Raw genomic sequence first — 144,179 nt, forward strand, 5'->3', positions numbered from 1 at the left:
ATTCTCTAACCTTGGCCAAGACAATGATACAAGTAAATCACCTAAACATTAAATAACGAATTAAATGTATTCTATGATAATATGTTTAACACTGTAATCTTGCTATCACTTACAGTGAATAATACCTCACCACCCTATATTGCTAATCATAGCCTTAGCTGAATAAATCAAGTTAATTAAAATGCCAATTAAAATTATTATTTTTAGTGTAAGTCAACTGAAGTTGTTTTTCAGGGCTGCTCATAATGTTCAGTATAAAAGTTAGCTTGGCAAATTTCCATTCTCTCTCACACTTATACTTGTTCTCCAGTTGCTGCATCACTTTTTATCTGAGTATGAATCTGTTGTGAAGAATTCAATTATAGTTTTATTCTCATTCAATCCCTGATGCAATCTAGTTGCTGTAATTAATTGCCAATATTTTTCTAAAATTACAATTCGCATTTCACCGTATAATGTAGCTCATTTAAATTACATTTAGAATGTGAAACAATATTTCCTAACTAGGAGTTGCCAGCAATGAAAGTGTTTATATAAACCACCCTTGAATTTAAAATGGTGAATTAAGGACAAGTCAGTGGTTTTGGAGAAGTCTTTAATTTAGAATATCTGCAGCTAAATGCAGATTCACTTTCCTTCCAAACCATGGTTGTGTTGGCTAGGTTATTGATATCCCATGTTAAATCCTTCACAGGGTCCCTTTATTAACCAGCCCATGTAATATCTCAGAAATATCCCAAATCCAGTTTTGAAAATGTGTTGCTGGCTAAAGCGCAGCAGGTCAGGCAGCATCCAAGGAACAGGAAATTCGACGTTTCGGGCATAAGCCCTTCATCAGAAAGGGCTTATGAAGGGCTTATGCCCGAAACGTCGAATTTCCTGTTTCTTGGATGCTGCCTGACCTGCTGCACTTTAACCAGCAACACATCTTCAGCTCTGATCTCCAGCATCTGCAGACCTCACTTTTTCCCTGAATCCAGTTTTAACAAGAACACTGGCAACATGGCCAATATCACATGACCTGCAGAAAATCGACCTTGATTTAGGATGCAGGTCTCCTTATTTAATGAAAAATAAAAAGTAGAAGGCACAGGGTGGTGGTGGAGGGTTGTTTTTCAGACTGGAGGTTTGTGACCAGTGGAGTGTCACATGGATCGGTGCTGGGTCCACTACTTTTCGTCATTTGGATAAATGATTTGGATGTGAACAGAGGAGGTACAGTTAGTAAGTTTGCAGATGACACCAAAATTGGAGGTGTAGTGGGCAGTGGATGAGAGACTACAACAAGGTCATGACGAGATGGGCCAATGGGGTGAGGAGTGGCAGATGGAGTTTAATTTAGATAAATGCGAGGTGCTGCATTTTGGGAAAGCAAATCAGAGCAGAACTTACAAACTTAATGGTAAGATCCTCGGGAGTGTTGCTGAAAAAAAGAGACCTTGGAGTGCAGGTTCATAGCTCCTTGAAAGTGGAGTCGCAGGTAGATAGAATAGTGAAGAAGGCGTTTGGTATGCTTTCCTTTATTGGTCAGAGTATTGAGTACAGGAGTTGGGAGGTCATGTTGCAGCTGTACAGGACATTGGTTAGGCCACTGTTGGAATATGGTATACAATTCTGGTCTCCTTCCTATCGGAAAGATGTTGTGAAACTTGAAAGGGTTCAGTAAAGATTTACAAGGATATTGCCAGGGTTGGAGGATCTGAGCTACAGGGAGAGGCTGAACAGGCTGGGGCTGTTTTCCCTGGAGCGTTGGAGGCTGAGGGGTGACCTTTTAGAGGTTTATAAAATCATGAGGGGCATGGATAGGATAATTAAACAAAGTCTTTTCCCTGGGGGAGGAGAGTCCAGAACTAGAGGACATAGGTTTAAGGTGAGAGGGGAAAGATATAAAAGACACCTAAGGGGCAACGTTTTCACGCAGAGGATGGTATGTGTATGGAATGAGCTGCCAGAGGAAGTGGTGGAGGCTGGTACAGTTACAACATTGAAGAAGCATCTGGATGGGTATATGAATAGGAAGGGTTTGGAGGGATAAGGGACTAGGTATCTGGTCAGCAAGGATGAGTTGGATTGAAGGGTCCGTTGCTGTACTGTACATCTTTATGACTCTATAGACTAATATTGGGGGAAGTCCAGAGAAGGTGCCCCACTTTGATGCTGGGTATAAATGAGGGTTGAGTAGGTTGGACCTGTGCTCATTGGGATATAGGAGAATGATAGGTGTCCTTAATGGAAACATCAGAAAGTAAGGAGGCATGGGATACAGGGAAATCTGTCTGTCTGGATACAGAATTGGCTGGTCCATAGAAGACAGAGGGTGGTAGTAGATGGAAAGTATTCAGCCTGGAACTCAGTGACCAGGGGTGTTCCGCTGGGGTCAGTTCTGGGATCTCTGGTCTTTGTGATTTTTATACATCACTTAGATGGGGAAGTGGAAGGGTGGGTTAGTAAGTTTATTGATGACGTGAGGTTGGTGGAATTGTGGATAGTGTGGAGGGCTGTTGTAGTTTGCAATGAGACTGGGCTGGGCTGATAAATGAAGGGTATGTCGGTTAGTCTGATCTTAGAGTAGGATTGAAGGTCGTGACATCGAGGGCCGAAGGACCTGTACTGTGCTGTACTGATCTATGTTCTACAGGACAGTCTTCAGGAATATGTCAGGGTAGATTTGGCTGGAATAACGGAGGGATACCTGTGTGGCAGAGAATTGGAGGGATATCACATTGAGACTGCAAGCTATTGACAAGCAGGGAGATGGGAAATGAGCAAACAATAACAGGCAGGTAATGTGGTGGTGACCAGTTAACCTACACATTAACCCTCTTTCTAACCTGGATGTTGGTGCGATGGTGGATCCTTGAATGAGTGCAGCAGGGCCCAGAGGAGAGGGAGAGAAATGGAAAGACAGAACAGGTATTGGATTCTGGAGGGAGGTGAACAGACAGGTGTTTCTGTAGCATCAGAGTAACTCCAGAATGGTCTGTTCCTCCCTGGTGCTAGAGCCAAGGATGTTGTGGAATGGCCATGGAACGTTCTGGGGGAAGGTGAGCAGTCAGAGATTGCAGTCATATTGGTACAAAGGACATTGGTTCAAAGAGGATGTGGTCCTGTGTCTGAAATCTAGGAAGCAAGGTTGGAAATTAACAAGCAGGAACTTTGAAGTGGTAATCATTCAGCGCCATGTGCAGGTGTGTATGGAATTAGGAAGGTTAAACAGATGAATGTGTGGCTGCAGGAGGGAGAGCTATAGATTCCTGGGATTAGCTCTGGGGGAGATGGCAGCTGTAACAAGATGGATGGGTTGCATCTGAACAGAGCTGGGACTACTTTCCATACGGGGTTAAAAATCACACAACACCAGGTTATAGTCCAACAGGTTTAATTGGAAGCACACTAGCTTTCGGTGATCCACTTCCTCAGGTGATAGTGGGGGGCTCGATCCTAACACAGAATTTATAGCAGCAATTTGCAGTGTGATGTAACTGAAATTATACATTGAAAAATTGATTGTTTGTTAAGCCTTTCATCTTAGAATACAGTGATAGTTTCAGTTCTTTCATGTGTAAATCACAAAACCTTTTTTAAAAGTTGCGTTCTCGGGTTAGCTGTTAACAATGGTGATAGCTAGACAATATGTTGAAGGTGTTAGCCCCCCCTGTGTTCTCTGTCTATGCCATGATGTTCAGATTGATTCTAATCTAAAAAGTGAAATAACAGAGTTTTACATAAATTCATGCAGTTTTTGAGCTCAGAGCTCTACAGATTTGCTCAAGAACTGCATGCATTCATGTAGAACTCTGTTATCTCACTTTTTAGATTAGAATCAATCTGAACATCATGGCATAGACAGAGAACACAGGGGGCTAACACCTTCAACATATTAAAAATCACACAACACCAGGTTATAGCCCAACAGGTTTAATTGGAAGCACACTAGCTTTCGGAGCGTCGCTCCTTCATCAGGTGATAGTCAGGTGAAGGAGCGTCGCTCCGAAAGCTAGTGTGCTTCCAATTAAACCTGTTGGACTATAACCTGGTGTTGGATGATTTTTAACTGTGTACACCCCAGTCCAACACCGGCATCTCCAAATCCTGACCTTCAACATATTGTCTAGCTATCACCATTGTTAACAGCTAATCCGAGAATGTAACTTTTAAAAAAAAGGTTTTGTGATTTACACATGAAAGAAGTGAAACTATCACTGTATTCTAACAGATGAAAGGCTTAACAGACAATCAATTTTTCAATGTATAATTTCAGTTACATCACACTGCAAATTGTTACTATAAATTCTGTGTTAGGATTGAGCCCTCCACTATCACCTGATGAAGGAGCGTCGCTCCGAAAGCTAGTCTGCTTCCAATTAAACCTGTTGGACTATAACCTAGTGTTGTGTGATTTTTAACTTTGTCCACCCCAGTCCAACACCGGCATCTCCAAATCCTGACTTCCTTACAGGGTGTTTTGTTAATACTGTCAAAAGTCAGACAAAGGTTTGAAAGTTTGTGATTTCAAATAAACCATTGAACTATAACCTGGTGCTGTGTGACTTCTGACTTTGTCCACTTCAGTCCAACACTGGCACATCCACATCATGGCTAATTCTGTTGGGAGGGTTTAAACTAACTCAGCAGGCAACTAGGAGAGAACATTGGAAAGTGACACCAGGATGGACAAAATGCTGTCAGAGGCAGATCGCACTAAAACAGAGAATAGTAAGTTAACAGCTGGAGTCAGAGTAAGGGAGAAAAGCAGGGCTACACTGCACATATGTGAAGGAATGGAGTAGAGTTAATAAGATTGGGGAGTTACAGACACAGATTGGCATATGGGATAATGATCATTCCTGAAGAAGGGCTTATGCCCGAAACGTCGATTCTCCTGCTCCTTGGATGCTGCCTGACCTGCTGCGCTTTTCCAGCAACACATTTTTCAGCTCTCATCTCCAGAATCTGCAGTCCTCACTTTCTCCCATGTGGGATAATGAAGCTACAGTGAAAATGGGGACCTGATGTGAAGAGGAGCAGATCTGGGCATTTAGTAACTAGGCATTTAGAAAAGATAACAATGGAGACAAAGGAGTTGTGACATTTTTGATTCAGGAGAGAGTTGCAGTAGTGCAGAGAGAGGATGTTTCAGAGTGCTCAAGAACGGGATTAGCTTGGCCAAAGCTAAGGACCAAAAACAGCACAATCGCATTGTTCCATGTAAAGCATAGACCACCAGCTAGTGGGAAGCTTATAAAGGAACAAATCTGGAAAGAAATTACAGAGTGGTGTTAGTGCCATAGGACAGCAGTAATGTTGGACTTCAATTAGCCATATATAGACCGGGATAATGGTACTGTAAGGACAGCAAGGTACAAGCATTCCTCATTGCATTCAGGAGAATTTCCAATGGCCTTTGGTGCAGCAAGACAGGAGGTATGACTACACCTGGTCCATGGGAATGAAGTGGTCAAGTAGGCCGTATTAATGGGGGAATAACTTAGGGAACAGTGACTATTGTTTCATCAGTTTTAAGAAGTTGGTGTAAAATGACATTAGGTCAACCCATTGCTCAACTGGCAGAGAGCGGATTTGAATGGGGCTGGAATAGAGCTGGCCCAAATAGACTAGAACCAAAGGTTGATGGGAAATAATGTAGTTCAATGACAACAGAGATGGAAAATAACTCAAAAACTTGGGTTTAAGACATGGGTGCTAAGGGAATTTCTCAAAACAGTTGTACCATGTGGATTGCTTTGGAAGAGCTGAAAATGTGTTGCTGGTTAAAGCACAGCAGGTTAGGCAGCATCCAAGGAACAGGGAATTCGACGTTTCGGGCATGATTCCTGATGAAGGGCTTATGCCCGAAACGTCGAATTTCCTATTCCTTGGATGCTGCCTGACCTGCTATGCTTTAACCAGCAACACATTTTCAGCTCTGATCTCCAGCATCTGCAGACCTCACTTTTTACCCGATTGCTTTGGAAGAGTCAGCATGGATTTGTTCAGGGAAAACCATTGTCGAATGACGTGTCTTGGGTTTTTTGTAGAGGTACCAGAGGATTGATCAGAGGAAGGCTGTTGGTGCGCTTTTCCAAAAGCTGTTTGACAGAGGTGTGAGGGAAGTTAGAGACCGTGGAATAAAAGGATCAGTTGCAACATGGGTGGAAAGTTAACTGAGTGACTGGAAATGAAGAGTAGTTTTCGGTAGATATTTTTCAGGCTGGAGGAAGGTGAAGTGCCCAGAGTGGGTATGAATTTCAAGGTTGGTCTACAATACAAAGCTCAGGAGAAATGGGAGGAGGAGAATGTAAAATTTCTAAAGGACATTGACATGTTGGTGAAGGGGGCCGATAAAATTAAACATAGAGAAGTGTGAGGCAATCCACTTTGGTGCAAAGAAGGTGGAAAATCTGAGTTAAATAAAGAATACAATTCCAAAGGGGACTGCTGGAGCAGAGAGCTGGGCGCATCGGTACATAAGCCAATAAGGATGGCAACAAAGGTCGAGCGAGCTGTTAACAAAGCATAGCGTATTGAACAGGATGTCTATGGGATCACCAATATTAGGACTCTTAGCAGAAGCAGTTATATGGAGGTTGGAATGAACAGCCCTTCCCACAATCTAGCCCAAGTTTTGGGTCCGCTATGTGAATGACACCTTGGTCATCACAAAACACAACAAATTCGAAGAAACGCACAAACACAGAAACAGCATCCTTACTGGTATAAATTTCACCAGAGGAAGAGAACAATAACTTCCTAGATGTCACAGTAGAACAAAAAAGCAGTGGGGAGCTGCAGACCAGCGTCTCCAGGAAAGCCACACACACTGACCTGATACTCAACTACAGGAGCAATCATCCCAACACCCACAAATGGAACTGCATCAGGACGTTATTTAAATGAGTCACAACACACTGCAGCACCCAGGAACTATGAGAAGTTGAGGAAAAACACCTGTACAACGTATTCAGGAACAGCAGGTACCTGATAAGCACAGTCCACCAATTCCTACACAACTGACCTAAACAAGACGACACAACCTGCCCAGAGACTCGAGCCATCCTGCCATACAGTAAAGACATCTCAGAGATAACAACCAGACTACTCTGGCCCCTAGCATCATGATAGCCCACAAACCTATCACCACACTGAAACAGCTCCTGATGAATTGAAAAGACCCCATACCAACAACCAGCAGAATGAGCATCATATACAAAGTACCCTGCAAGGACTGTAACAAACATTACATTGGACAGACGAGCAGGAAACTAGCCACCAGGATACATGGGCACCACCTAGCCACCTAAAGACATGACCAACTATCACTAGTATCCATACACACAGATAAAGAGGGACACCAGTTCGACTGGGATAATAAATCCATTCTGCAAACCCTAAACAGAGACATGAATGAGAATTCCTAGAGGCCTGGAATTCAAACTGGAACTCCATTAACAAACACATCGATTTGGATCCCATCTACCAATCTCCCAGAAACACCCATCATACAAACCGAGACAAATAAATAGCAAGTGGGACAGAACACCAGCGTTTCACAAAAGGCTCACTGATGATGTCAGGCAAAAGTGAGGCCTGCAGATGCTGGAGATTAGAGTCGAGAGAGTGTTGCTGGAAAAGCACAGCAGGTCAGGCAGCATCCGAGGAGCAGGAGAATCAATGTTTCGGACAAAAGCCCTTCATCAGGAATGAGGCGCATTGATGAAGTTACCTAGTATGGAGACAAAACCAACAAATCCACCAGTTCACCAAGCACATTGATAGATTCTGTTGTGCTTTTGACCAAAATGTAACTGTAAAGGGAACTGTAAACTGGTAGGGGCGGCACGACACAGTGGCTCAGTGGTTAGCACTGCTGCCTCACAGCACCAGGGTCTCAGGTTCGATTCCAGCCTTGGGTGACTACGTGGAGTTTGCGTGAGTTTCCTCCGGGTGCTCCGATTTCCTCCCACAGTCCAAAGATGTTCAGGCAGGTGAATTGGCCATGCTAACCTGCCCAAAGTGTTCAGGGACGTATAGCTAAGGTGCATTAGTGAGAAAATGTGGGGAAATTGGTCTGGGTGGGTCACTGTTCATAGCGTTGGTGTGGACTTGCTGTCCCAAAGGGCCTGTTTCTACACTCTTGGGATTCAATGGAAAAGGGAGTGCGGGAATTGGGGTACATGTCCACAGTGTGGGGAAAATGATTGTGGGAACTGGGTCACATGTCCACATAGTGTGGGAAAAGGGAGTGTGGGAACTGGGGTATATGGCCATATAATGAGGGAAAAGGGAGTGTGGGAACTGGGGTACACGGCCACATAGTGCGGGGAAAGGGATTGTGGGAATTGGGGTACATGGCCACATAGTGCGGGGAAAGGGATTGTGGGAATTGGGGTACATGGCCACATAGTGCGGGGAAAGGGAGTGTGGGAACTGGGGTACACGGCCACATAGTGCGGGAAAAGGGAGTGTGGGAACTGGGGTACATGGCCACATAGTGCGGGAAAAGGGAGTGTGGGAACTGGGATACATGGCCACATAGTGCGGAGAGTGTGGGAACTGGGGTACACGTCCACATAGTGCGGGAAAAGGGATTGTGGGAACTGGGGTACACGGCCACATAGTGCAGGGAAAGGGATTGTGGGAATTGGGGTACACGGCCACATAGTGCGGGAAAAGGGAGTGTGGGAATTGGGGTACATGGCCACATAGTGCGGGAAAAGGGAGTGTGGGAACTGGGGTACATGGCCACATAGTGCGGGGAGTGTGGGAACTGGGGTACACGTCCACATAGTGCGGGGAAAGGGAGTGTGGGAATTGGGGTACATGGCCACATAGTGCAGGGAAAGGAGTGTGGGAATTGGGGTACATGGCCACATAGTGCGGGAAAAGGGAGTGTGGGAATTGGGGTACACGTCCACATAGTGCGGGAAAAGGGAGTGTGGGAATTGAGGTACATGGCCACATAGTGCGGGGAAAGGGAGTGTGGAAACTGGGGTACATGAACACATTACATGGACAGTGGCAGGCCAGGTTAGAGAAAATAATTAAAATGGCACAAGAGAATTGGACTGCAGAAACTGAGGCATAGAAAATTAAAAACAGGATGAACCTTTATAAAGCTTGGAAGTAGTGAGGACTGCAGATGCTGGAAAGTCAGAGTTGATAAAATATGAAACTGGAAAAAGCACAACAGGTCAGGCAGCATCAGAAAAGCAGGAGAGTTGTTGTTTCAGGCAGGAGCCTTCATCCTAATGCTACTTGAGCAACTGTGGTTTTCCAGCTCCATATTTTATCGAGTTGAATCCTTATAACACAACGGTTCAGCCTCAGCTAAAGGATTGTGTCCCATTCTGGGCACCGTACTTTCTGAAGGATGTAAAGTCCTGAAGAAGCTGCAGAACAGCTTTATGTAAGGGAGTCTAGAGATGAGGGATTTCTGGTACAAAGGCAGACTGGAGAATTTGGCTCTAGTATCTTTGGGGAAGAAGTTAGGAGATTTGTTTCAAAATAACAAGGGGTTAGGACAGAGTAGATGGAGGGAAACTGTTCCCATTCATGGAAGGATGGAGAATCAGAGGATATAAGGTCAACGTGAAAAAAGACCACCCTGTGACAAGTTTAGGGCTGACAATGCTTAGGCAGTGTTTTGCCCGAAGTGCAGAGCAATTTAGGTGTGCGAGTGCACAAATTATCAAAGGTTAGTACGCAGGTACAGCTGGTGATCAACAACACTAATAAGAAGGTTTTTTTTAAAAACTTTATTCACTGGATGCAAGTGTTGCTGGTAAAGCCAGCATTTATTACGTACTGTCCTTGAGAAGGTAGTGGTGAGCTGCCTTCTAGAACTGCTGCAGTCCGATTGGTGTAGACACACCCGCAACGCTGCTACAGAGACAGTTGTAACATTTTGAGTACAGCTGGAATACGGTGAACAATTTTGTGACCCTTACCTAAGCAAAGATATACTCACATGGGAGGCGGTGCAGAGAAGGCTCTGGAGGTTTTTCCTGGGTAGGGAGGGATTGACTGATGAGGAATAGTTGATTAGGTTGGACTTTGGCCATTGGAGTTTCGAGGAATGAGATGAGACGTTATTGAAGCATGTAAGGTTATTATGGGGTTTGACAGGGGAGATGTGGAGAGGTTGTTTCCCTTTGTGGCAGAGTCCAGGACCAGACGGCATCACCTCAGAGTGAAGGGCCGCCCATTTAAAACAGAAGCAAGAAGGATATTTTTCTCTCATTGGGTAGTTAATCTGTGTTTTTTTTACTGCAGAATGCTGTAGAGGCTGGGCAGTTAAGAATGCTCAAAGCTGAGGTACATATACTTTTAGGAGAAAGTGAGGTCTGCAGATGCTGGAGATCAGAGCTGAAAATGTGTTGCTGGAAAAGCACAGCAGGTCAGGCAGCATCCAAGGAACAGGAAATTCGATGTTTCGGGCATAAGCCCTTTGTGATGAAGGGCTTATGCCCAAAACGTCGAATTTCCTGTTCCTTGGATGCTGCCTGACCTACTGCACTTTTCCAGCAACACATTTTCAGCTACATATACTTTTAATCAGTAAAGGAATCAAGGATTATAGGGGCAGTGGAGTTAAGAATTATCACATTACCACGATCTCATTGAATAATGAAGCTTGGTGGATCAAATGGCCTATTCCTTCTCCTCTGTCTTTTCCTGCTTTGAATGGGTTGGTTGAGTATCAGCTTAATGTCATATCTGTTGGAAGACAGCGCTGACAAAGTAAATACGTTTTTTATAACAAAGATATATCGCCTTTCAAGAAGCAAGGGAGTAAAACACATGAAGGCTTGCACAATTTGTTTTTTTTAATCATTTCATCAAAAAAAAAGTGAAAGGAAAAGCTGAAGTTCTGAAATCGAGGTCACATGCCCAACCATAGTATCTACTGTGCATTATTAAAGTTAACTTGCAAAATCGTCAATGTAGCTCAGGGACCCTCCCAGGCTGATCTCACGGGATTGTGAAAGATGTTTCACAATAGAAGCATATTTAATTTTATCACTTCCTTTTACTCTGGGCAAGTACTTGATCTGCTTTGTCATTGCAGAATGTGGACTAGATTTCTGTGTGGAACAGAATTGCTGCCTTTGTATAGTACATCGTTGTCAGAGCCACTAATTTAAGAAAGATTTTAAGTCAAAACCCCTCATTATGGAATCACATGACAGGATATTTAACAACACTTTGGGGATTTGTGTTCTTTTGATTCTGTCCCTTCATAATCAGATTCATGAATTCAGTGTCTGATTAAATCAAAGTTTGTTTCATTAGATGGCAGTTTGGAACATTCCAGAATCTTTGGTAGTCTCTCATGGTGGGAGTTGGTGGTTAGGTTTGTTTAACTGTTCTATTCAGCTGTCAGTGAACATTGCAACTGTGATGTCCCACATTAATTTGTTTTTAAGTATTCCGGAAACAGACCATTCAAACACTTTGGAAGAGGAGTTGCAAATATTTTAAGGCTTCAGCAAACGCACACATCTTGGAGCAGTTTCTGTCTTGCACTGTTTGTTTTGGAATGTCATTATATCTTCACTTCCTACAATTGAAATGTTAAACCTCGCAAAGGTTATTAGAAGGATTTTGTTAAATCTGCTAAGCTGTTGCAATGCTCTGATGAATCAGTACTTTAAAAATACTCTATGACTGATGTGTACATTTGTTGAAAGGCCAGCTTTTGGCACTGACCTCTAATTGCTGATGAGAGCCTTCCTGAACCTACTAGCAGTGTAATCATGGATAGAGTACCAAGGGGTTTACCCAGTAACAGGAAAGAACTGACAACACAGTTCGTACAGAGGGCAGTATGTAGCTTGGAGGGAACTGGCTGTTGGTGATACTCCCATGCATCGGCTGTCTGACGTTTGGTGCTGTCAGAGGAACTTTGGTGAGTTGCTACACTGTCACTGGCAAATGTCCCACACCCACGGCAACTACTCCATCAGTGGTAAAGGGAATTCATGTTTTTAGCGGCGGTTGGGCTGCTTTATCCTCATTCCAGGAGAAACAATAACAGCCTATCATTAAATAAAAAAGTATTCCATAATTTAAAATTTTTGATTCATTCTTAAAGTATGACATTGTTAATGATGACAGCTGTCAAGTAATGATATCAGTGTTGTTACAATCTAATGAACCATCACTTGCTCTTTAGAGTCACTAAGTGTCATTGCTTTAAACATTCTGAATCAAAGCACTTTTGCCTTACAGGGACAGGTCACTCCAGTTTCTGTGCATGCACAGATACACTTACACGTACAATATGTACAGACACATTCTCATGTTGAATGTAAATCACACTGCTAAGAAAAGCATAGGAGCGTCCCATGCCCTTGACCAATACTTTTCTTCAATCAACACGTTAAAAAATACCCAGGTTATCTGATCATTATCACATTGCTATTTATGAAATATTCAGTGATGTGATTACACATTACATACCAATGTTGTCCTGTTGGTAGAGCTGCTGAAAAACTTCTCCTCCAGGATGTAGTTGTGGGTGATTATTGCAATAACAGACAACATTTAAATACCCTGGTTTTAAAATCCATGATCTAACAACTTGGCCCTTGCTTTAAGCAAAATACACCCAAAGTCATTGAAACATGTTGTGGAAAGCAAGTTACCGGTTTTGAATTTGTGAAATGGTGACTATGTAACCAATCCTCCCATCGGTCCTGGACGCTACAACCAGCCTGTCCTTCATTTTTCAGTGGCTTTTCCAAACGTCATCTCCTTCACAGATATGGTAGCTCATGCCAAAGATTAAAATAGGGCTTGAGACTTAGTTTTAGACGAACCTCTGTCTCGTTTTCTGGTAGTCATTTGCAATTCCACTTTCCTATGCCTGTAGGCTATAGGTTGTAGTTTCTCCAAACATTCCCAGCTATTGGGCCCGCGTGACCGTCCTGCAGCCTGTCCCGATTGTCTAAAGTATAACCAGTCACTTTGGCCTTTCCTTAATCCTGCAAATAAAGCAAAGACCTGGCAGGACTGTACTACGTCCTTGCTCCAATGTACCATACGATCTCTTGCTGAGCACGTTAGATCCCAATTTTCTTTTCATCTGAACTGAAATAAGCACAAAGGGTAATTTAGATGTCCATGCAGGAAGAGTTGGACAATTAACTTTTCAGGGAAAGCTCCAAGTTTAATGACGTATTTGTAACTTTATGGCAAGCATTTAAACCCAAATGGTTTTTGAGAAGGAAATATTGAAGGAAGGGTCAGCCACAGAACTGTTGTTATGGAGGAGCTACCAGGCTTTTGATCCAGCAACCATGTGAGAACAGCAATGTAGCTCCAAGTCAGGATGGTGCACGGGCTGGAGAGGAACATACATTTGCTGCCCTTGTCCTTCTGGTTGATAGAGGTTGCTGGTTTGGAATTGGCAGTTGAGGGGAAACTAAACAGCAGTTGCCCATTTCATACAGGCTTCTGTTATTGTGAAGGTAACAGGATTGTACATCATCTTTAAAAAAAAATGGATCAGCATTTCCTACAATTCTCTCTGGCTGCAGCAGTCCATGTAGTCAGTTTGTGGCAGTGAATTTTGGAACCGGAAATCAATGGCATGATTGGTAAGCCATGCTATGCAGAGACCTTGGAGCATACAATTTTCCCTCAAAGTTGCTTGTAAGTTAACTATGATGTTAATCAAAGTCACTTTCTGATAGATGGGCCTCACACAGACTGGTGTATATCACCACCTCTGGAAACAACATTCAAATTTAATTTTGATAGTCCCTAATGGGGCCCTATAACAAAATCACAAGATTAACAAAACCTACCAAAATTATCATGGCTCTGAAAGCTTGGACTTGCAAATAAACCTGTTGGACTGTAACCTGGTGTTGTGAGATTTTTAAAAACTTTGTCCAACCCAGTCCAACAGTGGCACCTCCACATCATAAACAATTCAGAAGGATTGAAACCCAGTTTGGCTTCAGCTGAACTGACAACTTTGGAGATCTATACATGGGCATCACAGACCTAAACAAACACTAACCAACTGGAATTGAACTAAATGACCTCACAAAAGGGTAGGGGACCAAAATTTGACTCCCTTTCTGGAATAATTGCCTGACACAAGTTCCAAAATAAAAAAAACTTAAGAAAATCAGTAGGGTACCAGCACCAATGGATCTGGACCCAAGAATGAGCATTTTCAGTGGAGTGTATGTTGAAGATATTTGTTATAATTCATGTAATGTGCATTATGGTGAAGGACATCAACGCTGCAAAAAAAAAAGCACTTTTTCCACTTTGTGGAATGTTTGTTCTTCGAGAATACATACACATTCTTGCAAGCCTTCAATTCAGCAGGGTTTACTGTCATACAATGCACTAAGTATATGGCCAGCATTGAAGATTTGGGATAAAATAGAAAGCAAAATTGTTTGGAAAGTAGAGTATCCTTTTCATAAAGTCACTGGAATAAAGACTCCATTCAAAAGAACCTTTGAGAATGTCTTTATTACGATTGGAATACACAAAGAAATCATACAAAAAAAATCAGTTAGTATTCTAATTAATTTTTATCAAAAAGTAGTTATCTTTGTATAATGTAGTGTGAAAATATAAGCAACATGATTTATTCAAACTATCAGAATATTATACAAAAATACTTTAGAAGTTTTATAAGTGAGTAAGACAATGTTCTAAAGGATACTTTATTCCATACACAGTCCCATTATATACATTTCATTTTGTTTGGAAACTGCTTGAAAAGGGAAATGTCAGGATTTCTGAAACAGTGCATTCAACAGCATTTTTTTAAAACAAAAAAAAAGCACTTCCCATCCACAGTGCAGCATTAACTGCATACCACAATATCCCCCAATCCAGTGTCACCAAAGGGTTAGTCCACAAATCAAATGCATTGCTTCCAAAGTAAATATCACTAACTGTACTTGTTGAAAATGCAGCATCACTGTTATATTTTACATATGCCCAGAAAGACTCAGTCAAATTACACATTGGCAATATTAAGTGGGATTATTATTTTGGGAAGCACTGATAGGTCCAACACTGGTAACATTTCAGTGGGTCCCCTTCGCTGAAGATATAGTTTCCACATGCAAAGTAACAATTACTGGAGGTTGCTAGGGCTTCCACTGGAATGATGCTATGCCACACTCAGAGAAAAGTCCATAAATAACTAGATTAAAATGCAATTACACTGTGACTGAAAACAAGATCTTAGGCTTGTAAGAGAAATGGGTGTATTGGGTCAAATGTGATGGCCTAGGGGCTCCTGTTTAGAGACAGGGTCACAAACGTTAGGTCTGAAATTTTCATCATATAGAGCAGCCAAAGCATGTCTCTAAACTCCTCATGATAAGTGTGGCCTGAATGAATGAAGTGTGAGGAAGTGCTGGACATGACTAGAGCTCCCAGATTTTAGGACAGCAGCTCTGTAATGTTCACTGCCCGGGCAACATGTAATGGACCACGATCTACTCGGGAGATGCAAATAGTCAACCTAAATTATATTCTGTGCACACCATGGGTAACTGGTACAGGATGTAATGCACTTTACTGAAAGCTGCTGTCATTAGGCAACATCCCACACATTACACATTTCAATTCTGGAAGGATGAGGTAGGACAAGACAGTATAACCTTAAATTCAACAAGATGGGCACAACTGATTACATTTTTCAGAATAGATTTTCTTATAGGATCCTGCGTGGTTTGGATAGGGTATGATTGGGTTAGACTGGAATCAATTTTGTTGAATTGATCACATGATAGATGGAATATTGGCAAACCAAGCTTCAAATAAAACATTAAGCTGTCAATGGCAACAAGATTTTGAATACGTGAGCTTCTGGTCATAGAATATAAAACATTTACAGCCACAATCTATGTGCATCATTATCTTTTAAAGGAATTCAATAACATGCACATCTGCTTGATAAAAAGGAGCTATATACAGAGAGAATTCCTTTGCTTACAGTATGTGGCAGTTTATAATTTATTTACATGCAAAAAGCAAACTGCCTAGTTTATTCTTTACAAAGTGTCACAAGTGAAACAGGAGTTGGAAAGGTATGATTATTACACAGGTGGCAATCCAGACATCTTTTCCAATCCTACAGACCATAGCTGTATGAATAGCAGCGCATGTCTATCTTCCTTATCCTACCAACTCAATGGCCCTATACCGTACCATGCTTCCAGCACTTGGTACAATGGCTCAGGCAACCTATTCAATGAGCAATAAAACAGACTCATTGTCCAGCACTCAGTAGCCAAAGACATTTTTTCACTACAACTATTTTGTATACCACTAAGCAAAGTTGATGTACTGAACTATAACATATATATTTATGATAACACAATCATAAACTCCCTACAGTGTGGAAGCAGGCCATTTGGCCCATTGAGTCTACACTGACTCTCTGAAGACCATCCCAGCCAGACCTACCCCTCTACCCAATCCCTGCAATCCCACATTTCCCATGGCCAATCCACCTAACCGGCACACCTTTGGACTGTGGCAGGAAACCCATGCAGACAAGGGGAGAACATGTGAATTAAGAACTTTGTGGAGTGCCTCCAAGATGGATTGTTAGAACAGCTGCTGCTGGAGCCTGCCAGGGAGAAGGCAATTCCGGATCTGGTATTGTAGTAACAGGATAGGTCAGAGTCAGCATGGATTTATGAAGGGGAAATCATGCTTGACTAATCTTCTGGAATCTTTTGAGGATGTAACTCTGAAGATGGACGAGGGAGATCCAGTAGATGTAGTGTACCTGGACTTTCAGAAAGCTTTTGATAAAGTCCCACATAGGGGGTTAGTGAGCAAAATTAGGGCGCATAGTATTAGGGGCAAAGTACTAACTTGGATTGAAAGTTGGTTGGCTGACAGGAAACAAAGTAGTGACAAACAGCTCCATTACAGAATGGCAGGCAGTGACCAGTAGGGTACCGCAGGGACCGCAGCTTTTTACAATATATATTAATGATATAGAAGATGGTATTAGTAATAACATTAGCAAATTTGCTGATGATACTAAGCTGGGTGGCAGGGTGAAATGTGAGGAGGACGTTAGGAGATTACAGGGTGACCTGGACAAGTTAGGTGAGTGGTCAGATGCATGGCAGATGCAGGTTAATGTGGATAAATGTATGGTTATCCACTTTGGTGGCAAGAACGGGAAGGCAAATTACTACCTCAATGGAATCAATTTAGGTAAAGGGGCAGTATAGAGAGATCTGGGTGTTCTTGTACACCAGTCAATGAAGGTAAGCATGCAGGTACAGCAGGTAGTGAAGAAGTCTAATAGCATGCTGGCCTTCATAACAAGAGGGATTGAGTATAGAAGCAAAGAGGTGCTTCTGCAGCTGTATAGGGTCCTGGTGAGACCATACCTGGAGTACTGTGCGCAGTTCTGGTCTCCAAATTTGAGGAAAGACATTCTGGCTATTGAGGGAGTGCAGCGTAGGTTCACGAGGTCAATTCCTGGAATGGCGGGACTACCTTACGCTGAAAGATTGGAGCGATTGGGCTCGTATACCCTTGAATTTAGAAGACTGAGAGGGGATCTGATTGAGACATAAGATTATGAAAGGATTGGACACTCTGGGAGGCAGGAAACATGTTTCCACTGATGGGTGAGTGCCGAACCAGAGGACACAGCTTAAAAATATGGGGTAGGCCATTTAGGACAGAGATGAGGAGAAACATCTTCACCCAGAGAGTGGTGGCTGTGTGGAATGCTCTGCCCCAGAGGGCAGTAGAGGCCCAGTCTCTGGATTCATTGAAGAAAGAGTTGGATAGAGCTCTCAAGGATAGTGGAATCAAGGGTTATGGAGATAAGGCAGGAACAGGATAGTGATTAAGGATGATCAGCCATGATCATATTGAATGGTGGTGCAGGCTCGAATGGCCTAATCCTGCACTTATTGTCTATAAGAATCAAAGTTAATCCAACTGCACTCACTCAATAAGCTGCTCAAGCAACAATTGTTTACAATGTTCGATTTCTGTATCAAACACAACAAAAGCACAGTACATCGAGCCCTGCCTAACAATGACTGGAAAATTGCCACAGTTATGTAGAATTTGCCCATTCTATCTGCGGGAGATGCCACTGGGAGAAACATGAAAATTAAGATAAATCTCACAATGTCAAAAATTCATTTTGTTTGGGAATAGGAGAGAGATTTAGAAATTAATTTTGAGGCCACTTTTAGATTGTTCACCATTATGAAATGCAAAGGGACATTTTTTACAACTTACTAACAGACATTAGGTGTGATGCAGCAAGTTGAAATGACACAAGATGCGAGCTTGGCTTTATCAATTCCTGATCTACATCTGCTCCAGAAAGTTCTAGGATAATCCCTTCTTCAACCCAAAAGGTACCCGAAAACAATAATGGATTTTCGTTAAAATTATTTAAAATCTGAACAATTACAGGGGAAAGGCTTAAAGTTTGGAACATCAAACCCTTCAGTTAGCTAAGTCAACTAATTCAATGGGGCCGGTAACATTAGGCCTTTCAAGCTGTACTTGGGCAAAATATTTCATTCATTAAATGAGTCTTGTGCTGAACCCTTGTGTGTCTGGACCTCTCTTCTGTTGTTTTTAATCTCTGAATAGATTAAAAAGGAGGGTAGGCAGAGAGTTTGGTGAGGTGATGGTGGTTTGATCACAGCAATGACTATGGCAAATGAAAACATGACAGCTTTTTAAAAAGAAATTCTTTAAAACTAACAAACATTCAGTCTAAAAACAAAAATCAGTACTTATTCAACAGAAAGCTATTTCTAAATCAGGGAGGGAGAAGTTAGCCACTCAAAGAATAAAGCTAATTTTTAAAAAACTGAATAAAAAGTTATTGCAAAATAAATATGAAAATATTAGTGACCATTTCAAAATGGTTATTCTTCCAGAATCTCAACTCAAGTTTATAACTGGGTAATGCATCCAAATGAATTCTTAGAGTGTTCATAATGCTGTACCCTTGAAATCTTTCCAAGTAGCAATACAGACAGTCTGGCAAAGGAAGCGAGGAGATTAACATGATCTGTGAGAGCTAACTTCTCTTGCTGAAGAGATCGAATTTAATTTATATATATATGAACATAAAAGGTCTATATTTTATTAACTTTGATCCCTCAAATCTTTAAGTAATCCAAGGTTGGTCAAACAGGGCCATCACAGTTCAACTAAATGTACAATACTTTAACTGGATGACAGACAGGGAACTCTTCTGTAAATAATCTCTCCTTTTTCCTCTTTCCAAAGCTTCCAATAGCACGTTCGCTTTGCTGGTGTGAAAGAGTCAAACTTAAAAATCATATTACAGCACATTTACACAGTTCCACAATCAGCTGTTGCTTACTCACCCAGCTGAAGGCAAATTAAAACATGTCTAGTAAAATAAGACAACTGCTCTTCAGAATTCCACTGCTATCCTCCTGAAGTCACCGTAACCATCTGGAAGTATAATTCTCAAAGTACAAACTAGATACCTCATAATGCCAGGCAAGTTGGATCTCCTAATAATGGAGATGAAGATGAACTGCAATGTTGTAATCATTTAAATAGGTGCAATGATCTGCAAGTACCTGAGGGAATTATTATTATCTCCATCGCCAGAGTTTACAGGAATTGATTTACATAGAAGACAGTACTAGAAATATAAACATTTAAGAGTTTAAAATCAGTTACTTAAAGTGGCTGCATTTGCTTAAGAAGGAAAATTATCAAAACAGAAACTGCATAAGACCAATTCAGAATGAGGGAGACAATCTCCAGTGCTTCAACATTCATTGAATTATCTGTTGACAGTTATCATAGGATTACCTAGTCCGAAATGGTTCAATCCCATCACCTGTGTGAAAACATTGCTTTTGCTCAGGTGACCAGACTCTGCACTGCAGTATGTCATAGTCCTCCCAACTGACCAAATGCACTCTGTCTTGCAAGTAAAGTCCTGAGGTCTCATTACAAACAGAAATAGTATCTTTTAAACACAATGGACCTGTCTCATACATTAGAGTGATACAACATTACAATCTACCAGATATATTCTGGAAACAAAAAAAGGTATAATTTTCAAAATGACAAGTACATATAAACAAAAATAAACTTCGAAAATAGCTCAGCAAGCCAACACAAAGGAATGCTTTCATTATATAAAAAAACACCCATATGGTGTTCCCAGATGTACAATCATTAAGCAAAAGAAACTAGATGGGACAAAGGACATACAGGATCAGAGTATCCCTGATACAATCAGTTTCTGGTTAAGGTTTTCTTCTTTGGCAAATTGGAGTTGACCTCACCCAGGTTCCACAGTATTTAGTAGTTAAAATGTGTGCAATAACAGATGTTCCAACTAAACAGAAAGCTCACATCCCAAGTTACTGTTCAAGTTGGACGAATAAGGGCAAGCAAAAACTTAGGAGACCGGCCTACACACGGGAAATGCTTTCTTGCTGATTTAAGTGGGAAGGGGCCTCCTATTGTCTCATATTCTCAAGCAGCACCTTGGACTATAATATTGTTACTTCACAGTATCTTCCTGAAGATGTGTCCATTGTTCATTTCTGGTTAAGTCCTCAACTGGAGCACTCCCCGCTAGTGTTAATGACAGGTAGAAGTTAAAAGGTAAGCTACCGTTTGTAATTCTAATGGGATCAAGCTGCATCAGCAGTTTATTACAAAACGCTCCCTGAGCAAACTCAAGTTTTTCTTGGAGAAAGATTTCGTATGCGTATTAAAACAGGGGCATTGCGGAATGTCGGTTTCTGTCTTAAAGGAAGCACTTCCCTGCTCAAACAGGAAAACTCCAGCCAGCTTCATGATAACGAGAAGACGACAAGGCTGTTGCTGGAGCAGCAAGTTGCCCTCGGTCTCTGACAAGCTCGGACTTGATTTACTGAAACAAGAACAGACAATGCTGGAACAGCTCAGCAGGTCTGGCAGGTACTGTGAAAAGAAATCAAGATTAACGTTTCAGGTGGAGTGACCCTTCCTCAGAAACTGGGAAACTAACTTCTGAGGAAGGGTCACTCAGCCCGCAACCTCAACTTTTGATTTCTCTCCACAGATGCTGCCAGGCCTGCTGAGCTTCTCCAGCATTTTAGGTTTTTGTTTCTTATTTACATTAACCGCAGTTGGTTTGGTTTTTCTGGATTTACAGAACCCAGTTCCTTTCAACGATGTCATTGGGAAGAGTTGAAAATGAATGGTCTAATTTCTCCCCATTCTTCTTGGAGAGAAAAGCAAATCTGACAACACAAGCCATTCTCCAGGAGATCACTGCTGGTTGCCTAGAGTAACACAGACCAGGATTTACAGACAAGTTGAGATTCTCCCCCTAAGCCATAGTTGAGGCATCGCTTAGAGATTTGGAGAGTTGGCAGGGAGAAAGTAATTTTAACAACACGTCGAATCTCAAACAAAAAAGGCAAAAAAAGAGAGTATGGTGCAACCTTGCGTACTGTTGAGCCAATCTTCGGCTTTTGGAAATCTGAGATAACCTGTTCCACCTTTAAGTAGCAAAGCCGTTCACACCCGTTTCTCAGAGTAAACTGGAGAAAGGTGAGAGGGAGAGAATGTTGATGGGCTGGTAGATAGTCTGTGCATTACTACCTCATCATAAGGTAAGTTAGGCAGCATTGAAGTTCGCAGCAGGTGGTTATACATTTGCTGGGAATGGGAAGCCAGGAGTTGTCGGTGTTGCACAGAACCAGGAACCATAGCAGGTGAAATAGGATGGCCAGGAGTTAATACTGGCACAATAACCGGGTCAGACTTTCGTGTCTTTGCAGAATTTTTATTCAAGTCAACCAGCTGAAAACGTGCTCCAAATTTCTCAGCCATGTGATGGAGTTCTGGATGGTAGCCTCCAAGTAGATAGGGGCTCGTTGGTGTTCCTTTCTTGTTGTCTGCTTGACTCAATGAGGAGAGGGCCTGATGACTGGACAGATTGGATTCTTGGTCCCCTTTAGGTTTTTCTTCTGGTTGAGCTTTGTCTTCATGAGAGGTGACTAATTCATCATCAGCAGGCTCTTCACCTTCTTTTCCGGATTCCTCTGGACAACGTGCAAGCTGGCTTCGTTTGGCCGGTACCATGTTGCTATTTGATGAAAATGGCCTATTGGGGCCGTTTGGAAGCTCCTCCTTACAGTTCTTTATCCCATCCTTGATCAAGGTTCTTCCAAGTGGAGTAGGAGGCCCGTTTTGTGCTTGAGACGTTTGGCTGTTGGCTGCTGTAGCTCCTGTTTCAGAAACAGCGGGGGGTGAGGAAGATAACTGGGAGAGATTTGTACTTGCTGTCTCAGCACTCAATTTCGTTTTCCTGTCTTGAGGGGTCTCAGAATTGGTCGAAGTGCATTCTGGCCTCTGGACTTTAGGATATTTTGGGAGACTTAAATCTGTAGGGAAATCCTCCGACACAACTCGAGAACGGAGGCTCAGTGGTGACTGACTCAGTGACTCAACACCAGAGCTATGATCGGAATGAACAAATTCTCTTCTCTGCTCACTCATCCTTGTGCAATAAGAATCCAGTCTTCGTTTCTTAGCCAGTCGTTCACTGTCGTTACGGTTTTTCCTGTTCTCACAATGATTTTGTAAGGATCGAGGGAGCAGATAATGAGGGACACTCTTGCGTGATAAACAGACTGGTGCATGCATGAGATCGGTGGCTCTCTTTCCTGGAGAATTCTTATTGGACTTGCTGAGATTTAATGGAGAAGACTGTTCACTGTATTGCATTGAAGTCTCCATCTGTAGTGGTGATTGTTTATTGGATAAATTTTGAGGTAACATTTTAGATAGTTGTCCTTTACGATCATTCACATAGTTACTATCCACGCATTTGCTTAAATTCAACCCCTCCTCGGCCAGGCGACTTTGTGAATCTCCACCGTCATCATTCACATGTAGCCCCTCAAATGTTCTTGGTCTTGGGTTTGCTTTACGTTCTTCCCTGGAATCTGCAACATGTTTAGTAGAATGGGAGTTACTTAACAGGGATACAGGAGACCTGCTCCCTTTCACTACTCGAATTCCATTCATTTGTCCAATGCAAGTTTTCTTTGCTGGTTGTGAAACACATTTAGAGTCTTCTCGATTAAGCCAAGTAATGTTCTGCGTTTCACTTTCTCCCAAGGTTTTGATGTACATTTTGCTATCTGGTTTGATGCTATTTGATTGGTCCACCTTGAGTGTCCTGGGAAAAGCTGGCCTGGATTCACCTTTCGATGTGGTCAAGCCCAACCTGCTTTTAAGAACATCGAGAGGCGACACACCTTCAGGTAATTGGAAGTTCAGTATTCCAGAGTGAAGGTGTTGGAACATTCCAGATGGAAAGATGGACTTCGTTCCTTCGGTGGCAATGTGCCGACATTCTTTAACACTGGAGCCACTGGACAAGTCCTGAGGTTGCAACTGGATGTTTCCCACACTTGGGCACTCGCTATTTTTCTGTCTTTTCAATTGTTGTTCATGTGTTCGGTGCACTTCAGACTCAGACTTCTCACCTTTTTCTAAATCCGAGAGGGGGAAGGCCTTATTTCTGGAATACTCCCCTGTAATGGATGCCCCGTCATCTTGGTTTTTACGTTTTGGAGTTGGTATCTGCTTGTCTTGGCTGTTACCCAGAGTACCCGAGTGCTGAGCAGGGACAGTCCTTTGGCCTTTGGCCTGGCACCTTCCAGCACCTGCTAGATTACCCTGAAAAGGGAAAAGAAAATGGGTTAAAAATTTTGCCTCACTTCTACCCCAGGCAGCTCTTCTGGCCTCCATCATCCGATTGCCTGAAGGGTTATTAGCCTGTTCCACTCTGGGCTCATTACAATGCAATCCTGTTCAAGTTCATTTTCACATCTACATGCTTTCCAGCTTGCAGACAATATTAACCAGATAACAGTCCAATGGAGACAGAGGGGCTATTTTTAGACCCACCGTCACTATTGACCACATGACAGTTACCAACACAGCAATGTGTGAATTAAACTTGGGACCAATATTCCATATAAAGGTGCTGGATGCAAAATGGCTTCAGGAGAAAAACAGACCATGCACTACAAACAGCCCCTTTAAAGACGTGCGACAATTTTAAAGGAACTGCACAGCAAAGGGAACTTTGTTGGAGGCACTCCTGTTTGAGAGCGCTCAGTACTGCACAGCACATGGTGCACCAACCTACTCAATCAACACAGTCACCTGTGAGCACAGGAGGACAGGGACGAGAATTCTGTAACACTTAGAAAAACAGGACCTGAAATGTTAACTCTCCACAGAACTGCCAGACCTGCTGAGGTTACTGCCACCAATTTCTCTCGTTTGATTTTCAGCATCTGCAGTTCTTTCTGTTTTTGCTTTAAAGTGACAAATTCGGTTATCCAAATTTAAAAATACCCAACACACACCTATTTCTCCCTGAACATAGTTATAGAGATGTACAGCACAGAAACAGACCCTTCGGTCCAACTCGCCCATGCCAACCAGATATCCTAACCTAATCTAGTCCCATTTGCCAGCACTTGGCCCATAAACCCTTCCTGTTCAATTACCCATCCAGATGCCTTTTAAAATGTTGCAATTGTACCAGCCTCCACCACTTCCTCTGGCAGCTCCATACACGTACCACCCTCTGCATGAAAAAGTTGCCCCTTAGGTTTCTTTTATATCTTTCCCTTCTCGCCCTAAACCTATGCCCCCTAGTTCTGGACTCACTGACCCCAGGGAAATGACGTTGTCTGTTCATGTCCCTTATGATTTTATAAACATCTATAAGGTCACCCCTCAGCTTCCAACGCTCCAGGGAAAACAGTCCTAGCCTATTCAGCTTGTCTCATTAGCTCAAATCCTCCAACCCTGGTAACATCCTTGTAAATCTTTTTTTGAACCCTTTCAAGTTTCACAACATCCTTCCAATGGGCAGAAGACCAGAATTGCACACAATATTCCAAAAGTGCCCAACCAGGGTCCTGTACAGTCACAACATGGTGTCCTGAATCCTGTACTCAATACTCTCACCAATAAAGGAAAGCATACCAAACACCTTCTTCACTATCCTATCTACCTGCGGCTCCACTTTCAAGGAGCTATGAACCTGCACTCCAAGGTCTCTTTGTCCAGCAACACTCCCTAGGACCTTACCATTGTGTGTACAAGTCCTGCTAAGATTTGCTTTCCCAAAATCTGCTACTTCTCTCCATCTGCTACTTCTCAGCCCGTTGGCCCATCTGGTCAAGATCCTGTTGTAATCTGAGGTAACCCTCTTCGCTGTCCACTACACCTCCAATTTTGGTATCAACTGCAAACTTATTAACTGTACCTCTTACGCTCACATGCACATCATTTATATAGATGAAGAAAAGTAGAGGACCCAGCACCAATCCTTGTGGCACTCCACTGGTCACAGGCCTCCAGTCTGAAAAACAACCCTCCACCACCACCCCGTCTTCTACCTTTGAGCCAGTTCTATATCCAAATGGCTACTTCTCCCTGTATTCCAGGAGATCTAACCATGCTCACCAGTCTCCCACTGGGAACCTTATCAAATGCCTTACTGAAGTCCATATAGATCACATCTACTGCTCTGCCCTCATCAATCCTCTTTGTTACTTCTTCAAAAAACTCAGTCAAGTTTGTGAGACATGATTTCCCACACACAAAGCCATGTTGACTATCCCTAATCTGTCCTTGCCTTTCAAAACACATGTACATCCTGTCCCTCAGGATTCCCTCCAACAACTTGCCCACCACCGAGGTCAGGCTCACCAGTCTACAGTTCCCTGGCTTGTCCTTACCACCCTTCTTAAACAGTGGAACCACATTAGCCAACCTCCAGTCTTCCAGCACCTCACCTGTGACTACCGATGATACAAATATCTCAGCAAGAGGCCCAGCAATCACTTCTCTAGCTTCCCACAGAGTTCTCGGGTACACCTGGGGATTTATCCACCTTTATGCATTTCAAGATCTCCAGCACTTCCTCCTCTAATATGGACATTTTGCAAAATGTCACCATATATTTGCCTACAGTCTATATCTTCCATATCCTTTTCCACAGTAAATACCGATACAAAATACTCATTTAGTATCTCCCCCATTTTCTGTGGCTCCACACAAAGGCCGCCTTGCTGATCTTTGAGGGGCCCTATTCTCTCCCTAGTTACACTTTTGTCCGTAATGTATTTGTAAAAACCCTTTGGAGTCTCCTTAACCCTATTTGCCAAAACTATCTCATGTCCCCATTTTGCTCTCTTAAGTATACTCCTATTTCCTTTATACTCTAATGATTCACTCGATCTATCCTGTCTATACCTGACATATGCTTCCTTCTTTTTCTTAACCAACCCCTCAATTTCATTGGTCATCCAGCATTCCTTATACCTACCAGCCTTTCCTTTCACCCTGACAGGAATATACTTTCTCTGGATTCTCGTTATCTCATTTCTGAAGGCTTCCCATTTTCCTGCTGTCCCTTTATCTGCGAACATCCGCCTCCAATCAACTTTTGAAAGTTTTTGCCGGATACCATCAAAATTAGCCTTCCTCCAATGTAGAACTTCACCTTTTCGATCTGAACTGTCCTTTTCCATCACTATTTTAAATCTAATAGAATTATGGTCGCTGGCCCCAAAATGCTCCCCCACTGACACCTCAGTCACCTGCCCTGCAGGTTAAGTTTTGCACCTTCTCTTGTAGGTACATCTACATTCTGAACCAGAAAGTTTTCCTGTACACACTTAAATTCCTCTCCAGCTCAACCCTTAACACTATGGCAGTCCCAGTTTATATTTGGAAAGTTAAAATCCCCTACCATAACCATTCTATTATTCTTACAGATAACAGAAACCTCCTTAGAAGTTTGTTTCTCAATTTCCCTCTGACTATTAGGGGGTCAATAATACAATCCAAATAAAGGTGATCATCCCTTTATTTTTCAGTTCCACTCGGATAACATCCCTGGATGTATTTCCAGGAATATCCTCCCTAAGTGCGACAGTAGTACTATTCCTTACCAAAATGATCACTCCCCCTCCTCTCCTGCCTCTCACACTTGTCTATGAAGTCCCATCCCTCCCAACTACGTGCCTACATTGTTAACATTCCTGGAACCACAAACCCAATGCTTTCTAGGAAGGAGAGAGAAAAAAAAAAGTCTTCTTTTCAGGTTCAAAGTCAGCTCTGCAGTTTGAACAGATTCCTAGGTCCTGAGTTTTCCCACAAGGATCACCAACCTGACTGCCAAACATTCAATCACTTAGGGAAAACAAAATGTTGCACGAATGCAGCACTGGGTCAGTCTCAGGTGCTGCTGTTTCAGCGTGGGAACTTTGCAAACAAATCACAGACGACAGATAGAACTCCAGACTTTAGCAATAAATACTGGGGGTACAGAGATTTGATGTCCCATTTTCCTCTTCAGTAATTTTTCAATCAGATCAGCAAATGGACAATTAAAGAAAAACACAACCCCAGCCAAGAGGGACAAAAAAAGTATGGCAATAATGAGCTAGCTACTTCACTTGAGACTGAAGCAGGTCCATTGAGAATGTTTAGGAATAGGTTAGACTGATGGATGAAGGACAGCGAACTAACAAGGTACAAAGGACAAGTCTGTAATGATAGGTCTGTTACTCACATGGAGGATATGCATTCTGATTTACCATTTCTACAAAGGTTTGCATCCCTGCACAAAATGGTAAAGCAGTACTGCTACCGAACTAGCAGCGTACCCTCCCTTCCATCACTTGCTAGCTTAGGAGACTCTAGGGGATAAGTAAATTTGTTTATTGCAACATTTCAATTTAACATAACACCACAGGGGTTTCTCTAAAGTCAGCTTGAAATCCAAATACATTTATGACACTCCCACCACTTTCTGCTCAGTGAATAGCTGGCTCATGGCAAGATCAGCATATAAAATGCTTTCCGGTCTTTTTCTTTCATAAAAATAACTAGGCTGCAATTTATCAGTGTCAGTTACAACCCAGCACAATTGCTGGCAAACAATGCAATTCAATTTTTTTTTGATACTGAAACTTCTGCTTGTTCCAAAGGGCTTTGCCAAGGATCCAAGCTGCATGTTATAGGAATATTGCCAAGCAGAGACGACAGAGTGAAAGTAAGAACATCCTACTGATCTTCAGGACAGAACATTGTACAATGAGCCCAAATGTAAATTAGTACCCACTGGAACGAGGGGAAATCGCACCTCTTTCTCAGACATACGAGTTGATTCTGGAATCTTTTTAACTTTTAAGCTTGGCTCCCCAGTTTTCGTTTTGACATCTTTCTCAGAGTCATCCGATGTGCTTGTAGTGTGTTTGCGTGGCTTGGTTGGTGGCAGTGGTTTGTGTTCCTCCCCTTTGAGGTAGCGTTCGTATGGTAGGATCAGCCTGCAGAGAAACAGCAGCGGAATCACCCAGGCGTTCCAACATCATTTTCACACCTTTCATAAACAGTGAGGTAAGGAGCAGGTGTAGGCAATTCGGCCCCTCAAATCTGCTCTACTATTCAACACATCATTGATCAGATCATAATCTCAATCCAACACACCTGCTAATCAGACAGATTCTTAAGAAAATGGTTGTAAGGCTATTACCCTCTACTTTAAAAATATTCAAGAGACTGACAAGAGTCAGAGAGATGTACAGCATGGAAACAGACTTTCAGTCCAATTTGTCCATTCTACATAAATCTTGCCCCATTTGCCAGCACTTGGCCCATATCCCTCCAAACCCTTCCTATTCATATACCCATCCAGATGCCTTTTAAATGTTGCAATTGTACCGGCCTCCACCATGTCCTCGGTCAGCTCATTCCATACTGTGTGGCAGCCATGAAGACATGTATGGTACAGTTGGATGTGGCTTCTCACAAACTTGGTGTTAACTAATTTGACTTTAGTTAAAGTCCCTCCACCACCCAAAAATAACTGTCTACGCTGCATTCCTGCGCAGTATGCACCACCCTCTGCATGAAAAAGTTGCCCCTTAGGTTTCTTTTATATCTTTCCCCTCTCACATTAAATCTATGCCCTCTTTTTAGACTCTGCTACCCCTGGGAAAAGACCTTGTCTATTTACCCTATCCATGCCCCTCATGATTTTATAAATCTCCGTAAAGTCACCCCTCAGCCTACAACGCTCCAGGGAAAACAGCCCCAGCCTGTTCAGCCTCTCCCTATAGCTCAAACCCTCCAATCCTGGCAACATCCCTGTAAATCTTTTCTGAACCAGTTTAAGTTTTGCAACACATTTATTATACTTAAAGTTCTCTTGTGTCTCTACCTGTGACCTCATCACTGAATACGGACTAATTCAGAGCGACCCAAGGTTCAAGAGTTATGAATAAATGGCGAAGAGGCAAAAGCCTCAAAGGTACTTAAACAATGTGGGACGTGCAGCGGGTGGAACATTTTCATTTTCTACATAAACTAACCCCTGCCTGTGGACAGCTTTAAACTATGTATGGTGCATAAATATAGGAGTAAGTGTCTTAGCAAGACTGTAGGGTTTGAGTATCTTGCAGGAATGCAGCGTAGACAGTTATATTTGGGTGGTGAAGCGGTGAGGTCGGATACTAAAGTCAAATTAGTTAACACCAAGTTTGTAAGAAGCCACATCCAACTGTACCATACATGTCTTCATGGCTGCCACACAATCTCGCAATAAAGACTTAAAAAGGTGATGAAATTTACTAAAGAATCAACTATATTTCAAATTTAAAACAGAATTCATGCAAACATCAGAGCCCAAAAGTTGATTTCCAGTCAACTTCCAACTGATACACTCAGTAGTGTCTGCACATTAGACCAGTCTTTGTGCTTTAGTTAAGCCAGGCAGAGTTACCTTCAAAAACAACTCATTTCACTCTCTCTCTGGTCTGCAAAATGCGGGAATGTGTTTACAGTGCACAGAAAAGACTCCTTTCTCTATTAGCCCCTTTTGTTAATAAAAGCTGCCAACAGACAAGCCAAGCAGAGACACTGCATATTCCTCCCTCTCCCTCCATTACAAACAGCTCCAAATCCTTTCTCAGATTCCACTGAGGTTCTTCATTCAGAGAGATCAGAACTTATACATGAAACGGTTATACACTTGCTCAAAATCAATAATGATATCAGAACAATAGTTTTATTGGAATAAAGATTTGGAAACCAGTTCATCAGGATCTGCTTCTACATACCTGAAAGTTCATAATGATTAATACTTCATGTCTCTAAATATAGAATCTCAAAAGTCAAAACAGAAACTGGTCACCCATTCTCTGAAAACCAGTGAAACTTGCTCATATTCAGCTGCTCACTCTTTCAGTTCTCCAACATCCCCTTCTCATGTCTTTTAATTTTTTTTTCACGTCTGAGCTCTGCATTACTGCTCCCCACTCTGATTTAAAAGACTTTGCGGTCAAGATTTACTGCGGAGACTTCAGACTATAACCTATCCCGGCACATTTGGGTGGTTGTGAGGTGGGTGTGGGGGTGCTGCCTTGTTTGGTGTCAACTTTCAGCCAAGATCACATCTGTCCTCCCAGGTGATGCCATTCTTCCCGGTTGGTGGGACTTTCCTCTGACGAAAGTTGCTGCCACATTTCTTACATTACAACTGTCACTCCATGTCAAACTCCCCGATTTGCTGTGAAAGATTTTGAGGAATGTATTGAAGTCCTGCTAGTTTGACTTCCTCCTGACTGGTATGTGGCAGAAAATTTGCGACAATGTTCCTCTTAGCCTACACTATATTAGTCATACAAATGTCACTTATGTTATCACAAAGTGTAATAAATACTGAACTTAAGCAATAAAACAAAGCAAAACATTTCTGGGTATCATTTGAGGAAAAAGGATTAAGATTTATATAGGGTCTTTTATATTTTTGAATCCCCCAAGGATAGTTTGTAATTACAGTAAACATTAATAACCAGTACCTATGGAATCAGGAATATACTGATTGATTAATTATTCAGAATAATCAAGGAGGTCCACACAGAGAATGTAAACACACACATAATAAGTAATAGAAACAGAATGTAGGGGGTACATCCCATCACTGTCAGACTTTATTTATAGCACAAATCACAGATAATAGTGCAACTTTGCCTTAAATAAAACTTACCAAGAGCTTTCTCACTCAAACCCTCAGCTGACATCATGGTATTTGAGAAGAAATTGACTCAAAATATGAATTGACTGTTGATATTGTGTGTGGCCATTCAATTGAACCAAAATATCTCCATTGAGGTAAATAAATTTCAAGAACTATAATAATTGGGTAGAATAAATACAGCAACTTTCACAATATTTGAGGTATATAATTTTTAACCAGTTTATCAGGAACACCGGTTTATAAGGTGCTGGTTAAAACAGTTTGCTGTACGTGCTTTTGAAGCATTACCATTGCTGTGAAACAGGCAGATGCAGCAAGGTTCCACATTGGCACTGAGACCAATCTGCTTTAATAAAGTTGGTTGCAGCATAAATACTGCTCAAAATAATTGCAGAACTGCACTTCTTTTCAATTTGTGCTGTAGGATCCTCCAGCCTCATCTGAGAAGATTTATAGGGCACTGATTTAAAAACTTCTATGAAAGGCATAATCCTCAGGACTGTAAAAACTCTCAGGGAGCCAGCCTGCAAGTGATTAAACCTCTAGAGAAGGTAATGAACTTCTGATTCAGAGATGAATACATTACCAATCAGTCAAAACTTGCATTTGGTTCACCTCTTACTTTTAAGAAGATTAATATTTTGCTGTTAATAAGTAAACGATAAAGCCGGTTGGTGTTATTTCAGCAAAATGAAGACACATTCAAATACAAACCACATCATGTTCTATCTTACATCCTACCAAATACTACTCAATATAAGAATGCATTGTGTCTCTTTAAATTATCTGATTATCATTCTATTTGAATAAATTTCAGTATGAATCACTATATGCTAGGAACGAGAGTGTGTATCACTGTTCAATTCACTTAGTGTCCAGATGTGGACTGCCTTTGAACCCGCAGGAATAAAGTCATCTTTGAGCACACTCCATACCATTAAAGCCCCTATGAACAGGTTGGTCCCATTTCACTTAGGTTGAAAAGTTTCCTGACACACTGCTCTAGGAATTGGATTGTGCCCATTTCCAGAGGTAAACATTGTAATATATTGTAAGATGAAAATCAGGGAACCTGGGTGTCTGTCCATCCAAGTGAAGATGGTCCAAATTGTATGGTAACAAGACAGTCGCTGAGGACCTCTTTCATGCACTGAGCCACCTCATCACGCTCAGGAGCAAAGAGACTCCCTGGTAATAGTTTGGTCTATTGCCTGACAAAGTTAGATTCAAGCATAGCTGGAGTTTTAACAGTGAAGGTGGGCAGTCAGATGCAATGTACTCTACCTCTCGTAATGTCTCCTGGTACAGGTGGCAGCACTAGTACTCCCTGGGTTACCACCCAGCTCATCATAGATATGCTTCCACAACCGGCGAGCAGTTACCTGCAACAAGAAATCAGAATCCTTTAACAAAAGGCCACTGTCAGCTTGAAATTTAAAACTGCACAATCAATGACTTTCCAAAAAGGAGATAAAAACTTTTCGCAAGTTTGACCAAGTTTCAAAGCAAGAATTAGCTACAACAGCCTGCAGTTCAGCATTATCCTATCAGGAGCACTGTCTTCTGTTTTGATGTAATAACAGTCCTGAGCTTCTTAAAAGCAGAGTAGGTAATTACCCTAAACCCAGTTTAAAAAGTTGCCCAGTGAAGAAAGGAAATAAATTCACTAAATACCACAGCTGTGGTAAATACACTACACTGAAGCAAGTCAGAGTATGGGAAGGTGCCTTACACTTCACACGCTCCTGAAATAAAAACTGCATACAGAACACCGAAATACTCCGCAAAGTAATGGGAGAAAGGAATGAGAATGGAGAAACACAGTGCTCGTGGTGATTGCATACTTGACATCATTGTGGTCAAACCTTTATAGACGTCATAGTCATAGAAAAGTGCTTTCAAGATGCATCATTACCCAGGATGTATCTGGGAAAAATGCCAACTTAACTGAAGTGGCAAACTGGAATGATAGATAGGTAGCTGGATTCCCCAAGGTGAATGGAAATTTCTGAATTTTATAATTTCTTCATTACATTTGAGTCAGTGAATTCCAAGAAGTACTTTATGTCAAAAACAGCTAAAAAGGACATGTTTTAACAGCTCTGCAAAAATAAGAGGAAGTATACTTACTGCTTCATATCCTCCAAGCCGTTGTGTAACAGTGAACATTATGAATAGATCAACTGATAAACAAAGAGAAAAGCATGTCACTGTGGGTAAGCAGTGGATTTTCAAAAATAACTTAATTTTAACACCCTCTTCACTGACTAAATTTAGAATACAGCTCTTACAGCACGCACACTTTCAATTCAAACACAGCCTGAAAAATGCATTTAAAAGTCAAGGCTCCCTGGGCTGGGAGAAAACAAGAGCTTTTGCCTGAAATATCAATTTTACTGCTCCCCGGATGCTGCCTAAACTGCTGTGCTCTTCCAGCACCACTAATCCAGAATGTGGTTTCCAGCATCTGCAGTCATTGTTTTTAACCTAGTTGATTTTAACCCGACTGCGAATCCTCTCGCAAGGATGCCTGCCTTGAAGAAGTTTTCCTCCTCTCTCAACAAGAATCTCAGGGAGTCCCTCTCCTACTGCAACTCCCAGGTCATTTTCTCTCCCCTGAAGCTCTTCAACCATGTCCTGAAACAAACTCGCTACCACAGCCACATTTGCTTCCTCAGTGCCTGCCTCCGTAACCAACTCATCCCACACGGACTCCGGACCCGAGCAGGACTAACAGTACAGACTACAGATTCAAAAACACCAGCAACAGTTCTCCTTCAAGATCCTCGGCTCCACACTTGCAGTAATGCGCCGGCACCTAACCTCTCCTTTATTCCTGATGAAGGGCTTTCGCCCGAAACGTCGATTTTCCTGCTCCTCGGATGCTGCCTGAACTGCTGTGCTCTTCCAGCACCACTAACCCAGAAAACAAGAGCAACTGACTCAGTCCAACATTATTCATTCTGAACAGAAAACCCAATGATCAAAGAGGAAAATGTCCTGATAGACACTGCAACATTAATTATTATGTTAAAAGAACTAAAAGGAGCACACGAGGTTATACAAATGATAGTAATTATAAAAGGACAACAATAATCCACTTGCTTTTTGGAAATTTCATACAAGCAAGCTTACCCTTTAAACTTCAAAAATCTCATCTCAATTTGAGAGTTATAACACCTTCAAACTAAGGTTAATACTGAAACAGAACCACTTGGATTCAGTTATAGATGTGTTTGCAAATTAACAGGCCAAACAGAAAGACTGCAAAGCTGAAATGGTCTGGGTTAATGACAAGATGGAGCACAGACGAGATATAACACCTGGTCAAGTGTCAGCAAAGGTTTGCTATGAGTACTTAAAACAATAAAAAGGTAATAAAGGTAACAGACAATCTGAAATTCCCTGATTAAGGAGAAGGGGGACAAGTTGTCTTCCAGAATGCTCACTTGTTCAGAAGAGCTAATTTTGTTTTGACGTAAGACAGAGAATGCATCTCTGAATTTTAAAGTTAAATGTGACTGGATAATGACAACAACATTCCAAAGTAACTGAAACATTGCTAGCTGCCTGGAAAAAGGCTAAAATACCCATCAGTCACCCTGCTCCACAGGCAGCACATCCTTATCGATTGAAGGCAAAATGGTTGCATTGTCTTACAATAGGCTTAACCACTCAGTGCACTTCAGAAAACCCTGCTGTTTTATTCCAACTCATCTCGCTCCATCTGCGAAGCTGGGACGCGTGCTGATTTAAAAGATACCAGTTATAGGATTTCTTTACACCTTTGTCCCAGCATGCATTGCACACACAGTTTGCCATAATATGGTAAGTTTTAATCTGCAATTTGAGAGGGAGAAGGGAGAATCGGAAGGGTCAGTATTGCAGTTGAACAAAGGGAACTATGGAGCGCTGAGGGAGGAGCTGGCCAAAGTTCAAGGGTTCAATATCCTAGCAGGGACAGCAGGGGAATAACAACAGCAGGTATTTCTGGAAATAATGCAGATGGTGCAAGATCGGTCATTCCAAAGGGAAAGATAGATCCCATGGTGGGGTCAGCCATGGCTGACGAGGGAAGTTAAGGACTGTATAAAGATAAAAGAGAAGAAGTATACCATAGCAAAGATGAGGGGAAAGCTGGAGGACTGGGAAACTCTTAAAGGCAATACACGGAGACAAAATGAGGTACGAAGGCAAACCAGCCAAAAATATAAAGGAGATTAATAAAAACTTATTAGGAATGTGGAAAGAGAAAAAGATGGCTAAGACTAAAATTGGGTCCTTGAAGACAGAAACGGGTGAATTTATTATGGGGTACAAGGAAATGGCAGAAGAGTTGAATAGTTACTTTGGATCTGTCTTCACTGGGGAAGACACAAGCAATCTTCCAGATGTAATACTGGCTGAGGGATAGAGGGTAATGGATGAACTGAAGGGAATTTATATTAGGCAGGCAATGGTGTTGGAGAGACTTAGGTCTGAAGGCTGACAAGTCCCCGAGATCTGATGGCCTGCATCCCAGAATACTAAAGGAGGTGGCTTTAGAAATCGTGGACACATTGGTAATCATTTTCTAATGTTCCATAGATTCAGATCAGTTCCTGAAAATTGGAGGGTGGCTAATGTTGCCCCACGTTTCAAGAAAAAAGGGAGAGAGAAAACAAGGAAGTATAGATTGGTTAAGTCAGACGTCAGTGGTGGGAAAGATGCTGGAGTCAATTATAAAAGATGAAGTTACAACTCATTTGGATAGCAGTAACAGGATAGTTAGCAGAGTCAGCATGGATTTAAGAAGGGGAAATCGGGCTTGACTAATCTTCTGGAATGCTTTGAGGATGTAACTATGAAGATAGACAAGGGAGAGCCAGTGGATATAGTGTACCTGGACTTCCAGAAAGCTTTTGATAAAGTCCCACATAGGAGATTAGTGAGCAAACTTAGGGCACATGGTATTGGGGACAAAATACTGACTTGGATTGAAAATTGGCTGGCTGACAGGAAGCAGAGAATAGTGGGAAACTGGTCCCTTTTGGAATGGTAGCCAGTGACCAGTGGGGTAACAGTGGTGCTGGGACCACAGCTGTTTATAGTATACATTAATGATATAGATGAAAGTATTAAAACTTATTAGCAAATTTACTGATGACACTAAGCTGGGTGGCAGGGTGAAATGTGAGGAGGTTGTTATGAGAATACAGGGTGACCTGGACTGGCTAGGTGAGTGGACTGATGCATGGCAGGTGCAGTTTAATGTGGATAAATGGGTGGTTATTCACTTTGGTGGCAAGAACAGGAAGGCAGTTTACTACCTAAATGGAGTCAAGTTAGATAAAGAGGAAGTACAACAAGATCTAGGTGTTCTTGTACATCAGTCAATGAAAGCAAGCATGCAGATACAGCAGGCAGTGAAGGCGGCTAATAGCATACTGGCCTTCATAACAAGAGAAATCGAGTATAGAAGCAAAGAGGTCCTTCTGCAGCTGTACAGGGCCCTGGACCACACCTGGAATAGTGTGTGCAGTTTTGATCTCCAAATTGGAGGAAGGACATGCTGACTATTAAGGGAGTGCAACGTAGGTTCATGAGGTCAATTCCCAGATGTTGAAAGATTGGAGCAACTGGGCTTGTATACCCTTGAGTTTAGAAGGATGAGAGGGGATCTGATTGAGACGTATAAGATTATTAATGGATTGGACACTCTGGAGGCAGGAAACATGTTTCCGCTGATGGGCGAGTCCAGAACCAGAGGACAGAGTTTAAAAATAAGGGGTAGGCCATTTAGAACAGAGTTGAGGAGAAACTTCTTCACCCAGAGAGTGGTGGGTGTGTGGAATGCACTACCCCAGAAGGATACAATCACAAAAGAGAAGGATAAAGCTATTAAAAGTAGTGGAATCAAGGGTTATGGGGATAAGGCAGGAACAGGATACTGACTTGTGGATGATCAGCCATGATTATAATGAATGGGGGTGCTGGCTCGAAAGGCCGAATGGCCTACTCCTGCACCTACTGCCTATTGCCATAAATTCAGGAGTGAATCATTCCACACCTGAGAGTTAGTTCAATTCTGTTATTCAGGTCATTTAGTCTGAACACGGTCAAGAGGGAGCTTTGTTCCATGTTACTTGGTAAATTTTACTGACCTCAGTTTTACAAAACAAAATCAGTTGACCTAATATTCATATTCTTTTCAGCAGGAGAATCTATGGGAAAATTACAGGCCTAATGTTGTCACTGAATGGTTTAATTTTAACTGCAAGATTAAGAAATAGTTTCTCAGTAGCTGCCTTGGAATCCAAGAATGAATTAAAACATAATGCTAACCAAACATGTTATCTCCACAGAAAAGGTCATCAACCTAAATCATTATCTCTGTTTTGGTCTCCAAAGGAGCTGCCTGATTTACTGAGTATTACTAATTATTTTTACTTCAGTCATGCAGTATCTGGGAGCCCCCGGTAGCTCAGTTGGTAGAGTATCAGATGTCTTTATTTATAGATATTTTTAATTGAAAATTTAACAAGTTTACAAATAAAAAACCCAAGTATAAACATTGATATACAATTAAATCTTAAATAAATAATAACCAAAATTTATCAGAGAAAAAAAGAGATACCAAGAGAAAAACAAAACTCAACTAAACTGCTAATCTAACCTACAACTAACCAGAGTGTATAATTAAGTCTCTTACATTATTCAGAGAAGAAAAAAAAACCGATAACACAGAAATTGAGCAGCGAGATACATGCTCGGAATGTGTTAACATCAAATTGTAACAAAACCCATATTCGTGCGGGATTGCCCTCCCAAGGGGCCCAGGACCAGCCAGAGTCGCCATCACAATTAAATAAAAGCCCTCGTTAGGCTGGCTGAAATACCTGTACTTATATAATTCAAGAAGGACTGCCATATTTTATGGACTAATTCGGTCTTTTGGTGCACCATATTTGTAAGGAAGACAAGGGGAATACATTCCATCATTAATCTGGAGTCAATTCAAAACTCCATGGGGGCCCTCAATCACCCAGTTTACCAAAATATTTTTCCTTGCATAAAAGTAATCTCTTCCCGTGCATATCCAGGGAGGGTAAGTTCAAAAAGCCCAAAAGGAGAGATACAGGGTCCACTCTAATTTCCATTCCTAAGATTTCTGTCAGAGCACTTGCTACTTCAGCCCAATATCTACAGATCTTATGACAGGTCCATAAGCAACATACAAGAGTGCCCACCTCTAGTTTACATTTGGGACACATGGGAGATGCTCCTACTTAAACTTTGCCAAATCGGTCCGGTGCTACATGGGCCCTATGAAGCATCTTCAACTGAATGGCCTGAGTTTTGCTGCAGATGGAGATTCTTCTGGCATTTTCCCAAAGTCATTCCACGTTTCTATAGAGATTTCAGTCCCAAATCCTGATCCCATGTTTTAAGCAGATTGCCCATATCTCCCGATACTTCATCATGTAATAAATTACAAATAGTGCTGATGGAAGATAACCCCATTGGCCATAACACTATCTTCTCAATCTGATTTATGAAGACTATCTAATAACGTAGTCTTCTTCTGTATGTAATCTCGAATTTGGAAGTATTGAAAGAGGTCTCCATTAGATAATCCAAATTTCTGATGCAGCTGTTCAAAAGACATCAGGATCCCTTCTTTAGACAGATCCCCTAAACAGGAGATACCCCTGGATCTCCAGAGTTTGAAAGTGGCATCTGTAAGCTCCGGTTGAAATCCCCATGCTCCCACTATTGGAGCATAGGGGGATGTTTTACATTAGTTGCCCTCATTTTAGAACATAAAACATAGAACAGTACAGCACAGCACAGCACAGAACAGGCCCTTCAGCCAATGATGTTGTGCCGACCACTGATCCTCATGTACGCACCCTCAAATTTCTGTGACCATATGTATGCCCAGCAGTCTCTTAAACGTCCCCAATGACCTTGCTTCCACAACTGCTGCTGGCAACGCATTCCATGCTCTCACAACTCTCTGTGTAAAGAACCTGCCTCTGACATCCCCTCTATACTTTCCTCCGACCAGCTTAAAACTATGACCCCTCGTGTTAGCCATTTTAGCCATTATATTCCAAGCTTTAATTGTGTTTAGTATTATAGGGATTTTATATTGATCCATGATGATTTTCCTCTTGTCTGAAAACAAGGAGGTTAATAAGTGGGCATTTTACTTGAGAAGCCTCGATGTCCAGCTAGTTTGATTGCAGGTCAGACAAGACCCAATCAGCTCTGTAGCTAAATAGGGAACTTAACTAATATTTCCTAAAATCTGGGAAATCCAATCCTCCCCTTGCCTGTGGAAGCTGTAGCTTCTTCAGCTTAATGAGTGTCTGTCTATGATTCCAGATAAAGGAACCCAACCAGCCAGATAATTTACGTAGTGCCAGCCTCGGCAGCATCACCGGGAGCATTCTCATAGGATATAGGAGACGGGGCAGAACATTCATTTTAAGTAGTGCTATTTTACCCAGCCAGGAAATTGGAAGGTCTCCCCATCGCTGGAGGTCCTGCCTTATCCTTTCCAGTAAATGCACAAAGTTAGCCTTGTATAACTGACCAAATACTGGGGTAATAAAAATGCCTAAATATAAGAAACCCTCCAGGGACCACCGAAAGGGAAAGTGAGATCCGTCCAATAAGTGGGGTATCATAGCAAGGCCACCCACTGGCATAGCCTCCAAATTTTGAGAAATTAATTTTATAGCTTGAAAATACACTAAATGTCTAATAACTTGGATTAAGCAAGGCACGGACATCAGGGGATTACTGAGAAATAGAAGAACATCATCTGCATAAAGGGTAATTTTATGTTTCCCTGTACCAATCCTCGGGGCAGTTATATTAGGGTCAGCCCGTATAGCTTCTGCTAGTGGCTCGATTATTAGCATAAATAGCAGTTGTGAGAGAGGACATCCCTGACGGCAGCCCCTATCCACACTGAGGCTATCCGAGCCTAATCCTTTGGGATCACTATACAATGTTGAGACCCATTTGGTAAACACCTTTCCAACACCAAACCTTTCCAATGTGCAAAACAGATATGACCATTCAGCCCTGTTGAATGCCTTTTCCGCGTCTAATGAGACTATTACTCCTGGTATCTTTCCCTGATGGCAGGCTTGAATCACACTGAAAACCCTTTGATCATTATTGGATGATCTACGGCCCTTAATAAAGCCCGTCTGATCCTCCTTTATGATATGTGGCAATACCCTCTCTGGCCTCAATGCTAACATTTTAGAAAGGATTTTAAAATCTACATTTAGCAAGGCTATTGGCCTGTATGACGCACAATCTTCTGGGTCCTTTCCTTTTTTGAGGACGAGAGAGATATTTGCCTCTTTCAGCGAAGGCGGGAGACAGCCCTGACTGTATGAATAGTTATACACGTCCATAAGTGGACCAGCCAGTATTCCTGTAAATTCTTTATAGAATTCAGCTTGAAAGCCATCTGGGCCAGGTGCCTTACCGCTCTGAAGCTGCCTGATTGCGTCAAGTATTTCTTGGCTTGTTAAGAGAACATTCAGGACCGATACCTGTTTCGGAGTTAGGTCCGGAAAGGTCAGGTTTTTAAAAAATGACTGCATCCTCCTCGTCCTGTCTTCACAATACTGCGATTTATATAAATCGGAATAAAATTTTGTAGAGATTTGATTAATCCTTTAATGATCATGAGTCAGAATACTCGCACTTTCCTTGATAGGCGCGATAGTTTGAGAGGCCTTTTTTCCATTTGCAAGAAATGTTAAGTATCTACCAGGTTTATCACCAAATTCATATAACCTTTGATTTGCAAATAATATTTCCTCTTAACCATTTGGGTAAGTGTGGTGTTTAGAGGCGTCCTAAGGGCCATAATTCTTTGTAATTTGATAACAGAAGGTCTGTCAGCGTATACTGTTTCAGCAGCTTTTAAGTGAGCTTCAAGCAGACGCTGTTGTTCTCCCTTTAAATTTTTTTGAGTCACCGAGTATGAAATGATCAATCCTCGTGTGAAAGTTTTGATGGTCTCCCACATCATTGATGGTACCTGAATTAATTTCTAAAAACGTCTTAAATTCTTGAGAGAAGTACTTCACAAATTTACTATCTTTCATCAGGAAGGGTTCAATACGCCAATGTCGGGGGGGGGAAAAAAGTCTCATTGTTCCTCGCTTTGTTCCTTCATATATACAGCAGCGTGATCAGAAGTTGCTATAATGCCTATTTTACAGGATGATATGGAATTTTTAAAAAATCAATTCTGGTATGACATTTATGTGGATTGGAGTAAAAAGAAAAATCTCTGCCCTGTGGGTGAAGGCATCTCCATGCATCTACTAGTCCTAATTCTTTGTTCAATTCCACCAATTGTCTGGATCTGGGGGATACTCCTGCAGTACTCTTGGGAATCCTATCTATTTCCGGGTCTATAATACAATTAAAATCTCCCCCTATAGCTTGTATGATGAGCACCGAGACCCATCAATTTTGAGAAGACTTCTGTTATAAATTTAAAAGGATGTGCCGGGGTGCAATACAAATTTAAGATCCCATATTCTTCTCCATTTATAAGACAATAGACAATAGGTGCAGGAGTAGGCCATTCAGCCCTTCGAGCCTGCCCCGCCATTCAATAGGATCATGGCTGATCATTCCTAATCAGTATCCGCTTCCTGCCTTATCTCCATAACCCTTGATTCCACTATCCTTGAGAGCTCTATCCAACTCTTTCTTCAATGAATCCAGAGACTGGCCTCCACTGCCCTCTGGGGCAGAGCATTCCACACAGCCACCACTCTCTGAGTGAAGAGGTTTCTCCTCATCTCTGTCCTAAATGGTCTACCCCATATTTTTAAGCTGTGTCCTCTGGTTCGGCACTCACCCATCAGCGGAAACATGTTTCCTGCTGCTAGAGTGTCCAATCCTTTCATAATCTTGTATGTCTCAATCATATCCCCTCTCAGTCTTCTAAGCTCAAGAGTATACAAGCCCAGTCGCTTCAGTCTTTCAGTTTTAGGTAATCCCTCCATTCCAGGAACTGACCTCGTGAACCTACGCTGCATTCCCTCAATAGCCAGAATGTCTTTCCTCAAATTTGGAGACCAGAACTGCACACAGTACTCCAGGTGTGGTCTCACCAGGGCCCTGTACAGCTGCAGAAGCACCTCTTTGCTTCTATATTCAATTCCTCTTGTTATGAAGGCCAGCATGCTATTAGCCTTCTTCACTACCTGCTGTACCTGCATGCTTACCTTCATTGACTGGTGTACAAGAACACCCAGATCTCTCTGTACTGCCCCTTTACCTAAATTGATTCATTGAGGTAGTAATCTGCCTTTCTGTTCTTGCCACCAAAGTGGATAACCATATGTTTATCCACATTAAACTGCATCTGCCATGCATCTGCCCATTCACCTAACTTGTCCAGGTCATCCTGTAATCTCCTAACATCCTCATCACATTTCACCCTGCCACCCAGCTTTGTATCATCAGCAAATGTGCTAATGTTATTGCTGATACCATCTTCTATATCATCAACATATATTGTAAAAAGTTGCGGTCCCAGCACGGATCCCTGCGGTACCCCACTGGTCACTGCCTGCCATTCCGAAATGGAGCCATTTATCACTACCCTTTGTTTCCTATCAGCCAACCAATTTTCAATCCAATCTAGTACTTTGCCCCCAATACCATGCGCCCTAAGTTCACTCACTAACCTCCTATGTGGAACTTTATCAAAAGCTTTCTGAAAGTCCAGGTACACTACATCTACTGGATCTCCCTTGTTCATCTTCAGAGTTACATCCTCAAAAAACTCCAGAAGATTAGTCAAGCATGGTTTCCCCTTCATAAATCCATGCTGACTCTGTCCTATCCTGTTACTACTATCCAGATGTGCCGTAATCTCATCCTTTATAATAGACTCCAGCATCTTTCCCACCACTGAGGTCAGACTAACTGGTCTATAATTTCCTGCTTTCTCTCTCCCACCTTTCTTAAAAAGTGGTATAACATTAGCCACTCTCCAATCCTCAGGTACTGATCCCGAATCTATCGAATTCTGGAAAATAATCACCAACGCATCCACGATTTCCCGAGCCACCTCCTTCAGTACCCTGGGATGTAGACCATCAGGCCCCGGGGACTTATCAACCTTCAGACCTAACAGTCTCTCCAACACCAAATCCTGGCAAATATAAATTCCCTTCAGTTCAGGTCCTTCAGCCACTGTTACCTCAGGGAGATTGTTCACTGGGGAAGACACAAGCACAGATCTGAAGTACCCATTTAATTCTTCTGCCATTTCTTTGTTCCCTGTAATATACTCTCCTGTTTCTGTCTTCAAGGGCCCAATTTTAGTCCTAACCATTTTTTTGCCTTGCACATACTTGAAAAAGCTTTTACTATCCTCTTTTATATTATTAGCCAGTTTCCTTCTTAGTAATCCTCCGTTGTTCTTTAAAAGCTTCCCAGTCCTCTGTTTTCCCACTTATCTTTGCTATGTTATACTTTTTCTCTTTTAACTTTATATGTCTCTTAACTTCCCTCGTCAGCCACGGCCACCCGTGCCTCCTCCTGGGATCTTTCTTCCTTTTAGGAATGAACTGATCCTGCAACTTCTGCATTATACACAGAAATATCCGCCATTGTTTCACCACGGTCATCCCTGCTAAGGTATTGCACCATTGAACTTCGGCCAGCTCCTCCCTCATAGCTCCATAGTTCCCTTTATTCAACAGAAGTACTGTCACTTCCGACTGTACCCTCTCCCTCTCAAATTGCAGATTGAAACTTATTGTATTATGGTCACTACTTCCCAATGGCTCCTTCACTTCGAGGTCTCTGACCAATTCTGGTTCGTTACACAATACCAGATCCAGAACTGCCTTCTCCCTGGTTGGCTCCAGCACCAGCTGCTCTAAGAATCCATCTCTGAGGCACTCCACAAAGTCTTTTTCTTGAGATCCAATACCATCCTGATTCTCCCAGTCTACCTGCATGTTAAAATCCCCCATAACAACTGTAGTAACATCTTTACCACAGGCCAATTTCAGCTCCTGATTCAACTTATATCCAACATCCAGACTACTGTTTGGGGACCTGTAGATGACTCCCAAGAGGGTCTTTTTACCCTTAGTATTTCACAGCTCTATCCACACCGACTCTACATCCCCTGACTCTAGGTCCCCCCGCGTAAGGGACTGAATATCCTCCCTTACCAACAAGGCCACTCCACCCCGTCTGCACATCAGTCTGTCCTTATGATAGCACGTATAGCCTTGAATATTCATTTCCCAGGCCCTGTACACTCGAAGCCACGTCTCAGTTATCCCCACAATATCGTATCTGCCAATTTCCAAAAGAGACTCAAGTTCATCCATCTTATTTTTAATGCTTCATGCGTTCATACATAGTATTTTTAATTTGTTACTGCTCTCACCCTTCCAATCAACCCCTACTCCACAACCTTACAGCATGATCCCTTTTCGAGTTTTCTGCCTCCTTGATACAGTTGTCTTTCTTGACTCCCCCCCCCCCCCCCCCCGCGCTACTTAGTTTAAATGTAGCGGTGTTGCAGTAGAAAACCTGCCTGCCAGAATGCTGGTCCCTAACAAATTAAGGTGCAAACCGTATCTCTTGTAGAATTTATGTTTGCCACAAAAATGTACCCCAGTGATTCAAGAGCTTAAATCCTTGCTTCCTGCACTAGTTCGCCAACCACGCGTTCAAGTCCATTATCTCCCTAAGGAGATACATAAGGGCTTTAATTAGAGTATATCGTCCAGATTCGTCTTTTATCTGATTTATGACTTTGAAAGGGAAATTCTTCCAAATAAGAATAATAAACTCCCCTACTTTTTGAGCTGAAGGAAGAAAAGGCGGCCTGATTGAATCCACCCTGTCGTAATTTCAGGTGTTCTTTATCCAATAAGTGTGCCTCCTGTAGGAGAGCGATATCAACCCTTTCTTTCTTGAGCTTTGATAATATTTTCTTCCTTTTGACTGGGAATTACTCCCCCTGACATTCCAGGTGCACCATTTAACCGACTGATTAACCATAATCGTCTGGGCAAGTCCGAGATCCCTCGGGAGGGGAAACGCTATCTCTACATCCCGAGGATAGTGCATATAAAATTCACAAAAATAAAAGGCTCTCTAATACACTCACATCAATATAATAAAAAACTATTTCTAATTAAAAATAGATTTTCCCCCTTGTTCCCAGGGGGGCATCACTTTCTTTCCAAAAGTCCATCATATCCTCTCCCAACCAATGCCCCACCCTTGACCCAGGTGCCCCACGATAGGATGAAGAAAATTCAAATGTACTACAGAGCTAGAGTTAACAATGAGCACCCTGCCCCCCCACCCACACCCACACCTGGATATATTTGGTAATGTTAATACCACGTATAAACATATATAACTATAAAATTACAGCCTCAACAAGTAATAATTAGATATAGTAATACAAAATAACAAGGGAAAACAACCCTGCTCCTAAAGACAGAAATAAAATAGGATTAGGTAGCCACCTCCCCCACCAACATTAACTAGATCCCCTGGCCTACATATTAAAAAAAAAGGGTGGAGAAAATCACCAAGTAGAGAACAAATAAATAAACCCCTCTCTCCCCCCTCCCCCGAAGATAATATTAAACAGGAAGGTAAAGAAAGGGATTACTATATAAAAAAAAGGGGATGTAAACCAGAGTGGGGGAAGAGCAAACCAACATCAATTAACTCTTACAATTTATTTAAGAGTGTCCAAAAATTCCTTGGCCTTTTCCGGCGATCCGAAGTTATACACGGACCCTTCATGATTAAAGCATAGCGTCGCCGGGTAGCGCAAGGAGTACGGAATATTTAAGCACTTCACTTTGTCAAACTCCTTCCGCTTTTGGACCAGAGCTGGGGAAAAGTCCTGGAATAACAATCTTGGGTTCTTTATAGATAATGGCTTGGGAGATCTTTCCCAAGATTTCTGGAAGCTTCTAAGAGCATCTGCCTCTCCTTATAGCTCTGCAGCCGGAACAGGACCGGGCGGGGGCGCTGGGTCGAGCCGTGTCCATGTATTGCGACCTGGTAGGCCCATTCCACCCTTACCTGGCCTGATCCAACCTCCAGATTTAACAGCTGTGGAAGCCACTGCTCAAGGAACGCTGTAAGCTGGCCTTCCTCTTCCCATTCGGGAAGGCCCAGCAAACAAATATTTTTGATTACCTCGATTCGAGGTAGTCAACGTGATTCTCTAAGGTCCGGACTCGCTGTTGGAGAGTCCGGACCCGATCCACGGCCGATTCTGCTATGACCTCGGAGGTCGCGGCCTTTAGCTCCGCCCCTCTGACTCAGCGCTCGATTTCCTTGATGTCTCAGTCGTGCTTTTGTCGCGCGGCCGAGAGTGAATTCCATCTGCTCCGGGACTCTTCGATGAAAGTGTCGATCTTTGCATCAAGTTTGGCGATTATTTCCGCGAGGCACTCCACTGTAGGTAAGTTTCCTGAGGCGGCTGTGGACGCCTCTGCTGCAGCTGGGGCTGAATGGGGGAGGGGTTCCTGCCTGCTGAGAACTGCAGGCTCCCTTTCCTTTAGTCATTTTTACCGAGATTAAATTGTTTAAATTCAGTACTGAGCAACTAATTACATTAAGTAAAAACTATTTTAAATGAATTGGTGAGTGTGGTGGGGGTGGGTGTCCCACTTTGCCCAAGTCTTGGGAGGAGCACTACAGACTCAGACTTGCTGGGTCGCCGCTATCTTGGATCCTCGAGTATCAGATGCTCATTAGATTCTTGATTAGTAAGGGGATCAAGGATTATGGGGGAAGGCAGGTTGTCAACCTGGATCAAATGTCAAAACAGGCTTGATGGGCTGAATGGCCCAATGTTGCTCTTATATCTTATGGAGTTATTTGCACTTACTTTTCTTTGTTGTGTGCAGCTATTTGTTCCAATGTCCCTCTGATGCCCAATGAGGTGTACCTGCACCTCAAAAGGGAACCGGGAGGGGGCACAGCTCATTTCCTGCACGGCACTTTGTTACAAATTGCTGCAAAGTCACATCTTGGAGGAAATATTACAATCCAGGGCTTACGAAGTTCATTTCAGCAAGACAAAACCTAATATTTTGCCAATGTTGATCTTCTTATATATGAAAACTGAGAAAAAAAACTAGTGGAGAAAGCAATGGGTTTAAGGAGGCAGTTTATATTTCTAGAAAGAGCTTCTTCTAAGAACAATCCCATGCCATCAGCCGGGAGGAGACATGTAGCAACCTGATGTGATGAGAATTTGAGATGCACCATTTTCCAATCTTGATTGGATGTTCAACTGGGAGTACAGTAAACAATGCTGAAGCTTAGCAATGCAACCTTGCTGTAACCCCACAATGTGATGGTGAGGAAACTGCCTGGTTCTAGTTTCTTTTGCATTTCACAGAACCATAGAATCTCTACTGTGCGGTATAGGGCCATTCAGCCCATCAAGTCTGCATTGACCTTCTTGAACAGCATACCACCCAGACCCAAGCCCTTACCCTATCTGTTATCCCACATTTCCCATGCAAATCCACCTCCCCTGCACACTACAGTGCAATTTAGCTTGGCCAATCCACCTACCCAGCCCATCTTTGGACTGCGTAAGGGAACTGCAGTACCCAGAGGAAACCCACACAGACATGGGGAGAAGATGCAAACTCCACACAAACAGACAGTCACCCGAGGTTAGGATTGAACCAGAGTCCCTGGCACTGTGAGGCAGCAGTGCTAACCACTGAGCTTCCCATTTATTTGGTGGGCAGATTATATTTTATGTTTCTAACAGTTTGGATTCTGGCCTATGTAGGGGAAATGTGTAATTACCAACTTCCCTTTACCTTACAATTCCCCAATCTCTGGAATACCACTATCCAAGTGTAGTGATAGGGAGACCAGAAGGTTCCTGTATGACAAAGGTTCAAATATTGCAGGGTCAGTAGTTCAGGTTTCTACCGTGGGCGGCACGGTGGTTAGCACTGCTGCCTCACAGTGCCAGAGACCTGGGTTCAATTCCCGACTCAGGCGACCAACTGTGTGGAGTTCTCCCAGTGCCTGCATGGGTTTCCTCTGGGTACTCCCGTTTCCTGCAAAGATGTGCAGGTCATGTGAATTGGCCATGCTAAATTGGCTGTAGTGTTAGGTAACGGGGCAAATGTAGGGGAATGGATGGGTTGCGCTTCGGAGGGTTGGTGTGGACTTGTTGGGCCAAAGGGCCTGTTTCCACACTAAGTAATCTAATCTACCGAACACATTCCTACCACCACTGGCTGGAGACTCCAATAGCTGCCCAATGTAGTAGGGAAGGTAAAAAAAAAAAGGGCTTTCAGAAATGATAAAAGTCTGGTCAGAAAATATTGAACATTTCACAGCAGACTACTGTAGCAGCAGAGAAACATTTCACTTCTCCTTTAATTATTTTGGAGAGCTGTTCCATCATGGGTTAATGCCCACATACAGCCATAAAAAGCACTGGATCACCAGTTTAAGTTCCAAGATGAGTTACCACTAGGGTGGATTGGTCTAACACCTCTGAAATTCAATTGTACCTCAGGACAGCAAAGTTACTTTCCAAGACTAATGGACCAACTTATTCTGGAACACACTTCCTTGACATTCAACAGATTAACAGAAAGACTAATTCATCAGCTTAACTAACATTACAGCCCAGGCTGTGTCAGTGGACAGAGTTGAACTCTCAGGTCTGTCACCTTTAATCAGATCTAAAATATTAGTCCTGATTCTCTCCTCACAGAGGCTACTTGACTTGTTGGTTATTCCCAGTAGTTAGTTTTTATTTCAGAGTTCCTACATCCATAGTACATTTAAAAAAAAACTACATTACAACTGACTATTAGTTCCACATATAAATTGTGGCCAATTAACTCGATAAATAGTGGAGGGGCTATTCCAGGTTGGATGTGCGTACTGTAATATGCAAGAACTCATGCACCACAAGTCTGCCTGGAATTTTCACCATTGTATTAAACATCTCTGGCTCAGCCTTTGAGCTGAAACGCTATAAAGAGACACTCCGACATATACATGGGAGGAAGGGAAATTTTTGAATAGTTTTTACACAAGAACTGTGCCCTTTCAGAGAAAAGTCCAGGTGCAGGAAGTGGAGTGTGCGACTGTTAGCAAAACAGAGAAGTGGAACTGAAAGGAGATGGGGAAGAATATCCAGGAGACATCAAACCAGCTGGTAGAGAGAGAAATCAAAAGGCATATAGAGAAAGGAGATCGGAATGGTGTGCAGGACCCCAGTCTTATTCACTCGGCTTGTAAAATAAACTCAAACACAAGGGGGAACCCTGCTTGATCTCAAACTAGCAAGCGAACCACAACAGATAATGGAAGCGAGCACAGAGGAACATTTCAGCATTTGTTGTTTGAAATTTAAACTCTTCTTGATCTTTATCCAACACAAAAAAGTTAAACAAATACCAAAGTTAATAAATTGTTAAAGCTGATTTTAGGACTGGAACAAGAGAAATTTACTGGTCGAGAGAGAGAAGAGCAAATGGAAATATTAAAATCCAAGATTAATAATTCTCCCTAAAAACCAAGAGCAGTTTTGGCAGAAACAAAATGCTGTGAATCAATAAAGAGATAAATTGGGCAGAACTTAAACCAAAATAAGATCATAAATAAAACAGATGGAGGAGACAAACAAACAACATGGAAAAGCTAGGAAAGTTGAAAGGAAGGGAAAGTGACACTATAAATTACGTTTTGTTGTTTAGGAACATAAGAATTCCACAGCCACAAAGCAACAAAAGAATAATAATATCAGGGATAGGCTAAAAAAAGGGGAAAACATGCTAAACTCACAATGAATGTCAAAATGACAGAAATAATTACTTTGCCTCAATATTGAGTAGAGTAACTAAAATGGTGGGTATGATTTTAAAAGGAATATCAAGACATTGAGGATAGATCGATCAGTGACTAACTATTCAAATTATTCTGAAAGAAGAAAACCCTTTGTCTAAATGGGTTGCATAGACATCTCGAAAGAAGATAGGGACCAGATATCAGAGGCCCTACTACAGTATACGGAGCAGGTTGGGGCAACTACAGACTGAAGGCAGTGGAATGGAAGATTGCGGAAACACTACTCAAAGTTATTGTTATAGAAAACAATGATTAGCTAGTACACAATTCAAAAGAAACTTTTGTGCTTCAATAACACTGAATTATTTGATGAAGTAACAGCAAGGGCAAACATAGGTGAGTGCTGTACATACACTTGGACCCAGAAATGTTGAGATTGTAAATTTGGAATTTATACATTCATTCCAATGAGAGAAAAGCTTGGTCAGCATCTTGCTTTTCAATAATATTCAAGGAGGTAGAAGAGTAGAACTCTAAGAAAAGAAATAGATGCAAGATCAATTTTTAAAAGTTTGAAAACAGAGATCAGTATACTTTGGTAGCCAGGAATATTGTGGTCAAGTCAGATAAGTAGAGTCAGGATTCAGATCTGCTGTGATCTTACTGACTGGCAGAACAGGCTGAAAGGTCGGAATATTCTAACAGGATCATGAGAACGTGGAACAAACCATCTCAGATGCAAGATCAACCGAGATAATTAAAAAGGATAGATACTTACACAGGAAGTTAAAGTTCATGAGAAAAACAGTAAACCAGAGGCATTAAATACAGCTGGCAAAAGTACCAAACATAATGGAACAAGTTCAACAAAACAAATGGTCAACTTCTTTGCCCATCCCCATTTTAACAGGCTACAGAAAAAGCAGCAGGACAACTTCATGCTAGGAGTTAATTCAGTGAGGAATGAGCATGGACAAACATGTTACAATGCATGTAACATAGCTAGTACAGTAATACTATGTGAATTCAGTTCACATATGGACTTAATTAACACTAATGTTGTGGGGAATGGATTCTGGAAGTGTATTCAAGATGAATTCCTGCAGCATTACATGGAGGAATCAGCTAAGGATAGGCCTATTTTAGATGTTAGTATTATGAAACATGAATGAGTTATTTCATAACTTTGCTGAAAAGGGGCCATTAGAAACAGTGACCACTATATGATATAGAGATTTTACAATAAGATGAAAATGGTATCGTTCACTCAGTCAAGGGCCCTAAATCTGAACAAAAAGGAAATTATGAAGGTGTGAGAAACAAGCTGGCAATTATGGATTGGGAAGACATATTTGAAGGCTTGATAGCATACAGACAACAGTCTGTTCTGATATAACCTGAGTTCAGTTCCCGTGCAATCCTACGTTAAGAAAATCACACAACAGCAGCACTATTTAAACCAATCGCATTATAGCCAATACTTGCAAGGAACGTTTGCATTCTACAAACAATGATCAAAATTATTCAATCACGTTATAGCCTACTCACGTTGAATGCACTTTATTGCAGAACTGACTGTAGCTAGTATTTAAAGATGTATTCTATGGTCTTCAACAAATAGACATTCCTTTAAAAGGCACACAAACCCAACAGGAAAGGTAAATTGATTGCAACTAACAAAAGTAGTTACAGACTACAGTAGATCAAAGGGATTGACTTATTAGGCTGCCAGAAAAAGGTGATATACCGGAGAATTGGGAACAATTTAGAATCCTGTAAAGAATGAGCAAGAAACTGACAAAGGAAAAAAACAAGGATGTGGATACAGAGTAGCAAGTAACAAAGACAGGCTGCAGAAGCTGCTTTAGCTCTGTGTATAACTAAACGATTGCTATGGACAAAGGTCAGTTCATTACAGGCAGAGACAGGAGAATTTCCAAAAAAAGAACAGAGACATGGTGGAGAAACTAAATAATGTGGTGTCCATCATCATTCTTAGCAGGTTAACATTGGCGTCATTATAAAACAATGTTGCTAACAATAACTAGATCAAACGAGCATGGATTTGTAACAGAAAAAATGTCCTACTTGACAAACCTGCCAGATATTTTGTTGGAGAGTGTTATTGGTCACATTGTTCAAGGACAACTCTAGGATATCATGTGTATTTTCTGAGGGTTTTTTTTTTAAAACTATGGCCCCATACAGGAAGTTAGTAAACAAAATCAGAGCTCATGGAGTTGGGGGTGGTATACTGCTGTACAGGTAGGCACAAACAGGTCATTCTCATGGTGGCAGGCTGTTACCAGAGATGTTCCACAAGGATCAATGTTTGGTCCATATCTGTTCACCATCTGCAGGAAGGATTCGGATATGCAGAGCAACGGATTACACATTTGCTGATGACAAAACCGGGTGGGATTTCAGGTTGCGAGAAGGATATAGAGAGGCTTCAAGGTGAATTGGACAGGCTAAGTGAATGGGTAAGAATATGGGAGATGGGATATAATGTAAATAAGTGCGAGATTATCTACTTTGGCAGTGAATGCAGAAAGGCAGAGTATTTTTGAGATGGTGAGATTAGGAAGTGATAAGGTCCAAAGGGACCTGGATGTCTTTGTTCATGAGTCATTGTAGGTGCAGCAAGCAACTAGGAAGTCAAATGGTACTCAAGCTTTCAGCCAAGGGGATTTGAGTACTGGCCTAAAGAGGTCATAGTGTAGATAGATATATTGGAACCAGATGAGATCTCACCTTGAATATGGTATACGGTTTTGGTCTACTTATCCAAAAATAAATGCACGTCCCACAGAGGGGACACCATAGAGGTTCACCACCCTAATCCCTTACAAAAGGGGAGACTCAGGTGATTGGGCCTGTATTCAGTAGAAGTTAAGAATGAGAGGTGATCTTATTGAAACTGACAAAATTCAACAGGTTTGATATGGATCAGGTGTTTCTCTTGACTAGTCAGTCGAGAACTAGTGGACGCAGTTTGAGGATGAGGGGTAGGCCATTTAGGTCAGAGTTGAGGAAGAATTTCTTCCTTAGAGAGCTATGGGAGCTCAATCATTGCCCAGGTTCAAGCCAGAGATCAATAGATTTCTGGATACTGATGACATTGAGGGAAACAATAGTGTGGAGGTAATGAAACATGAAACCTTGGAAATAAACAACTCCAGAAAACTAACAAGTTCCATTCTACTTCGCCTGCAGCCCATAGTGACCATTTACCTCAGATTGACTACAGCAGCAAAACTGAAATGGCAAAGAAAGAAGCACAAATAAATATTTAGTGACAGGTCTATAGACACTTGTACATCAAGTATGGTAATGAAGTCTAAATACCTAGGGTAGATGGAAAAAGTTAAACATTCTGCTACTTATGTACAGGTTAGTAAAACAGATCAAAGGCAGATAGTTATTGTTCAACTGATGACCAGATTGGAGAGAGAGAGATGGTCCTGAGATTTGACCTGCACATTTTATTGCACAAAATCCAAACCAGTTTAATTAATATCTGAACAAAGGCAAATATTGAACTGGAACTTGAACCCCAGAATGCTTACAGTGCAGGGTGGGGGGGGGGGGGGGGGGGGGGGGGGGGGAGGCCACGGAGCTCAGGTAGGTCTGTATTAACTTTCTGCAAAAGCAACTCTGCCAGTCACACTCACTTACATTTTCCCTGTAATCATACACATTGAGAATGTGGTGGCAGAAAACTCAATTTTCGCCCTGGATAGTGAAATCAGTCTAATGAGGAGACATTGAGATAATAGGGTCAGTATCCTTTATACACATCAGCTTACAAAACTTTTTACAGGCTATTTTTGTTTTAAATTCATTCATAGAATAAGGGTGCCACAGCTAGGTCAGTATTTATTGCCCATCCCGGAAGGCAGTTCAGTGTCAACCACATTCATGTGGAGTCACTTTAATCCAGACTAGGAAAGGATGCCAGTTTCCATCCCTCCAGGACAGTAGGGAACCTGATGGGCATTTTCTGAGAATTTATAATGGTCATCGTTTGACGTCCAATCCTAGATTTTATTTTTGAATTCAAACTTCACCATCAGCCGAGGCAGGATTTGACCTGGGTCCCCAGAACATTAACTGGGTCTCTAGATTAACAGTCCAGCGATAATACCACTAGACCATCGCCTCTGTTAATGACTGACATGAGAGGTTAGATATCTAGATGATTCCCTGGCTATTGAGTCTGGAATGAGCAGACTTAATCTCAGGATAGGCGATCCAAGATAGTGGCGTGGAGGAACTCCTGCACTCCGTGTAGTGGTTCTACCCACTCTAAGCACAGAAGAAATGCTTTTCCTCCTATTGCTAGTTCTTTGCCTATCCTCTTAACGCACGGTTATCTGGTTTTTAATCCTCCCATATACAAAAATGTTTCTCTTCATTTGTTCAGACTGCTCGTGATTTTGGATGACTTGATCAAACCTCCTTTCAATCTTCGCTTCTTGAAGCAGACTAACCACAGCTCTGTCAATCTATCCATCTCACAAACATCTCAAAACACGGAACTGTTGTTGTGGAGCTTTCCTGCAATCCCTCCAATGTTTGCACATTCATCACAGACTGGATGCAATACTCCAGCTGAGGATGAACCAGTGTTTTACAAAGGTTTACTATAATGTCCTCACTTTTATATCTATTTATGAAGCACTTCAGCTGTATGCCTCATTAAACCATTTCTCAACTGTCTCGCGCTAGGACATATCACTTGAATTTGATCTCTCCAGTCAAACAACCAAAATATTATCAAAATTAACATTATCCTCTCATGGCTCATAACACTTATAAGTTTAGTTTAGGAACAGGAGTACAGCCTCCAGACATGCTCCACCATTCAGTTAGATTAGGGCTGATAGTCTATCTCAGAGCCATTCTCCTGCACTCTCTTGATGTCACTAATCTCCAGAAATCTATTGATTTCGGTCTTGAACATGCGGAATGATCAAATTTCCACAGCCTTCTGGGATGTAGAATTGCAAAGATTCACCACCCCGAGTGAAGAAATTTGTCCTCACCTCGGCCTTGCACGACCTACCCTTTATCCTGAGATTGTGCACCCTGGTTTCAGGCTCAGCAAACCCAGAGGAAAGATTCCACCGTCGTCCACCCTGACATATCCTGAGAGAATTTTAAGTTTCAGTGAGGCTATTCTCATTTTCTTCTCAAAAGAAAAACCATCCTGCCTTCCCAATCTCATGAACCTCCACCGTACTCCCTCTTTGGCTAATATATCCCTCCAAGGGGAACAAACTTGCAAGCAATATTTCAGGAGAGGTATCACTACAGCAAGACCTTTACTCTGATAGTCAAATCCCATTGCAATGAAGGCCAACATTTCAATTCCCTTCCCATTTGCTTGCTGCACCTACATGGTCACCAAAGTCCCTTTCAACACCAACCTTTCCTCGTCATTGACAAAAAACAGGTGAGTATTTTTGTAAATCATGAATAACGACATACCTAATTAAATTATAGATGTTCTGCCAATTTCCTTGCAACCTCATTATAGCAAGTGATCCCACCATGTTTGGCGAAACTTGGAAATTCTACGCAAGTTCCCACATTTAAAATTATTTATATTGATTATGATCAGCTGTAGACCCAGTACTGACCCTTGCCATACCCCATAGTATCATCTTGAGAAGAATCTGTTTATTCCTCCTCTCTGCTACCTGTCTGTTAACCAATCCTCAATCCACACCAGTATAGTTCTTCAAATCCCAGCATGTTCTAAATTTTATTTACTAATCTCGTTTGGGACATAATTGAAAGTCTTCCAAAAATCCAAAACAGCAGAACTCATGTTTGTCCTTTAGCAATGTTAAAAGTAATACCCTCAAAAATCTTCAAGTTTGTCAAATAGACTTAAGGAAAATAAATCCTATGTTGGCTCGATTCAATTCAACCATTATATTCTAATGTCCTGATACTACATCCTTTATAATAAATTGTCATTTTTTTTAGATTAGACTGACAGTGTGGAAACAGGCCCTTCGGCCCAACAAGTCCACACCGACCCGCCGAAGCGCAACCCACCCATACCCCTACATTTACCCCTTACCTAACACTACGGGCAATTTAGCTTGGCCAATTCACCTGACCCGCACATCTTTGGACTGTGGGAGGAAACCGGAGCACCCGGAGGAAACCCACGCAGACACGGGGAGAACGTGCAAACTCCACACAGCAATTACATCAAACAAATGAGTCTTTCGTTCCCCAGATTATGATCATTATTTGCCAATCGCTCTCTTACAGAAAGAACATTAGGTGGTCCCACCTCATTACACTACAAAGGCTAAATCCAAAATAGAGTCAAGATTAGAGTGGTGCTGGAAAAGCACAGCAGGTCAGGCAGCATCCAATGAGCAGGAAAATCAACGTATTGGGCAGCAGTTCTTCATCAGGAATCCGATTCCTCATGAAGGGCTTTTGCCCAAACTGTCGATTTTCCTGCTCGTTGAATGCTGCCTGACCTGCTGTGCTTTTCCAGCACCGCTCTAATCTCGACTCTGATCTCCAGCATCTGCAATCCTCACAAGTCCCTGGATACTTTCAAGAAAGAGTTGGATAGAGCTCTTAAGGATAGTGGGATCAAAGGTTATGGGGATAAGGCAGGAACAGGATACTGATTGAGGATGATCAGCCATGATCATAATGAATGGTGGTGCTGGGTCAAAGGGCAGAATGGCCTACAACTGCACCTATGGTCTATTGTCTTTCACTTAAATCCAAAATAGCCCGATCCCTAGCTGAAATTCCCAATGTATTGTTGCAAAAATCTATCTCGGCAACACTCCTGAAATTCATCTCCCACAGCATTGCTGCTGCTTTGGTTAACCCACCCTATAATAAACTGAAGGAGCAAATTACTGTAGATGCTGGATTTTGCACTGAAGACAAAATTCCCTTGTTTAAGGAGGGGAGTCGGGACAACCCTGGTAATTATAGGCAGTGAGCCATACTTCGGTTGTGGCCAACATATTGGAGAGGGTTATAGGAGATAGGATTTATAATCATCTGGAAAGGAATAATTTGATTAGGGCTAGTCAACACAGTTTTATGAAGGGCAAGTTGTGCCTAACTAACCTTATTGAGTTCTTCAAGATGATGACAAGATAGATAGATGAAGGAAAAGAGCAGTTGATGTGGTTTATATGAACATCAGTAAGGCCTTTGCTAAGGTTCCCCACGGTAGGCTATTGCACAAAATACGGAGTTTTGGGATTGAGAGTGATTTAGCGGTTTGGGTCAGAAATGGACTAGCTGAGAGAAAACCAAGGGTAATGGCTGATGGGAAATGTTCATCCTGAAGATCAGTTACCAGTGGTGTACCACAAGGATCTGTTTTGAGGCCACTGCTGTTAGTCATTTTTATAAATGATCTGGAGGTGGGCGTAGAAGGATGGGTTAGTAAATTTGCAGATGACACTAAGGTCGGCAGAGTTCTGGATAGTGCTGAAGGATTGTGTGGGTTATAGAGGGACATAGATAAGCTGCAGAGCTGGGTTGAGGGGTCGCAAATGGAGTTTAATGCGGAAAAGTGTCAGGTAGGTCACTTCGGAAGTAGTAACAGGAATGCAGAGTACTGGGCTAATGGTAAAATTCTTGGCAGTGATAATGAACAGAGAGATCTCGATGTCCAGGTGCATAAATCCCTGAAAGCTGCCACCCAGGTTGATAGCGTTGTTAAGACGGCATATGATGTGTTGGCATTTAATCGGTGTTGGGGTGGGGGGGGGGGCGAGGAGATTGAGTTTCGGAGCCACGAGGTCATGCTTCGCTGTACAAGACACTGGTAAGGCCGCACCTGGAGTATTGTGTACAGTTCTGGTCACCGCATTATAGGAAGGATGTGGAAGCTTTGGAAAGGGTTCAGGGGAGATTTACCAGGATGTTGCTTGGTATGGAGGGACGATCTTTGAGGAAAAGCTGAGGGAACTGAGGCTTTTCTTGTTGGATAGAAAAAGGTTGAGGGGTGATTAAATTGACTAAGATAATCAGAAGGTTAGATAGGGTGGACAGTGAGAGACAGACAGATGGTGAAGACTAACACATAGCATTAAATTGAGGACAGATTTAGGACTGATATCAGGGGTAGTTTCTTTACTCAGGAGCAGAGGTGTGGAAGGCACTGCTTGCAACAGGAGTAGACTCAACAATGTTAAGGGCTTTTAAATGGGCAAGGGACATACGCCTGGATAATAATGGAACAGTGTAGGTTAGACAGGCATCAGATTAATTTTGCAGGTCGGCGCAACATCGAGGGCCGAAGAGCCTGTAGGAGACAGCAAGCTAGCTTTTCAAGTCTGGACTATTCTTCATCAGAGCTCTAGAGGCTGGCAAAGTTAAAGAAAGGGGCAACATACTCCTCATAGAACCATCTCACTGTGCAAACCTGAGAGTTTGGTAACAGTTTCAGTATCAATAGTTGGAGATAATATAATCCATGAGTATTGACTCACCTTGTCCTATTCCAGGCCATTAACCTCGACACTCTAAGCTTTCTGTATTAGTGTTATGACTGAACTGGGAAACTTCAGAGTGAAAACACCCGAGAGCTGATATGAATTTATTTTTATCCAAAGAATTTGGATAAAGTTGAATAATTATAGAATGTCTCAGGAATTCAGCAATGACACAGACTCATGACATCTCATCTTTAGGCAACTCTCAGAAAATAATAAGCGCTCAAATAAATTTGGCATTGTCATGTACCTCTACATTTGAGGATACGGCAAGTTCTATAAACGACTCAGAACATCAGTGGAACAAATAGGACACGTGTCAGATGCTGCTTATCAATTTGGTCTTTAAAGATGAAAAAGCTGTTTATGACCACTGTGGATAATTGATTTCTTATTCAGGATACTGGGAGCAGAGTCATAGAGATGAACAGCACAGAAACAGACCCTTCAGTCCAACTCATCCATACGGACCAGATATCCTAAAATTAATCTAGTCCCACCTGCCAGCATTTAGCCCATATCCCTCCAAACCCTTCCTATTCATAGACCCATCCAGATGCCTTTAAATGTTGTAATTGTAACCAGCCTCCACTACTTCCTCTGGCAGCTCATTCTGACATCAGTCAATTTTTATCACCTTACAATGACGGTTTATTTTTCATGGGTCTTAGCAATATTTCAGAAACAAACAAACTAGATATTAAAAGGAGATTACAAGATCTTTTATTTCCTAATGGTTAAGGGAACTACACAATAATGCTTTACTGGGAGTTCAAGGTAATATAAACATGGTTCTAACCCCAGCTTGGATTTAGTGAAGCTGTTTTATATACCATCAAAAAAATTAAAACAGAATATTGCTCAGTTGATACCATTATCAATGGTGCTTTTTGAAAAGCCGGACCGTTTACTTTCAGTGTTCCAAAGGTTATGATAAGGTTTAACTATTAATCTAAACAAACCTGCCTTTGGTCAAAGGTCACAGGCTTGGTAAAAGGATGATGAGCCCTGCTGCATCTACGACCCAGGAAACAGACAATGCATCCTACCTCCAGGAAACAGCTGCCATATTCGTTCATCACAGAGTCCAGTAATGTGCTCCATGCCCAACTTTATACTCAGAGGTCTTAACAAACGTCCTTGCGCTATCCGTGAAGATTAGCCAGATCCTATTTTTAGTGCCTTCCCTTTAGTGAGGTAGTTGGCGAAAGTCGCATTTTGCGGACAAATATTCATTTTGATCACGAGAGTGAATTCTTCAGCAGAAGGTTCCCCATTCATTATACATCCAGCCTGATTTTCCTTTTCACTGAATCGAGTGCTCAACAAAGTTACAGTTAGTTCATTTTCTGAATGCCTGCAGAGTGAAAATCCCAGTGCCCATAGGTAAAGAAAATAAAGAGCCAGCTAGGCTACCAGACCAATACCTGTGTCCCAAAATGTTCAAACAAAATTGTTACATCACAAATTGCAGGAGATTTAAATTAAAGCTTAATTGCTTAGCATGGAGAATGTCACCGACTTTGAGATCAATGACATATCAACCCCCTAATGTGCTGGATCTTTCCTGTTCATTTTGAAAGAGCTAGTTAGTTGCCAAGAATTTCCATTTAGGGTGAAATTATCCATCTAAATGACTACTTCACTATCAATCCCTCAGCATGGAGGAGTGAGGGGTCGAACCTTCATCTTTTTGCCCAAAGAGGAATCAACTAATTCTAGATTTTATTTCAGCAGACACAAAAATATTGCTGGACAAATTAATACAGAAAGTGTAGTGTGGTTTAATTTTCTTTTTTTGAAGGAAAACGGACTTAAATAATATAAATAATGGGATTCATTTCAACTGATTTGCTGTATGCTCGTTTCTAACTATAAAATAAAATAACTTCTAGTTGACAGTGTCTTGCAAGTTCATTAATTAGAACTAAGATAGTTAGAGAACAAGATAATGGTTATCATCCCACATAATAAAATGATTACACCTGGACCACACTACAATATTATACATCAGGTAACACTGGCAAAGTCCTGATCTTAAGGAATGAAAGTGCCATTTACACAGAACCCAGTAATGCTGAACCCAATACCTAGGGGTACACATTCACAAAAGGATACAAACTCCCCATGAGGAGCTCCTGCAGTACCGCCCATTACGTCTCCTAAAACCAGCAGGGAGAAACTCTAGCCAAAGTTTGAATCAAATTTGGAAAGGATGAGGGAGCAGATACGTCATGGCAATTGTGCAAAACATATAGCACTGGGTTCATACACCAAAACAGAAGAGTTACAAAAATTCTTCACCAATCACAGGGTCTGACATTCAAGTAGTTTCTGTCTACAGCACTGGGTTTACTTTAGGGGAACTGGGTGGACTATCTGTGGTTTGACCAGGTACCAATTTTGATTACATGAAGCTTCACCATGGATGGTTGTTAGTAAAGAAAACAGGGTGGTTGCCATACACATTAATACATAAACATCCATTTAAATGGTCCAAATAGAGTAGAGGGCAAACTCTCTCAAAAGAGTACCTCATTTAAAAATTGTCACTGTATGCCCAGTGACTCAATTTGGAGAAAGCTCACAATACACAGTTCTTGAATATAATGATAAACTTACTCATTCTGTTCAAAGAATCAAATACATGCCATTGTTCTTTCAACAGAATGACCTTTTCAGTGGATCTGTCCGAACAGCTTTTAAATGGTGCAAATCAGTCACCGATAGCAAAACTGACGCACTATGATGCAACATCCTCCAATTCTCATCACGGTGTGCTGCACATTAATTATAACCAGGAGCAGGACTGAAATGGCAGTCTCTGCCTCACATAGCAGCCTGTGCCTGCTTGGTTATTCTATCACACTGATCTGCCTCCTTTACCACCACTTTTTGCAATCAGAGATGCGCCACTGAACACAACGTGTACTATCTGCACAAGCAGTTGATATGGTAACGAGTTGGGCTGACAGATGTACAAGATACATGTTCTGGGCTGTTCTAAACACTGGTATTCAATCATATTCCTAATTTGAAACATTACCACAGCTAGCAGCTGAGTGAATGCCAACCTGGTTGTTGCAATAATTGCTCTAAAAGTGACTTTGCTCCAGAGTGCAGAGCGAGATCAAATCGACCCACACTTTAAAACAGGTTACAAATTAAAAGTTGAAGTGCCAAGGAGAAAGAAAACAGATCTGGGTACCTAAAGAACACATTTACAGAGGCTTTCCAAAATTTAAACCACTTGTCCTGCAACTGCCCCTATCATGCTCAGCACAGATGCAGGATAATAATCTCAGTACAGACAGGCAGAAGCAATAAATTTTAACAAGTCTCGGTCAAATCATACCCAGTGGCAAACCCAACAGTTATGTGCAGCTGACTAGAATAACTGGTCACCTCAAGTCAAAGGTTAGGGATATAGAGCATTGAGTTGTATAGGAGCAAGAGGCCAGAGTGATCGAGAAAATTAAACAGCGGCGTACTACAGTGAAATACCAAACAAACAATCTGCCATTATGAAAGTTGGATCCCAACCAACTGATTTCTTAATACAGCTACCACACTATATTAGCTTAAAATTACAGCCCTTCTTACTTTTCTTGAAGCCCAGGTGAGGTATTCTGGCGATGGGAGTGTTGCGATCACACATGAAGTTATGCAAAGCCTTCAGGAAGCATTGCTCTGCAGAAAGGAGATCATTTGGATTGGCTGGTTGATTTGCTTGTGCACTTGCAGCTGCCATTGTTTCTGATCCAACTTTGTTCTGGAAGGAAAAACAATCAGGCAATAAATACAAGGGAAAACGGACAGAACTGTCCTGTCTCAAGAATACCACAGTAACTGGGAAACATTTTGCAATCTGGAATATATCACCATCTGAGATAGACTCTGACTCAACCCTTCTGGAAGAAGGGTATTGCGGTGCTAAGTGGGTTGACTATCTAATTACTTCCAAAGAAACAGCTCCATTTAAATCTCATGTTACTCAGTGGTTTACTAACAGGATTTAGGATTTGATTTATCTAGCTGCCTCCAGAGAATGAAAAGCAGGCACTAACTCTATGCAGGTTCAGACAAGATTCGACAATTTATGCAAAGTTACTTGCAATAACACTCATGGTGTAACTAGAACCAACCAAAACCTTTTAAAAAGTCGGTGTAGGCACTGAAGGAATATACAAAATAAAAATGTTAACTGCTTGTACAGCCACTGTACAATTCTGTAGAATACGTGCCAACACAGTGCTAGAGCCAATATTGAGGCAGCTACATATTACGTAGCAGATTCCTGATGAAGGGCTTTTGTCCGAAACATCGATCTTCCTGCTCCTCAGATGCTGCCTGACCTGCTGTGCTTTCCCAGCACCACTCTGATCTAAACTACGTATTACATTCTGCCATCCAGCTCTATGGGGAAATCCAGATGATATTCCACAGGTAGATCTCAACTTTGATTAAATTTATACATGTAAGTTCATGCACAGATCAGAGGATAGTTCAGTTGATCTTTTCCTTCCAAGTTTCATTCCTCAAGTTGAATTAATTGGGGAAAATGTCAGTGACACAGCATGCTATCCAGCAGGGTTAGGAGGGGAGGGTCAAAGGGGATCGGAGCCAGTACTGAGATTCTTTATAGTACATGATAGAGTGGAATCCAAGATGGTGCCAGCACAGTAGGTAGTGTTCAGGCTCTTTGGAGCCTGTCCGCTTCAGGCTGGTGGAGACTTTTCCTCTATGTGCTTTGCATCTTTTGTCTTCTCTTCCTCACCTTTGAGGCTCGAGTGGTGTCAGCAGTGCGATGGCTGCAGGGCTTCCTGGTGGCGATAGGCCCAGAGCCTGGTCTCCTGGTGGCGATAGGCCCAGAGCCTGGTCTCCTGGTGGTGTCAGCACAGCTGCGATCTCCTGGGGCATCAGGATCATTGTTGCTGTCCCTGGAGCAGGGGACTCCTTGAGGACTGGAACATTTTGCAGAGATCCTGAAGCAGACCCTGAGATCCAATTTGAACAGAAGATGAATTCTTTTCATCCTTATTTGTACCTCAAAATGGCACCGGATTGTGGTGACAAAACACTTTTCACTGTATCTTCAAGGCGTATGTGTGTGACACTAAATGGCATTCAAAAAATAAATAAATCATTCTTCATTCATTCGATGTGAAAGCAAGTCAAACCAGATTTGATTTAGGTTCTTAAAAAGCAGCTGATTTTCAAACCTGTCCAACCAAGTCAAGTAACAAAGAGAGACCTGTTCAGTAATCATGAAACTGTTTATTTTCCTGTAAGGTCAAACGAGGAACATTTGCCCCAGTAATGCAGAACAGCAGGAGCTGTACATCATCAAATTCAATTACAGTTGCACAGCTCTTATTCCGTCAAAGCTCAATATCTTGTCACCTCTTAGCATCATGTACCATTTAATACCTGAGCACAGTTTCAACAGCTCCAACACTATTGGACTGCAGAAGGCTTTGCGGTCAGGTCCTGTTCTGCCCCACCTGCAGGGGGAACAGAGTAATCACTCAGTAATTCAACCCAGGAACCCATCAGACAGCCACTCTGCAGCTCGACCTCACTCGTTTTCTCAGGTCTCTGATTCTTAGGTATCAGACTTAAAATGCTATTAAAAATGCAGTCATTGTTTATTTTTCTGCTCAGCTCCAAGACCAAAACATCAAACAGTGCAACTCCCTGCCTCAGCTGGCCTCAAAACCTCCTCCTAATTTACGCCCACGCTCTTTTTAGTTTAGAAGGGATGTGAGGATTCCTGACAACAGCAGCATTCAATTGCCATTTCCAACTTCCAAGCCATAGTGAACTGTCAGAGGGTACAGGCACACGCGCAGTGCTGCTAGGCAGGGAGGGCCTGAATTTTGACCCAATGACAATAAAGAAATGGCACTAGGATGGTGTATACAAGTAGAAGAGGAAACAACACTGTCTGGAATTTACATATTGCCAACCACCCGTGTTTTTATAGGCAGTGGAGATAATGGGTTCAGAAGAGGCTGTTGAAGAACCTGTGATGGGCTTCTGTCGTGTATCTTATATATGGTCAATGGCCAAAGGGAGTGAATGTTTAATGCTGTGGATGGAATCCAAGGAAGCAAGCTTCAGTATTCCCCAGGAAACGATAACTCCAAAAGCACAGGACGTTCGTGTAGACCTGTAGCTCAAGATTATGGCTGTTGGCTTGCTCTTGTAGTCACAGGGAAACAAGTGTGAGACTGATTCAGCAGAGGAGGAATTTAATCTGACATTAGGTGAGACAACCTCTATCTTCACGCAGAACCCTTCTAGCTCTGAAGCAATTGAATTCGACAAAATATAAACTCAGTTACTCCTTCCACAGATTCTGTTGAACTGGGATATTTCAGTATCTCCAGTATTTTGATATTTGATGCAAAATTACTATAAAATACCAAATGAGGCAACAATTGTCCCAGAGTGAACATGCGAAGATACACCACTGGAAATCCATGCTGACATTTCCAGGTTATACAGTGGTGGAAGATGTTGACACCAAATTTTATTACAATAAGACATACATCTTGGTTAATAATCTCAATTCATGACCAATAGTGATGGACTTCCCGTTTCACATTATTAACTCAGTAAATGTTTCCCACAGACAACTTCAACTTTGAAAAACAGGAAATTCCAGACAGGGCTTTTGTACAGTTCATGTACGTACAGCATGAAATCATCATGTACTTCAGAAAGGATCTGAATTAAAATGCAGTTATAAATGCATGCATTGTTCATTTTTCTGCTCATCTCCAAGACCAAAACAACAAACAGTTTAACCTGTCCACTGAGACTACCAACTTCCCATTTAAAATAGGTTCTGGAGGCACCCATTAGATGTACGGGAACGACCAACCACTAACAAAATCAAGCCAAAACCTTGAAGGTCATTGAATAATTCCAATTAAAGTGACATTCCTGGGTTTGGTGATGTACTCCTACAATCCCCGCCAACCCTTGGTGCCCCATGGTCAGTGGGCTTATTATCAGACACCACATAGGGAACATCTGCATAAATCCCTCTGCACCTTGATTAGATCACCTTCGCGGTCTTTGCCCCACTGTTGCTGAAATCTCTCTTATGTAACTTCTAAATATAAATTTGGAAACGTTCTGAACTTCACTCCATCACCTGTATCCCGTCCAACCCCCCTGTCCACTGCAGTCTCTGATATAAGGGGTTGAGATGTAGAAGCGCAAAAAGCTCATCCTTCTGATCAAGTCTGTCCATCGTTCAATCTGATCAAAGCTGAAATGATGATGATTTTAATTCCATTCTATTGCCTAGCTAGTCTCACCATAACTTCCTTCCCTCCTTAATACTGATGAAGCCTTCAGTTACCTTCCACAAACTAAACTTCTCCTTCCTCAAAACTAGCTCCAAAGTTTGGGACCCCTCAAGATACTTTGTAATTTATTACCATAGAAATTGCTGCTGAGCCATTCATAAAATCATACAGCAAGGAGGAATTTGCATCTTTATTGCACCTTTAACATTCTCTTAGTATCCCAATATCTTAAACAGAAACATATTAGTGTCATAAAGTGAAGTCACTGGTGTTTTGTAGGTAGTTATGATGTTGGTCAAGTGATAAATTGATGATAATTCATCAGGAGAACTCACCTGCCCCTTCAAGCAATGCCACAAGAACATCAAAATCCATTGAGCAGGCAAATCAGTGCATTAGGTTAATGTCTCACTGCATTATCAGGGCTGTCCTCTCAATGTCATAGCAATTCTACACTGGAATTACTGTCTAGATAGTGGAATGCTGAAGTTCTGAATGGGTTTTAACTCCATGGTATTCAGATGGACGTCCAATAATGCTACCACAGATAAAAACTAACACCAGTTGAACCAATTTCTCTTACACCCACGGAGATCTTATCCATTGTCGAATCGTAGAATTCCTACAGTGCAATGAGGCGTCATTTGGCCCATCAAATCTGCACCAAACCTCTGAAGAGAATCCCACTTTATTCCCGTAACCCCACATTTACTATAGTTAACTCACTTACCCTGCCCACTACAAATGTAATTTAACACAGCATATCCACCATAACCTGCACGTCTTTGGACTGTGGATAGGAAACCGGAGCACTTAGAGAAAACCCACGCAGACACGGGGAGAATGTGCAAACTCCACACAGTCAAACAAACAGTCGCCAGAGGGTGGAATCAAACCCAGGTCACTGGTGCTGTGAGGCAGCAGTGCTGACCACTGAGCCATATTAAACCGATGCATTGAACCTAGTCCATCACAAAAATCAAGACGTAAACACAAACTAAGCTCCAAATTCTTGAAACACCATAATGACATACAGGCAGTCAGTCAGTAAAGGAAAGAGCAAAACCACCCTCTTATAACACTTCCAGAACATGCCACAGGAGGATCACTAATGCATTCCAAATTATATCAAATTCATTTCAGCAGATCGAGGCATGACTTAGCAATATGGCAACTGACCAAACTACTATTCATCTCCCTAAGCCTGTATAAACAGGGTCAAAGGGAATAAAACTAAATCTCTTCAGGCCAAGTTCAGTTCCAAGATGATATACCTGCCAAGAGACAGACCTGATAATCCAACAACTCAAGTTAGGCAGGTTTACAGTAAATAGATTACTGTTACCCCTAGACCAGGTAATAAATCACCATGCAGTTCTCAAAAATTTTTGAAGACAATCCTGAAAGCCAAACAAAATTAAGCTAACTCTAGCAAAGGAATTTGCGATTTAATTTTTGAGTGGGAAAATGGAGGGCAGCATGGTGGCTCAGTGGTTAGCACTGCTGCCTCACAGCACCAGGGACCCAGGTTCGATTCCAGCCTCAGGAGATTGTACAACTCCAGATAGACAATCTCTCCATATCTACGTGGGTTTTCTCCCGGTGCTCCGGTTTCCTCCCACAATCCAAACATGCATAGGTTAGGTGAACTGGCTGTGCTAAATTGCCCACAGTGTTCAGGGATGTGTAGGTTAGGTACATCAGTCAGGAGTGAATGTAGGGTGGGTTATTTTTTGGAGGGTCGGTGTCGACTTGCTGGGCTGAAGGACCTGTTTCCACACTGTAGGGACTCTAGGTGACTACCTCTAGAGAAGAAACCTGGATAACTAAGAAATGTAAATAGCAATTAACTCGGGAAGCAGTCTTAGATTTAGCCACGAGTGCTCAGGAGAAGTAACCAATGAAAAGAAAAATTTTCTGTTTGGCAGTAAATGGAAAACAGAGCTCTTGCTGAAGGAATATACCAGCCAGCTATAGGTGACTCCAGCCTAAAAGTAGCATATTTAGCTCAGGCACATAGAAGAGCTGAGAGTATTATGAAGGATGGCGAGACCGTCAAGTGGGTTTTTTTCTGGATGAAAAGTTTAAAAAGCTGAAAGGCTACATCATCAGGATTATCGCGACCCCGAGGGACAGTAAGTTTGTACAGGTACACCCCCTGATTGGTTATAACTGTATCCAGGGATCTTGGGTTGACATATGCAGAAGTCAGGACTGGAATCTTTCAAATGAGATATTAAACCAACATCTCTTAGACAGAGACAAAAGATCCCACAACATTTTGAGGAAGGGCAGTGGCCAATAATTATCTTTCCATCAAAATGATTAAGATAGATTGTCCAGGCATTATCCATTGTTTGCATGGCTGCCATATTTCCAAATTCCAACAGTGACTGTGCCTCTGTTACTGTAAACATTGGACATCCTGCAAACCCTGCATCACAAAGTACAGAAGCGCCTCGACTTACGAACTTAATCCGTTCCGGGACCCGGTTCGCGAACCGAAAAGTTCCCGAACTGAATCAATTTTTCCCATTGTTCGGATAGCGTAAGCATGATTAGAGTAGATTACTTAGTGTGGAAACAGGCCCTTCGGCCCAACAAGTCCACACCACCCCACCGAAGCACAACCCAACCATTCCTCTACATTTACCCCTTTACCTAACACTACGGGCAATTTAGCCAATTCACCTGACCCGCACATCTTTGGACTGTGGGAGGAAACCGGAGCACCTGGAGGAAACCCACACAGACGCAGGGAGAATGGGCAAACTCCACACACAGTCAGTAAGTCGCCTGAGGCGGGAATTGAACCCAGGTCTCTGGCGCTGTGAGGCAGCAGTGCTAACCACTGTGCCACCGTGCCACCGAACTGTGCTTGGACGGCTGTTCACAGTGCACGCGCCAAAGATGAACTGAATGAGATCACGAGGGGCCTGAGAGCTTTTGCGTTCAACAAGCGCGTAGCAAAGCAGAACAATGAAACCACGTGATCACACACGGGCTTTTTGCGTTCGTACCTTCGTTTGTACCTTGAATTTCGTACGTATGTCGAAGCAAAATTTTACGTACAATCCTGTTCATAAACTGATTTGTTCGTAAACGGGGTCATTCATATGTCAAGGCGCTACTGTAGTTATGTGTCTGATTGGTTTGACAAGGATGATACAAACCACTCAGTGATCATCATTTTCTAACCAACTTTAATAAGACAGATCCAATATCAAAAATAATGGACATGATATACAGCTCTAAAACAAAACTGCTCAGTGAAGGTTCTAAGCGAACCGTTTCATCACAGACAAACAGTGGAGCTTCTATCACACCAGCACACGGGGTCAAGGTCTTAACTTACAAAGAAGACAGAAATATCACGAACCGAGTCCCTGCAGAAGGAGGGTGCAAATTCTCCAACAGTGGACCACTGGAAAGGACCCCAATTCACAAACCTTTTCTTCCTTGACATCCGATTGGCTGGGCCATCGGTTCTCCCGCGACAAGCTCTCGTCACTCTTTCTGCATGTCGATCTCTTCTTTTTCCGAGATCGGCCTTTGATATGGGCTGCTGTAAGGAAGCACAAACACACAAGAGTATCAGTGGCAAGCAGCTGCTGTATCTTTAGATCATTGCCAAAGAAGAATCACATTTCCCCCCCCCCATTTTATTTCCCCAAATATGGGTTTGGGCTGGGGTCCAGCTAACTGCTTTGATGAAGCCAAACAATGCAATACCATTTGCTTGCTTTTTTTACCCCCTCCTCTCCCTGGTGTGAAAGTGTAATTTCAATAAATGAACACCACACACAAAAAAAAATAACGTTCAACCAACCATCCTCAGGCCATTTACCAGATAGACCTACAATTACAGAACTGCAAGTAGTAAATCATGTGAACAGTGACAACATTTCATTGTACGTTATCAAACTAGTTTCAATATATATGCTAACAAGTTACAATCATTTGGTCCCACCCACTACCTAGCAAACAACAGCCACCATGGAAGTTGTCAGAAATACTGGGAACTAAAGCCTTCTTTAGCTGTTGCTTAATTCAAATTTTGATTACGATAATGAAATGCATATGCAAACGTTGGCCCATATCAGCTCTTTCATCAATATCAGCCCTGCTGACACATGCACTCTACCCATGACCAACCCTCACTGTCTTTGTTCCTCATAGCTGAATGCCTGACTGCAAGCTGTACATTTATACGGGTCAGTTTGTGCAGCAAAAGTAATTCCAATCCAACAGGACGGTCACAAACCCTCACTCTCATGCAACCAGTTACACTTCATTTAAGTAAGTCAAGATGTGAGGGGACACGAAGGTAAAAACTCACTTGATAAACATGTATGTCAAACCAAACACCCGAAAATGTTGCCAATACAATTCTGTTTCTGTACTTCTAACTATCTTCAGCAATTAGGATTCTACTTCCAAGTAGCTATTTATCATTCCAATAGCACTTAAAGCAAATTCTTGAGTCATTTGGCGCCCACAGAACTGTAATTATAGAGGTTATGTATTCATTCCTGCGTACTTGGAAATTTATGATTAATCTTGCGTCACTGTCCGTCTTTTTACAATAACATGGCTTTAACATTCCCTTACGCAGTGTGATAAAAATATATTACACTGTCTTATTTTGTCGGCAATTAGAGTTATTTTTGCAAACTTCTCTAGTGCAGAGAGCATTCTATTTATTCCTTCCTGTAAAAATTGTTTCATTTGTCTCATGTGTGTTGGGAGAGTTTTAGATTGTTCTGTTTACATTTAAAATTTCACAATCCTTTATGAATAATTACATTAACGTACAACCATGATACTTACAATTTTACATTTGATCAGCCAACACTAATCAGCCAGAGTCCACCCTGTGACAACGCATTCCATTCAGTGTCCAGGAGTATTGCCTAGATGAGGGGGGGTCTGTTACTGCTGCTGTAGCAATAGCAGTGTTGTAGCAGTAAAGTTAAACAGAAGCTCTGGGTAGTTCCTTGTTCCTCAATCTGCCCTTCACTGCCTCATAAGCACTTTAACCCTGCCCTCATGCGTATACACACACACTCTCACAGATACCCTCCCAAATTACATGCACATATTAACACAGCCAATTGAAACCATCTCTGAAACTGCAACAAGTTATTTCCAGAACACAAAACAGTGGCTTCCTGCTCATCTCTTAACCAATGAGAACAATTTATTTTTTTTATATATTGGCATCTAGTCCAAATATTTGGAATGATTTAAGTTTGCTTTACCCATCCACTAGATCTCTACAGGGTGCCTCATGGTGGTGTCATATTTCCCATTATGCGATCTTCAGGAAAAAGAGGGTGTTTTTAGTCATGGTTAATTGACCTGTCAAACTGCCGCCATCTACCCATTTAAAATAATTTATTGCCTCTTAGTGATCCTGGGGCCCTTGCGATATTAGCATTGCGTTCTAACTAACAGAGAACCATCCCCAGTCTCTCAACACTAATTCAAACCAAGTTTATTTTCTATCTTAATAAAGGGATTTACAGTTACAAAAAGGTACTCCCAAATTCCTAAAACACAGATTACGAGGGGCCAGGCCATTCTGCCAACTTCAACATCCTCCCTGATCCCCCGCCCCACCTTAGTCATCAATTGTCGAGAACTTGTAATGATTTCCGTAAAGAGGCTAAAACTGAAATCCAAAACAACACTACAGCCTTCATCCACGTCCTTTCCCTCACAAAAGGGAATCAATATTCTTCACCAAAAGCTTAAGCCTCCAAGAGTGGCCCCTCAGCACAGGGTCAATTCCTTACCACAAATCAGACCTCACGTCAGTACCAGTTAGCCTAATGACACTTCATTTTCACTACAATGAGCTAAGGAAACAAGTCTTCAATAATGCTCTTTGGTTGAAGACCAAGCTCGGCTTATAACAAGCCGCCTCCAGGTACAGTGCATGTTAATAACTGTAGGTGGTTTCTCCTGCAGGGATGTTGAAGGCTCTGCCATTAGCACAAGTGGATTGAATTATTAACTTCACTTCAGTGAATGTCAATCATGCACAAATTTCAGGCCACCAAATGAGATCAAATTCCAAACCATTTTATCTTCAACCATTGTTTGCAGTCTTGCGACATAACGCAACAGATCTCAGATAAAGCGCAAAGAAACAGAAAATCCAAAATCAACGTATCTTGTAACTCAGGAGAGAATAGGGCCCTCAAAGATCAGCAAGGTGGCCTTTCTATGGAGCCCAGGAGAGGGGAGGGGATTCTAAACAAGTATTTTGCATCAGTGTTTACTGTGGAAGAGGACAGATTAGATTACTTACAGTGTGGAAACAGGCCCTTCGGCCCAACAAGTCCACACTGACCCGCCGAAGCGCAACCCTCCCAGACCCATTTCCCAACACTTACCCCTTCACCTAACACTATGGGCAATTTAGCATGGTCAATTCACCTAACCTGCACACCTTTGGACTGTGGGAGGAAACTGGAGCACCGGAGGAAACCCACACAGACATGGGGAGAATGTGCAAACTCCACACAGTCAGTTGCCCAAGGTAGAAATTGAACCTGGGTCTCTGGCGCTGTGAGGCAGCAGTGCTAACCACTGTCACCGAGCTGCCAATGGGAAATAGATGGTGAAATCTTGAAAAATGCCCATATTACAGAGAAGGTGGTGCAAGATGTCCTGAAATGCATAAATCCTCAGGACATGATCAGGTGTACTCTGTGGGAAGCTAGAGAAGCGATTGCTGGGTCTCTTACTGAGATATCTGTATCATCGATAATCACAGGTGAGGTGCCGGAAGGCTGGAGGTTGGCTTACATGGTGCCACTGTTTAAGAAGGGTGGTAAAGACAAGCCAGGGAACTATAGACCAGTGAGCCTGACCTCGGTGGTGGGCAAGTTGTTGGAGGGAATCCTGAGACACAGGATGTAAATGTATTTGGAAAGGAAAGGACTGATGAGGGATAGTCAACATGGCTGTGTGCGTGGGAAATCACGTCTCACAAACTTGATTGAATTTTTTAAAGAAGTAACAAACAGGATTAATGAGAGCAGAGCAGTAGATGTGATCTATATGGACTTCAACAAGGCATTCAACAAAGTTCTCCATTGTAGACTGGTTAGCAAGGTCAGATCTCATGGAATACAGGGAGAACGAACCATTTGGATACAGAACTGGCTCAAAAGGTAGAAGACAAGGGTGGTGGTAGAAGGTTGTTTTTCAGACTGGAGGCCTGTGACCAGTGGAGTGCCACAAGGATCAGTGCTGTGCCCTCTACTTTTTGTCATTTACATAAATGAGTTGGATGCGAGCATAAGAGGTACAGTTAGTAAACTTGTAGATGACACCAAAATTGGAAGTGTAGTGGACAGAGAAGAGGGTTACCTCAGATTACAATGGGATCTTGACCAGATGGGCCAATGGGCTGAGAAGTGGCAGATGGAGTTTAATTTAGATAAATGCAAGGTGCTACATTTTGGGAAATTATATCTTAGCAGGACTTATACTATTAATGGTAAGATCATAGGGAGTGTTGCTGAACAAAGAGACCTTAGAGTGCAGGTTCATAGCTCCTTGAAAGTGGAGTCGCAGGTAGTTACGAAAGTGAAGGTGGTGTTTGGTATGCTTTCCTTTATTGGTCAGAGTATTGAGTACAGGAGTTGGGAGATAATGTTGTGGCTGTACAGGACATTGGTTAGGCCGCTGTTGGAATATTGCGTGCAATTCTGGTCTCCTTCCTATCGTAAAGATGTTGTGAAACTTGAAAGGGTTCAGAAAAGATTTACAAGAATGTTGCCAGGGTTGGAGGATCTGAGCTACAGGGAGAGGCTGAACAGGCTGGGGCTGTTTTCCCTGGCGTGTCGGAGGCTGAGGGGTGACCTTATAGAGGTTTACAAAATTATGAGGGGCATGGATAGGATAAATATACAAAGTCTCTTCCCTGGGGTGGAAGACTCCAGAACTAGAGGGCATAGGTTAGGGTGAGAGGGGAAAAGATATAAAAGAGACCTAAGGGGCAACCTTTTCACGCAGAGGGTGGTACGTGTATGGAATGAGCTGCCAGAGGATGTGGTGGAGGCTCGTATAATAGCAACATTTAAAAGGCATCTGGATGGGTAGATGAATAGGAAGGGTTTGGAGGGATATGGGCCGGGTGCTGGCAGGTGGGACTGGATTGATTTGGGATATCTGGTCAGCATGGATGAGTTAGACTGAAGGGTCTATTTCTGTGCTGTACATCTCTCGGACTCTAATCCTGCTCATAGCTGATAGCATCCAGCTCACCCAGACTGGCAGAAGTTATAGGCCATATTCCACAGCCAGCTTCCTCACAACAATTTGTGATCCTTCAGCTGAAATGTTAGAAACTTTAATCAAGATATTTTTACATCACCATTTCCCAGTTAATAAATGCAATGTTCAGAAAATGACGCAGCAGAACTGAATTGGATTGACTACCTTGATTCAATATATACATGTGAATATTTGACCAGCAAGTGTTGGCCGAAGTCAAGACCACGTACAATCAACAAGGTCCTTGTGAAACGGGCACCCAGAGACAATCTGGAGGCTTTGGGGAGTAAACAGGCAAATACACAGCACTTCAAAAAACTACAAAAAGTTTGATCGATCGGTGGTCAGGTAGATTACAACACATGCCAGAGAGCACAACACAGCAAAGGCCAAACATTCTCACCTCCAATTTTTTTTGGGTGAATTTTGCAATCTCTGCTGGTGTGACAAAACATTGCAGAGTTGTTAAAAAAAAAGTGTGGCGCTGGAAAAGCGCAGCAGGTCAGGCAGCATTCAAAAAGAACAGGAGAGTCAACACTTCAGGCATAAGCCACATTAGATTGCAGTCAGTAGACGTAAAACTACTATTCCTTAAACAGTTGTGTCTTGGTCTGTAGACGGGAAGATGATTTCCCAGAGAGTTTGCGTTGCTGCACGTCATTCCATGATGAAATTTCCTGTTCCCCAAAGGTCAGTCTGCCTTGTCAGTGTCTGTATCCAGAAGAACCAAAAATGGTGGATACCAAACAGAGAAGTACAGTCAAAGTGGCATCACAGACAGCAGGGTGAGGGGGTTCAAGTTAAAAATACTAGGTTATTGTTTAGCTTTCTGTTTTGTAAAAATTGATTGAATATTTTTGCTAATACTACAGTTTCATTCACCTTAAAAAAAGTGGAAAAAAAAAGTACCAGAAACAATTACTTGCATAGCAAACATAGCAGGACAGTATTGGCCACACATCCTGAGTAGTGTGGAACTGCCAGAACATTTCGAGCAGCTGAACCAGAACTGGCATCTGGGTGAGATTTTTCCTCCAACAGGGATATTTTAACTGATGCAGCAGAGCTTATGTTGTCTCTACCAATAGAGGAAATAAACATGATAATCGACGGACTTGAATGATATTGATGAATGGACACCACACAACAACCGCCAGACAGAAGAGGTTTCCTCCCAGTCGGGGAACATTTCAGCGGTCAAGGATATTCAGCCTCCGATCTTCAAGGCGGGCTTAGAGATACCCAACAACGCTGAACCACCGAGCAGAAACTGAGCCAAATTCCGGACCCATGAAGACAACTTCAACCATCATCTCAGGTTTACATCTCTCTACATGTCACCCCACCACACTACTCTGTATTTGTGAAATCTTCCTTACTGCCCTGTTTTAACACCATCACCTTGATAACTTATGGTCTCCCTACCTTAAGGTGTACAATTTTGGATTAGTTGTTACTTTGTTAAAGCCTCTTGTGCCAATCATGTTATTCCTGCCAGCTGATAGGTGGTGCTGGAGACCACATTTTTATTTTTTTTGTAATTATCTCTCTGCCTTAATTAGATTAGATTCCCTACAGTGTGGAAACAGGCCCTTCAGCCCAACAAGTCCACACTGACCCTCTAAAGAGTAATCCGCCCAGACGCATTCCCTACCCTACATTTACCCCTGACTAACGCACCTAACACTATGGATAATTTAGCATGGCCAATTCACCTGACCTGCACATCTTTGGACTGTGGGAGGAAACTGGAGCACCCGGAGGAAACCCACGCAGACACAAGGAGAATGTGCAAACCCCACACTGAGTCACCAGAAGAGGAAAATCGAACCAGAGTCTCTGGTGCTAACCACTGAGTCACTGTGCCTTAATTGGATTATAGGTCATCCCCTTCACTTACCATTCAGCTGTTGACACTTCAGTCACACTGTCTGACACTCTCGATCACCTGCAGAGACTTCTTATTCAGCCTGCCTATACTCCACTCACACCACTTGTATGATGTTTCAATCGCTCTACCCATTGATCTCTGGGTCTGCGTCCTTTTCTTCATTTCACTTGATGACTTGCGATTTCAAATAAACCTGCCAGACTATAACCTGGTGTCATGTGATTTCTGACAATGATTAATCAAACAGATGTTTACTCCATATAACCAGATGTTTGTGGATAATGGTTACAGAGGAACAATGAGCAACACGGTTACCAATAGCATGCCATTCTTCATGGAATCCATGATAAGAGGAAGTCTGCGACCTTTACACCATCAGGTCACATTCTTGGGCACAGCGATGAATGTCATGATCATGTCTCTTAAAAGGCATACCGACATAATGACCACAAGATAGAATGCTGAGATGAGTACTTAAAGAGGCATAAATTCTGCAGAATGCAACAGAACTTCCAGCAGGAGGACACAGCTGACCTGGAGATGTATTTGGCTGAACAGGCAGGTAATACGGGGGGGATGGACCGTCAATAGGGGTAGAAGTTGAGAATTTGAGAAGAGTAGGTAAGAAATTTGTTTTGTGCGTTGAACCCCCTTTAGTGAATGCCATAACTGAAAACACTTCAAAAGAAATACGTTCCAGTTCCTGATTTTTGAAGCACTGCAACTTACTCCCCAACGAGTCTTGTGGTCACATTGGATGGTTCTGTTATACATGGTGCAATCAGCAGCAATGACTGGGAGGTGAAATTATGACAGTCACTAATTCATGGGAAATGGATTTGACATGTATTAGAGATTATTTCTCAGCAACACCTGAGTCTGTAGTAAACACATCAAACATGCATTCAGTACAGTACAGTACAGTACACGCATTGTCTTAGATATACAAAGGCATCACAAATCTGTTTCTCACTACTCTGCGTGAAACATTATTCCAAAAGAAAATAAAGACCGAGATAGAACTAGTGACTTTCAATACATTCCAGTTTTCATAATGTACATTTTTAATGTATAATGTAGGAAACACAACTAATTACCACACAGCGACCTCCCACAATCAGCAATGTGAGAATAATCTGATAATCTCAACATCTCAAACAGATCAGTATTAGATAGGATACCAGTGCTAATGTTCATCTTCTTCAGACAAGTGTGTCATGGGATCCTTTGCATCAACTATGCAGCCCACGTGCATTTTGATCCAACTCTTTTCCACAAGTGCTGGACATTCTCAGCACTGCACTGGAGTACAGGTCTCTGAAATGGGACTCCAACCCACAAACTTCTGACTGAGGTAACAGCATTACCAACTGAGCCACATAGTCATACAGCACAGAAACAGACCCTTCAGCCCAACTAGTCCATGCTGACCATGTTCCCAAACTGATCTAGTCCCACCTGCCTGTGTTTGGCCCATATCTCTCCAAACCTTTCGTAGTCATATACTTATCCAAATGCCACGGTATCTATAGCCACCACTTCCTCTAAGTTCACTAACCACTATGTATATGTTCTTTTAAATCTTTCTCCTTTCACCATAAAAATCTGCCTCCTCATTTGGACTCTCCCCACCTCAGGGAAAACACCTTTGCTACTCATGATTTATTAAACCTCTATAAAGTCACTCCTCAACTTCGTCTGCTCCATCTAAGAAAGAACATGTTAATTTGCTTCCAGGTTTGGGTGACCGTCTGTATGGAGTTTGCACATTCTCCCAGTGTCTGTGTAGGGTGCCTCCAGGTGCCCTGATTTCCTCCCAAAGGTGTGCAGGTCAGCTGAACTGGCCATGGAAAATTGCCCATACTGTCCAAGGATGTGCAGGTTAGATGGGTTAGCCACAGAAAGGGTAAGGTGGTAGGTCTGGGTGGAAAGGATCTTAAGGGTCTGAACAGACCCTTAAGCCAAATGGCCTCTTTCTAGACTGTAGGAAATCTATGATATTGACTGTGAATGGATGGAAAGTATTACAATAAGTTATTTAACAAGGGGGTAGTGTCAGAAATCACAGGCCATTGAACTGCTCCTATCTCAGCCCTATAGCCCCTCACCAGAGCAAAGCGCGCCCCCTAGGATGCCAGGTATTGATTATTGGGTTTTAGTGTACCCAGTGTCTTGGAGCTTGGTTAGAACAAGGAGGAATGTGATCAGGCTGCTCTATTCCACTGAAATATTCATATAATTTCAACCTCTTTCCTGTTTTATGGTTTAATCCAGATAAAACATCAGTGAGGTCATTGATTATGTAACGTTTACACCTTATTTGACATTGTTTCATGGGATGTAGGTGTTGTTGGCAAGCACTGTGTTACCCATTCCTAATTGCCCTGAACGGAGTGGCTTATAGAGCCTTTCCAGGGGCAGCTCCAAGTCTATCACATTGCTGTGGGTCTGGAGTCACAGGTAGGTCAGGTGGGAATGACATTTCCTTCCATTACATGAAGCAGATGGGCATTTACAACAATCAGTGATTGGTCACCATGGCCCTCTTGCAGCACAGTGGTAGTGTCCCCCACTCCTGGACCAGAAGGCTCAGGTTCAAATCCAAACTGCTCTAGAGGTGTACAACAATCTCTGAACAGGTCACCATTACTGAGACTCACTTTCAATCCCACAGTAATCATCACAGTTTAAATTCCCCCAATTATCAAGATGGGATTTGAACATGTATTCCCAGGGCACCAGCCTGGACCTCTGGAATACTCGCCCAGGGACCTCACAACTAGGTCACCAACTCCGCAGTACTCAAGCAATAATCAAAAGAAACATTTGTAGATGATAAGTATTTGTAAGAAGCACAGAAAAAGAATCACAAGATTTGCAACATCTTGGTAAAAGGGAAGTACTGCAGTTTATAACTCAAAATCACTGAAAAATTCACATATTCAAAGAATAAAAAGTACCGGAACATTCTAGTATTTGGGAATATGGGCTCTTGTGATGCAGTGGTAGTGTCCCTATCTCTGAACCATAAGTCCCGGCTGGTCCAGAGTTGTGCAATAGCAGGTCCTTTAAGACATTACAGTATTTAGGACACAGATGGAAGATGCAACAACAATAAGAAACAGTAGCAAAAATGAGAAGTACGTATTTAGTAAACTGAAAAAAAATAAGACAAGTGGCTTTGTGAAGAACTTGATCTGGGATGTTATTTTGAATGGATGAGACAGTTGGCCCTTACCGAATGATCCTTAACCTGTGAGGCAGCTTCGAAAACAATGGGCGTGCAGAAGAATGGAAACATCAGACGAACAGAAAAATGAACAATTGATAAAGTCTGGAGAACACCGAATGAACAAAGAAAGCTGCAGACCATGTTTTTTTAAAAAAAAAGCCAGAGAATCTATTTAAGAAAAAACTGACTTGTCAAAAAAAAGAGATGTTATGGAGGGAAACTTCCAAGGGGAAAAAAAAAAGAGTAAGGAAGAGATGTTAATGTTGGATAATTCAAAAATTAAAAAAAGTTATTAGCAAATAGTTGCATAAGATAGTGCATCACGAAAACACTACTGCAAGCGAAGGAGCTGCTTTCCAACAGAGCACCGGTGCTGGTGAGGATGGCGGTGCTGGTGAGGACGGCGGTGCTGGTGAGGACGGTGAGGATGAATCATTGCACCAGGACTGGAAACAAAATTTATCTAACTGCTTGGATGAAAAGATTCCCAATGACAAATCGAACAAAACTGCAACAACAAGTTTTGTACAGCTTTATAATGCAGGCATTTACAGAACTACGAAGTGAACAAACAAGAACTGATTAAATGATTTCACCAAAATGTATTTCACACAGATAGCAGATGCTCTAATGTCCACCAGATTTACCACTGAACAGAAGCAGTGTCATCTCCAGAATTATATTTGACAAAGTACACCAACACAAATATACTGGAGAGGAAATGTACCGATACAGCTCTTCACAAGAAGTCAGCGAAGGGTTGACTAGCAAACGCAGCATTGCTGTGGGACCTGCAGAACCTTCATTTCACAAACCATTACCTACCATCTCTGCAACACAACTCAAAGTCAAACCATGAAACGAGACATCTCTCTGGCACTTGTACATGTCTTTAGTTGTTTTTTTTAAAAACTATTCTACATTAGAAGTCTTCAGATAAAAGTTGCCAACTGTATGCATTTAAAGTTAGCAGTCTGCAATTTGGACAGGGTTTGGCATTAGTCACATAGTGGGCAAAGTGTTTTGGAATTTCTCATCATTTTCTCTATGCACGCATACCACGTTGAGAAACAGATGGATACGTTTTGCATTGCAAAATTTAAAAGCTTTGCCCTTCAGTTTTCTGAACCCACATGTGGCTAGATAACAAAGCTTCATTCTCTCAGCTGAGGGAAAATAAATTGTGAAGCACAAATAAAAATTCTGAAATTGACGATAATGGAGATGTTGAACTACTTCATTCATCTTGAAGTACTGGCCTTGTTCATATTGCCCTTTGTTGATTTTATTTTTGGTTTGAGAAAATTTGTTTAGCTTGTCTAAGTTGAAATGTATCAAATGCAGCCAAGTCAGTGGGGATGTCACAGGACCCAGCTGAACACAGGTCTCCCCACTGCCCCATCTCTACACTCCATCAGCTTTATTTATCCTCTCAGAAACAGCCATACTTCGTTCTTCTCTCTACGTAATTCAAATACTATCAAGCCGGTCTTTGATGATGTGGAGGAGCTGGCACTGGACTGGGGTGGACAAGGTCAGAAGTCACATGATACCATGTTACCGTCCAACAGGTTTATTTGAAATCACAAGCTTTTGGAGCACTGCCCCTCCGTCAGGTGAGATGGAGAGGGGCGCACAGGCAAGTATATATAGGCAGCGAGATAATGGCATGATAATTCTCCACTTTATGCAACAACGGAGGAGCACTCCGAAAGCCTATGACTTTAAATAAACCTGCTGGACTATAACCTGGTGCCGTGACTTCTTGGAAGATTACATAAATCATGTGCTTGTTCTCAACTATCCCAGCTCAGAACAGAGAAATCCATTCTTCCACATTTAAGATTCACTGCAGGATCTCACAGTTTCTGTCCTGGGACAGGAGCAGGCAGCATGCAGACTCCATCAGAACGTACTGGTATGACGGCAGCTTCACCATGTTTATGGGAGCGGTGCTTAACTGGTCAACTTGCAATCAACTAAAGAATGGCAGGCACCTGAGCAGGATGGTTCAAGTCTTAAAAACTTTGCCTTTGTCCCAAACATTTCCCAACGAAGTGTAGAAAAAGTCACGACCAACTTGCATCAAGTTGAAGCTCTTTTCAGAGCAGCTCCTCTTAGTAACTGCACAAATGGTGCCCCCTGCTGTTTAATTTCAGCACCGCTGAATGATTAGACAGAAATCAAAAAGGCAACAACGATGGAATTGAGAAATGTGGATTAGACAGACGTGAGCAAGCATGCTTTTGTCAGCACAGACAGATTTTCAGGTTTATTATTCAACATATTAGATTGCACCCTATTTTCACCAAACCCCCAACATCTCCAAATTCAATACTTGTCGGCTTCTGAACTCCTCATCTGTGTCTGCTGTCGCTAAAGGCATTTGAATAGACACGTGAACATTTATAGTGGTTTGTATAAATGCCGGAGGAAACATCACAGAAGTGCTTCACAGGAGGCTCCCAAGCACTGAGGATGTCACCTAGACAGGGGACGAAACGTTTGCAACAAAAACTCCCAGTTCGGCGAACAGAAACACAACAACGAGCACACGAGCTACAAATCTTCTCCCAAACTCTCATTCTAGCTTTAAATCCTGCTACAGTCTCACCAATCCCTGACTCAAACCTGTCTAACTCTACAACCCTCTGAGCCACCTGCAATCATTCAACCGTGGCCACACACACACACGCTTTTTGCTCATTGAAATACCCTACAGCAATATGGTCGAGGAGACAGCAAGAGAACAGAATCACAAGCTAAAGGAGGATACCATCTGGTCCATCAAGCCATGACTGAGAGCAACGTCACCCTTCTTTCCCCACTATACACAAACATAATCCATTCACGTGGTCATCCAATTTCCCTTTTGAAAGCCACAATGGAATCTCCCTCCAGCGCACTCCTGGGCAGTGTGTCCCACGCTGCATAAACAAGATTTTCCTTATATTACATTGGTTCTTTTATCATTACATTACACTTGTGTCCTTGCTGCTTGATGCTTCTGAAAATGAACCCAGTTTACCTCTAATCGACTCCCTGTAGGAACTGCCACTACTTCAGGCATCACTGTCCAATACATCAATAGTCCGCTCTCCAAGAAAATGCTGCACCTACTCATCCATGGCAGTACCTTTATATCTATCACTCCCCCTCCTCACAGTTCACTATACTGCCGAGCTCAGACAGACGTACTGAGACAGAATTATTTACTAACAATTTCTCTGGAAAAGATATGACAGAATTTCATGTCAAAGTTGAGAGTTGTGTGATCAAGTCAAAGCTGGCTCTTAAATTTAACCAAAGCCAACCCAGAGCATCATGGGGAGGTGCGGGCTGGGCTGGATTGGAAAATTAGATTAAAAAGCTTTGACAATTGATAACAAACTTGAAATAACTAATTCATCATTTTCAACATGCATGCATTCCATAAAACACAGGAATTCCCAAGACAGTAGAGGGTAGAATTTGATTCAAAAGAAATCTGAAATTTAAAGTAAATTGTCATAAAAACCCATCTGGGTTCATTCATATCCTTTCAGAAGGGAAAGAATCATTCTTACCGGTGGACTTACATGTGACTCCAGACCCACAGCAATGTGGATGACTGTTACCTGGCCTTTGAAATGGCCTAGAAAACCACTTAACTGTAACCACTACCAGAAATTCTTACTAAAAAACAAAAGAGGAATGAAAGACGACAAATCACCGGGCAATGACGAAGGTACTGGAGCAACAAACATGGTCCCATGAACCCCACAAAGCCCTCTGGGCACTCACTCATCGGAGAGTTGTCGCACCAGATTAGACAAGCAGTCATACACATGGAGTCATACCTCCCACACGAAGACCCAACATCGCCATCACCTCTGGCCATACTCCGTCCCATTGACAGGACAGATCCAGGAGATGTGATAGTATAGGTGGATAGAGTATGAAGGAACTAACCCAGGTGCCCTCAACATTGACTCCAAACCCTGTGAGGTCCCCCTTGGTTAATGAATCAGTCTTCCTCTTTGTTGAGATACTGAGGGTGCTAAGGGCATTGAACGTACTCTGGTTTGGGGACTTCAATGTCCACCAGCAAGACTGCCTCAGGAGCATCACTACTGACTAAGCTGATCAAGTCCTAAAGAATACAGCTACTATGTCTAAGAGTCTGCCAAATGAGTCAGTCCATGGCAGCACCCATTGAAATAGCCACTACACAGTTCTTCTGAAGACAGTCTTCGACATCCTCACTACTTCACTAGCTGACGAGTTTTGTGATGTGGAAAGGCCAGTGTTGGACTGGGGTGGACGAAGTCAAAAATCAACAACGCCAGGCTATGATCCAACAGGTTTATTTAAAACCAGAAGCTTTAGGAGTGCTGCTTTCATCACTTCATCCTGATAAAGGGGAAGCGCTCCAAAAACCTCCGATTTTAAATCAGCCTGTTAGAATATACCTCAGGGCTGTGTGACTTTCAACTTTGATTAATTGTGTGCCACTATTCCAGTTGGATGACTTTTTTTTTAAAAAAAAAAATCACACAACTTAGTGGCACACAATTTAAAGAATGGTCTTAAAATGTTGCCAAAAGAAATAATAAGCCTAAGCACTTGGAGAGCTTTCAAAATCAGCAAAGAGGAAGGAAGAAATGGAGAAAATAATGAGAACAAGTTTTGAAGCTTATATAGGAAGGAAGATAATAAAAGACTATGAAATGTTCTATGATGAAGCACCAGTAACATACGTGAAGGGAAAGGAGTAGGTGCACTGTATTTAGTTTGCCAGAAGGTATTGTCAAAAGTGCCAGAACAAAGGTCACTCCACAAAATGAGAACTCATGGTGTAGAGGTATCAGAACGGATAGAGGATTTGTTGCTTAATAGGAAGTAGATAGGACATCAGACGGTCATTTTCAGGTTGACAGGAACACATGTTAGAAATGAGTTGGGGCTGATTGATTTAGGACCGCTGCTTTCTGGTGTGTAAAGTCAAGCATTCAGAAACTACTAAATATACGAAGAATAAAATGTGGAAGAAGAAAAGGGAAACAAACATTTCAGGACAAAGGTAACAGTTTAATTAGTGCATTTCAACCTCCCTCCCCAGGCAGGTCAATAGTGCATTCACACCAAGAACATTTCCCTCTTCAGATCCAGGCTGCTGAGGCCAAATGACATTTTCTGTTTACACATTCCTTCAGCTACATCCCCCGATATCATCAAGATGAGGGACTGAACAACAGAACTTCTCTGGCCTGTACAAATTCATTTTTAGCAAGCAACACATTTAATGGTAACTCTACTGGGTTACCCAAAATATTGGACCTCCCTCCCTAAAACTTACCAAATTTTGACTGATAAGAGGCTTGGGCCCATTGCCACTCTGAGGGAGCTATACAAATTTAAGTTGTTATTAGATTACGCTTCCCTACAGAATCATTTCACTCCCTCACAAGAAAGGAAGATTTTTTGGGGGTGGGGGGGAGGAATAGCGGTGAAGGGGAGTCAGAGACAATTATGGGATTGGTAATATTTCATAGCCAGGCAAAAGAATGTAGAAACTCTAGATTCCGAAAGGGAAACCACAGCTCAAAATCGAGAGTCACAAGCTGGAATTCATTGCATATGAACCCCGGGTCACATTATTAGCAGCACAGAGTTAAAACATTCACCTCCCAGCCTTCAGCCGCTGGTCAAAATGCCGGCACACTCCACGCACATTTTGAATTCACTCGGTTTTTATTTCACAATTGTTAGAAAGAATATAGCATTCCAGTTCAGAACAACAGAAAAGCACTGCTCAACGGGACAAGAGTGGTGACTCACCTCCTGCCAGATGAAGATGTAGTAAGGTCAGTGATTGCGGCTGTGCAGTGATTTGTAGCCTCGTCCGAACCACTCTCCCAGCTGACGTACGTGTCAAAACACAGGGCGCTAAAGAGAAAGTGAAGAAATAAAATCACATGCTTTTCCCAAATTCAAGCACACACACAAAAAGAAAAGATTCTACCATTTACAACCTCACAACTACATTTGGGTTCAGCTTAACAGAAAAAAAAGTTTCTACAAACTTTCTCCTCCTCATTCAGGGATTAACTGGAGAACCCCATGAGAATGCAAACAGTCTCTGTAACCACTCTTCCTCTGAAGTTATACTGGATTCAATGGAGGAATCCCACATCCATTAAAATCCCAAATGCTTTTACGTCACAACAAAATTTAATTTTGTTAAATCAATTGAAATCTTAGAAAATATTGAACATTAACAAAGGCATCTTGGTTGGTCTCTACTTTCCATTAGTAACAATACCAGGCACACACTGCATCCACAAAATATAATGACGACTTATGCACAAACAACAAAGTATTATAATAAATGTTTTCTATCACTAGCCTCTGAGCAACTACATGTTCCCTGTAAATTGCACAGCCATTCCGACATTCCCTCTCGCAGCGTTATCAACGTTTCTCCTTAGACATATGGCAGAGTCTAGCACCGCGAGCTCATATCCTCCCGTGACAAGTCACAAGCTTTTATTTTTAAATGGACAATTCTATGTTGGATAAGGAAGTTGCAATTCATACTGTGGAACAAAAGTACTAAACTACTGGTTAAAAGGTCATACAGGCAAACTTGCATAACTCACCAAACTCATCACATATGGATTTGTTATCCCCCAGCGTTGGGTGTTCAAACGTCTCCCGACAGTAAAGAATCTTGGTGTTTTGATTGACCAAGACAATTCCTCCAAGAGCCAGCAGCTGAGCTTCACTGAGACAGTCAGCAGACGCTTTCTGAATTCTTTTCCGAATGGCCCGATAGCGACAGTACTGGGGGTAGCTTAATATTTTAACGCGCGGTCGATCATCTTTAAATCCTAAAACACAAGGTAGTTTCTGAGGTAATACCAGAGACTGGCTTCAGACTGTTTACCACACACACACACACACACACACACACACACTCTCAACAACAGCCTTTCGAAATGTAGCACAACTGCACCAATACCTCCTTCAGTGCCACAATAGCAAAAGGCAATTTATCTAAATTAAGGAATCGAGATCAGGGTGAGAACAACTGAAATAATAATCAGCAGTATAAATCACAAGCACAGCAACACTAGCAGAACTAAGTGAAAAATGAAAGAACTGCTGAATGCAGAAATCAGAAGCAAAAACAGGAATTGCTGGTGAAGCTCAGCATCTGTGGAGAGAAGTCAGAGTTAAGGTCGAGTCCAGTGACCCTTTCTCAGGACACAGAGGAACTAATTATTTTGTTAACTTCAAAATAATTGAATTGCTAATTTCAGCACAATAAAAGATGCCTAATAACGTGATGTCTTGCAGCTGCAGTATGAGTACATTAGTGAGCACCAGTGTGATCCACCTCAAACATCACTGAAGGAAGACTGGCCTATGAATGTTAAATACAAGACACAAATATTGGAGGGAGGCTGGAATCAAACTCTTCCCCCAACCCAGTTACAAATTACGCCCAGGTAGTGGCCACACGGCCTTGCAAGCCTATTCCAGCATTCAATAAAATCGTTGCTGATTGGAGCACTCCACATTCCAATCTACGCTGACACCCCACTCTACATGTCACATTCCCCCTCCCCACCCCCAACTATTGCATAAATGCTGCCCCCTCCACACTTCACTGCAGCTCTGATGTAGATGAGTCATCTAGGCTTGAAATGTTAGCTTGCTCTCTCTCTCTGGATGCTGCCTGACCTGCTGTGATCTCCAGCGTTTGTTATTTTTAGTACAGATTCCAGCCTCTGCTGTAATTCGCTCCTACTCCTCACATCCTGTTGCTTATCAGGAATCTGTCTACTTTGTTCTTAAAAATATTCAAAGACTTTGCTTAAACTACCATATAAGGAAGAAAGTACCAAGGAGACAACCCTGAAAAAAAAATTGCTTCATCTCAGTTTTAATTGGGTGATACCTCATTTTTTAAAATTACCCCTCATTCTAGATTCTCCAATAAAAGGAAACCACCTTTTCACATCCATCTCTGTCAAGCCTCCCAGGCTCTTATTTGTTTCAATTAAGCAATTTCTTACTCTTCCAAACTCCAGTAGATATAAGCTGACCTGTCGAAACTTTATAGCAGTAAATTACTGCAGGAGCTCGATTCTGTACCGAAAACAAAAAAATGTTGGCAATCACGGAGGTGGGGGTGGGGTCAGGCAGCATCCATGGAAAAAGTGCTATCTAATGTTTAGAGTCTAAATGACTCTTCAGGGCACAAACCTTCCTTAGCAAGTAACCTATTAAATTCTGAGGTGGCAGCTTCCATGGGATTGTGCACCTTGGAGGTACAACGTGTACTTTAGATATTGGTGTTGACCTCGTGAGGTATATGGACTCTCAGTAGAAGAGCTTACTAATATCCTCTGTTAAAGATTTCTTAAGTCTATTTGCACAACAAAAGCCCTTCTATTTCTTCCCTGTTTCAAATGTTACACATTTTAATAGCATTTTTTAAAAATCAAACCCATTCAGAGATGCTATTACACACCTCTGGAGTGCATGGGCTTAGGGAGTGGGAAGCGAGGTTGTGCGCTTCTGGTTGGATGTGGGTAAGAAACAACATCTGACTCCATCAGCTTTGATCTAAATTACCAGCCAGCACTAAAACATCTAGATTCACACAGCAATAACAACTTAAAAGGTGGGAGGAAAATATTCCAGATGCATTCTCGAGGAGAGGAGAGAAAACAAAATAGAGATTGAAGGGGAAGAAAAAAGAGAGAAGGTTGTAAATTTATAAAAACCAGCAGCAGTGCCAGGGTTAAATGCATTAAAAAAACACTCAAGGAGCAATGGCAACAAATCAGTGTTATTTAAATGTTCAAAAAGCCAGCGAAAATGCTGAAGACAGCTGCAATCTGAAAACGGGCAGGAGATGGTGCTAACCGGGCTGCAATGTTTCACCAGAAAGTTTAATAAGCTTGGCACAGGCGAGGCAATATTATTACGGGAATATGGGAGCTGAAGCAATTAGAGTAATGATTAATAACATAGCCCTCAAGTCTCATCTGTCATGCTCATTTGATTTCCTGCTCAAGATGCACCAATAACAAGTTGTTTGGGGAAGCAAGTGACTTCGACAATAATCGCAGGCATTTTGCCATTCTAGAGATGAAGTACAGAGATCAGGAGAAATCAATTTCACAACGATAATGAGTCACTGCTTAATAAAGAACAAAGGAAACTGTAACATTAGATTCTGCATCTGTTTAAACTGCACGGGTAAAAGCTGGGTTGATGCGATTTAATGTGCAGCTTCATTGAGCTATTATAAAAGTGAAGTTCACACAGGGCACAGATGGCAGGGATTTGGAACCACATGGAAACAGTCCATGAAAATCGGCACGGATTTCTTTTTTGGTAAATGAGTCATCTTATCTGATCACACACACAGACTTTCCAGCAAAGGAGGCCATTCAGCTCACCATGTTATAAGCTAGCTATCTGTAACAGTACACAAGATCTCAAATTTTTCAATTTATCTACTTGATCTTTCAAAATGCATTCTGCAATTATATCTAGCAAGATGTCCCAAACCATAATAATTATTTTTAATTTCTCCTTTTTCTCAAACCACCTTTGAAGATCTATCGGAAGAAGTTGCAGATATTTATGGCAGAAAAGCTGTTATTCCACCCACACTGTGCAAACAATTTATTTCAAATTCCCAACACAAAGTATCTTAGAGAAGTGAAACTTGAAAACAAGACTATTTGAGTCTCTCATGCCATCTTCAAAAATGCAACGTGACCACCACTTACAAAGTCACACCCAGCTGAGTGATAGCACTAACACTGAAGAAACAACACACCGGGGAAGAAATTAGATCTTCATCCAATTTTTCTTTTTTGATACATCAGAGGCACACAGTCCCCCACACTTACTCATCCAAAAGAAAGCTTTGCTTTAATAAAAACATTGATTTGGATATCATAGACAGCATTTTGTCACATGTCTCAAAAGATGTGCAGCATGATGGCTCAATGGTTAGCACTGCTGCCTCACAGCACCCAGGGGCCCAGGTTCGATTCCAGCCTCAGGCGATTGTGTGGAGTTTGCACATTCTCCCTGTGTCTGTGTGGGATTCCTCTGGGTGCTCTGGTTTCCTCCCAGTCACAAAGATGTGCAAGCCAGGTGAATTGGCCATGCTAAATTGCCCATAGTGTTAGGTGCATTAGTCAGAGGGAAATGGATCTGGATAGGTTGATTTTCAGAGGGTCAGCGTGGGCTTGGTGGGCCGAAGGGCCTGTTTCCACACTGCAGGGAATCTAATCTAACCTAACAATTTCTGTGGCATTAACTCCCTCTTCCTCGACATCAGCTTGAATTTGGCACCAAGTCAAGGTGGTCTCCATCCAGCCTACAGCAATATTATCAATCAGTCAATTGGAAGTATTTGCCCAGACAGCAAACCAGGAAATAAAATTATGATTTTTATTCACTTTTAATTAGAGAACAAAATAAATGGTTGGGCAAGAGTAAACAATTAAGATAGAAACAGCAATATCAAATTTAAAAATTAGAAATAAGAGATTTTATGACAATGAACAGATTTCTAGCAGGGAGGGATTTAAAACGAACTTTGACAATATAAGGTTAACATTGAAGCTCATTGTGAAGCGTATTACCACTGACAGAGCTGGAAAGTGGGGCTTGTTGGGGAGCTCTTTCAAGAGCTGGTACAGATATTATGGATCAAATGGTCTCACTCTGTACTGTAAATTCTATGATCCTACAAGGTACAGACTCCAGCAGTTGCTATCTGTCTCAGGGAAACTGACAAGTAATAATGACAGCAAAACTATTAAGTACAGAAATACCAACTAAATAAAACTAATCTGGAACACGTACCAACTGTATGAGCAACTGCACTTCTGACCACTACGTATGAGCCAATCCACACTACGGCTCACCATGCAGTAGGTTTACTGCCAGCACTGTTTTCAGGTAGGGATTGTCAGGGCCCATTTGGTCTGTTGTGTGAAAGGAAAAGTACTTGCTCGTCTGTTTGGAAGTGGCCCTTACCTTAAACACTATAGCTATTGCATGATAGCCAGTAAGGATAAATTATATTGATTTTCCATCGCCATAGTCTACTTAATAACAAGGAGCAGCTAGATTTTAAACTTAAAATCATAAGCTCTTCCCCTGTGATACCGCCAAAGAGAGTGGTGCTTAAGGCATTCCTCTGTATTAACCCTTTCAGACCCTTAAATCAACAATACCCTCATGTACAAAAGCATTTGCAATTGTATTGGTTGGATGGCCAGCTCCACATAAAATCAAGTCTTACTGTGAACAGTTCTTTAATGTAACTCTTGGAGTTAGCCAAGTAGCCAATGTGAAAGGAATACCAGCATCCAGCGCAAACAAATGGGAAATGTACAGGTTTCGGATAGACAGACAGACAGACAGACAGACAGACAGACAGACAGACAGACAGACAGACAGACAGACAGACAGACAGACAGACAGACAGACAGACAGACAGACAGACAGACAGACAGACAGACAGTCTTCCTTCAAATCCTCTGAACCACATTCATTTTTTTTCCTCAAATCTGTTTCTTGTTATGGATCATTCAACAAAGCGGTTTGAGGTTTTGCTGTCCACATCGTTTAGTTCCCTCAATGAGATCTCCTGACAGTCTCCACTGTTCCAAAGATAACAACCCTAGCCAATCCCATTTTTCCTGATAACCTAAAATACACTTCAATCTGGGCAATAGCCTCAATAAAACCTGAAAGAACAGCAGATGCTGTAAATCAGAAACAAATAAAGAAGTTGCTGGAAAAACTCAGCAGGTCTGGCAGCATCTGTGCAGAGAAATCAGACTTGACGTTTTGGGCCCAGTGGCCCCTCAGAACTGTTCCAGAATAACTTCCTGGCTGTAACTGTTCTATGCTTTGGAAATAAAGACAAACATCACTTTAATTACTTGACCAGCCTCCTTCAGGGATCTGTGGGGTTGAACTCCAAGATCTTTTGTTATTCTACCCTTCTCGGTATCCTACCATTCATTCTGTCCTTCCTTGCTGTGTCAGCTCTCCTCAAATGCATGATCTCATTTCTTTAGGCTGTAGTCCATTTGTCATGGTTTTTGCCAATCTGACTAACCCGTTCACATCTTCCTTCATCACCAACCACGCACTCCTTTTTTACATCATCCTGAATCTATTTGAAATACCACAATTCTGCTTCTCTTTTTTTCCTTCTCCAGGGAACTGTCACTAGTGAATTACTGATAATCCCTAAAAAAAATCAATTATTCCTCACACGACAAATTCTCTGTATGTATACAGACATCAGGGGAGCTCTTAAACTGAAGTACACTTGAACAAGGAAAGACACAGTGAAGTTTAGTCATCCAATAATCAACATTTTTCATCTTCCGCATGCAATAAAAAATGTACTAAAATAGTACTGAAAAAATTCAGCCTGAGAGTATAGTATGATTCATGTGTCTACTATTTCAACTCCTAAGTAGACACTTGATCCTTCATAAAATATTATAAAACTAACCAAAACAACTAGAATGTGACTCAATGAGGTTCTATTCATGATCTTGAAAAGTTGGCAAACTCCCTATTTACTATCACAGGTGTTTAAACTGGAGACACTTTTTTTAAAGCTAAAACATGCACTACTGATAAAAGAACCATGGTTCACCTTCTACACTGATTTCGTGAAACATCAGCAATAGTTATATCTTGCAGTATCCATCACGAGCTGCTCAAAGTGTCACAAAACACTTTATAATCCCACAAGGTCCTGAGTAGAGATGTTGCAATGAATAATAAAAAAAACACTGCAAGGACTTAGTGCACAGGTGGACACTTCTTGTCCGGACATATCCCTGAAACATCACGAAAGTTTCAGTCCCTCTAAGTACCACTGTGGGATGACCAGTTGGAGATGGCTAGCACACAGATCAATTCACACCAACAGTACGGGATTCAATATTGCTGCTGCTGAGGCGAATCTAAGGTCTAACTCCTTGCCCTACTTTAATAAAAATTAACATTTTGCAGTAGTTTGGTTAAAAAAAAATTCAACCTACCAATCCTTTCTAGTTGCAGCTTGAAAAGGAAACCGCTTCTTAGCATGAAGTTTAAACATAGCTCACCTACTCAATGAAGGGACATTCCAACTGAGGGGTTCGGAAGCTCAGCATTACCCAAGGCTAAGCTGGTCTGAATCCAGGGTCCTTTTCAACATTAGTTCCAGCACTTATTATTCAAGGCTTCAATCCACAACAAAGCAATGCTCCCACTTTAAAATTTAGCAATTGCTGGATCATGATCAAGCTCCGTGCTTACTGACTAACATGTCAAGTATGACAATAACTAAAAATAGTAAGCCCCTTATTAACTTGGGGTCTCATACACACAAAAATAAAAGCCCTCTGTTCAGGTAATGGCCCCTGTATACATCCCTACAGGATTTACAAACTCCACAGGAAATGGCAGTTAACATTACCAGTCAATCCCCTGGACAGGTACGTATTGGGAGTGCCCACTCAATGCCCACTTCATTGAACTACAGCCATTTTTGAGTTGGTTTTGATTTTTGTGACATGTGCAACGCCAAGATCAAAGAGGCCACCACCCGATACAGCACAGCACTCTGCTTCCCAGTTACTCTGTCATGCTTGTAGATTGAACATATTTTTTTTTAAATTAGACAGAGCTCACGAGAGCAAGAGAAAGCTCAATGACAAGTTGATCTGGAGCTAGGCAGGTTTTATTGGGAAGCCCAGGTTGGCGGAGCCAATCCAATAAAAAACAAATCAATTCAATAAATAAATATCAGTGTCCAAGATGGACATTGCCTGACAGACAAACAGCACGGAATCAGACTAACCTGTCCATATCAAACATAATCCCAAACTAAACTAGCTCCACATCCTTTCCTATTCACTTCCTTATCCAAGTCTCTTTTAAACTTGTAACTTGCACCCACATCCACCACTATTTCTGGAAGTTCATTCCACGTGCGAACGACCCTCTGAAAAAAAAAGTACCCCTCACGTCTTTGCAAAATCTCCCTCCACTCGCCTTAAATGTGCTCCCTAGTCTTGAAATCCCCCATTTCTGGGAGAAGATACCTACCATTAACTCCATCTACTCCCCTCAGTATTTTATAAACTTCTATCAGGTTGCCTCTCAGCCTCTGCTCAAGTCTCCCTTTTTACTAACAGAAAATCCAAATTCCATAAATGTGGAAAATTAGCTGATCGTGACAGAAATATCAGCATTCAACGATTCACAGGACCAGGGGAGGGAATAGTAAATCTCAGTTGACTGCATTAATTCTTTATCAAGTTTTATTTTTAAACAAATTCACTAACTGGACAAATCCTCACCTGAACTTTCAAATTCGTTTTCCACACTGTTTGAAGAGTGGTAGCAGTGTAAAGGTGATGTGATGTTCAGCTCAGGGTCCTCCTTGTGGTCACTGCTGTCCAAATCAATAGAGCTGCATTTCTCTTCCTCAGTGCCTGTGGTCCATTGGGAACTCTCAGTGCAGACCCATTTCGCCAAATCTTGGAGACGGATGATTATTCTTTTGGAGGCTGCAATGACCTCATCCTATCACACGAGAAAGTAAAGTTTAATCAACTGTTAATAAGTTTCAACTGGACTAAGTATTAAAACAAAATTGCAAAGTTTCCATTCAGGCCTGCCTATAACATCGTAAAATGCTTCTCACACACAATTAACTGCACCCAAAGTTCAAGATATCATAAGAGCAGAAACCGCTCCGATCATTAAGACAAGGACGGGAGTCAGTTTGCTTTCTGACGCTATTATGGGAACAATTCCAGCCGGAAACTTCATTAACAAAAGGGAGATTTCTGTACTGCACTGGAAATGCAAAATAGATTCGGAGTTCAAACACTTCTGATCCACAGCTAACAGTAATACTGAAACCTGATATTTGATATTATAGTTAAGTCTTCAGTGCTTTACAAAGAAGTCCAGCTTTAAAAAATCACAATGTAGGTCACTCATCTGGATAGACAAAGATTCCAAGCTGGATTCTTCATATCTGAGAAACCACCTGATCTTAACAGTTGGCCTCAGCAACCCAGGGACAGGAGGGCTATACTGGACAGATTTTCTTTGCTTCTGATCACTATTCCTATCACAAAGGAGGCAATGGCCTAACGGTGTTATTGCTGGACTGTCAATCCAGAGAACTGGATTAACTGGGGACATGGGTTTGAATCCTGTTATGGCAGATGGTGGAATTTAAATTCAATTAAAAATCTGGAATTTAAAAAAAAAAGTCTAATGATAACCATGAAACCTTTGCCAATTGTTGGAAAAGCCCATCTGGTTCACTGATGTCCTTAAGGGAAGGCACCTGCCATCCTTACCTGGTCTGGGTCTACATGTGACTCCAGACCCATACAATATGGTTAACTCTTAACTGGCCTCTGGGTAATTAGGGATGGGTAATAAATGCTGGTCCAGCCAGAGATACTCCTATCTAGTGAATGAATAAAAAAAATTCTATGTCTACATTAAACTCTCAATCATATGGGGAACACAGAAGTCCCAAAACAAATCTCTGGGAAATACCAATTCTGTGAAAAAAATACAAAAGTGCTGGGTGGAGGAACAAGCAATGAACAAAAGAGTTAGCACATATTTCTACCATCCTTTCAAGTGAAAAATATTTTTTTTAACATCACCTCTAAACCACTTATTCCTCACATTAAACCTTAGCCCTCTAGCCTTAGGCACATCTGCCATGGGGAAAGATGTCTCACAATCTACCATGGATCTATCCCTCTCATAATTTTGTATACCTCAATCAGACCTTCCCCCAACCCCGCCTCCTCTGCTCCATGGAAAACAAACCCAACCTATCCAGTCTCTCCTCATAAGTGAAACTTCTCACACCAGGATACACACTGGTGAGCCGCCTCTGCACCCTCCCCAATGCAATCACAACATTCCAATAGTGTGGCAATCAGAACTGCCAACAGTATGCAATCTCTGGCCTAACCAATGTTTGATGAAGTTGTAACAAGACTTCCTTGCTCTATATGCCTCTGCCCCAGTTAATGAAGGCAAGCATCCTGTATACCTTCTTCCCCATCACGTCTCCCTTTGCTGATACATTCAGGGATCTATGGACTTGTACACCAAGGTCCCTTTGTTTCTCAATAGATCCTAGTACCTACCATTCAAGGTGTAAATCATTCTCTCATTGACCTTCCAAAATGTATCACTTCGCACTTACGAGGATTAAATTCCATCTGCCATTGCTCTGCCCAATTTACTAGCGATAAAAGGCCGGAGCGTGAGATCATCCTCCTCACTTTGAACAACATCAATTTTCATGTCATCTGTAAACTCACTAATCATACCTTCTACATTCACATCCAAGTTGTTAATGGGGTAAATGGCAAACAGCAAGGGTGCCTGCACCATTGGTCAGAGGCTCCAATCACAAAAATAACCCTCTGCCATCACCCTTTGCTGCCAATTTTGGATCCAGGTTGCCAACTTTCCTTAGATCACATGAACTCTTACATTTTGGAACCACCTTCAATGTGGGACCCTGTCAAAGGCCTTACTGAAGTCCATGTAAACCACATCAACAGCACTATCTTTTCAAAAACTCAGTCAGACAGGACCTTCCTGCAACAACTTCATGCTGACTATCTCCGTTCAATTGCCGACTTTCCAAGTATTGATTAATCCTGTCCCTCAGACACTTTTTCCCCCAATAATTTCCCTCCCCCTGCTGGTAGACTATCTGCTCTGTAATTACCTGACCTATCCCTGCTGCCCTTCTTGAACAAAGGAAACACATTAGCCATCCTTCAGTCATCCAGCACTTAATCTGTGACTAGCAAAATTTTTTTTTTAAAAAAATCAATTTCATAATGCAACAGAGTCAGTCTCCCCACACTGATTTTTACATCTGATTGAACAAATAAATTTTAGTTGCAACAAGTTTTCAAGTTTTCTTTTCCACGTGAAATAACTCCACGCTGGTACTTACTCAAAGAAAGTTCTTGACACTGAACCAGCAAAGTATTAACTATCTCTGCCAGGGGCTTTATCTTTTGCCTGCCATAGCAACCTCGGATACCTCTCATCAGGCCCTAGTGATTTATGCTAAAATATCCAATACCACCAACTCAACAAATCTTAACATGTTCTAGAACTTGGAGAAAGGGAGGACTGCAGATGCTGGAGACCAGAGTTGAAAAGTGTGGTGCTGGAAAAACACAGCAGGACAGGCAGCATCCAAGGAACAGGAGAATCGAAGTTTCGGGCATAAGCACTTCTTCAGGAATGAGGCTGGTGTGCCAAGCAGGCTGAGATAAAAGGTAGGGAGGAGGGGCGCTGGGAATACGATAGGTGGAAAGAGGCGAGGGTGATAGGCCGGAGAGGGGGTGGGGCCGGAGAGATCAGGAAGATTATTGCAGGTCAAGAGGGTGGTGCTGAATCCGGGGGTTGGGACTGAGATAAGGTGGGGGGAGGTGAAAAGAGGAAGCTAGAGAAACCTACATTTGTCCTGTCGCAAATTCACCTGCACCTCCACACACATCATTTACTGTATCCACTGCACCCGATGTGGTCTCCTCTACATTGGGGAGACAGGCCGCCTACTTGCAAAACATTTCAGGGAACGCCTCTGGGACACCCGCATCAACCAACCCAACCGCCCCGTGGCGGAACACTAACTCCCCCTCCCACTCCGCCAAGGACATGCAGGTCCTTGGCCTCCTCCATCTCCAGACCCTGGCCACAAGACGCCTAGAGGAAGAGCGCCTCATCTTCTGCCTAGGAACTCTCCAACCACACGGGATGAATGTAGAATGCAGGGACCGGGACAACAATGCCAACTCCAGAAACCAATAGAAAACCACAACCTCCACGCGCATAATTTGCAAGACAGGAGATCAAGGTGCAAGTTTACACTGCATTAAAAAACAGATTCAATTATATTTGAACTTCATGGGCTGAGGCAGCCTACTTCTTATGGACTGGTCACTAGAGGGTGGTTTTACTCCTGGTTTAGGCTGGTATATTAACCATACAGAAGGGCCGATGGAAGGAACTAAAAATTCACAAAAGGTGTATTAATTGGAGGAATTCAAGTTCAATCTGCGCTCAATCTGGTGTCCTTTGGGAGTTCAACACTAGGAGCATTAGCTGCTCCCAAGGGTCACGGGTTGGCTCGCTCATTACAGAGGGACACAACTGGTGGTGAATTTAACTGAGGGTCACCCATACCTCAGGTGAGGGGTGAGAGGTGAGACCCTCATGGTAATCTCAGTTGGTGTGGGTACCGAGCCCATGCTGTTGCAGTCATTCTGCATCGCAAACTAGCTATCCAACCAATTGAGCTAACTGACTCCCTGTTGTGATACCACTAGATACTCACTTCCCTCCAAGGCCCCAAGGGATCCTTCCATATCCGCCACAAGTTCACCTGTACCTCCACACACATCATCTATTGCATCCGCTGCACCCGATGTGGCCTCCTCTATATTGGTGAGACAGGTCGCTTACTTGCGGAACGCTTCAGAGAACACCTCTGGGCCGCCCGAACCAACCAACCCAATCACCCCGTGGCTCAACACTTTAACTCCCCCTCCCACTCCACCGAGGACATGCAGGTCCTTGGACTCCTCCACCGGCAGAACACAACTACACGACGGCTGGAGGAGGAGCGCCTCATCTTCCGCCTGGGAACCCTCCAACCACAAGGTATGAATTCAGATTTCTCCAGCTTCCTCATTTCCCCTCCCCCCACCTTGTCTCAGTCGGTTCCCTCAACTCAGCACCGCCCTCCTAACCTGCAATCCTCTTCCTGACCTCTCCGCCCCCACCCCACTCCGGCCTATCACCCTCACCTTGACCTCCTTCCACCTATCCCACCTCCATCGCCCCTCCCCCTAGTCCCTCCTCCCTACCTTTTATCTCAGCCTGCTTGGCTCTCTCTCTTATTCCTGATGAAGGGCTTATGCTCGAAACGTCGAATTCTCTATTCCTGAGATGCTGCCTGGCCTGCTGTGCTTTGACCAGCAACACATTTGCAGCTGTGATACCACTAGATACCAATAGTGAAAACGGCTAAGTTAACATTGAAAATTTGGAAGTGAAGATAGCACTGAATGATATGATAATGTCCCCCTCTCCCTCTCTTGCAGACTGTCCCTCCAACGGCTACATCTTTCCAATTTCAGCCAGGTCACCAAGGGAAAGTGTTGCACACAGCCAAGTGATTTGTGACAAAAACATAACTGGGTCACCTTCATTTGTCTGCCAGCAGCAGACTGGAAAACAATCCTACATGGTACCCAGTTCACCTCTGCCTCAGTGAGACCAGAGGAGACCCAAAAGTGAAGGAGAGGGGAGGAGTGGAATGAAATTAAGTCCTCAGGAAAAGAAAACACATATTCAATTGAAATTAAGTAAACATCAATCCGGGTGGAACAGTGGCTCGGTTAATCAGAATTTGCCCAAGTCAGGATCAGTTACCAATTCAAATCAATTTCCCCCAGAGATGCTATTAGTGATCACTGTTTAAAATACATTCACCCAAACAAGGAAAACAAAAATCTCTTTCAAGCACCAATACATCTGGGTAAGAGACAGCCAACAAACTGGTCAGTCAATCTGCCTTCAAAATCAACACCTAAAAACTCTCAAAAGCCCTCTCCAGTTTTGTTTTTGAAAACTTAAAATTGCCTGCCACAAACACAATTTCATTGTGAGAATTTTTATTTAAATTTATTTTAAGTAGTTCCACTAATTTGAGTGTAACTCTATACCAAACAAAAGAATTCCACTATTAAGCCCAGTTCCTCATACAAGTGAGCTTTTTCTCAATATCTTTAGAAAATGCTCCCACTGGGCAGCTCCTGTCAGATCAGTGGATTATGGCTATTGTTAAAAGCTCTTACTGCCATGGAAACCATGCTGATCTTAACATTAAAGCTGGGCAAGAATGCAGCAGCAATTCACTGCTCAAGATAAGCTCGATCAGTTTGTAGGATTTGGTACACCACAATGCATCATTCTCTGACCTAACTGCAAGATCTACTTGGTAGATTCTATCCAGCACATACCAGCCACCAGCATCTTGCAGGCAGGACATCCAACTTGGATGGGGTTGGATTATGTCAACTAAAAGCATTTTGGCAAGTGCTTTCTTTTTGCACAAGAGAGTAATAAATGTCGGGAACCCTCTGCCTGGAAGCAGCAGACACAGGTAGCACTACTTAGACAAACATGAGGAGGCAGGGAACAGAGAGAGAGATGGACCACATGCAGGAAAATGGGGTTAGTTTAGAATGGCTGCAAATGTGTTGCTGGTCAAAGCACAGCAGGTTAGGCAGCATCTCAGGAATAGAGAATTCGACGTTTCGAGCATAAGCCCTTCATCAGGAATAAGAGAGAGAGCCAAGCAGGCTAAGATAAAAGGTAGGGAGGAGGGACTAGGGGGAGGGGCGATGGAGGTGGGATAGGTGGAAGGAGGTCAAGGTGAGGGTGATAGGCCGGAGTGGGGTGGGGGCGGAGAGGTCAGGAAGGAGATTGCAGGTTAGGAGGGCGGTGCTGAGTTGAGGGAACCGACTGAGACAAGGTGGGGGGAGGGGAAATGAGGAAACTGGAGAAATCTGAATTCATACCTTGTGGTTGGAGGGTTCCCAGGCGGAAGATGAGGCGCTCCTCCTCCAGCTGTCGTGTTGTTGTGTTCTGCCGGTGGAGGAGTCCAAGGACCTGCATGTCCTCGGTGGAGTGGGAGGGGGAGTTAAAGTGTTGAGCCACGGGGTGATTGGGTTGGTTGGTTCGGGCGGCCCGGAGGTGTTCTCTGAAGCGTTCCGCAAGTAAACGGCCTGTCTCCCCAATATAGAGGAGGCCACATCGGGTGCAGCGGATGCAATAGATAATGTGTGTGGAGGTACAGGTGAACTTGTGGCGGATATGGAAGGATCCCTTGGGGCCTTGGAGGGAAGTGAGTGTGGAGATGTGGGCGCAGGTTTTACATTTCCTGCGGTTGCAGGGGAAGGTGCCGGGGGTGGAGGTTGGGTTGGTGGGGGGTGTGGATCTGACGAGGGAGTCACGAAGGGAGTGGTCCTTGCGGAACGCTGATAGGGGAGGGGAGGGAAATATATCCTTGGTGGTGGGGTCCGTTTGGAGGTGGCGGAAATGGCGGCGGATGATACGTTGTATGCGGAGGTTGGTGGGGTGGTAGGTGAGAACCAGTGGGGTTCTGTCTTGGTGGCGGTTGGAGGAGCGGGGCTCAAGGGCGGAGGAGCAGGAAGTGGAGGCGATGCGGTGGAGGGCATCGTCGATCACGTCTGGGGGGAATCTGCGGTCCTTGAAGAAGGAGGCCATCTGGGCTGTGCGGTGTTGGAACTGGTCCTCCTGGGAGCAGTTTAGAATGGCACCATGGACAGTGTAAATATGGCGGGCCAAAGGGCCTGTTCTTGTGCTGGACTGTTCTCTGTAACTATCACATAATCTTTACCTAAGATGACTCAAAGTTGTTTCACACCTTCTGCGAGTTGCGGAATCAGCATTCTGACACCACCAACATCTGATAGTATCAGGCTGCAAAACTTCGGCCAGTCCTGCCCTGCCATTCCAATCACAGACCCAAGATGAAAAGAAGTTAGAAAATTGCAGAGCGAATGGCCCACGCTATCAGTTACACTCCTCCATAGACTTCCGGGGCCATTTTTGCCTCGGTCCATCGTTTTCACCAAAAAAATGGTTCTATAGAATCCATCTCCCAGGCCCCGCTGTCAAGGAAAGGCCACCAGCATTCTCAAAGATCCATCCCACCCTGGCAATGTTTTTCTACAACCTCTACCATTGGGGAGAAGGTACAGAAACCTGAACACATGCACCAGCCAGTTTCATAACAGTTTCTACCTTGTTGTGAGAATACTGAATGGACTCTCAAACTCTTAACATTCACCTGTACCTGTGTTTTTGTTTTTGCTGCTGTTTACCTGTTATTTACTTATCTATGCTACTTAACTCTGTGATCTGCCTGTATTGCTCACAAGACAAAGCTTTTCACGGTGCCTCGATACACACGACAATCAATTCAATTCAAATACTGATGGCACTAAACTGGATAGCCAGCCCCAGATCATGAAAACACCTGATTAACCCCAGTTCCCTGCAGTACAGTGGGAGCATTATTGAGAAAAGGCGCACTTGCATGAGGAGCTGGGCTTAATAATGGAATTCTTTTGTTCGGTGTAGAGTTACTGACTGCATTGCAAACTGTCACCAGCTTCATGTTGCCTGTTAATCAGAGCGATCTCTGCCCCCAGCTAGTACAAACCATCATGGCCACTGGCTGGAAGCATCAGCAGCTTCACTGATTCATCATGCAACTTCAACGACAGCCTGAAAGCTAATCTGCAGCCCTGAAATGGGAAATGCAAACTGGGCGTCAGGATGAGGAGAATCTGATGTGGGCTGAAGAGTGAGGAGTGACACAGCAGAGGAGAACGCAGATCCCAAGTTTCTCAGTCAAGAAGATAGGAAAGAGGAGCAGGCCCTGTATGTGCGGGAGTAAGGAGACTGTCCAGACACAGCAAGTAAGCAAGGAATTGGAAGCAGGTAGCTGTGGATGTGCATGCAAGGTGTCAAGTCTCAAGAACCCAAAAGTGATGTCAGAACAGGATTGACTACCTCCTAGGTGAACAAAAGGACTGAATGCATCTTTGTGTCTCACTAAATACAACAGCAGCCTCAACCAATCAGCTCATCATTACTCACCGACTCAATCACGGTCATGCTTCATAAGTAATACTCTGATGCGCTCTCTCACCAACCAAGCACCGTTGAAAGCCTCACACCTATAGATTACAGGCTGCACATCCAACTATTTCATCATAAAAGGCACATCAGCCAAACAGACTGTATTATGGTCACCACTCGACCCCTTCTTCCAGCACGGATCTCGCTGCACTCCCATGCAAGCCTTGAGCCACTTTAATTCGTGGATTTTACGTTGCATGTGACAACCAATGTCACAGTTTCCAATGCAGCACAAATCAGTATCCACACAGTATCAGTGCTGCATTGGGAGCTTGGGCTGTTCACCACCATGGTTGACAATTGCATCAAGGAGCCTTGCAGCTGCTCAGTAGTTTGTCTCCATACACATGGGTGGGTTTGTGGAACACCACCCCTAGTAAAGCAGCTCTGGCTCCATGGACCAAAACCCACCTGTACCCTCAGTAAGACAGTAACCCACCTCCTAACTTTACCACTCCATGCCAGTCAGTGAACAGGCCCACACTGCAGCAATTCACACTTGGTCCACCCAACTGCCTCTGGCAAAGCAGAATAAAATGTAGATTACTCCTAGAACAGAGAACCTCAATAACCTCTCTTACTCAACGAGGGAACAATAAACCGCAAGACCAGCAACAGCTAGGAAACAAAAATTCATTGGAACACATTTTCAGTCAGTGACAAATGTAACTCTTGCCCTACTCTGATATTATTGCAGTGACTGCAGCAGATGGCAGATTATACGGAGGCTACGCCAGGCTGAAGTATTGATGTCTCACACTGATGTCATTTGTTGCTGAGTTTCAGATAAGAGAATTGCTTCTTCAACATCCTGAACCAATACAGCTTCCTTCAACCTCCTCCTATTACACCCTCTTCTGGTAGCTTGCCTTTGTTCGAGTGATCTCAGTTCACCCTTAAACTCATGCCGAACCCCAAAGCTCACACCCAGTCGTCCACCAAGTACAGACCCAGATTACCCAAGAACAAATCCAACAAACATTCAAAGCAACCTTTGAAAGATTCTGATCCTTTGAAAGTATATTCCTGTATCTGGTCTCTGCCTCTGATCAGGGCTCTGTGTGGATACACAATCACTCTGCTAATACCAGCCATTTAAACCTCTGCCTTAAAAAGAGAGAGAGACTTTTGTTAGACGACCTGATTAAAACAGAGATTCCAGAACTTAAAACTCTACACCAATTGTTTCAACATATTGTTAAGTAACTTGATAAATCATCCTCCTCCTGGCAGAACGTATCTAAATACAATAAAAAACAAACTGCACACAAGAAGCAAAACTGAATTTTTATTTCAAGCTTATCCACAGAATGAAACATAAGCAGCACATTTCTAATTTCTGTAGCTGAAGATACAAGGCTGCAACATAATTAGCAGCAATTACTAGTCTTATAGCTAGATGGTCCTTTTGATCAATGGTAAATTAGCTTTCCCACTAATCTGCCTTGACGCTGTTGTGCAAGTTTGTGGCAAATCCTAAAAAAGGCTGGTCAAAGAGTCTTGGGTACTAAAAAAAAGTCAAAGAACTTGAAGATAGCATGCCCAAATGTAACTAACATTGGTTTATTGAACCCCAGAGCAAGGTTGAAGGACCAGATGACCCACTTCTCATCGGTAGAAGGATCACTGGAAGTAAACATTAACTCTGCTTTCTCTGCACAGATGCTGCCAAACCTGCTGAGTTTTCCCAGTATTTTCTGTTTTAAGTAGAGTCATACAGCACAGAAATTGACCCTTTGGTCCAACCAGTCCATGCTAACCATAATCCAAACTAAACTCGTCCCACCTACCCCCGGCCCATTTCCCACCAAACATTTCCTAATCATGTCCTTATCCAAGTATCTTTTAAACATTGTAATTGTACCCACCTCCACCACTTCCTCAGGAAGTTATTCCACATGCAAACTACGATGTAACAAATTTGCCCCTCATGTCTTCTTGAAATCTCTTTCCCCTCACCTTAAAAATGTGCCCCCGAACCTTGAAATCCCCCATCCTCCTCTTAGTTTAACTTTTGTTTTAGAAGTTAATTAAACTGAAAGTGTCAAAAATTGAGTCCAGTCTGAATATCAGTTGAATTTACATATGGATAACAGGCAGAAATAATATAAATTTGCCCTTGTCCTTTCCAACAACTTGAGTTCATAAAGCATTTTTTTTTTTACATAGTATAATATTGTAAGATGCCACACAGGAGCACGAGTGGCCACACTGGTTCACTATACAATTTAAAACCAGCTCAACAACACTAAAAACTTACTCCAGTCTCACTTTGTAATGTTGGTTTTGGGAAGAGACATTTTTGTAGCATCTTTATCGATTGCAATTTAACCGGGTAAGCAGTTTCATACTGAAGCATTTCAAAACAGAAAGCAAGCACTGAAAAACCCAATATTGCTTCATCAAGTTCCATCGCCCATCAAGTAACAATCGCACAACAGAAAAAATTGGATTTTTATAAATACACTAACCATAAAAAAAATCCAAAATCTTCAGAAGATGAAAACCCAGAAACATTTTAACTGACAGGAACCATCCAGGGTTAGAGACTGTGCCCTCAGGAGTGTTTAAAATTAGCCAATTCCTTTCCTTCGGTTTCTCTTCCTCCTCCACAGACAATAACTACAGGGATCGGACTTCACTCAATAATACAACCAATAAAAAAAAAACACAAGTGTAGCCAGAACCAATTTTCCCTTTGATTCTCATCTTCCTCTCTGTAACAGGCCTGGATAATTTAGAGGTTTCATTTTATATATTTGTGTAGCGAGAACGGCCAATCATTTAAAGTTCCCTCTTCGTATCAGAGTCAGCCTGCAATCCAGGAGACAAAAGCCGTAAACACAAAGTCAAAGATGACAGCATCCCTTCAAATCTCATGAACTCTATTAACCGTACTCAATATTGATCTTGCTTTTTGTGCACCTTTGCTGCAGCTGTAACATTGAACAGAGCGAGGAATACAATCACTCAACGATCCTTTGTGGTATGATCTGCCTGCACTACACACAAAACAAACTTTGTCACTGTCACTACATGTGACAACAATAAACCAAATCAGAGTAACATCTGGTGAGATTCTATTCTGTAACACTGCCTGCTTGTAGTCACTGAGCTGCAGGAAGACAATAAAACACAGGTGGCAGGCAGTCCTGGCATGTTAAACAAAACTGTAATCTTAAAAGCAATAGCACTCACTGGTTAGGTGTTGTGGTTCTGTTCGCCGAGCTGGGAGTTTTTGTTGCAAACGTTTCGTCCCCTTTGTAGGTGACATCTTCAGTGCTTGGGAGCCTCCTGTGAAGCACTTCTGTGCATAATGCCGGAGGAATCAGGAGGCTCCCAAGCACTGAAGATGTCACCTGGAAAGGGGACGAAACGTTTGTAACAAAAACTCCCAGCTCAGCGAACAGAACCACAACGAGCACCCGAGCTACAAATCTTCTCACAAACTTTGAACTCACTGGTTAGGTGTTCTGGGTAGAGAAATTTTGAAAGCAGAAATGTGCACACAACAATTAGGAACTTAAAATGAAAGTTTCTAGATTTTACTTGCTGAGTGCACAGCTTTGTCACATTCACATGAATTCACAAGAGATTACAGTAGGAAAACTTCCACATTTTAAGTCCAAATATTTCTTAATGTTATAGCTGAATACAGTTCATTTCAAACACTATTCCTGTTTGGTAACTGTCCACTCTAGATATTTAACTACAAGTAGAGATTTCCCTTTAAGTGTCTGGTTAGGAGCCAATGATTGGCTTGCTGACAAGTAAATGTTAAGTTTTTTATTTTTTCTTCCTTCTTAATTTCTTCCTGGATTAACGGTAGTCCTGAACATGCCTGTTTCTACAGCTTTCCAAAAAAAGCAAGCAGGAAACAGAAATGTTAGGAATGAGAAGAATGTGAAACTGCACCAATTCCGAACACTTGGCCGAGTATTCTTTGGTGTATACAGGAGGAAAGCTCAATAAATTCCATTTATCAACATGCTTCCAGTAATCAGCAGGACTAGACATAACTTCAGCTTTTGTCTCACAACAGGACTATAAACTAAAACGCCACATCCAGTGTGATATTTCTACATACTAAATCAAACTCCAGAGTGCTGGAGAACTCCGCACAAAATTTTAATAACAACTTTGCAAGAAATTGTGAACAGCATGCAACTTCCGAAGAAAGCAAGATTGCGATTTTAAGAGTACTGCACTTGCTGTGTTCTCAGCTAGCACCCAATAGCAAGGTGCCACCGTCAGCTGGGGCACCCAACAGCAAGGTGCCACCATCAGGAGCGATGCAGGTGTTTGCCATCAAACACATGAAAAGCTGGAAGCCTCACTTCAGAGTCTATGACTCACTGTCCTGGCTGTAGGTGTTCATCTGGAAGACCAAGGGATGAGATGCATTCTTAGCAAATGCCATGCGCCTTCCAGCTTCACAGAATGCCCAAGTTAATGACCCATTTGCTTCGTAAGTGCTTTAAGGATTCCCATCCACCGCATGCACCCCCTTCAAACTCCCCTCACTTGCACCCCTCCTAGGACTCATCCATCCCCATATCGCATTACCATTTGCTCCATCCATACCTTGACCAACTCATTACATACTGGCATTAGATCCCCCTGTTTCCTGTCTAAACCTATCCTTACCACCCACCTACCCCTGACTCTTCTCTGGTGAGGAATTGAACAGCATGCTGGGCCCAGCACATTAGAGCTGTGGCTACAAACACAGCCCTCGCATGAGAATTTTTAAATATTTTGAGTCCCTAGCGAGAAAATATTACATTTCGAAATGATGTCAGCATGAGCTCTAGTTACAAATCCAAAAAAGGAAAACAACCAGTCTTTTGATCAAACAGCAATACAACTGCTAAAGTACTGGCTAGTTGGAGCAAGGTTTTCGGACGATATAATGCCTATTGTTCCCAATCACCAGGTGTATAGGAAACCAGAAGTCAGGTTTAAGATCACTGAAAGAAACCATCCTTACAGCACTGGGACCAGTACTAAGGGAAATGAGAGAGTCACATCGTTAGGATGGTCGTTACCCCAAACTTTTTGGGACTAGTGCTTAAGTGAACGACATAACCAGGGAAGTAGAGAGGGTTTAAGCGCGATGTCACAGGTAAGGGATCACATTTGGGTAGGTGGGATAATTGAAAGAATGCAGATAAGAGTACAGAGGAAAGTATCAATAGAGGAATTGATAAACATATCAAGACAGGAAGGCATAGACAGTACAAATCTAAGAGTAAATCAAACAAGGCAAGAGGTTAGTAAAATAATAAAAGGGATATTTGGCTAAGTACATGAATCGGAACGGTTTGGAGGGATATTGGTCAGGAGTAAGCAGGTGGGAGTAGTTTAGTTTGGGATTATATTCGGCATGAACTGGTTGGACAGAAGGTCTGTACCAGTGCAGTATGACTATGACAAAACCTATCATTTGAAACAGAACTGATTATTCTATTTGCATTAAGTATGATCTGAAAGCTATTATTACCCAGGAACATGGCTGCAGGATGACAATGTGACCTGTACATTGAAGGGTACATTACATTCAGAAAGGACAAGAAATAAGGAAGAGGCAAAGATGCTAATTATGGTGTCCGTTTCAGAGGATGACCCAAGTCCAAGAAACGAGGATTTGGAAGCTATCTGAATGTAAATGAGAAACGGTAAAGGCAAGATGTCATAGGATGCCTGGATACCACACCCACATAACAGTAACCACATGACAAAACAATGGCAACATAGCAGAAGGTGCAGTGATAATCATGGGGATTTTACCCCATCAGACGGTCAAAGGTAGTCTAGAGGAGGAGTTCACAGAATATTTTCAGTTAGTTCCTTAAGGGAGCTTATTCTGAAGTCAACCATACAACAGAACTGGGACTGTGAAACGAGATGGGGATTAACCTCACAGTGAGGATGACCCAGGTAGCAGTAACTATCACATGACTGTAAAATTCATTCAGCTTGATGGAAAGAAGTTTGGGTCCATCTCTAGGAACTTAAACTGAAACAAGAATAACTGAGGGCACAAAAGCAGAGCTGGCTAAGGTGAACAGACAAATCCGGTCATGGGGTAGGTCAGTAGAGATGCTATGGCAGACATTTAAGTAGATATTTCAGAATATACAGAATAGGTAGAATTCTTCTTTCTTGTTGAAATGTAATGGAGTTCCACTGTCTACAATTAACTCAAAATATCAAGACAGAATCAAACTTAAATAAAAGCATATAATTTCACAAAGGGGAGTGGTAGGTCAAAAGATTGGACAGAATACAAAAAAGCAAAGAATGCTTAAAATATTAATAAGGAGGGAAAAATCAGTGTACAAGAGAAAGTTAGCTAGAAATATAAATGCAGATAGTAAGAGCTTCCATTAATATTTAACAAAGAAAATGTAATGAGAGTGTTGAGCCTATGGAATGTGGAGAAATAATAATGGAGACGGCAATTAGAACATAGAACATTCCAGCGCAGTACAGGCCCTTTGGCCCTCGATGTTGTGCCAACCTGTGGAACCAATCTGAAGCCGATCTAACCCACACTATTCCATTATCATCCATATATTTATCCAATGTCCACTTAAATTATCTTAAAGTTGGCAATTCTATGACTGTTGCAGGCAGTGCGTTCCACACCTCTACGACTCTGAGTTAAGAAACTACCTTTGACATCTGTACTTTATTTATCACCCCTCAATTTAAAGCTATGTCCCCTTGTGCTAGCCATCGCCATCAGAGGAAAAATGCGCTCACTGTCCATCCTATCTAATCCTCAGATTATCTTATATGTCTCAATTAAGTCACCTCAAACTTCTGCCTAACAAAATCAGCCTCAAGTCTCACAGCCTTTCCTTGTAAGGCTTTCCCTCCATACCGGGCAACGTCCTAGTAAATCTCCTCTGCACCCTTTCCAAAGCTTCCACATCTTTCGTATAATGCAATGACAAGATCTGGATGCAACACTTCATGTGCAACCGCAACGGTGTTTTGTATAGCTGCAACATGACCTAGTGGCTCTGAAACGCAATCCCTTTACCAATAAAAGCTAACACACTATGTGCTTTCTTAACAACCCCATCAACCCGAATGGCAACTTTCAGGGATCTATGCACATGGACAATGAGATCTCTCTGCTCATCTACATTGGCAAGATTCTTACCATTAGCCCAGTACTCTTTATTCCTGTTGGTCCTTCCAAAGTGAATCACCTCACACTTTTCTGCATCAAACTCAATTTGCCACCTCTCAGCCCAGCTCTGCAGCTTATCTATGTCCCTCTGTGACATCCTTCAGCACTATCCAAAACTCCACTGACCTTCATGTCATCCACAGATTTACTAGCCCATCCTTCTACTGCCTCAGAGGTCATTTATAAAAATGACAAACAGCAGTGGCCCCAAAACAGATCCTTGCTGTACCTCACTAGTAACTGAACTCCAGGATGAATATTTCCCATCAACCACCACCCTCTGTTTTCTTTCAGCTCGCCAATTTCTGATCCAAACCACTAAATCTCCCTCAATCCCATGCCTCTGTATTTTGTACAATAGCCTACTGTGGGGAGTTTTATCAAATGCCTTACTGAAATCCGCATACACCACATCAACCGCTTTACCCTCATCCATCTGTTTGGTCACCTTCTCAAAGAACACCAAGGCTTGTGAGGCACAACCTTCCCTTCACAAAACTGTGTTGACTATCCCTAATCAACTTATTCCTTTTAGAGGATTATAAATTCTCTCTTATAACCTTTTCCAACACTTCAGCCACAACCAAAGTAAGGTTCACTGGTCTATAATTACCAGGGTTGTCTCTACTCCCCTTCTTGAAGAAGAGGATAGCAAATGTTGTCCCTCAGTCATCTGGCACTATTCCTGTAGACAATGATAACAATGATCAAAGCTTAAGTCTCTGCAAATTCCTCCCTGGATTCCCAGAGAATCCTAAAATAAATCCCATCCGGCCCAGGGGACTTACCTATTTTCACACTCTCCAGAATTGCTAACACCTCCTCCTGGTGAACCTCAGGACCGTTTCATCTTGTAGCCTGTACCTCGGTATTCTCCGAGACAACGCTGTCTTTTTTTGTGTGATTACTGATGAAAAATATTCATTTTGTGCCTCTTCTATGTCCTTGGACTCCACGCACAACTTTCCACTGCTGTCCTTGATTAGCCCTAGCCGTTCTTATTCCTGACACACCTATAGAAACCTTTAGGGTTTTCCTTGATCTTACTTGCCAATGACTTCTCATGACCCCTCCTGGCTCTTCTTAGCTCTCTCTTTAGGTCTTTCCTGGCTAACGTTTAATTCTCAGCCCATACTACCTCAGTAGATGAGTCCTCAAAGCATCCTTTCTGCACTGTGATACTGTCCTCGACTAACAAAGCCACACCTCCCCCTCTTTTACCACTTTCCCTGATCTTACTGAAACATCTAAATCCCAGAACCTGCAACAACATTCCATGTCTCCAAAATGGCCATAACATTGAACTCCCAGGTACCAACCCATGCTGCAAGTTCACCACCTTATTCCGGATGCTCCTGGCGTTGAAGTAGACATATTACAAACCATCCTCATGGCTGCAGATGCACTCTTGCGACCTTGAAACCTTATTTCTGACCCCTCAACCTGCTGCACACTGGAGCTACGATTCAGGTTCCCATCCCCCTGAATTATTTTAAACCCTCCCGAAGAGCATTATCAAATCCTCCCCCCAAGGATACTGATACCCCTCTGGTTCAGGTGAAGATTATCCTGTTTGTAGAGGTCTTAGCTATCCCAGAAAGAGCCCCAATTATCCAGGTATCTGAAACCCTCACTCCTGCACCATCCCTGTAGCTACACGTTCAATTCCTCTCTCTCCCTATTCCTCACCTCGCTAGCACATGGCACGGGCAACAAACCAGAGATAACAAAACTGTTCTAGCTCTAAGCTTCTACCCTAACTCTGAATTTCTGCTCTAAATCCCCATCTCTCTTCCTACCTATGTCTTTGGTGCCCATGTGGATCACGACTTGGGGCTGCCCTCCCTCCTCCCTCCCCCTCCCCCTCAAGGATCCCGAAAACAATCCGGGATATCATGAACCCTGCACCTGGCTCACAACACACCAACCATGAGTCTCTTTCTCATTCCCACAGAACCTCCTGTCTGTCCCCTTAACTATGGGGATGGAGTCCTCATGGTAAAACGTATTGGGCTTTTGGATTAGTCTTCAATATAAAACATCCCAGGAAAAAAAAACTGCAAGTTAAGAAATGGAAGGGGGAAAAGAGTAATTCAAGAAAACGATAATCACCGAGGTAGTAGTACTCAGCAAACTGTTCAAGTTGCAGGCGGACACATCCCTCGGTCCGAATGGATTTCAACCTTGGGTTGTAAAAGAATTGGTTGGGGAGACCGCCGATGGGTTAGTTTTAATTTTCCAAAATTCAACAGATACCGGGAAAGTCCCTTTTGAATGGAAAACAGCAAACGTAACTCCTTTATTCGAAAAGGGAGACAGAAAGCAGGAAACTACAGACCAATCAACTTTAACATGCGCCCTATGACTGATGTTAAGCTACTGAAGATACCACAACAGGTCACATGGAAAAATTCAAGGTAACCAGGTACAATCAACACTGCTTTGTGAAAGGGAAATCAGGTTTAACCAACCCATTGGAGTTCTTTGTGAAGATAACCAGCTGTTACAACCAGTTGATATAGTGCACTTCTGATTTCCTGAAGGTATTTGATAAGGTGTCACATTAAAGGCTATTGCAGAAAATGAAAGCTCATGGTTTGGGGGCAACACACAAACATGGCTAGAGGATTGGCAAGCTAACTGTAGACATAAATTAATCAACTTCTATTTGGCAAGATGTAATGGGTTTTGTGCCATAGTCAGTGCTGGCACTGCCATATTATACCATTTATATCAATGACTTGAAGGAAGGGACCAAAGATATAGTTGCTAAATTTGTCCGTGACAAAAAAGATTGGTGCAAAATTAAAGTTGCAAAGCCAACATAGGTAGGTTAAAAAGATAATAGGCAAAAGTGAGGACTGCAGATGCTGGAAATCAGAGTCTAGATTAGAGTGGTGCTGGAAAAGCGCAGCAGGTCAGGCAGCATCCGAGGAGCAGGAAAATCGAATTTTGGGCATGAGCCCTTCTTCAGGAATCATGTCCGAAATGTTGACTCTCCTGCTCCTCGGATGCTGCCTGACCTGCTGTGCTTTCCCAGCAACACATTTTCAGCGTTTCAGGCAAAAGCCCTTCATCAGGAATCAAGCCTGAAGAGCTTTTGCCTGAAACGTTGACTCTCCTGCTCCTCAGGTGCTGCCTGACCTGCTGTGCTTTTCCAGCACCACACTGATCTAAACTATAAAAAGATAATAGACACATTACTAAGTGGGCAAAGATATGAGAGCAGAAAATGTAAAAATGTAAAATTTTCCATTTTGGCAGGAAGATTTGAAAAACGATGATTTAAACAGTGGGAGATTTCAGAGCGCAGTGGTCTGAGGGACTTGGATGTTCTCAGGCATGACTGTGGAATAATCAGTTCAGTCACAGTCTTATTGACTGATGGATGAGGGACACAGTCCTGAATCTAATTTACTTGGACACGCTAGGGGACAGCCAAGATGATTTTTCATTTAAGTGGTAAGCTATGATGATCTGGAATGCACTGCCTCAGTGCGGTGAAAATAGACTCTGTAGTAATTCCCAAAAAAGGAACCAAATATGCATTTAAAGAGGAAACATTTGCTGGGTTATGGAGAATGTGCAAGGGAGTGGAATAATTAGATAGCTCTGTCAAAAAGCCAGTATGATCATGATGAATCAAATGGACACTTTCTGCAACATCCTATCATCAGCAAACACTATAATTCGGTGAACGTAATTGTTTTCACTTCTCAAGTCGATGTGTTAACAATTGAAAAGTGCAGCAGGTTATTCTATCCACCTGAATACAACAAAAATTCTAGACTCAAGACATGCCTTTAAATTAAATCAAATGAAAAAGATTTATTCTGTCTTCTCATGGATGAGGCAGTGAAAAATATTTTCACATGCGAGGAGGGAAATAATGCAAATTCAACAACTGGACTTCAATCCGAGTTTAGGAGGTTCAGTGATCCAACTATCACAGGTAATAAAAATAAAAATACAGAATTTAATGAGATAGATAGAAAAAAAATATAATCCCCCAGTTCAGATGCTGAACAGGGAGCAAGGTCAGAAACTTCAAGCTAAGGCAGCAACATTTGGACATTAGCGGACAACGGAAATCTGAGGCTCTGTCTCCCTAAAACCTGTGAATTGTGGGTCAATTTAAATAGGAGTTTGTTTCGTTAGGTTAAGGATAACAAGGGGTACAGATTAATGTGTAGTAGAGTGTACACTATCCAGCTGTATAATGGTACAGATCGAAGGGCTGGTCCACTCATCATTCTAAACCGCCACTTTTAAATATCATTAACATAGCCATTATTCAACTACACCTGAAAACAAAAGTTGTTAGTAAGGTAATACAGATTTCTCCAACATACTTTACAATTAGAGCCTTCTTTCTTATCTAAGCATTCAGTCAGTTGTTTTCTTTCAGGTCTGAAAGTCACTTTAACAATCACCTGTACAGGCTATTTCTTAGAACTCCTGCAGTGTAGAAGGAGGCCATTTGGCCCTCTGAGTCCATAATGACCCTGCAAAGAGCACCCCACCCAGACCCAATGCCTATAACTCTGCATTCACCATGGCTAATCGAGCTAGCCTGAACCTCCCTGGACACTATGGCCAATCTATCCTAACCTGCACATCCTGGTCACAATGGAACAATTTAGCATGGCCAATCCACCCTAACCTGCACATCCCTGGACTGGGAGGAAATGCCACAGATGCAGACAGAACGTGCGAACTCCACACAGACAGAGTCACCGAGGCTGAGTCCCTGGTGCAGAGGCAGCAGTGCTAACCACTGAGCCACCATGCCACCCATTTCATCCACATTCAGTTCAGTGCTGTTACTTCACTTATTTCTCTCCAGGTTTTCATTTACTCAAATCAACTGTCAGACTACACAGGGAGCCATGATGAATTTACCCATGAACACCCTTAAACCACCGCCAAAACAATCATAGGTGGTGGTGGTGAGGGGGAGGAAATCAAATGGAGAAAAAAATAATCACCCCACACACAGGCGACACAGAAATCTGCTATTGGAGCTGCAACAAGCAAATGAGGGGAGGAAGCCCGAGACTGGAGGAGTTGGGAAGGTTTCTCTGGTTCATATCAGAGACACCACAGAGCTGAGACACAGGAGGAGAGTAAGGACAAGGCTCTGGTTTCAGCTAGGTGGATCAGAGATATCACAAGCAAAGCCGGAGCACTGGCTGGGGATAGGCAGCACAGCACCAGATGTAGGGACCAGTTGATCCACTGATGATTGGGAAGGTAGGTATTGGAGTTTTTATACACTGTGGAAATGTATCCATGACTGACCAGATTTATAAACGATTTACAGTAAACAATAGGCTGAGAGGACATTGCACATCAGAGAAGAGTCGGTAAAGGGGAGGCAGAGTAATTGATATTTATTTGATTTACGGAATCATAGAAAACAAAGCTGGTAGATAATTCACAAAGTGCTATAAGATAATAGTCATCATCTCTTAACTTTTGTAAACATTTTGCAGGAAGCTATTTCCAAATTACATTTGCCTTAGTTACAGAAATAAATTCTGAAAAATCATTTTGATGTTTCATCTTTTTAACCTCAGTATGCATTTAACTATTTATTTTGTTAAATGCATGACAGATACAGAGCATGGGAGATGTGTTTATAATAAATTAACATATGAGTATTTATACAAAGGAATCTTTATTATTTTTGCCATCTATTCTATCTAAAGTAGTAAACCTTAAGAAGTTCAACACAAATACAGGAGATAAAGTTATTACTTAATGTCATTATCAAATGAAGGAGTTAGTGAAAATAAAAAAAATCCCTGAAAATGAAAAGAGAAGGTCTGAAAAACAAAAAAAATCACAAGTTGCCTTCAAGAACAGTCCTCAAAAAAAATTCAACCGACTCAAATGTACCCCTGACCCTTATTGTGGGTGTCTGTGGTCCTCTGCCACGCTCCCCATCGTTTTTGGGATTGCACATGGACTTATCCCTTGTACCTCCAAGCTTTGCTTTTATTTTATCTTTAGTGCACAATTTCTTCTCTCAGACTCTCCATTTCTTTTTTGTTCCTTTTCGGAATTGGGCTTTCTTCTCTGAAGGTTATTCCACAAAACATCACATCTTATTTAAAATAGCGAGAGAGAATGGGAGTAGGCAGGACATTCCATTTCCAAGCACAACTATGTTTAAACAGTTACTAAGTATTGCAGTCCAATGTGATACAAAGTTAATCACTTCAAGGAAAAAAGAACAATTAAAGGAAATATAGTCTAAATACTTAAGACTCTTAACAGAATGCAGAAGAAAGATCAGTGGAACAGCTGCATAATGAATAACAGTGCAAGTGCAAGTAGAAAAGACATGAAAGAATGGGATTCTGAATTTACATACATTATTATCATAGTTCCAATATCTTTTTATATAATGCCAGGAAAGGCACACAGTATTTTAGCTGTCACCTAACTAATTATGCAACTTTGTTTTTACATTCAAAATTAATGCAATGTAAAGACTCAACAGGAAGACAGGATCAAATATATGCACTGAGAAGTGATTTAATAAATGAACATTTTCAGTGGAATTGTTAAAATAAAAAAAAGTTAAAATTCTGAAAGGGTTCCAAGAGGATAAATAAAGATTTTGTTTCTGAGGTTAGAATCAAAGACTTTTAATTGGAAAGCTGGAGGGGTTAGAATAATTTTTAATCACAGAGTTGAAAGAGCATGGAATACTTTGCTGCAGCTGGTTTTTGAACCAATTTAAATAATCTCAGAAGGGAATATAAAACACTTGGGGAAAAAGGAGAGAAAGTTAAGATTATGGCAGGTACCCCCAGTTGAGAAGTACACACTGAAGTAGTACATGGGCCAAATTGCCTCCTCCTTTACTGTTAACTTCCACAATAACAACACAGTCAGAACTGGAGGATAGTTCACCAAAGTTCAGCATTGCCTTCACACCCTCTCCACAAATCAAAAAGGAAACTCGAGAAGCACCTCCCTCCTCCCAGATCACAGAGCATCACTATACTTCAGCAATGTCTGAAGATACAGACAAGCTCAACTTTTATTTGCCAATATAAATGATCCACTTCCAGAAACTCAACATAAATTAAGGCCATCTTTTGAAATATTTCTAAATGCCATAACATGCAACTTTACAGGGATCCCATTTTGCTGCAAGTGACAGTGCCACATTGTTACAGGTTCCAGCAGCTCAAGTCCAAATTCATTCCATTTTCCACCCTTTCCAATAACAGAATTAGAACATTTTTCCATCCATCAACAATCCCAATTAATTTACAGAAGACAAATTTTTTTAAAAAAAGCAAACGAAGAGATTTACTCGGAGGAATAACAGAAGTATACACAAAAGCTGGATTTTAAGAAGAGTCCTAAAAGAAAAGGCGATGGAGGGGTGAGTGGGTTTGAAGGGCACACCAAACAGAAAAAACCTGGTGGTCAGTAATGAGCATGAAGTAGTGAGGGGTGCACCAAGCAACAGTGTGTTCTGGTCAGTGGGTGATAATGTAGTTGCGTCGCAGGACATTACAGAGAAGCTATGATGGAAGAGAATGAAATAAAAATTAAAAAAAACAAATAACAAGAATGAGGATTTTGGAATTCAAACCAATGTAATCGAATGAAAATAAAGGTGATAGGCATGCAGGACTTGGCACAGAACAAGATACAGGTTTTGTATGAGCTCAAGTACATATCAGGCAAGACAAAGACATTCATGATGTTTTCACTAGAAGATGGTCATGTGGAGCTGGACAATGTTATACAGACGCGAGCATGCAAACATAAAAGGTATTTGGGACAAAAGGCTATTCAGGCCCATGAGCCTGTTTGGTTATTCAATAAGGTCACATGTTTGATCTCATTATACCATACAGGGATGTAGGCAATCATTATGATGGATAAGATAAGAAACAGGGGAAATTAAACTAAATCAGACTACATGGTATAGCTAATTCTGTACATTCTTCTGATCATCTGAAGTAATTAAACCAAAAACATTTTGATTGTTTAACTACTTGAATTAAGTAACAAAATAAACATTTAGTGCTAACCAGCATTAATTTGGAGAAGTAGTGTTGACAGTAACCCAGAATTGTTGGCATAGCTAAATATTTTTTCTGCTGTTTCATTCCATCAGAGATCTACACTGCAATAATAACACTGACTCCCTCTGGGCAGCTGGTACAATCTTTGTGAACATGATTTGGAGATGCCAGTGTTGGACTGGGGTGTACAAAGTTAAAAATCATACAACACCAGGTTATAGTCCTCTGATTAAACCTATTGGACTATAACCTGGTGTTGTGTGATTTTAACTTTCTGAATATTGTCAGGGATCCCCTGCCTATGTGTCATCATTTGGAATACTGTGTACAATTCTGAGCTCCCTGCTACCAGAAGCATGTTGTGAAACTTAATGATGTTACCAGGGTTAGAGGGTTTGAGTTATAGGGAGAGGCTGAATAGGCTGGGGCTATTTTCCCTGGAGCATCGGAGGCTGAGAGGTGACCTTATAGAGGTTTATAAAATCATGAGGGACATGGGTAGAGTGAATAGCCAAGGTCTTTCCCCTGGAGTGGAGGAGCCCAGAACAAGAGAGCACAGACTTAAGGTGATAGTGGAAAGGTTTCAAAAGGGACCAGAGGGGCTTTTATTTGTCCACACAGAGGGCGGTGCAGCTTGGAATGAGCTGCCACAGGAGGTGGTTTTATCAATCAGAGGGTGATCTCACTCAGAGCTAAAAGTGAAACAACCAAAGTGGAGCATCTTACCTTATAATCTGTACAAAGTGTGTGAAAAGTGACGGAAACGATTTTTCAGAAACTTCTACTAGTTAGATACAATAAATCCCTCACACTCACTTTAAAATCAATTAACAATTTATTTATCTAACTCACAAACTAACTAAACTATTAACAAACTGAATAAAACCCTTCTAACTACCAACTATTCCTGAATAAAGCAAGATTCTTATGGTGTGCTGTTCCAATAAATACATGTCCCACTCAAAAAAATTTAGTCTCAAAATTACAGCCAGATTACATGTCTTCCAGAACGTTCCATGCGTTCTCTGTTGATTCTTCTGTGAAGAATGCCTTCTTCATCCATTGTTATTCAGATGGCCTTTCTCTAAGACGTAGACAAAGCTGAGAGCCAGCTATTCTCGAAAGCCAAGGGCTGTTAGCTCTGGCAGATGACACCTTGCTCTGGGGTCTTCGTCCAACTTTTTTCATACCCATGATGACATATCAATATTTCTCACAAGACAACATAGCACTAATCCATCAGATTTAAAATTTAATAGGGTTTTGGTGCCCAAGTACCTCGTTCAATTTGATTGGCTAAATTCAAAAGCCTGTTGTCTTGGTAAAAACTGCTGCTTGACCTACTAAGCCGTACAGCCTTCTGATACGGATGGTTCGATTCAGGCTCGGTGTATTGCAGACTTCCACGCTGCTGCTCAGACCCCATCCACATTAAATCTCCAAGCACAGAAAACACACCATCTTTTAAAAAGGGACCATGCAATGCTTTCTCCCCTAGCAGTTTACAATTTTACAAACACCAAGTTCTAATTTCCTGCCTCCTGATCCACAATTACACTAACCAACTCTGTACAATGGCAATATTTAAAAGATGACACCTTGCTCTGGGGTCTATTCCTGATGAAGGGCTTTCGCCCGAAACGTCAATTTTCCTGCTCCTCAGATGCTGCATGACCTACTGTGCTTTTCCAGGACCAATCTAATGTAAGCTCTGGTTTCCAGCACATGCAGTCCTCACTTTTGCCACATTTAAAAGATGGCTGGTTAGGTACATGAATAAGGAGGGTTTAAAAGGGTTAGGTGTCAAGTGCTTGCAAATGGGATTAGATTAATTTTTGGATATCTGGTGGCCATGGCTGAAATGTTCATCTCCGTCACCCCCATGTAGGATACTCTCTAGAAGAGAACACTGGTTTCTTGTTTAAAAAAAACAAGTAAAACAGCAGGGAGACTCATCAAAATGTGAACCTAATAACTAATAATAGACGTGCTTTGATAAATCCTACAGGAAATCTTTAAGTTATGACTGTCATTAAACTTTGGCTTTGTGACTACTTAAAAGAAAATCCTTTGCAATAATATCATTCAGCTTGGTCTTGGCCTCTACCACTCGTGTTTATGCAAGGAGACACCACTGTAATTAACGGATGTAAAATTCTATATAATGTTTGACTTACTGCAAAATACCAAAGTCTAAAACTCTTCAGACAAAATAATTGAGAAGGATAAAAAGGCCTATTTTCATCAAAGAGGCAGTCTTTCCATTTGCTCTTGGAAAAAGTCAAAACTTGTTTGTCAGGAAATGCTTGGTTTGAATCGGTCCAGATTATCCCAATGAATTCCAAATTACACAGGGAATGGTCAAAAGCAAATGAAGACTGTTGTGTGAAGCCTCCCCTCTAGATATTTCTTGTGAGGTTGACCATCTTCAAACAATGGCTTTACTGAAAGTGAGGACGGTAGAAAGCCCCTTAAATCAAGCTCAACTCCGGTGAACTGCAGATTCAGAATAATAATTACATAGTGCTGCAATGCTGCCCAGAGATCTAAACCCACATAGCTGCAGATCACTGGATTTGTTACCATCAGTCTGAAACTAACCCGCAAAGAGCAGACATGGGAAAACAGCGAGATCCACGCCCTTTGTAGCAGAGATCAAAATGCAGCCAGAGAGTTTAATCTCTCCTTTATTTCATTTTTGAATCACAGAAATACCAATTGTTTATGATCCTTTGCAGTTTGAAGCAGCGCCAATAACATGGTGACGTACATGGTCTAAAAATCTTGTTTTTAAAAAGGCTTCTCTTTGCAAATCCCTGGAAATAACTTGATAACGCCTCCGCCCAAGTACAGACAATGTTACACAGGTAAAAATTTTGAAGAAGTTGAAAAATATCACATTTTTAAACAAATAAAAACAAAAATCCCCTGTGTTGACGACACGAGTGATTCCGGGTTAATAGTGAAGGTAGTAAATATAAAAGTCATTTGAATTAGTCTTCGATATCGAAAATTGAAATAAAATCCCAGGAAAAAGAAAAGCTGCAAACCAGGAAATGGAAGGGAGAGAGTAATGCGAGAAAGTTACAATCACGTCAAGCAATTCAAATTTTCCTGAAACTTTCCGAGTTTGGAAAACGCCAAGAAAACCGAGCAGACTCGGCGATTGAGAGTCAGATTTGAACAGGGATTATCTGACCTTGAAGTGAGTGGAAAGTATGAGACCGGGGGGGGGGGGGGGTGATAATGAAGGAATGTTTGGTTCCCAAGGAGCTACAGCTTAACTCCAGAAGGCTCCCTACTGAACACCCACCCCCACCCCCACCCCCAAAGTCCTTGTTTAACCCCCACTGCCCACACCCCAATCGCCTGTTTACCCCCAGTTGGCGTCCTATTCATCTCCAAACTTCCTAGCCCCCCCACTCCAGCCTGAGTTGTTGCAGTACTCTCCTCACCTGGCCATGGTGTAGGCTCCGGCCTTGCGGGGTATCCTCGGGGCTGAAGTAGAGCCTGGTGCTGGCCAGGAGTTGCTGGCGCCCGCGGTCCTCCCACAGCAGCTGCAGCTCGGCGATGCACTCGGGCTCATGCGGCTGGCAGCGGACAAAGAGGAACTGACCGAGCCTGGCGCTCAGCGCCTTCCCGCCGCCCGGGGCCACGCTGAAAGCCCGGTAGAAGGTGTACGGTCCGTGGGACCCGCACGGGGGACCGACCCACTGGCAGCAGGAGAGAGAGAGAAACAAAGAAACAAGAGGGAGAGCCGCTTTAGTAACAAAGTATTCCCCGGGCGCAGCCGGGACACATTGTATCCAACTTCATCATCACTGCTCCCTATACACAGCTCAGGGACACTCACAGCCCATCACCCAGTTCCCACTGCAACTACACTCTCAGCCTCTCCCAACCCCACACCGGGATGTGGGGGGGGGAATAACTCACAAAGATTTTCTTTTAAAATCTAAAACTATTTTTTACCTCGATTTTCCGCGGCTCCATATCTCCTCCGGCAACTCTGCTTTATACAATAAAAGGTCCTGGCAGCTGCACGGCTCACTCAATCACAAATCACTGCACAGAGGGAGGGATGGAGGACAATCACCAAACAATTCAGCACCTTCCCCCCCAACCCCAACCCGGCAGCAAACTCCCAGAGACACTTCACCAAACTATCTCTCAGCAAATCTTAACCTGTAAATAATATTTTTCCAGACACTCTGTACTTTCTCGCTAACGGGTACTTTCTTTTTCTTATCACTTTTATTCTCTCCCGCCCCCGCTGAAATAAAACTAAAACTTTTATAGTGCAAACTTTTAAACCATCTGCTGGATATAAACTCTCTTTTATTCTTTACGCAGCTGCCAGGACGGCGTGACGTCATAGGAGTTAGGGAATGGGAAGGAGTTTCCATGGGAATCTGGGACTGGGATGTCAGGCAGTGATGGGAATTGGAGATCTGGGGAGAAAGGGAAATTGGAAAACAAGTTGGGGATTGGGAATTCAAGTCCTCGGGAGGACACAGCTAGTCACCTGGAATTGGGAATGCCTGAGCTGCAGGGAGGGAGATACTTAGAATCTGTATCTGGGATCATTCCCGCAGAGATGCTCTGGATATGAATAGGATCTGAGAGGAGCAACTGGAAATCTAAAACAGAAAGTACAGACCTGTGGAGAGAAATGTACATTCAAAGCAGAAAATTCACGCAAAGGAATGTGTCAGGAACCTGCAATTACACCATGTTAGGCTGAGAAAATGGGGGAAATGATCCAGGTCAGGATACAAAATTGGATTCTGGCAGAGGAAATACGATTTACGGCAGCGAGGGACACAAACATTGTGAAGTAAGGAAGCAAGTTGTTGGAGTGAACCTGCATCCAGGGAAGTCGGAAGTGCAAATTTGTTAGTCTCATGGGAAACAAAGGTAAGAATATTAGAATTTGGAAATGAGTGGGAGCAGTATGTGTCAGACACAAGTTTGACTGGTGTTCCTTCAAAATTTGAGGCAAAGTATTTTTTAAAAAATGGGAATCTGAGATTTGTAATACACTTCTGTATTGTATAAGGTTGCAAAGTGTCTTTGAAATAAATGAATCCAGACTGTAGGAATGGAAACTACTTTCCTGGTGACAGCCGGCTGGATTTGTGATACATGCTGGGTCGAGACCAGGTCATAGATACAGTCATAGAGATGTCCAGCACGGAAACAGACCCTTCGATCCAACTGTCCGTGCCAACCAGATATCAACCTAACCTAGTCCCATTTGCCAGCATTTGGCCCATGTGCCTCTAAACCCTTCCTATTCATATACCCATCTGAATGCCTTTTAAATGTTGGAATTGTGAGGGGGTCCAAGATGGCAGCGATCTGAGAGGATCACGTTGCAGAGCTCCACACTGCAGCACAAGTGGGGCGAACGTTTAACCCACCCTCCTGGACTACCGCGATATCCTGGGACTCAAGAAAGATCATGGAGTCATAGGAAACTGTGAAAAATTAACTTACCTGGGTTACTTACTGTCCAGAGATGCCAAAGAAGGGAGGAGGAGCATCCGAGGCTGGCTCCGAGGCCCAGTCTGCAGGATCCTTGGACTCAATTACCTACCAGGCCCTGGTGAAGGAGCTCGCAAAGTCTCACAGGACGTAGGGTAAGCAGGTAGAGGAGAATCTGACACCTATCTCTCTCATGCTGCAGAAGCATGAGCAGCAGCTGGGAGACCTGGAGAAGGGGGCAGATGAGGTGGAGCATAGGGTCACAGCGGTGGAAGCTGATGCCAGTTCATCCAAGGATGAGATCCAAGCTCTGAAGACGCAGGTCCGTAATTTGCGTGACCAAGTGGATGATCTTGAAAACAGGGGCAGGAGAAAATGTATTCGGATCGTCAGTCTGCCTGAGGGTAAGGAAGGTGAGGGGCCTGCGGAATTTGTTGAGGACTGGTTGCCGAAATTCCTTAACTTGGAGGCTTGAAGATTGCGAGGGCTGACAGGGTCATGGCGTGGAGATCAGGTTTTGGTCAACATTCTCGTCCTCTCCTGGGTGGTGACATCATTACCGGGATAAGAAGAGAATTGTGGAAGCTTCCAGAATCCAGGGGAAGTATCCAAAGGCCCTAGTTTACCAGGGCTCTAAGATCATGTTCTTCCAGGACTTCTCAGCGGCGATGATGCAGAAAAAAAATTCCTATGACAGTGTCAAGAGAAGACTGAGGCAGCTAGGGATCCACTTCTCTCTGAGGTATCTAATGGTGCTTCGATCACCTTAGGTAGATCTGTACATCTCTTTGACATGTTGGAGAAGGCACAGACAAATTAACCTAATCTGAACAATTTAGTATTTACAAATATTGTTGTTTGGGATTGTCTTTGTTGTTTTTCTTAAAAAACACAGAGAAAGTCCATAGAATGGTAGAATCCCTACAGTGTGGAAACAGGCCCTTCGGCCCAACAAGTCCACACCGACCCTCTGAAAAGTAACCCACCCAGACCCATTCTCTTATCCTATTAATCTACATTTGCCCTGACTAATGCACCACACCTACACCTCCCTGAACGCTATGGGACAATTCAGCATGGCCAATCCACGCTAACCCACACATCTCTGGACTGTGGGAGGAAACCACAACACTCAGAGGAAACCTACGTCGATACAGGGAGAACATGCAAACTCCACACAGACAGTCACCCGAGGGTGGAATCGAACCCTGATCCCTGGTGCTGTGAGGCAGCAGTGCTCACCACTGAGCCACAGTGCCGGCCGTGAGCCAATATGGGGTTGGTGAGAGGTGGGGCAGTGCCATCCAGCAGCAAACAAAAAAAAGCCCACTCACTCTCCCATTGCATCCACTGTCAGAGTGGGCAGGAGGTTCAATCCGGGGGGTGACTCACAGCAGTGTCGCCGGTGGAATCCAATTGTTGGGAGCGCTGGTGCTCCCACTGGTGCTTCCGCAAGTTGCTGAAAAACGTAAACCCCTTTCCGCACTCGGAGCAGGTGAACAGCCTCTCCCCTGTGTGTACCTGCTGGTACCTCAGGAGGGCGGAGGCCTGAGTAAAGGCCTTCCCACACCCGGGGCAGCTGAAGGGCCTGACCCCGGTGTGGACTCGCTGGTGAGCCATAAGGCCGGAGACCTGGATGAAGTCCCTCCCACATTCTGGACAGGAGAACAGCCTCTCTCCGGTGTGACTGCACCGATGAATCTTCAGGTCAGACGGGAAACAGAAGCCTTTCCCACAGTCCCCACACTTCCACGGTTTCACCACACGGTGGCATTCCTCCGGTTTCTCCATGGCCTAAGTTTCAGCCACACACAAACGCATCGAATGGATGAAGGAGCAGTGCTCTGACAGCTAGTGCTCCCAAATAAACCTATTGGACTGTAACCTGGTGTGTGACTTTTCACTTTGTACACCTCACTCTAACACCGGCACCTCCAAATCTTTTCCTTTTTTTTCTATTGGTAATAATTTGGATTAAACTATGTTTGACAGCGGTTGAGATATTTAATTTTTAAGTTAAGTTATACAAAATGATAGGTGGGGTATATACCCTTTTTTTTCTTTAAAACTTTTTCTTTTCTTTATTCATATAGCCATTTTATGGTGCATTTACTTTCTTTTCTGCTTGTGTTTGGGGTGCCGCTCTATCTAGGAGGAAGGAAAATGGTTGAGATGGCTAGATGCCTATCCATGGGCAGTTTGGGATGGGTAGTTGTCCCTTTGGGCAGGGAATGAGTTCCCCTATTCAGCATCGTTGGCAATTTATATGTTGGTTTGTTTTTTGGTTTTTGTTGTTTTTAGTCTTTGATAATTTTGTAGGTTTGTTAAATATAGTGGTTTTAGTTTATGTAGTCTTTATGGTTGATGGATCATGTGGCATTGAGGTGCAGCGATTTGTGGTTCAAGTTCTTCCTGTCTGGAATTTGAACAGCACTGCAGAAGATTATGGTTAATGATTTGATTAAATGGTGTACCTGGAATATCAAGGGAAGTCATTCAGCAATTAGGAGGAAGAAGGTACTCTTGAGTCTTAGAAAGGAAAAGGTAGATAATGCTTTGTTACCCAAGATATACTTGGATGATAGGGAGCATTTGAAACTACAATAGAATGGCTTTGGTCGGGTTTACTTTTCATCTTTTAATACCAGAAGGAGGGGAGTGGCTGTATTGGTTAGGAGGAATCTCCCATTGAAGTTACTAGCGTGTGTTAAAGACACACACAGGTTTGTATTTCTTAAAGCCCTGATAAATGGGGAAGAATATTTTTTAATGGTATTTTTATTGTAAGAAATAATATTTTTAAACATTTTTTACAAAATTACAAAGTAATACAAACAAGTATAAACACTAATATACAATTAAATATGTATAAAAAAGAAATAAATAATAATCAGAACACAACAAAAGAAAAAAAGAGAGAGAAAACAAAACTCAGCTAACAACTGATCTATCCTACAAACAACCAAAATATAAAATAGGATATCATACATTACTGGTAAGAAATAACGTAATAATTAAATAATTATGTACATACTCAAAATGGATTTACATCAAGTCATAATAAACCTGTATTTATACAGGATTCCTCCTCCTGGGGGGGGGGTCCCTGGACCAGCCAGAACCATTACCACAGCCAGACTAAAGCCCTGGTCAATATGGCCGAAATATCTGTGTCGATAAAGTTCAGAAAGGGCTGCAAATTTTATAGAATAATTCAGTTTTTTGGTGCACCATATTTGTGAGGAAGTTAAGGGAGATATATTCCATGATTAACCTGTGCCAGTTTGAAAGTCCTGGAGGGCCCTCAGTTATCCAATTAACTAGGATATTTTTCCTTGCACAGAAAGAGAGAATGGAAAATAGTTTCCTCCCGTGCACATCCAGGGAGGGCAGATTTGAAAAGCCCAGGAGCAGAGACACTGGATCCAATCCAATCTCCGTTCCCAAGATTTCTGTCAGAGCGTTCACTACTCTGTCTCAGTATTTGTGGATCTTGTGACATGTCCATAAGCAGTGTGTGAGAGTGCCCACTTCTATTTTGCATTTAGGACACATTGGGGATGCTCCTACCTTGAATTTTGCGAGTCATTCAGGTGCTATATGAGCCCTGTGGGTTATCTTTAATTGAATAGCTTGAGTTCTATTACAAATAGAGATCTTTCTGGCTTTTTCCCAGATGTCCTCCCACATTTCTGAAGAGATTTCTAACCCCAGTTCTTGATTCCATGTTTTAAATAATCGTTCCATGTCCTTCGATACCTCATTATATAATGAGTGAGAAAGAGTACTGACCCAGGGTGGCCTCATCGGCCGTAGCACTCTTCTCTCCCTATCCAGTTTGTAGGGATTGCCTATCAGTGTGGTGGTCTTCTGTATATAATATCGTATTTGGAAATATCAAGAAAGGTCCCTGTTAGACAATCCAAACTTCTGGTGCAGCTGCTCAAAAGACTTCATCATCGAACAGGTCCCCAAGCAAGAGATACCTCTGGACTTCCAAGTTTTAAGTGTAGCATCTGTCAGCCCTGGCTAAATCCCAATGTTCTCACTTTCGGAGTATAAGGGGAGGTTTTTTGTAGGTTACCCTCATCTTGTCGCATTATCCTCCAGACTTTAATTGTATTTAATACAAAAGGCTTTTGCAATAGTCCATAATAGCTCTCATCTTATTCATAAATAGAAGATTGATGAGGAGACACTTTGCTTGGGAGGTCTCGATATCTAAACAAATTGATTGTGGGTCACAAGAGACCCAATCAGCTACATAGGATAATAAAGAGCTCAACTGATACCTCTTAAAGTCAGGAAAGTCTAGTCCTCCCCTTGCATGTGGAAGCTGCAGCTTTTCTAATTTGATAAGGGGCCATCTATGATTCCAGATAAAGGAACCAAGCCAGCCATGGAGCTAACACAACGCCAATCTCAGCAACATCAGAGGGAGCATTCTCATAGGATATAGAAGATGAGGTAGAATATTCATTTTAACTCTGGCTACTCTGCCTAACCAGGATTTTGGGAGATCTCCCCACGTTGAGGGCCCTGCCTTATTTTCTCTAATAGGTGCACAAAATTGGCTTTATACAGCTGACCAAATACTGGGGTGATAAAAATACCTAAGTATAGAAAACCTTCCAGTGACCACCGAAAGGGAAAGCAAGATCCGTCCGGTAAGTTGGATGTACTGGTGAGGCCACCCAACGGGCATGGCCTCTGATTTCATAAAAATTGGTCTTATAGCCTGAGAACATGCTAAATAGATTGAGCACTTGAATTAGGCGGGGCACAGATATCAAAGGATCACTTAAGAAAAGGAAGACATCATCTGCATAGAGAGTCACTTTATGTTTACCCGAACCAACCCTCAGGGCCATTATGCTAGGGTTAGTTCGTATAGCTTCCGCTAGTGGTTCGAATACTAGCGTGAATAATAATGGTGAGAGAGGACATCCCTGACGACAGCCCCTACCAACACTGAAGCTATCCGAACCTAAACCATTGGTGATCACGGATGCTTTGGGTTCATTGTATAATACTGAGATCCATTTAGGAAATACCCCTCCAACACCAAACCTTTCCAGTGTGTAAAAAGGATATGACCATGCCTTCTCTGCATCCAAGGAGACAACTATCCCTGGTATTCTTCCCTGTTGACAGGCTTATATCATATTTAAGACCCTTCTCATGTTGTTTGGTGATCTACGGCCCTTGATAAACCCCGTCTGGTCCTCTTTTATGATATATGGTAAGACCCTCTCCAATCTTAATGCTAACATTTTTGAAAGGATTTTAAAATCTACATTTAGCAAGGATATGGGTGTATATGATGAGCAATTTCAGGGGTCTTTCCTTTTTTAAGAATGAGAGAAATGTTTGCTTCTCTCAACGAAGACAGGAGGCAGCCCTGACCATGTGAGTAATTATACATGTCTATAAGTGGACCAGCCAGTTCCCTGTGAATTCTTTATAAAACTCAACCTGGAATCCGTCTGGTCCAGGCGCTTTGCCACTCTGAAGCTGTCTAATTGCATCGAGTACTTCCTGGGTTACCAGGGGCACATTCAGGATCGACACCTGCTCTGAGGTTAAATCCAGAAAGGCCAAGTTTTAAAGAAGAACTCCATCTTCTTAGTTCTATCCTCACAGTCCTGCGATTTATACAGTTCACAATAGAACTTTCTAAAGGCTGTATTGATCCTTTTACAATCACGTCAGTGTACCAGGACTTTCCCTAATGGACGTGATAGCTTGAGGAGCCTTTTTTTTCCCTAGCAAGATACGCTAGGTATCTGCCAGGCTTGTCGCCATATTCATATAATCCTTGCTTTGCAAATAATATTTCCCTCTTTGCTGTTTGTGTAAGTGTGATAAGACTGCCCTAAGGGCTGTGATCCTTTGTAGCTTAGTAATAGAGGGCCTATTAACATACACTGTCTCAGCTGTCTTCAAGCGAGCCTCAAGCAGGCGCTGTTGCTCTCTCTTTTGTCTTTTCTGGGTCACAGAATATGAGATGCCCAAACCTCGTGCATAAGCCAAAATGGTGTTGACGGGTTACTGGCCATACCTGAATTAATTTCCAAAAAGGTTTTGAATTATTGAGAAAAATATTTTATAAATTTGCTATCCTTCATTAAGAAGGAATCCATATGCCAATGTCGGGGGGGCCTGTCCCATCGTCCCTAGTCTTAACTTCCATATATACTGTGGCATGATCAGAGATTGCTATATTACCTATTTTGCAGCACAATATGGAATTCAAAAGGGTCAAGGGAGCAAAAAACATAAGATGGGTAAAGGTTCTCTACAGAGACCCTCTTGCTGCGGTCATCACCAATGGGGTATGATCAAGTAACTTTAACATTTTCATGGGCAGCTGACAGGGTTGTCCCCTTTCACCGCTGCTTTTTATGTTGGTGATTGAATCATTGGCACAGGGCATTTGGGCACATTCATTACTCCAGTTCTGGATCAGTTGTTCAAAGTCAATTTTGTTCAATTATTTGACAAAATCAAACAAGACCTTCAAAAATGGGAGGCACTTCCAGTCTCATGGTTGGGTCAGATAGCGCTTATTAAGATGAATATTCTCCCTCGTTTGCTATACCCTATACGGATGCTCCCCCTGATTTTCGATAAGCAAACGCTCAGGAAGCTGAACAGCTGGTTCAGCTCCTTTATCTGGCACCATAAACGGCCCCTCATTAAATTAGCCAAACTGCAACTACCTCACAGATTGGGGGGAGTGGACATCCTGGACATTAAAAGCTACCAACTAAGCTCGCTTTTATCCTATGTGAGTGACAGGGCCCCTGGGGACCCTCTTTCAACATGGTTAGATATCGAATCCTCTCAGTGCCCCCTTACTAGCTTGGACAAAATGAGGACAGTGTAGGGAATATTGCCATAACCCAATAGTCATCAATACTGTTAAAGCATGGAGAGCAATTCATCAGAGGCAAGGCAAATTGACAAAACATCTTCTTTTACACCTTTAGTCGTATGCCGGGTTTTCAACTGGGGATGATAGATTCAGGATTCAAATGTTGAGCAGCTAGGGGTGTGGCGTGCATGGGCGATTTATTTGAGGGAGACATAATGATGTCTTTTGATCAGTTAGCACAGAAATATGAGTTATCTAACAGGGACCTCTTTTGTTTTTTCAAGTTAGGGATTTTATTCAAAAAAAGACCACACTTTTGACTGATCCCTACAAACCTGACATAGAGAGGGCTTTCTGTCAGCACTTTATATCATCAATTGGGTTCGATCGACTCTGCAGGGTGTGGGAGAGAGAGCTGGGGGTTGAAGTCTCCTCAGAGGCATGGGAAAATATTTGGGAACACGCAAGAAAGATATCAACTTGTAATAGGACCCAAGCTTTACAGTTGAAGATTCTCCACAGGGTCCACCTGGCTCTGGATTGTTTGTCAAAATTTAAACCAGGGACATCTGCAACATGTCCCAACTGCAAGGTCTGTACGGGCGCTCTTACCCATTGTCTCTGGCCCTGTGATAGGCTTCAAGCACACTGGAATGTTGTGGTAGGTGCAATGGAAGGGATTTGGGGTGTAAGGGTGGAGAAGGACTCAACCTCACTTCTTCTGGGCATGCCCAGTGTGTTCCTTGCAGATGCGCATAAGAAAAAAAACTTTTCAACATCCTGACTTCTTGCACAAGAAGGAAGGCCTGTCCGGTTGGCAGGAGATTGTTACGGAGCATATCCTCTTGGAGTTTCTCACAAGTATGGTACACCACAAAACTGAGAATTTGTATAAGATATGACAGCCCTTTTTGGAACACCTGGGCATAGATTTATCTGTCACACGAACAAGGGCTTTTATATAGCCATAACGATTGTGTTTTATGAGTCCAATATCTAGGGAGGAGGAACTGTGAATGTATGAGTGTCTTAGATTAGATTAGATTACTTACAGTGTAACAAGCCCAACAAGTCCACACCGACCCGCAACCCACCCATACCCCTACATTTACTCCTTACCTAACACTATGGGCAATTTAGCATGGCCAATTCACCTGGCCCGCACATCTTTGGACTGTGGGAGGAAACCGGAGCACCCGGAGGAAACCCACGCAGACACGGGGAGAACGTGCAAACTCCACACAGTCAGACGCCTGAGGCGGGAATTGAACCCGGGTCTCTGGCGCTATGAGGCAGCAGTGCTAACCACTGTGCCACTGTGGGCTGAGTTGAGTTATTACTATTTATTAGCTTGTTGTTGGTTATTATTTATTTAGTTTAATAGTTAGTTGGATTTTTAAAATTCTGTATATTTCTATATATATTTACACATTTGTGTATGAGGGTAGGTTGGTTTTTTTACTTTTTTTGTGTTTTTTTGTACTGTTTTGAATAGTATTGTTTTGTATTTGTTATAATAATTTTAAAAATCTATTTTTTCAATAAAATATATATTTTTAAAAGTGCTATAATTGTACCAGCCTCCACCACTTCCTCTAGCAGCTCTCTCCCCACACACATTGCACCCTCTGTGTGAAAACGTTGCCCTTAAGTCCCTTTTATATCTTTCCCCTCTCACCCTCTAATTCTGGACCCCACGACCCCAGGGAAAAGAATTTGTCTATTTACCCTATCCATGCCCCTTGTGATTTTATAAACCTCTATAAGGTCACCCCTCAGTCTCCGAGGCTCCAGGGAAAAAAAACTCAACCTGTTCAGCCTCTCCCTGTAGCTCAAATCCTCCAACCCTGGCAACGTCCTTGTAGATCTTTTCTGAACACCTTTAAGTTTCACAAAATCTTTCCAGCCGTCTGTATTGTACACATGAAATGAACTCCTTATAGAGCAAAGTTAGGAATGTGGTCACAGGGAGGAATTAATTATGAGTCTGTGGCAATTCAATAGAATTGCTTCTGCGGCAGTGATTGGCTCGGTTTAAATTCTACTGTTGGCTTGTTGAATGATGATTCATTTGGGAATGATATTTGTTTGATTTTCTTTGTCACTATTCCACAGGTTTTTGTGGATGTCTTGCTGCTGTACTATGAGAAGACATCCCAGACACCATATCTTTCATTGTTTCTGTGTTTAATGAGATTTAATATTTTGTTGTTTTGATTCTTTAACCTTCTTGCCTTAAATTAACCTGTTCTGTGGATTATAGTTGAAATCAAATGGGTTGATGGATTGTTGAATGTTCTGTTGTTTTAAAATGAACAGTGTGAGTGTTTTATGTCGATCCCAGCAAGTGTGACCTTTGGGCCTGGTCAATGGTTAGAAAGCAAATTTGGAGCACACGAGGACAAACCTCATTCTGTGAGCGTGACGTCAAATGTGTGAGAAAGATCCCTGAAGCTGAGAGGCAGAAAAGTATTTTGGGGACACCCTAACTTTATTTGAGGAACCTCAAGCTGAATAATGCCTGATTAAAGGAGTCTTGGTAGAAGTAGCAACATAATGCTTCACTATTAAAAGGCTACATTTCTTTTCAACAGCTGTATTTTTCCCAAATAAATAATTGATAATACTTTCTGCACTCTTTATGATAATTCCAACAAAGAGGGACTTTTATCATCGAGTCCTACCTTGTGGAAGTAGGCTTTTTGGGCCATTGAATCCACACTAACCCTCCAAAGGACAACCCATCCAGACCCACCCGAGCCATCCTATCCCTGTAACCCTGCATTTCCCATCTTTCCTGATGAAGGGCTCTTGCCCAAAACATCGATTTTCCTGCTTCTCGGATGCTGCATTACCTGCTGTGCTTTTCCAGCACCACACACTCTCGACTCTGCCAATCCACCTAACCTATACATCCTTGGACGCTATGGACAATTTAGCATGGCCAATCCACACTAATTTGCATATCTTTGGACTGTGGGAGGTAAACCCATGCAGACATGAGGAGAATGTGCAAACTCCACACAGACAATCACCCGAGGCTGGTTAGCCACCTGACATAATGTACTGAGAGCAAGGGAAACCATTGAAAGCCATCCAAAGAGCAAAGATTAGGCAACAAATGATCTACAACGTACATTGATGTTACAAACCACAAAGTAGGCGATATGCTAATTGAAGGTACAGCGATATAAATTTTGAGAAGGCTTTTAATGTTAGGATGAGACTTTCTAGCTATGGAATCAGACACAATCACATCTTTAGAGTGGTGCTGGAAAAGCACAGCAGGTCAGGCAGCATCTGAGGAGCAGGAAAATCCACGTTTCGGGCAAAAGCCCTTCATCAGGAATAGAGGCCTCCAGGGTGGAGAGATAAATGGTGGTGGTGGGATGGGACTGGAGGAAGGTAGCTGGGAGTGCAATAGGTGAATGGAGGTGGGGGTAAAGGTGATAGGTCAGAAGGGAGGGTGGAATGGATAGGTGGGAAGGAAGATTGACAGGTAGGACAAGTCATGGGGACAGTGCTGAGCTGGAAGGTTGGAGCTGGGGTGAGGTGGGGGAAGGGGAAATGAGGAAACTGGTGAAGTCCACATTGATGCCCTGGGGTTGAAGTGTTCCGAGGTGGAAGATGAGGCGTTCTTCCTCCAGGCGTCGGGTGGTGAGGGAGCGGTGGTAAAGGAGGCCCAGGACTTGCATGTCCTCGGCAGAGTGGGAGGGGGAGTTGAAATGTTGGGCTACAGGGCGGTGTGGTTGATTGGTGCGGGTGTCCCAGAGATGTTTCCAAAAGTCCTATGCTAGGAGGCGTCCAGTCTCCCCAATGTAGAGGAGTCCGCATCGGGAGCAACGGATACAATAAATGATATTAGTGGATGTGCAGGTAAAACTTTGATGGATGTGGAAGTCTCCTTTTGGGCCTTGGATGGAGGTGCGGGAGGAGGTGTGGGCTCAGGTTTTGCAGTTCCTGCGGTGGCAGGGGAAAGTGCCAGGATGGGAGGGTGGGTTGTCGGGGGGTGTGGACCTGACCTGGTAGTCATGGAGGGAACGGTCTTTGCGGAAGGCGGAAAGGGGTGGGGAGGGAAATATATCCTTGGTGGTGGGGTCCGTTTGGAGGTGGCAGAAATGACAGCGGTTAATGCGATGTATACGGAGGTTGGTAGGGTGGAAGGTGAGGACCAGGGGCGTTCTGTCCTTGTTACGGTTGGAGAGGTGGGGTTTGAGGGCAGTGGTGCGGAATGTAGATGAGATGCATTGGAGGGCAATTTCAACTATGTGAGAAGGGAAATTGTGGTCTCTAAAGAAGGAGGCCATCTGGTGTGTTCTGTGGAGGAACTGGTCCTCCTGGGAGCAGATACGGTGGAGGTGGAGGAATTGGGAACACGGGATGGCATTTTTACAGGAGGCAGGGTGGGAGGAGGTGTAATCCAGGTAGCTGTGGGAGTTGGTGAGTTTGTAAAAAATGTCAGTATTGATTCGGTCAGTGATGATGGAAATGGAGAGGTCCAGGAAGGGGAGGGAGGTGTCAGAGATGGTCCAGGTAAATTTAAGGTTAGGGTGGAATGTGTTGGTGAAGTTGATGAATTGCTCAACCTCCTCGCGGGAGCACAAGGTGGCGCCAATGATGTCATCAATGTAGCGGAGGAAGAGGTGGGGAGTGGTGCTGATGTAACTACGGAAGATGGACTGTTCTACGTAGCCAACAAAGAGACAGGCATAGCTGGGGCCCATACGGGTGCCCATGGCTACCCCTTGTGTCTGAAACTTCGATTTTCCTGCTCTGTGGATGCTGCCTGACCTGCTGTGTTTTTCCAGCACCACTCTAGTCTTGACTCTAATCTCCAGTATCTGCAGTACCCCTTCTGCCTACAGGTACATCCTTGTCTACTTTATACTCCGCTAGTTGTGAAAAGAAAAAATAAATTGTTTTTGGAATGTACCTACCTGCAAAAAGCTAATTGAGACAAAGCATTCCTTATATGTAATATAACTGCGGTTTTATTCACCTGTTTGCTTTCTACTGAAATTGATAAAAGTAACTGTTCAGAAAATGAGGAAAATTCACTTGCCTAGTCAGGTGTTTCAGTCGGTGACATTTGATGTCAGGAAGGAAATAATTTTTGGAGCAGGATTTCAGATCGAAGGAGCTTAACAATAAGAATCTTTATTTGGGAATAAAAGAAAAGAGGGAAAATCTACAGTGGATCGGAAATGGAAGCCGTGTGCTGAGGTGTGGGTTAGAGACTACTGCAGACATGAGACTGAGTCAGGCAAAGGAGTCATTTTGTTGGAAACGCCTGATGGACCTCCTCAAGGAACTGTCAGTGACCGGTTCCTGTTTCTTGTTTACATCCACCCATCTGCAAATCAAAACCAGTTCTCAGAAAGACAACATGAAGTTCTAGTCACCACGTTTTTTTTTAAATTCACTTATGGGTGTCACTGGCCAGGCCAGTATTTATTGTCCTATCCCTAATTGTCCAGAGGACAGTTAAGAGTCAACCACATTGTTGTGGGTCTGGAGTCACATCTAGGCCAGACCTACAGTTTCTGCGCCAAAAGAGGATTAGTGAACCAGATGGGTTTTTCCTGGCAATTGGCAATGGTTTCATGGTCATCATTAGACCCTTAGTTTCCGATTCTTTATTAAATTCTACCATCTGCTATGGTGGGATTTGAACCCAGATCCCCAGAACATGAGCTGATTTCCTGGACTAATAATCTTGCAATGATACCACTAGGCCCTTGCCTCCCTGTATAGGGAGGATGTGTTTGCACTAGAGAGTGTGCAGAGAAGATTTACCAGTATACTGTCTGCATTAGAGGGTCTGAGCTCTGAAGAAAGATTGGGTAGACTTGGGTTGTTGTCCTTGGAGCAGCAAAGGTTGAGAAAGAAATGGTCCGAGGTGTATAAGATTACGCAGGGTGGATAGGAAGGCACCATTTTCATTAGTAGAGGGGTCAATAACCAGAGGACATAGATTTAGCTAAGAGATAAAGGCTAAGAGGGAAGTTGAAGAGAAATATTTTCACCCAGAGGGTGGTGACAGTCTGGAACTCACTGCTGGAAAGGGTGGTTGAGTCATTTAAATAATATTTTGACATTCACTTGTAGCCTCCAGGCCAAGAACTGGAAAGCAAAATTAGTGTTGTCAGACGGATACATGCATGATGGGCCAAATGGCCTTTGAGTGTGCTCTAAACATCTATGAGTTAGTGTAGGCTGATGGCGCCTCACTATCACATTTCTCAGTCATTCCCGACCTCTGTATTTTCAAATGGCTTGTCCAACATCAAATTCTGAACAAATTACAGAATCCTTGAGTTAACTATTTGGAAAATCATAGCCCCTGCCACAAACTTTCTTCCTGAGCCACTGGTTCCATCCTCTCTGAGGCACTAGCTCATGCTACACTAAACTGCCTGTAATCTCAGTGTCCTGTGTGATCCCACACACCTCCTGTGCCACAAAGCTCACTCACTTCCACCTCCATTCTCACAACATTCCTCTTGCTCAAAACGTTGTGGAAACCCTCATTCATGACTCACCCCCAGGCTCCTCAATCTGCTTCCAGCAACCTCACATCATTCACTTTCCATAAACCTCCACTCAGCCCAAGAGACCTGCTCACATCGTAACTTCTACCACATCATACAGCCACCATGACTATCACACTGAGCTAGACTGGCTTCACATCCAAGGATGCTTTGAATTTGAAATTCTTATCCAGATCCCTCCGCGGACTCTCCCTCCCTTTTCTCTGTAACCTCCTCGAGACCTAAAATCCTCCTAGAGCTCTACTGTTCTCCACTCCCTGAACCAATCTGTTTGCCATGGCATTATCCTAAACTCCAACTCTGGGATTGCCTGCCAAAATTCTTGGTCTCTTTTTCTCCTGCTTTTACTTTCCTGAAGCCCACCCTCTTGGAACATGGTTTTAGTCAGTCTCGAACTTTTCTTCTTCACTATTGGGATGTGAGTATCACTGGAAAGGCCAGCGTTTATTGCCTAACTGCCTATGAGAAGATAATGATGAGCTGCCTTCTTTAACCATAGTGTGGGCGGCACGGTGGCACAGTGGTTAGCACTGCTGTCTCACAGCGCCAGAGACCCGGGTTCAATTCCCGACTCAGGCGACTGACTGTGTGGAGTTTGCACGTTCTCCCCGTGTCTGCATGGGTTTCCTCCGGGTGCTCCGGTTTCCTCCCACAGTCCAAAGATGTGCGGGTCAGGTGAATTGGCCATGCTAAATTGCCCGTAGTGTTAGGTAAGGGGTAAATGTAGGGGTATGGGTGGGTTGTGCTTCGGCGGGTCGGTGTGGACTTGTTGGGCTGAAGGGCTGTTTCCACACTGTAAGTAATCTAATCTAATCTGTTCCACATGGGAAAGATACAGATTCCGTACTGTTACAGTACGTTCTGGAATTTCACCCAGGGACAGCGAATTCCAAGTTGAGATGGTGTGTGGCTCAGAGAGGAACTTTCTGGGGTTAGTGTTCCAATGTGTCTGCTGTCCCTGTCCATCAAAGAGATAGAGATTGTGAATTACTATTCCAATAATGTTAACAGCTGGTACCATCCCAATCTCTTTCTTTGATTTAGTGGTGAACTTCTGTCTTCCTGTGTTATGTGGAAGATCAGGTAGAAGTCAAATGTCCCTGACAATGATGTCTGCACAAACTGTGTTCACCTGCAGCTCCTCTCAGACATCAGGAATCGGCTGGAGCGGCAGGTGGGCTCACTGAGGAGAACACAGGAGGCAGGAAGTTTTCTGGATAGGGGTTTCAGGGATGTTCAGCCAGATAGATAGGTGACCACCAGGAGAGGCAGGCAGGCAGTGCAGGAGTCCCCTCTGTGAACATTCCCCTCTCACCCAGGGATACTGTTTTAGATACCATTGGTGGGGAATGGTCTCTCAGGGGAAAGTAGCAGCAGGAGTCAGGTCAATGGCAGTATCTCTGCCTCTGCTGTACCGCAGGGAGGAGTGAAGGGGAGGGGAGGGGAGCAGTAGTGAGAGGGGACTCTATAGTCAGGGGCACAGACAGATGTTTCTGTGGCCAGGCATGACACCGCAGGATGGTGTGTTGTCTCCCTAGTGCCAAGGTCAAGGATGTCTCTGAGTGGGCACAGGATGTTCTGAAGGGGGATGGTGAGCAGTGCGAGGTTGTGATCAATATTGGTATCAACGACATGGGCAGGAAGAGAGAGACGAGGTCCTGCAAAGGGAGTTCGGTAGGAAGTTGAAAAGTAGGAGCTGCAGGGTTATAATCTCAGGACTACTCCCAGTGCCACATGCTAGTGAGGCTAGGAATAGGAAGGTATTACTGTTGAATGTGTGGCTAAAGCGCAGTTGTAAGAGGGAAGATCAGATATCTCTTCCAGGGCAGGGGGGACCAATACAAGAAGGATGGGCTACACTTTAACTTGGGAGAATTTAAACTAGCATGGCAGAGATTTGAGAACGAGAGTGGCAGACCAGCATATGGAGTGTTTGAGGAAAAGGCAAGAGAACAGGCAGGACTAGGTTAATGAACAAGGTCGGGCTGGCAGTCTGAAATGTATTTATTTTAATGCAAGGAGTGTAACAGGTAAAGCAGATGTGCTTGGAGCCTGGATTAGTACATGGGACATATCAATATTAAGAAGGAGGTGGGATTGGGTGTCTTGAAAAATGTTAAGCTAGTTAGGTCCCCAGGGCCTGATGGGATCTATCGTAGCTTAGTGAGGGAGGCGAGAGGAGCGATCGCTGGGACTATGACAGAGATCTTTGTATTCTCTTTAGCTGGAGGCAAGGTCCCAGAAGATTGAAGAATAGCCAATGTTTGTGCAGGGGAGGTCAAGGTCTTGGCTTACAAACTTGATTGAGTTTTTTGAGGAAGTGACAAAGATGATTGATGATGTAGAGTAGTGAATGTTGTCTACATGGACTTTCCTAAAGGATTTGACGAGGCTGGTCGAGAAGATTAAGTCACATCGGGTCCACAGAGATCTGGCAAGGCGGAATCAAAATTGGCTTGGTCTTAAAAGACAGAGTATAGTTGTGGAGGGGTATTTTATTCACTGGACGTCTGTGACCAGTAGTGTTCTGCAAAGATCAGTGTTGGAACCTCATATATATAAATGACTTGGTTGAAAATGTAGGTGGTCTGATTAGTAGGTTTATAGACCATATAGATATTGATGGAGTTGTGGATAGTGAAGAAGATTGTCAAAAGATACAGCAGGATATAGATCAGTTAGGATGCTGGGCAGAGAAATGGCAAGTCGAATTCAATTTGGAAAAGTGTGAGGTGAAGCATTTTGGGAGATCAAATGCAAGAAGGGAGTATACATTAAATAGCAGGACCCTTTGGAGCGTTGATATAGAGAGAATCTTGGAGTGTAAGTCCATAGCTCCCTGAAAGTGCAACACGAGTGAATAATTGGTAAAGAAGGTGTATGATATCCTTATCTTCATTAGTTGGAACATTGAGTATAAAAGTTGGCAAGTCATGTTGCAGCTATACAAAACTTTAGGCCACATTTAGAGTACTGTGTGCTGTTCTGGTCACCACACTATAAGAAGGATGTGGACACTTTGGAGAGAATGCAAAAGAGGTTTAGCAGGATGTTGCCTGGATTGGCGTGAATTAGCTATAATGAGAGGTTGAACAAACTTGGATTGTTTTGGTGTGTTGGAGGCTGATGAGGGGCTTGAGAGAAGTATATAAAATGTTGGGAGGCATGGATAGGATGGATAGTCAAATGTCAAGAGGGGTGAAAATATCAAATACTAAGGAGCAAAGCTTTAAGGTGAGGTGGTACATTTAAGGGAGATGTGAGAGGCAGGTTTTTTACACAGACAGTGGTAGGTGCCCAGAATGTGCTGCTAGGGGAGGTAATAGTTACAGATATGATGACAATGTTCAACAGGCATTTAAACAGAGACATGAGCAGGCAGGGAATAGAGGGATATGGACCAGGTGCAGATAGATGGGAGTAGAATGGCATCATGGTCAGCGCTGACATGGTGGCCTGAAGGCCCCAGACATTTGCCTACATTTAATGTGCTCTATAAATGTGATTTGTTGCAGTTAGATGTTATTTATTACACACTATTAGTACACTTAGGAAGATGAAAAACAAAATCTCACAAGTCATGCTGAGCAAGTGGAAGTTTAATAATATACTGAAAGAATTAATGAATTATTAACAGTAAAAAAGCCTGAAGATTAACTTGCGTATATCTGCTTGTTAAATATGTAAGCTAAAATTAGCAATCCATAAAGAAATCTAGAAAACATAACAATGATCATAAAAGAATGGCTTGTTGGAAGGTATCCATCAGAATGTATTATTGTAGTATGTGTCTGTACGATTTATCTCTGTGAGCCAGAAAAACAAAAAAAAAATTGCTTGAACTGTTTAAATGATGTATTCACTGGGAGCCTGTCCACTGTCCAGAAATCTGAATCACATGCACTGCAGACTAACGTGACTTGGATGCCAATGTCACATTCCAGACAATACTAAACACATATTTAATATCTGTTGCCCATTTTTATCTGCATTCCAGAAACAAGGTTTAATTTTATGCAGTAATCAGTTTAAAATCTTCAAACTATGCAGTTAATTCATATGCTTGTGATATATTTATTTTCCTGGTCATTTCTTCCACGTTAATTTCACACGTGGTAATATTTTTCTTAAAAGGCAGAAGAGAAAATATTAGGCAATGTATTCCCACTGTCCAATGATTGCCATGAATTAGAAATTCAGCCACAAACATGTCCAAAGGTCGGTCCTTGCAGAAAGTGAGAGGGAGAAAATATCAGGAATCAAGAGGCACTGCCCCGAAATGTTTAAACCGTCTCGACAAAGCAATAGGCAGAGAACCCTGGGTCACTGACAATGTTAAGGTAAAATAACATCCTCACATCACCCTGCAACTTGTACTGCATCGCTGAAAGATTTCCCCAGGGTTTCTTGGAGACTTGCCTGTCCGGAAGGATTGTGCAGGAATATATCATGAAATACTACCTCACGCAGGACAGTTTTATAAATAAGATTGTTGACAAATAAAATTTAGAAATTACCTTTGCTTGATTAAAATGAAACTCCTTTGTCAGCAGAGATGTTCAGCTATTGAATTCAAACGGGTAAATGCTTCCAACCAGATAGGATGCAAAGGAATTTTAAATAAATGCATTGAACGTCTGTAATAACAGTTGTAACTTTTTGTCTGACCTGTTGGTTGATTAGTCACTGTAAATGGTTCACCTGTTGCTAAGTTTATTAGTGAGTGGTGCTGTGGAGGCACAAGGGATATGTGGGGGATTGGAGACCACCAGTCATGGCAGGGGCTGGGTGAGGAGGTTGGTGGAGAACAGAAACATCACAAAGTAAGGTGTACCTGACAAAGTTTCCTGGAGAGATGGTTTCTATGAGGAATGGAATGGGTTGGCATGACATAGGAGATGGATACAGTCACACAGCATGGAATCAGACCCTTTGGTCCAACTAATCCACACCAACCATGTTCCTAAACTAAACTGGCCCCACCTGCCTGCGTTTGGCCCATATCCCTCCGAATTTTTCCTATTCATGAACCTATCCAAATGTCTTTTAAATGTTGTAATTGTACCAACATCCATCATTTCCTCTGACAGTTCATTCCGCACATGAATCACTCTCTGTGTAAAACAAAGTTGCCCCTCATGGATGAGATGATAGATTCGGTGAAGTGCAGACAGATAGTGAGGGCAATTATTTACGACATCCAGCGATTCCACACTTTCTGAATTCAGTGGAAATCCAGCACAGAACTGGAGGAGCTCAAAAGAGGAACAATTAGAATGTTGTTATGAAACTTAAAGAAAAATTTTCATGGAACAAGATTATTATTTTGGAAGATGTTTTTTCCAGTGTTGGAGTTTGAAACTACAATAGACTGATTTTAGGGGAATAATGTTTATTGAATGAATAATTTTGAGCTCATCAGACACATGCCAGCCTTTCACCTCAGGAGAAAGCAGTTCCCAGTGAGAATTCCAGACGCAATGTTTGAGTAATTATAGTCAGACCCTTTAAAAATTTGTGCTTTTCTTTCTGGAGCTGTTTTTAAACACAGACAGCTTTATCCAGATTCTTTCAAAGCCTTTGATTTTAAAAAACCTGGAAATTTTGCTCTTTTAAATGTGCTTTTGTATTAACGATGCAAAAGTGACTGCAAATGTTTAGCCATTGTCTGCAAGTTTGTACAGGCAAAAGTGAGGACTGCAGATGCTGGAAACCCGAGTCTAGATTAGAGTGGTGCTGGAAAAGCACAGCAGGTCAGGCAGCATCCGAGGAGCAGGAAAATCGGCGTTTCGGGTAAAAGCCCTTCATCAGGAATAGAGGCAGGAAGCCTTCAGGGTGGAGAGATAAATGGGGCGAAGGTAGCAAAGAGTACAATAGGTGAATGGGGGTGGGGATGGAGGTGATAGGTCAGAGGGGAGGGTGGGTGAAGGTAGCAAAGAGTCGAGTCTGTTTCAGGACATGGTTGAAGAGCTTCAGGACAGAGGAGATGACCTGGGGGCTGCAGTGAGAGAGAGAGACTCACTAAGATTCTTGTGGAGAGAGGAGGAGAACTTCTTCAAGGTAGGCATCCTTGGAAGAGGATTCACAGTGAGGTTAAAATCAACTAGGAGAAAGTGAGGACTGCAGATGCTAGACATCAGAATCTAGATTCGAGACTGCTAGTTTGTACACTCTTATTGGAGTTAATACAAAGGCCTGAATGATGTGAAACTCGAAAATATTTATGTTCAAGGAGCACAAAGAGTTCAAATGTGTGCATGGAGAAGAAAATCATCAGGTTAGCAGCCAGGTACAGCCAGCAGTTCAGGCAGTATCACATCTGATGGCCTTTATTACAAGGCATTTGGAGTATAGAAATTAATTTGTCTTTTAATAATTGTTCAAGTGGGATCACGTCTGGAAATCGGAGCAGTTTGCTCTCCATATCTAAGGAAGGATAGGCAGTACAGCAAAGGTTCACTACACTAGTCCCTCGGATGACAAGATTATTCTATAATGAACAAGTAAGTAAATTCAGTAAATTTATTCTCTGAAGTTTGAGAGAATGAGGGATGATCTCAATGAGACAGATAAGATTCTTCATGGTCTTTATAGGCTAGAGGCTGAGAACTTGTTTCTGAAGGCCAGGGTGTCTAAACAAGGGGGCAAAATCTCAGGAATAGGGAACCAATAATTTAAAACAGATCAAGAGAAAATCTTAGAAATCTTTGTAATTCTTTACTCTGGAGTGTTGTGGATGTTCCATTGCTGAATACATTTGGGGCTGGTTTAGATAGGTGTTTTGGCCTGTTAATGAATCAAGGGAACTGAAGAGCCAGTGAGAGGTGGAGTTGAACCCAAGACGGGCCATGATCATATAGAATGGTAAAATACGGGCCACATGGTCCACTCCTGCTCCTAGTCTGCGTATGATAAACAGCAGTGTGGGTATTCCACTTTAAAGACATTGAAGAGTACTGTAGCTGGTGAACAAACTCAGATTGATCAAGAGTTGAGTCTATAATTACACAAGCCCTGGAAACAAAACAAAGTTTGTCTAGCACTCCTTACATGCAGAGCACTCTACAAAGCTAAAAAAAATCACAGAACACCAGGTTATAGTCCAACAGGTTTATTTGGAAGCACTAGTTTTCAGAGCGCTGCTCCGTCATCAGGTGGTTGTGGAGTGTAGGACACAGAATTTATAGTAATAGTTTACAGTGTGATGTAACTGAAATTATATATTGAAAAGACATGGATTGTTTGTTAAGTCTCTCATCTTTTAGAATGATCATGTTGGTTTCAGTTCTTTCATATGTAAATCCCAGAACTTTTTTAAAAGTTACATTCTCAAGTGAACTTTAACATTAGGTGCCATGTTGGCCCACATAACACATTGAAAGTGTGGGATGCCCTGTGTGAGGCTGTCTGTGCCCCAATGTTCACACTGATTCTAATCTAAAAAAGGGATTTACACAATCTTACGTGGACTCATGCAGTTTTTGAGCAAAATGAAATGTAATTCTGCAAGTACAAATTCACCCCACAAACTTCTGTGTGTGTGTGTGTGTGTGTGTGTGTGTGTGTGTGTGTGTATAGTGCAGTGGGTCACCTGTAGTGTGACATGAACCCAAGGTCCCAGTTGAGGCCACCCCCATGGGTACTGAACTTAGTTACCAACCTCTGCTTGGTCACTCTGTGTTGTTGCCTGTCCCGAAATCCACCTTGGAGGATGGTCACCCGAAGGTCTGAGGTCAAATGTCCCGGACCACCAAAGCGTTCCCTGACTGGGAGGGAACATTCCTGTCTGTTGATTGTTGTGCGGTGTCCAGACATCCGTTGCCGCAGCCTCTGCTCGGTTTCCCCAATGTACCATGCCTCAGGGCATCCTCGCTTGCAGCGTATGAGATAGACAACAAGTCACAGGTACATGCCACATACG

The 144,179-nt window shown here is 42.5% G+C and overlaps 1 protein-coding gene across 1 annotated transcript; it reads right to left on the reverse strand.

Annotated features, from left to right (window-relative positions):
- Window positions 1–20,119: 20,119 nt before the first annotated feature.
- On the reverse strand, window positions 20,120–121,373 carry LOC132823312 (AT-rich interactive domain-containing protein 5B-like). Its single transcript, XM_060836988.1, has 11 exons — window positions 121,316–121,373; window positions 120,799–121,056; window positions 93,631–93,856; window positions 85,873–86,103; window positions 85,052–85,159; window positions 69,266–69,381; window positions 62,098–62,266; window positions 33,248–33,300; window positions 32,402–32,499; window positions 28,223–28,406; window positions 20,120–23,724 (listed from the first exon to the last, which is right to left on the reverse strand). Exons 1-11 carry the CDS (start codon window positions 121,334–121,336, stop codon window positions 21,553–21,555), a joined length of 3,636 nt encoding a protein of 1,211 aa, XP_060692971.1. The 5' UTR covers window positions 121,337–121,373; the 3' UTR covers window positions 20,120–21,552.
- Window positions 121,374–144,179: the final 22,806 nt, after the last annotated feature.

This window comes from Hemiscyllium ocellatum, chromosome 16, assembly GCF_020745735.1.
Source record: "Hemiscyllium ocellatum isolate sHemOce1 chromosome 16, sHemOce1.pat.X.cur, whole genome shotgun sequence".
Taxonomy (NCBI): Eukaryota; Metazoa; Chordata; class Chondrichthyes; order Orectolobiformes; family Hemiscylliidae; genus Hemiscyllium; species Hemiscyllium ocellatum.

Coding starts and splice junctions, on each gene's coding strand:
- LOC132823312 (XM_060836988.1), bottom strand. CDS start 121,336: ATGGAGCCGCGGAAAATCGAG. Junction 86,104..93,630: donor AAACGAATTTGAAAGTTCAG/GTGAGGATTTGT, acceptor CTTGTGTTTTAG/GATTTAAAGATGATCGACCG. Junction 23,725..28,222: donor CTCGTATGTCTGAGAAAGAG/GTGCGATTTCCC, acceptor TTCCCTTTTCAG/GGTAATCTAGCAGGTGCTGG.